Source organism: Petromyzon marinus, chromosome 79 (genome assembly GCF_048934315.1).
Source record: "Petromyzon marinus isolate PM22_M1 ecotype Great Lakes invasive population chromosome 79, UKy_Petmar_22M1.pri1.0, whole genome shotgun sequence".
Lineage (NCBI taxonomy): Eukaryota > Metazoa > Chordata > Hyperoartia > Petromyzontiformes > Petromyzontidae > Petromyzon > Petromyzon marinus.
Window position 1 is genome coordinate 816,621 of NC_133745.1, and position 144,179 is coordinate 960,799.

The window sequence follows — 144,179 nt, forward strand, 5'->3', positions numbered from 1 at the left end:
AGAAGTAGTTAGCAGTGGAGAGAGCGTAGCGATAGCGGAGCTGGAGACGAGAATAGCCAGTAGTGGAGAGAGCGTAGCGCTAGCGGAGCTGAAGACGCTGTGTGCGGAGTTGCTGAGTGCGGAGTCGCTGTGTGCGAAGTCGCTGTGTGCGAAGACGCTGTGTGCGGAGTTGCTGAGTGCGGAGTCGCTGAGTGCGGAGCAAGCGAAGTAATCGTGGGGAGTGGAGAGACAAAGGTGGCGAGCGAGTCGAGTGATCATGGCGAGCGAGCCGTGGCGACCTGGATATTGTGGAATGTGGAGGACATGCGGAGAGTTGTAAATAAAGCGGTGTTCGAAGAAAGTCAAAAGTTGTCCGAGTGAAATTGAACACTACATATGTAATGGCAGAGATAAGGGATTAGTAAAGTACAACCATAACCACAATCGTATAAACAGAAATCTATTTTATAGCTAATATATTGGGGGGGGGGGGATATTTTGATCATATTTGGCCTTGTCTGATAGCTAAATTTGAACAATTCAAAATGTAATTCAATAATCTTTACCTGGATAGCTTGTTTATTTGAAACATGGCTTGCCTCACATATAACTCCGAGCCGAAACGAAATTGAAGGCTATAAAATATTACGATTAGACAATCGAGAAGAGGTGTGGCAGTGTTTATGAAAAATTACCTCGCCTGCATAGTTAAAATTTATATTTTAAGTAGAAGTCACAATGATGCAGGAGGAAATATGCGTTGTGCCCTGTTCATCAATGAGATCTTTGTTAGAAACCACATCAAATTCAAGAAAGCAAAGATGTCCATCGAATTGCCTTTCAACTATCCCAAGAACAAGAATAGGAATAGGTGACTTAAGACTTTGCCATTGCAGCACCAATGTTTTGGAACAACTTTGTTTCCTCAACATCATAAATCTTCCTTAAAACATTATTCTGAAGCAGAAGGTGGATTACAGTCACGTTTACAAATGTGATTTGCAAACGTGATTCCTAACAATATATCGATAGTTACATTTAAATTTACGATTTTATTGAGGGACTGTCTGTTGTCTTGGTGTGGGCTGGGACTCTTATTGCTGTTGTATTACTGCCTTTCCCAAGCGTGATGTACTTATGCAATTTTAACTTGTATACTTGATTATTTATGTAACGGGCGCCAGGGTGGGTGTTGTGTTAGCTTCATCGCCTGTGATGCAGGAGGCGCGGGGGTTTGTGTGGTGTTGTCTGATGGTATTGTCTGATATTGTTTGATGTTATTGTCTGATGTTATTGTCTGATGTTATTGTCTTGATGTTATTGTCTGATGTTATTGTCTGATGTTATTGTCTGATATTGTTTGACGTTATTGTCTGATGTTATTGTCTGATGTTATTGTCTTGATGTTATTGTCTGATGTTATTGTCTGATGTTATTGTTTGATGTTATTTTCTGATGTTATTGTTTGATGTTGTCTGATGTTATTGTCTGTTATTGTTTGACGTTATTGTCTGATGTTATTGTCTGATGTTATTGTCTGATGTTATTGTTTGATGTTATTGTCTGATGTTATTGTTTGATGTTATTGTCTGATGTTATTGTCTGATGTTATTGTTTGATGTTATTGTCTGATGTTATTGTCTGATGTTATTGTTTGATGTTATTGTCTGATGTTATTGTCTGTTATTGTCTGATGTTATTGTTTGTTATTGTCTGATGTTATTGTCTTGATGTTATTGTCTGATGTTATTGTCTGATGTTATTGTCTGATGTTATTGTCTGATGTTATTTTCTGATGTTATTGTTTGATGTTGTCTGATGTTATTGTCTGTTATTGTTTGACGTTATTGTCTGATGTTATTGTCTGATGTTATTGTTTGATGTTATTGTCTGATGTTATTGTCTGATGTTGTTTGATGTTATTGTCTGATGTTATTGTTTGATGTTACTGTCTGATGTTATTGTCTGATGTTATTGTTTGATGTTATTGTCTGATGTTATTGTCTGTTATTGTCTGATGTTATTGTTTGATGTTATTGTTTGATGTTATTGTCTGATGTTATTGTCTGATGTTATTGTCTGTTATTGTCTACCATGCAGCTGTGCAAGACGGGAATCTCACAGCGCTTTGCTCACGAAGCAAACAGGCGCGTCCATCGCATTAGAAGGGCGAGAGCTGTGGTTGTGAACGTGCGAGTCGTCTGCTGGTAGCGGATTGTGACCGCGACGCTGTTCGCCGCGGTCCCTAAGTGTCGAATCGGAGCTCGGCGCTGTTCGCCGCGGTCCCTAGGTCGCGAATCGGCGCTCAGGGCGCTGCCTCCGATGCCGTCCCCGAGCGCCAAGGGGAGACTCGGGCCACGGCGGTCAACAAATAACAGTGAGTAGACTACCACTAATATACTACTAGTACAGTACTAATATAGTACTAGTATAGTACTAATATACTACTAGTATAATATACTAATATAGTACTAGTATAGTACTAATATACTACTAGGATAGTACTAATATACTACTACTATACTACTAGTACACTACCACTAATATACTACTAGTATAGTACTAGTATAGTACTAATATAGTACTAATATACTACTAGTATAGTACTAGTATAGTACTAATATAGTACTAGTACACTACCACTATACTAATATAGCACTAATATACTACTATACTACTAGTACACTACCACTAATATACTACTAGTATAGTACTAATATAGTACTAATATGGTACTAATATACTACTAGTAGAGTACTAATATAGTACTAATATAGTACTAATATACCACTAATATACTACTAATATAGTACTAATATAGTACTAGTACACTACCACTAATATACCACTAGTGTAGTACTAATATAGTACTAATATGGTACTAATATACTACTAGTATAGTACTAATATAGTACTAATATATTACTAATATACTACTAGTATAGTACTAATATAGTACTAGTACACTACCACTATACTAATATAGCACTAATATACTAGTCTACTACTAGTACACTACCACTAATATACTACTGGTATAGTACTAATATAGTACTAATATACCACTAATATACTACTAGGATAGTACTAATATAGTACTAATATAGTACTAGTACACTACCACTATACTAATATAGCCCTAATATACTACTATACTACTAGTACACTACCACTAATATACTACTAGTATAGTACTAATATAGTACTAATATACCACTAATATACTACTAGTATAATATACTAATATACTATTAATATCCTACGAGTACACTATCACTATACTATTAATATAGTACTAATATACTACTATACTACTAGTACACTACCACTAATATACTACTAGTATAGTACTAATACAGTACTAATATACCACTAATATAGTACTAATATGCTATTAATATACTACTAGTACACTACCACTATACTATTAATATAGCACTAATATACTACTATACTACTAGTACACTACCACTAATATACTACTAGTATAGTACTAGTATACTATTATTATACTACTAGTACACTACCACTCTACTATTAATATAGTACTAATATACTACTATACTACTACTATACTACTAGTACACAACCACTAATATCCTACTAGTATAGTACTAATATATTATTAATATACTTCTAGTACACTACCACTATACTATTAATATTGTACTAATGTACTACTACTATACTAATATACTACTAGTACACTACCACTACTATACTAATATACTACTACTATACTACTAGTACAGTACCACTATACTAATATACTACTAGTACACTACTACTACACTACTAGTACATTACTACTAGTACACTACTACTACACTACTAGTACACTACTACTATACTACTAGTACATTACTACTACATTACTAGTACACTACCGCTACACTACTAGTACACTACCACTATACTACTAGTACACTACTACTATACTACTAGTACACTATTACTATACTACTAGCACACTACTATACTACTAGTACACTACTACACTACTACTCTACTCGTACTACACTACTATACTAGTATACTACGACTACGCTACTATTACACTAGTATACTACTACACTACTACTATCCCACTATGCTACTACACTGGTACACTACTACTTTACTTATACACGAATACTATACTAGTACACTACTACTATCCTACTACACTATACTAGTACACTATTATACGACTACACTTTTACTATTCTATACTTGTACAGTATTACTATACTACACTACTATAGTATACCACTACTACTACGATACAGTGAGGGAAAAAAAAGTATTTGATCCCCTGTTGATTTTGTATGTTTGCCCACTGACAAAGAAATGATCAGTCTATAACTTTAATGGTAGGTTTATTTGAACAGTGAGAGACAGAATAACAACAAAAAAATCCAGAAAAACGCATGTCAAAAATGTTATGAATTGATTTGCATTTTAATGAGGGAAATACGTATTTGACCCCTCTGCAAAACATTACTTAGTACTTGGTGGCAAAACCCTTGTTGGCAATCACAGAGGTCAGATGTTTCTTGTAGTTGGCCAGCAGGTTTTCACACATCTCAGGAGGGATTTTGTCCCACTCCTCTTTGCAGATCTTCTCCAAGTCATTAAGGTTTCGAGGCTGACGTTTGGCAACTTGAACCTTCAGCTCCCTCCACATATTTTCTATAGGATTAAGGTCTGGAGACTGGCTAGGCCACTCCAGGACCTTAATGTGCTTCTTCTTGAGCCACTCCTTTGTTGCCTTGGCCGTGTGTTTTGGGTCATTGTCATGCTGGAATACCCATCCACAACCCATTTTCAATGTCCTGGCTGAGGGAAGGAGGTTCTCACCCAAGATTTGACGGTACATGGCCTCGTCCATCGTCCCTTGGATGCGGTGAAGTTGTCCTGTCCCCTTAGCAGAAAAACACCCCCAAAGCGTAATGTTTCCACCTCCATGTTTGATGGTTGGGATGGTGTTCTTGGGGTCATAGGCAGCATTCCTCTTCGTCCAAACACGGCGAGTTAAGTTGATGCCAAAGAGCTCTTTTGGTCTCATCTGACCACAACACTTTCACCCAGTTGTCCTCTGAATTATTCAGATGTTCATTGGCAAACTTCAGACAGTCATATATATGTGCTTTCTTGAGCAGGGGAACTTGCGGGCGCTGCAGGATTTCAGTCCTTCACGGCGTAGTGTGTTACCAATTGTTTTCTTGCTGACTAAGGTCCCAGCTGCATTGAGATCATTGACAAGATCCTCCTGTGTAGTTCTCGGCTGATTCCTCACCGTTCTCATGATCATTGCAACTCCACGAGGTGAGATCTTGCATGGAGCCCCAGGCCGAGGTTCATTGACAGTTCTTTTGTGTTTCTTCCATTTGCGAATAATCGCACCAACTGTTGTCACCTCACCAAGCTGCTTGGCAATGGTCTTGTAGCCCATTCCAGCCTTGTGTAGGTCTACAATCTTGTCCCTGACATCCTTGGAGAGCTCTTTGGTCTTGGCTATGGTGGAGAGTTTGGAATCTGATTGATTGCTTCTGTGAACAGGTGCCTTTTATACAGGTAACAAGCTGAGATTAGGAGCACTCCCTTTAAGAGTGTGCTCCTAATCTCAGCTCGTTACCTGTATAAAAGACACATGGGAGCCAGAAATCTTTCTGATTGAGAGGGGGTCAAATACTTATTTCCCTCATTAAAATGCAAATCAATTTATAACATTTTTGACATGCATTTTTCTGGATTTTGTTGTTATTCTGTCTCTCACTGTTCAAATGAACCTACCATTAAAATTATAGACTGATCATTTCTTTGTCAGTGGGCAAACATCCAAAATCAGCAGGGCATCAAATACTTTTTTCCCTCACTGTACTAGTATACAACAAATACAGCGAGAAGCATCACTACTGGTATACTACGATACTATTACACAACAATTACACTACTATACTACGACACTACTACTAAACTACCACTACACAACTACTGTACTACTACACTATGCTACTACTATACTAGTATACAACAAATACAGAGAGAAACATCACGACCTGTACACTACTATAATACTACACTACTACTATACTACCACACTTCTACTATACTAGTGCACTACTACTATGCTGGTACACTACTACACTATGACTATACTACACTACTATTATACTGGTATGCTGCTTTCTTCTGGGATCTCTCGTAGTCGAGTATGATTTCCCTCCAGGTGTCACTTGTCCGTGTTGTGAGGTGGGTCTGGCTGGCCATGGGTCTGGAGATGGCTGAATAGGCCACTCCGTGACCTGCACATCTTGACACAGTAGGGGCAGGGATGGTCCATCCTGGAGCTCCCACTTGTGGTCTCCCTCTCTTGTGTACGTTGCTTTGCGGCTTGCTGTTTTCCTGGCTATCGACTCTCTTCGTTTTGGCCTCAAAGTGCTGAGTTCCATTGTTGAGTTTGGCCCTCCATGATGGTCTAGCAAGAGCATAGATTTCTCAGTTGTTTGGATCTAGGTGGCTTTGCTTGAGGTGCGTTTTATGGTTGTCACGGAAACGTTTCCTTTGACCTCTAGGGGCACGTGATCCATTCCTGACCTGGGAATAGAAGATTTGCTTAGGAAGCCTGGAATCATTCATCCTCACAAGGTGACCTGCCCATCTGAGTTGGTACTTCATGATGATGGCCTCTATGCTGGATGAATTGGATCGCTGCAGGATACTGATATTAATTTGTCTTTCTTCCCAGGTGATGTTTAGTATTTTCCTGAGGCAGCGTTGATTAAACATTTTGACTGATTTTATGTGTTTGCGATAGGTGGTCCACGTTTCTGCACCATATAAGAGGGTTGGAATGATCACAGCATTATACACAGCCACTTTTGTCTTGGTGGTAATGTCGTGGTCTTCAAAGACCCTGTTCTTAAGTTTGCCAAAGGTAGCACTAGCTCGGGCAATCCAGTGTTGGATTTCATAATCAATTAAGACATTGCTAGAGAGATGGCTGCCTAAGTATGGGAAACTGGGAACGTTTTCTAGTATTTCATTCTTGGTAGTGATTGTAGGGGGTGGTAGGTGTCCTCCCAGAGCTTGTTTGAAAAGGATCTTTGTTTTTCTGGTATTAAATGTTAGACACATCCTGCTGTAAGCATCTGTAAATATATTTACGATGACCTGAAGGTCAGCTTCTGAGCAGGCACTGACTTGGGCATCATCAGAATATTGGAATTCAACACGGATGTGATTGATGTTTTCGACTTGGCTCTGAAACGCATGATGTTGAATATGTTCCCATTTATCCTATATATGATATTTATCCTTCTGGGAAGTCGGTTCTCTGTCAGAGTAAGCATTCCCGCCAGGAAGATGGAGAATAGAGTTAGTGCAATGACGCAGCCTTGCTTCACACCGGTCCTTTCTTCGATTGGCTCTGGGGTTTCACCACCCGTTAGGATGACAGCCTTCATACTGTCATACAAAAGACAGAGGACGTTAACAAATTTTGTTGGGCAGCCATATCTTAGAAAGATTCTCCATAGTGCTTCACGATTAACAGAATCGAAAGCTTTAATCAAATCGAAGGCCATGTACATTGGTAGTCTCTACTCCTGGTACTTCTCTTGGAGTTGACGTGCTGAGAAGATCATGTCTGAGGTTCCCCTAACAGGTTTAAAGCCACTCTTCGATTGAGGAAGGAGTTTTTCAGCAAGTGGTAGAAGTCTGTTTAGTAGGATTCTTGTCAGTATTTTGCCAACGGTGGCAAGAAGATATATTCTGTAGTTGTCACAGTCTGACTTGTCACCTTTTTTGAAGATGTTGACAATAATGGCATATTTCAGTTCGTTGGGAAGGTCTTCATCATTCCAGATCCTGGCCATGAGGGAGTGCAGGTGTTCTTGTAGGCGTTGTCCTCCATGTTTGTACATCTCAGCAGGAATCTAGTCTAGCAACCTAGCTTTGTTCACTTTCATCTGCTTGACAGCTTCAGCCACTTCAAGCATCGTTGGTTCTCCAGCTAAGTCCTCAGTGGTAGAGTGTTGCAGAATCTCACTGAATATAGAAGCATCTACAACGGCATTGCAGTTGTAAAGACTGCTGAAGTGTTCTTGCCAGCGGGAGAAGATTGCATTTTTGTCTTTGAAGATGTCTGTCCTATCTTTAGACCGGAGTGGTTCGAGGCCCTGTTTTGAGGGTCCATATGTAGTGGATTCAACTAAGTTGCAGATGTACTTCTTAGATGCAACACATTTATTAAACCAACACGTAATACATAAAGGGGTAGCTGCCCCTTTACCAGATAACAGCCTAGGGTGGTGGACCACCCGGCTAAACTACACTAACACACTGGGAGTTAGCTACAATGGACCGGACCTCAGCTCGGGTCCAGGTCCACGTGTTGGAGACTCTTCTTCGATGTAGAACGTAGATCTTCAGATGATGGTAGCAACGCTGAACCCCGGTCCCTGTGGGGACCCCGCTTATATGCTCCCGGGTCGTGGCCGGCCCCGCCCTTGGCCACGCCCACCTTCGAGAGAGTCCTAGCTCTCTCTCGACCCTTCCCGTAGGATCTTTCCCCCCCTGCCCGTGACCACCCCCTAGCCCCCACCTGGGGCCCCATGTAGAGCCGGCATTGCTCGGTGACATGCACGATGTTGCTACATACGTGATGTCCATGATGTGAGTACATTGCACGCCGTGCCCCTCTAGGGCCGGCACCATACAGTGACATCTGTGATGTCACTACACATATAATACTTTGGTTGCTTTCAAAAATTCATGTGGGTTATTGGAATCTGCAAGATGTATTTTTATTGCTTTGTTCCTGAACCAGTTGTTCTTCAGTTACCGGATTTTAGTTTGTATTTTCCGTCCTTGTATGCGATTTTCCCTCCTATTATGCTTGTTTTTTCTGTCTAGACTGTTCGTGTTTGTTGCCAGGCAATGAATGCTTTCCGCTTCTTGTCAATGAGGCCTGTGATTTCCTGGTGGTTGTCATCAAACCTGTCAAAGTTTTTCCTTCTTGTGTAGCCAATGGTGATGCACAGCTGGTTATCACTGCCATCTTCAATTGTGTTCAGTATTCATTAACATTTCCTGAAGCCTGATTGGTGCTAAGTTTTCGAGCTAGGTCTTTGACTCAGGCCTTTACTTCTGGGTCTTTTAGTCCGTTTACATTGAGTCTATTCCTCTGTAGCTTTGGTCGGTTGTGTTTATGGTCTAGTTTGAGAGTCATTACTGATCCAATTAGTCTCTGGTCAGGCCAGCAATTGTCTGTATTGATCATGGCACGAGTGATACGGATATCTTTGCTGTTAAGCTTCCTGACAATCACGTAGTCCAGTAAATGCCATTGGTGTGATCAAGGGTGGCACCAGGAGGTCTTAAGGCTATTATTCTGCCTGAAAAGGGTGTTGGTGATTATCAGGTCGTGCTCAGAGCAGGTTGTAAGTAGAAGGTAACATTGGAGTTAGACTTTCCAACTCCCTTATTACCAATTACGCCGTTCCACATTTGATGGTCTCTCCCAACTCAAGCATTGAAGTCACCGAGGAGAATCAACTTGTCAGTTTTTGGTGTACTCTGAAGGATTTGATTGAGTTGGGTGTAGTAGGTCTCCTTGTTATCTTCTTCAGAGTCCAGTGTTGGTGCATAGGTGCTGATGATGGTTGCATATTAGTCTTTTGCAAGTTTTAGGCATACGGTCGTAAAACGCTCATTGATACCAAATGGGAGCTCACTCTAGCTGTTGATGAGCATGTTGTCTATTGCAAACCCTACACCATGCAGGCATCGTTCATGTGGTGATTTACCCTTCCAAAAGAAGGTGTAGCCTCCACTGGCGTTCATCCGTCAGATGGATTTTGCTGAGGGCGGCAATATGTATATTAAATCGTCTCAGCTCGCGCGCCACAATTGCTGTTCGGCTCTCCGGACGTTGTGAGTTCGGGTTGTCTTTGAGGATCCTGGTAAGCCAGACAGAATGTTGCTTGGCAGGCTATGTTTAGGGCACATTTTCTAGCCCCTTTCCCATCTGGGGTGAGCAGAGTCGATCCTTGTGGGCTGCTCAGTTACAGCTACAGCAGCTGTCAGGATACACTCCTGCCTAATCCGAGTGAATGACGACCTTCTAATAGCTTCCGCCTTGGTGCTGTGTTGTGAATTGGAGCTTCTAGCTGCATAGGCATGCCCCACTCGCCAATCGCCCAAGGGCATTGGGTATGTAGTGTGGTTGTGTGATGGTACAGTTCCCCTGGAAGGTGCCAGTGCATTAATTAATTTACATGCAGTGTCTGTTGCACACCAGCTACTGCACTGGGCTTAACCAGGAACCAAGCCTGGGTCCAATGGCAAGGCAGAAAACCAAGACTATTGAAAGGAGCACCAGACATCTAGTGGCTCCTCCGCCATATGCCATTGGCCATCTGGACCGTAGCTCATCTGCCCCACCGAGGTGACCCGTTGGCCACTTGGTATCCACCCGGGATTTTATCAGGGTTTACTCCCTTAGCCTAAGTGGCTAGCCAGAACCCCGTTAGCCAGTGCGTTTCCAGGTAAATCCAGATAGGCCTTCATGGTTACCGAAGTGACCCAGGTGGTCAAACCACCCACCATACTTCGCCCTGTCTGGCAATCCTGTACTTTACCTGTTACCACCTCCCACGACGTGGACGAGGGGTTGGTTTTTGGAGGCGGTACTTTACTATGATAAACTACTTCTACACTACTGACAAACTACTACTATATTACTACTACGCTACTTCTATACTAATACACTACTTCTATACTACACTACTACCATACTAATTTACTACTACTATACTAGAGTAGGGACATATGACGTCACTACCGTGTTGGGTCTGTACACACATGACGTCACTGCTATGTCGGGTCTGTTCGCATGACGTCACTGCTATGTCGGGTCGGTACGAATGACGTCACTGCCAGGTCAGGTAGTGTGGGGGCTGTTGACGAGAGCCACGGGGGTCGTGTCAGGCCGTGGCACTCTGAGTGAACCCGACCGGACACGTGACCGGATCAAGGTGGGGGCCAGAGGCCCCAGGGGGACCTTGGGGGTCACGTAGTCAGGGAGTAGAGTCTTCTCGGGGGTTCAAGAAGGTGGGCGTGGCCTAGGTGTGGCCGGCCACGCCGAGGCACATATAAGCGGGCTCCACACGCAGAGCGGTGCTGTTCGTGTCCGGGATGAAGACGCCTCATGAAGACTGAGGACCTCAAGTCGTCGTGGCCAAGCAGAAGCCCTCCTGGCTTGGCCATGTTGAGACGTACCCGAGTGTTCGAGTGTTAGCGAGATTAGGATGGTGGTCACCACCTTATATATAGTGTTTGTGTTACAGTTGTATTGCAGTTGTGTTAAATAAATAGTGTTGCCTCCATATGAGTGTGCGCCTCTGTCGAATCATTACACTAGTATACAACAAATACAGCGAGAAACATCACTACTTGTATACTACTACACTGCTACTATACTACTACACTACCACTACTACCACTACACTGCTACTATACTACTGCAGTGAGTCCAACTGAGTCGCAGACATTATCTTGGGAGCAACACTATTACGTAAACTTAGCGCAACATCACACAATCTACACTCCGGTCTCGAATGCCCATCTAGCCACGCTACGGTAGAACTAGACATGGTTCGCTATGCCGGCCCGGACCACAAGCTGGGTCCCGGACCGCGTGGCTAAAGGCTTCTTCTCCCTGACGTGGATCTTCTTCACACCAGCACACGAAGAACCTCGAGCTCCTCACGGGGCCCCCGTTATATCCTCCTGGGCTGGGGCTGACTCTGCTCTTCGCCCCGCCCACCTTCCAGATCGCTCGAGCTCTTTCTCGAAGGCTCCTGAGAGCTCTTTTAGACAACATGACCGCCCAGCGGCCCCCGTCCACCGGTGGCCCCCCTCCAATATCATGCGGTCATGTGTCAGCAGGTCAACCAGCATATTCATGCCCCAATGTAATCCTGGCTGGCTGACGCTCCCCCTCGCTCGCTCACCGGGAACCCGCACCGCACACTGCTCGCGGTGCCTCCGTGCTGACGAGCACTCACCCAAGCTCCGCTGGAGCTGGTACTACACCCCGTAAGTGGGCTACACATAATGCCAACATTATCCACCGTGGCTTTGTAAGCCCGGCACCACACAGTGACAATCACAGTCACTACACTACAACACTACTGCTATACTAGTATACAAGAAATACAGCGAGAAACATCACTACTAGTACACTACCATACTGGTATAGTGACACAGTTTGGAGACAGAAATAATTGGAGGCACCTTTATTCTTTGCACACAATGGGGACTATACGCACCCTACGTGGCTGCACACTATTATATATACTAGCGGGAAGTATCCGAAAAATATATTTCAAATTTTATCTTAACAGGTCCCTGCAGGGTGGGCTGGTAGGACAAGTCTCTGCGCTGTCTATTGCCGATTTTACACCCAACAGCACGAGATTTCACTTCGTTAAAGTATTGAAAGGGGACGGACGGACGGACACAATCTATTGCAGGCTGGTACACTCAGTTTACAACTTCGTTCCTACCAGTAAAATCTTTATATATACATACCTAGATACTAAGGTATTGTGAAAGCCCGGTGGGCCATTTGTCCATTTCTCCAGCAACAAAATTATGAGATGCTTGCACAAGTCGAAAAGTTATAGAAAGTGGGGGGTAAATAGTTGATCTAAAAGGTTTACGAAAATTGTCGACCCCCCCTAAAAAAATGTCTTTACCCCGCGTAGGTATATATATCTACATATCCTACATGCAACAGAGTAAGTAGTATCTATTGACTCTGTAGTTGACTGCACAGTAGTATCTACTGAGCCAGTAGTAGCTACTGACTGTTTAGTAGTATTTACTGACTGTAGCAGTAACGACTGACCGTAGTAGTATTTACTGGCCCTACAGTAGTATCTACCGACTCTATAGTAGTAATGACTAACTGTATAGTAGTATCTGCTGATTCTATTGTAGTATCCACTGACTAGTATTAACTACTAACTCTATAGTAGTATCTACTCTTTAGTAGTATTTACTCACTCTAGTAGCTACTCACCGTAGTAGTATCTACTTACTGTATAGTAGTATTTACTGACTAGCAGTATTTACTGACTGTAGTGGTATATACTGACTGTTTTAGTATCTATTAACTCTATATAGCAGTATCTACTAACTCGATAGCAGTATCTACTATTACTACAGCAGTGCATACCGACTGAGGTATTACCTGCACTCACTACAGCAGTGCATACTGTGGTGGAACCTGCTTTCACTACAGCAGTGCATACTGTGGTGGTACGTGCTATGATTACAGCAGTGCATACTGACTGGTGGTATCCTATGACTACAGCTGTGCATACTGACTGTGGTGGTACCTGCTTTCACGACAGCAGTGCATACTGTGGTGGTACATGCTATGATTACAGCAGTGCATACTGACTGTGATGGTATCTGCTATGACCACAGCAGTGCATACCAACTTTGGTGGTACCTGCTTTGACTACAGCAGTGCATACTGACTGTGGTGGTACTTGCTTTAATGACAGCAGTGCATACCGACTATGGTCGTAACTGCTTTCACTACAGCAGTGCATACCGACTTTGGTCGTACCTGGTTTCACTACAGCAGTGCATACTGACTGTGATGGTACCTGCTATTACTACAGCAGCACAAACCGACTTTGGTGGTACCTGCTTTAACTACAGCAGTGCATAGTGACTGTCGTGGTACTTGCTTTAACTACGCTTCCTTTGACCTCCAGGGACACGTGATCCATCCCTGACCTGGGAATAGAAGATTTGCTTAGGAAGCCTCGAATCATTCATCCTCACAAGGTGACCTGCCAATCTGAGTTGGTACTTCATGATGATGGCCTCTATGCTGGATGAATTGGATTGCTCCAGGATACTGATATTAGTTTGTCTTTCTTCCCAGGTGATGTTTATTATTTTCCTGATGCAGCGTTGATTAAACATTTTCACAGATTTTATGTGTTTGCGATAGGTGGCCCACGTCTCTCCATCATTTGTGCATCAGGTATCCACATCTGCCATGATTTGTACAGATCCAATTTAGGGTGGACCATGAGCTTCGTGGAAAATCATATCCAGGGATTATCTGCATTGGGCGTTTCACAATGTACTTGTGAGTTCTTTTGAACTGCATTTAGCTTTCCAAGTTTAATTGGTGTTGAAGGCTAAGCATATTGGTCCAAAAGGGTTTGTGTGACTTCAAGTGATGACGAGAGACGTTATTGAGGTCCTGATGAGTGGGAAGGTGACTGTTTTCCTCGATTCTCAGGACTTCCCGGAGGGTTGCAGTGTTGTGGTGTTGGGGAGAGATGTTCTGACAGCACGGGCAGCCCAGGGTATTGGGGTCGATTTGAGGGTTCCAGTGATGCAATGCATTGCACTGTTCAGTTGGACATCAACAAGTCGAGTATGACTACTCCTGGTCAATACTGGTGCACAGTACTCGGCTACAAAGTACATAGGGGCCATTGTTGATGTCCTTAGCAATGAGGGTGCTGATGCTCCCTAGCTTGTGCTTGCTAGTTTCTGGACCAGGTTGACCATTGTTTTGGTCTTGGCAGCTACCTTTTATATGTGGCCATGGAAGCTTAGCATATGGTCTAACTTCAATCCGAGATAGGTTGGAGTGGGATCGTATTGTGTTACCACAGGTCACTTTAAGAGTGTGCTTGGTGCTCCTATAATTAATTATCAATATGAAATGCATTGACGGTTTTGTAAGGGATTTTGCTTGGGCCTCCATTTCTGGAAATATTCCCCCATGGTGTTTAGGTCTTCAGAGTGGATTCGATGTCATTGAAAGTGGATTCTTGTGTTGACCCAGTTTGTGGCATGTCGTGGGAAATTGACTCACCACTCTTTCTACAGCCTGCTTATAGTGGTCCCAGTTAGCTTTGACCGGGTTCCACCTTGGTAATTGTTTTGACAGAATCATGGGGATTTCGATGCCCATGTGGGTGATGATGGGCCTATATGGACTTTTGGTGGAAGCTTGGTAGAATGTTGTGGGATGCGTGAAGTGTGCTCCCACTTTGATCTTTGTAAACAATAGTGAGGACTGGGTTGTACTCGCATTGCCAACTGAGCAGAGTGGAAATTTGCTTGCTTCTTGGAACCGAAAACCAGGTGCAGATTTTTGGCGGACATCCATTTGGTGAGGTCTTCACTGTTGGCCTGATATACTGCATAGCCCCACATAGTATGGTGGCTGTTACAGTCACCAATGTATAGATCTGGCACGTTGTTTGGCTCTGAAGAGGTCCATTGGTGTGGCTTGTGTTGTTGCTCTGGAGACCGGAAGATCGATGTTCGGTTACCACATTGAAAGCATTCGTCGTGATTTGTCATGTAACAAGAGTGTGCTGTGTGAAGGCTGCCATATTCCACTCTGGCGCCTTAAGTGAGACACCTCCAAAAGCATAATCTCCATCTTCGACCTGAACAACAAGCCACAAAACATTCAGTGTCAACTTATTTATAACACCGTTAACACGAGCACATCCCTACCAGTTACCCTAAACTGGCTGGTCACCCATGACCACCACCTTAAACAAACCAAAATAACAACAAAATCTGATTAAACATTTTTCAGAAACTTGCAGGAACAATGTGAGTAATCGATGCCCGCGCATTTAAGATATCTACGCAGGCCCTGACCCACTCCACTGTGAAGTGTCAGCTCTCGCACAAATCTCGTGGATAGCAAAATCAAAATCGCACTCCCGTAACATCAGCGGTACCCTGACGCCCATTCCACTCCTGTGGCTTGCTATGCTGGCAACCATCACCCCAGACAGCATTCGACACAATGCCGCTATTACCTGCGAATACCACAGGCTTATGGACAACATTGCTCTGCCGCTGCAAACGCACCGAGAAGAACCCCCACGCCATCGGCTGAAAACCAGGAAACCTCTCTGGATGCATGCAGCCGGAAAAAAAAACATGACACTTGCTGGAGAGAAATGTGGATAGCTATGGATATGGTAAACAAAAACCTCATTTTAGGACCCAGCTGGAATTACCGGGCATATCAAACAAAAACGATGCTGAACCATGCTAAACCGTGGTTGAACGCAACATGGGAGATACGCATACACCTTCCACAGGTGGAAGATCAAAGAATTTCCGTACTGTGACTGCAGTGAAAGCCAAACCAACAAGCACATCACCGACAAATCCACCAAATATGCACATATTGGTGGTGTTGCTGCGATCCACTCAGTGGCTAAATTAGCATTCAACTATAACGCGTTTCAAAACTGTTGCTTTTCCATTCTACCATACTAAAGCAGAAGACTGCCAAACGACCCATCTGTCACCCTTATTGTTGACGTACCATTGCTTATAGTGATAGACTTTAAAGTATAGTCCTTTCGGTCTTGCTTTGTGAAGGTGGCAGGCCATGTTTAGGTTAGTAGATGGCCGCAAAAAGGGTGTCATTATTTTGTAACTTGCCATCCGTATGCTGTCCTTCACACCCGTCTCCTGTTAGGCGACGGCATCAATGTTTTTTTTCCCCTTAAGTTTCTGGGTAAAAAGTCACATTAGGTTTGGAGAGTACTTCAGTACTTAGATGGTACACTTGAAGACCTTGTATGATCATTTGCTTGGCCTTAACATTGCATTGTTCCACTCTGATTTGCTTAGTTATGTTTGCATGTTTTACCACAGGTATGTGTGGTTAATGCAGATTCGATGCTTTACAATGGTGTCTATTTGGTGTTTTAACATCTTAACACCTTTATTATGCCAGAAATGATATTGCCTTTTTTATTTATTAATACTGGTGAAATGGTCCCATTTATGTATAACTGCTTAGCCCGAGCTATTAATGCTTTGGCATCCTTGTACTGTTTGCCTTCTGGCGGCCTTTGGTCTAGCACTGGTGAGACAAAGCCGTCAAAGGGTCTTTAGTGTAGGCCAATCAGTTTCAAGCAAAATGCATGCATGATTAAAGCATACTTGTTTGCATGTTTTATGACAAGTTTGTGTGATTAATGCATACTTAATGCCTTGTGATAGGTGTCTATTTGGTGTTTGAACATCTTATCACCTGTGTTTTTGCCAGAAAGGCGAGCCTATTATTTTCATCAGGATGGCATTCTATTTTCTGCCACACAGACATGGAGGTCGCAACATCGGGGGATCCACCCATCAAAGAGGAACGAGAGGAACGCGCAAGCGGAGCTGCGTGGCTTGCTGTGACCGTAAAGGGAGAGGACCCTGGAGCCGGTAAGTGTCAGGGAGTCTGAGCTGGTGAGTGAGTGAGGGAAGGTGTCTCAGAACTGATGAGTGAGTCCTCCGTGTGGGGTCTTTTAACTTTATCTCAATCAGAGTGAATCCTGCATGTCAGGTGGCCAGGTTGAGTTGAGCTGATGGTCTCAGTCCAGTCACCAATGAATGTATGTTTTTTCTTCCTTTGTGAACACCTCTATGACATGTTCATTTAGTGCATTGGTTACTTGCTTTGTGTCATCTACAACTTAACACTTATTAATAATTTGATTTTAACTTCCTGCTTAAACGTTATCTGACTTATGATATTTGAAATGCCTTTTGGTATTCGTTTTTACCCTGAAGGTGGTGCTCTTTTTTACCTGTTTCTTAGCATTCCTAATGGATATTTTATGCTGTACTCGAAGTGCTTTGGAGGGTTGTTCTTCATCTTGGTCCCTTTTGTAGGCGTTGTAGAGTTCCCTTATTCTATTCATATTATAATTGAGCTATTTATCAATTTTTGTCACTACTTTTTAGATCCGGATTTGCTTAATTGATGGATGTTGGACTTTTAGCAGTCTCTTTTCATAAATATTTATATTCCGCATCCCCTCTCATACATTGCACCATTCTGCCATTCTGGATGGCATTACCAGTTGCATCGACGGTATCAGGCACACTGGACTCATCAGAGCAGGTGGGGGGGGGAAGGGATTTTCTTTTGGAGAAGGGAGGTGTTTGCCAGGTCATTAACATTCTGGGCTCAGGTATTTGACTGTTCTAAGGCTTATGAATGGGCCCCATGTACCTGTGTATTATTCTTACTTGTCTCTGAGGTTATAGCTCAGATGCTTCAGTGCTGGGATTGGCCTAATGAATACAACCATTGAGTATGGGAGGGGCGTTCGTGATTCTTCCACATACTCAATATGTTTCTTCTGGCTGCTATATTGAAAGTCATTAACTAATTGTTCTGTTCTCGAGTCAGTCCCACTTCTCTTAGGTCCCACGGTAGTTTCTTTCCTAATTTTTACAGATGTATTGTGTATCTTATACTGGTAGGAACGAAGTTGTAAACTGAGTGTACCAGCCTGCAATAAATTAATGTGTCCGTCCGTCCGTCCGTCCGTCCCCTTTCAATTCTTTAACGAAGTGAAATCTCGTGCTGTTGGGGTGTAAAAATAAAATTGCGCAACATTCCAATGTTCCTACCAGCCCACCCTGCAGGGACCTGTTTGAATGCCCCCATTATATGTTCATAGATCTCAGCAATAGTCAGACATGACCAGAAAGCATGTTCGTAATCGTGTATTACACCCAGAGGGCACCTCGGGCAGTCCGGAGATGAGGCTGCACCAAACTTGGCCCTCCTTTGATTGGTCATGTAGGCCGTTGTAGACATTTGAATTGGATTGTTTTCAGGGAGAGGGATCTGACCTCTTGGGAGGTGAAATTTCAAATCTGGGTCCATGTTTTGTTGGGGATTGGCCGATTCACTATTTGCTCGCATAGCGCCCGGGTTTGAGGTTGTCCACTTCGTCCCTGGGAGCAGAAGCCGGTATGCCTCAGATAGGTTGTATCTCTCTTTATCTGACTGGAGCCATTGCATTACTGCAGGAGGGAGTGTTATCAGATCTCTTCCTCTGGCTCTGGCGATCACATCCCGAATATAGGGATATTGTTAAAACTGAAAATTTGGGAGGTTGTACCTGGATCTCATGGATTGGAATGTGTCAATGTGGCCATTATCTGCTAAGAGGTCCCCTACTCTATGCATCTGAGCCAATTTACAATCAGACTGATTATCTTGTTTTCAACTCGCAGTGCCGGATTTTTTCAAAGTGGGGAGTAGGAGTAGTAGGGATCTGGATGAGTCTGTTTCTGCACATCCACAGTGTAGTGTTGACCATCTCTCACGGCTTTATACCCAAGGGCTTACAGTGAGGGAAAAAAGTATTTGATCCCCTGCTGATTTTGTACGTTTGCCCACTGACAAAGAAATGATCAGTCTATAATTTTGATGGTAGGTTTATTTGAACAGTGAGAGACAGAATAACAACAAAACAATCCAGAAAAACGCATGTCAAAAATGTTATAAATTGATTTGCATTTTAATGAGGGAAATGAGTATTTGACCCCCTCTCAATCAGAAAGATTTCTGGCTCCCAGGTGTCTTTTATACAGGTAACGAGCTGAGATTAAGCACACTCTTAAAGGGAGTGCTCCTAATTTCAGCTTGGAGTATTTCATGTTCCTTTGGTGTTCTCTTAGTCTTGTGCAGATAATTAATGCCACAAGAGCAATGAATCCGGTACACAACTTCTGTTGGCAGCTTCGGTAACACATCTTTAGTACCACATTAGTTTCTGTATTTTATGTACCGTGCCAAATCTGACTCGGATGTTTTGTTTTTCCAAACATCTGGCTAGTTAATCAGTTCATCACTTACTCCCGCAATGTACAGTATTTTAATAGTTTTATATACTTGGTCAGTTTCAATGCTCATGTTATTTGATTTGGTTTTGGTATTCAGTGCCCTGTTGATTTGTGCAACATTGAAACCATTTATTTGCACTGTTTAATTTTACTTCTTCGACTCGCCATCTGACACTTTCTTAGCCCGATGTATAAGCGTCTTGATGAGAGAAGATTTATGTGCGGTGTAATGGTGTGCATTTTCTTTCGCTAAACTCTGTATGTTATTTTACCATTTCGACCGCTCCCAAGCAGAATATCCAGAAATTGGCGAGTTCTGTCAGCTTAAACTTCCATGTGAACTGAATGGACGGATTTTGCGAGTTAAGATGATTTAGAAATTCGTTAAGTGTATCTTTGCCATGTGGCCAGACCACCAATATGTCATCCACATATTTAAACCAAGCAGAGGGTTTTAGTGTGCTTGAAGTTATTGCTTTTGCTTCAAAATCTGCCACGCACAAATTCACAATCACAGGAGACAAAGGAGAGCCCATTGCTGCTCCTTCCTTTTGTTTACAGAAATCACCTTTCCACAAGAAATAGGTGTTCTTTAGACAGTGTTCGGCTAGTTGTGGGATATCCTTCGCTAAACCTTTGTTCGTTACCAGAGTATCGAGTAATTTAATTTACTCGTTGACTGGAACCCTTATGAACAGAGAAGTCGCATCAAAACTTACGAGAATATTATTAGCTTTTGATTTAAAGCTTTCGTGACTCTAGGGATTAATATTCTTGGTTCTTTCAGTAAAGTCACGTAGAAGGGGAAACTATAAAATAATAAAAATATTAAACAATAAAATTATCACGACGTTTTGACTGCAACACAAGCAATCATCATCAGGTGGCTACCATGAGAGATTCGTTCATGAGGCTATCCACATATACAAACACAGAGACAATTTCAGCCGAGAAGATGGATTCTGGCTTAGCAATCATTGGAAGGATTTGATAAACCATTTTGGGTCTTAATTGATTGTTCACGCTTACGGTGGCTTTCAGACCGCATCCATTATTTTCGTCTCCCCCCTCCTCTTTTCCGAACATAGATGGACTCGTCCATCTGAACAACTGCCAAATCACTCTCCGTGGTGCTAATGTAAAAAAAAACGCCACTTTTTAAAAAAATTCTTGCTGTGGTTTTCACACCTGATGATGATTGCTTGTGTTGCAGTCGCAATGTCGTGATAATTTTATTGTTTTATATTTTTATTATTTTATTGTTTCCCTTCTACGTGACTTTACCGAAAGAACCAATAATATGAATCCCTGCAGTCACGAAAGCTTTAAATCAAAATATAACCATTAAAGTTATGAAAAAATTGACCAGAGTATTATTGTATCTTGTGTAATTTAACGGCAGTGATTCTTGCACAAAACTACATCATAAAACACGTCACTTCATGTCACTGTAGCACTTTATTTAACTAATTATAAATTATTTTAAAATCACTGCTCTGATACTTTATTTTCTTATGCTTTCACTCACTGGGGTTGAAATCAATTTGAATTCGATACAATATCTGGAAAATCACGGAGAAATATATATATATTTTATCATAATTTAGAAGGAAAAATTAGACTTACTTTTTGTTTCAAGTGCTGAAAAAAAAAATAAAGACACCAAAATCACTTTGTTGCTGTGTAGAGTTATTTATTAAAAAAAAAATCAATAAAGAAATGTCAAATTTAAAGCGAATTTGCGTAAAAAAATGTTTCTCCGCTCGGACCTGTGGGAGTATAAAAATCCACCCACTCATGATTAATAATGAGGGGGCGGGGCCTCTTTTGCAGTGACATCATGTACGGATGTAGCACTGTGCTGTGTGGGTTTATTTTTGACCATCACTTTCTGTAAAGAAACGTCATATTTGAAGCGACTTTGTGAATAAAAATATCTTTACGCTCGACCTTCTTCCGCGCGATTGTGAAATCCAATCGCTCATTATTATTTTATTATTAATGACGGGGGGGGGGGGTGGGGGGTGGGGTGCAGCATGTGGAGTGACATCACCCGTGATACACACATTCCTGGGTTATTATAGTAGTAATATGTTTCCAGCAGCCAACCTGGGGAGTGAACCAGGGCTGGTGGGACGTCTGGGACCACAAGAGGCATGCCAGGATCGACAGGAGCAGGGAAGCAAGCGAGCTGCAGCCTGGCACTGGCCGAGAGCGAAGTTGGTTGCCATCGGGTTACCGGGGTGGCCGCTTGGCTGCCCACGGACATCTCCCACTGTCCGGGGACGGTAACTCTGCGAAGCAGAGTTGCTTATGGGAGGTGGAGACCCTGGAGGAGGAACACAGGAACTCTGAAGCAGAGTTGCGTGGGGGAGGTCGACGACCCCCCTTCCCCCCCCCCCCCAAAAGCTTCTATATGTCTCGGGAAAGCGGTAGGGACCTTGGGTGTGAGTGGATGTGTGTGGATGATTTTGTATTGATTCTTATTCGGTGGATGTTCTTTGTGTTAGCCTGCTCCACGGCTGTAACTCCTCTGCCTGGGGTGGTCGGTGTCAGCTCAGGGAGCTATAAAAAGCTGACATCCCTAACAGCCAGGACTCTGAGTGGTCGAACACCAGGGCAACTCGATACACCCCAACCATCAGCCCTCCTGATTAGGCAATGTGACAATAGTCATAAATGAATGCAAATGTTACTCATATAGTCCAATTATGTGGTTGACGCAGTGTGGATTTCAGCAATACTGCCAGGATGTGCATGGATGGAGAATTCATCGGTGATGTGCTTGATGGTTTGGACTTCTCCAGAGTCGCATTTGGGAGATTCTTTGATCTTCCATTTATGGAATGCGTACGCACATCTGCCGTGTTGTATTCGAGCGTGGCTCAGTGTGGTCCATAGCCGTTGTGGAAGAGAGAATCCCAGTACTTCCACCGTCGGATTGTGAATGATGTTTTTGTTTGCCACGTTCATAGCCGCCCATGATTCAGACCACCGTGTGGTGGTGTCTTTATTCTCAGCTGCTAGAAGCGGAGGCGCGTATCCAGAACGGGTTCCTGGATTTTAGCCTTGGGCGTGGGGGTTCCTTTAGATCTTGATGGAGTGGCAGAGTGAAGTTTTTCATTATTTTGTTGTACTCCCGTGTCGTCGCATCATCGCGTCGGATGTTGGCCGGAGCGATATTCGCCAGCACAGAAAGCCACGGGAGTGTAGTAGACTTTAGGGAACCGCTAATGATACAAAGCGCATTGTTTAATTTCGGCATCGACAAGGTTCGTGTGAGGGCTTGCACCCCACACCGGGGCACAGTACTTCGCAGTGGAGTGAACAAGGGCCTGCGTCGATATCTTCAACGTGCTGGCATCGCTTCCCCAGGTTGTTCCTGCAAGTTTCTGAATAATATTCACTCGTGCTTTCGTTTTACCTTTAGCTTGTTTGAGGTGGTGATGGTCGTTTAGCGTCCGATCCAGGGTAACTCCTAGATACCGAGGGTGTTCATCATGCCTTAGCTTCGCCCCATAGAAGTTAACGTTCAACATTTTTTAAGCTTGTCTGTTATTCAGGTGGAAGGCGGAGACGACGCTCTTCAATGGGTTTGGCTTAAGAGTCTTCAGATCTTTTTCGAGGACTGCCTCAGTGTCCTCCATTTTACATGATTGGGTTGCGAGTGCGATATCATCCGCATATGTGAACTTACGGAAAGATGTCGCTGGAATGTCGCTAGTATAGAGATTGAACAGCGCTGGTGCTAGAACTGATCCCTGCGAGAGTGGGCTGCTGGCAGCTTCACCAAGGTGGATGGTGAACCATCGGTTGCTCAGCATTTCGGTGATTAGTCTAATTGTCGGATGGCAAGGCACGGCTTTCGCAAGCTTCAGCAGGAGTCCCTTCCACCATATGGTATCGTAAGCTGAAGAGAGGTCGATGAAAGTTGTTACTGTTTTGAGCTGGCATTCGAAACCGGCTTCGATGTGACTTGTTAAGGCAAGCACCTGGTCGCAACAGTTTTGACAAGTTCTAATTCCTGCTTGTTCCTGCCAAACTATTTCCTTTGAGCAGAAGCTGCTCTATTAGTTTCTAGCAAACGCTGACTACGGAGATAGGGCGGTAGTTTTGAGCGTCCGATGCATCCTTGCCTGGTTTCAGAATGGCTCTTTACACTACTTCGGAACGATGCTTTCGATGGTGTTGGTGGTGGGCTTCCACGAATTAAAGGGCTGCCAGGTCTAAAATGGAAATATTACAGCCAGTTATGACTTAAACTGGTTGATAACGTGCTTCCAGTGATTTCTGAGTTTGTACCCATCTTCTCGGTTGATATTATGTCTATGTCTGTATATATGGATGGCTTCATAAACAAACCTTTGTTGATAGCCAGTGGTTTTGCAAAGCACCTTCGTCTTAGAGAAATCAATTTCGTGTGAGCCCACTGCATTAAAACAATGATCAGCCATGGCTGAGGTATTGGTCCAACCATGTTTCAGATCTGCCCTATGTTCATGAACACGGTCCGAGACATGTCGCTTCGTTTCCCCAATGTAACTACTGCTGCAGACACAGCTTAGTTTGTAGACGCCGGGGTATTGCATGTCAGGGATCACATCCTTCACAGATGGGATCAGATCACACATTTTACGTACTGTTTCTAGATTTGAAGCTTTCGTGACTGCAAGGATTCATACTCTTTGTTTTTTTTTTGTAAAGTCACATAGGTAAACAATACATAAAATAAAAATAAATGAAAAACAACTAAATTAAATCACGACGTTTCGGAGGCAACACAAGCTTCCTTCATCAGGTGTAAAAAAGCACAGCAAAATAACTGTAGAGAGAGCTATTTGTGATGATAGACTGTTATATAGGGTAAGAGGAGGGGGAGGAGCCAGGGAGGACGGGTGCAGCATGGGGGGGGGGGTTGTGGGAGGAGCCAGGAAGGTGAAGCTCGAACCTGGATCTTGTGTTTGCTCATGATTTTGGAGATATTTTTGGTTATCCCTGCTATGTATGGCAAGGTGATGGTTTTGATTGGGTCCTCAGATGGTTCTTTCCCAACAGTTGGGGTGATAGCTTCACGGATTGTGTAGTCTGAATATCCATTCGTCTTGAGAGCTTGGTGTACGTGTTCCAGTTCACTGGCTAGGTGATGATGGTTGGAAATACATCGAGTTCCATGGTGTAGAGTTTTGATGAGGGAATTATTCTGGGATGGATGGTGGTGGGAGTCAGGTTTTATTTGCTCTTCTCTTAAGGCTTTTGCCTCACTGAAACTAATGTTTGTTTTTGGCAATTTACTGTGCTCAATAATTTTGGCAACCTCATGCCTAGTCATCTCAGCCTGATTATGTGGGAGATGTCTAAATGATGATTACACTTCAGCAATTATCTCATCGACAGGGATTGTACGTGGAGCAACAGCAAAGTTAAGACCTTTAGACAAGACTGAAACCATATCACTGGATAATTCATCGTTAGTCATGTTGATAACCGTTTTGTTTTTAAATTGTACATTTTTATTTGAGAGTTGTTTAGCTAATTTGTTAATTTGGGTGGTGTTACTTTTATTCAATGCATTATCAGCCGATTGCTGTGTAATTGTGCTGATTATATTCCAATAAACTGTAGAGACACTAATTTTTATGTGTAAGTACATTAGTGATTTAGATATGTGACTTAGTTCACTTCTTATTCTTGGTTCTTTCAGTAAAGTCACATAGAAGGGAAACAATAAAATAAGATGAATCCCTGCAGTCACGAAAGCTTTAAATCAAAATTTAGTTTACTTCTATTACGCTTTATTCTATTTTTTTTATAAATAATTCACTCGCTTTTTTGTAGTATTTGATTAGCTTTAAGTGACTTATTGTGATGACTTACTTTAACTGTGTGTGGTATTACCTTTGAATCTCTGCATCTTCTGAAGAACGCCAGTGAAGAAAACAGCTTCATCCGCTTGATTTGGAGTTTCTCCAATTTTCTGCTTTGAAGAAAAGTATCCCCCCCAAAGAGGTTCGTCAGTTTTAACACATAGGCTTTTGTGACCAATATCATCCATAATACAGGTTTTTTGGGTTAGATCCCATAATGGCGTATGGTCGTTTTCTGTATTTTGTGGCGATATAAACTGCATTGACAAGGGTCCTTATGTTATCTGTGGAGTCTCTCCCCCTGATGAAGCCAGTCTGGGCTTCTCCAATGATGCTTGGCAGGACCTTTTCCAGTTTTTTTGCAAGCACCTTTGCATACATTTTATAATCTGCTTTGAGCAGGGCGATTGGTCTATAGCTGGCTACATTCTCCTGAGTTGCTCCTGGTTTGTGGATCACCATCATTCTGGCTTTCCTCATGGAGTCCGGCAAATTTCCTTGCAGTTCTCCCTTATTCAGAATGTTTAGTAGGTGGGACAGGATGGGGGTCCTAGTTTTCTTGTATAATTCCATCGTTATGCCATCTGGTCATGGACCTTCCATGAGATCTTGAAGAGTGATTGGTCTACCTAATTCTGTCTTCAGTGAAGGAGCGAGACGGGGGAGGCCTATTTCCAGCAGAGGTAGGATTATATGTCTTGGGGTGTAGGTTCTGAATTGTACAATTTATCATAATATTCACAAAATGCTTCATTGATGTATGAGGCTTTAGTGCTAAGGATGTTGGTCCTGGTTCAGATAGTGGGTATGTGCCTCAGTCCACATTTTCTCTTAACCATCCTCGCAAGTATCCTACCAGTGGCTGGGGAGGGGTCGTGAAATGGCAGCTTGGCCCTCATAAACAGTCGGGAGATCTAGTCGTTCGATATCTTATTTAGCTCCTCTCTTTCTTTCCAAATCTCACCCCACGTCTCCTTACGTTGGGATGTCTTATATTCATTATGAAGCAGCCTGAGCCTGGTCTCTATCTCTTGTGTCCTCTGTCCCCTTACTTTTTTGAGCCACGCACCCCTTGCTATAAGGACCCCTCTGAGGTGGGCTATGAGGGCATCCCACACCACCAATGGCAATGTCGGAGAGGATGCACTAAGTTGATTTCCATGACAAATCCAACGTATATGATATTTTTTTGATCGTTTTTTTATCCCGAAGCAGGGTTCTATATATAAGGCCAAAGTTCTGTGTCTCTGCTCCTCTGGGTCCAATATAAATTTTGTAAGGACTGGAGGGTGATCATAAAATTGGAAAATCCATAATTTTCACCTTTTGGACTGAGGGGAGGAGTGTGTTTGACAACATAAAGTATCGTGCGCTCTAGAGACGTGGGTATAATCTCTGTCCTCGGGATTCAAGGCTCTCCAGGGATCTGTCAGATGATGGGCTGAGGAGATCTTAGCTAGGAGAGCTCTCTGTCTGGATGCTACGTCAGTTTTGGGGGGATTGGACCTATCCATCTGGGGGTCTTGCACCAACTTCCAGTCCCCTCCAATGATTATTATCTCACTGTCTTGTTGCTCCATAAAGCGTTCTTTGTTATGAGAAGCTTGCTGTTAATGGGAGGGTGGATTGTAAATGTTCAATAAGGATATGTCCTTCCCTGCTATTGCCCCCTTGACCATGATGAATATACGGTCTTGGTGTTTGGTTTATTTCCATATTCGTTGGGCCCTACCTCCTCCCGATTCTAAAGGCCTGATGCATGGCCTCAGGGGGTTGGGGTGATACCCCTGGATTCCAGGCTTCTGAGAGACATCGGGAGATGCTTGCTGATATAGAGTAGAGTGCCATTGGTCGAGTTTCCCTCAACTCCCTCTGGTACTCTGTAGATCTTGGTCTGGTGTTCTCTATTTTTCAGCTTCAGTTTATTCAGAGCCTCTTCTGTATCTCGGATCTGGTCTCCCCATCTGGTGTCAGCTAGTTCCAGCTTGTCCATGATGTTCTGGAGGGTCATTGTGATGGCCTCCTACTTTTGCAGTCGTACGCTGATCACGTCCATCTTGTCATTTCAGGCACACAGTAAGATAGTATTTTCCTCCCCTCTGGCTCCGATCTTGTCAAATTTGCAGTGCAGGTCTTGGAGGAGTTGGAATGAGTCATCATTTAGGTTTTCAGGTTCTGTACATTGAAGGAGAAGACAAGGGGGAAGAGGCCTTGGCCTTCTTTCCAATCGTTATTTCTGCCATTACTCATTAGGCTGGCTTTTTCTAGAATCACCAGGCCAGCTTTTTCTAGATTAGGCCTCGGCTCCCCAGTTTGCTTGTCAGCTCTTAAGGGCTCAAAATGCCTCGGAGGTCAGGGTTTTTCATAAAAAAACTGGTCTTGGGGGTGGGCTGAGGGAGTTGAGCAAGGATCACAAAATAATAAAAGGGTCTAAACACTCAAATGAGCGATGGGTTGGGAGGAGGTCACACTTGCAGGGTGTTTACAATGGTAAGACATCACCAGAAGTCTTTAGCAGTGTCCCTTTAAATGCAACCATATAATCTCATCTTGTTGCATTTTTATAATTTTATTCCAGTCCACTTGTTTAAAGCACCATCTCATTGCTTCATAATCCGCCTGTCTGAAATTGTAGATTTTTACTTTTTTACTTTCCTGATGGACTTTGAAGTTTCTTTGAAATGAAATCACGTTGTCACAATTTCTGCGTGTTTTTTCACTTGTGTCCTCATTACTCCGCCAGGGTTGTTTGAGAGGATTTGGTCAAGACAATCCTTCTTTCTTGTTGGTGCATTCACAAGTTGGCTGAGAAAGCAGTCATTGACCATATTTATCTGAATTTCAGCTGCTGATCTACAAAATATATTTTCCCCATTATATTAGGAGTAAAATAATCACTCCAATCACGACAGAATCAGAATATGTATTTGTACTGGAGGAATCCGATGATCTTTGAAGCTATTTTTTCAAATATGTCCAGTAAGAGCAGGTCAGAACGTTAAAACAACAAACAATACAAAAACACAATAATAGTTCAAGTATGTGAAAGGTAAGTAAATCACTTAAAATATACATATAAACTAAACTATTTTTTGTATCTTACCAGGTAAAGCCCTTTGAGGTATTAACTTATTTTTCAGAAGCATCCTGGCCACAAATGATAGTGGCTTATGTGGAAATGCATAGGAGCATCATTATCTTAATAATCTCAATGTTGTTTATAAATGTGGAAGGAAAAAAATCGATGCCACCACGGGGAGAACGTACAAACTCCAAATATGTGTCAAATACAGTGTCTCCCTTCAGGCATATTGATCGACCTTGGAGGTCCAGGACCCATTCAAATAATTGGTGTTGGTTGTGAGTGGGAATCGAACTCAGGTCACCAGGTTGGCAGTGCAGCAAGCTACATATTCCGCTGCCACTCCTCACACACACACATGGGGGCACGTGCACACACACTCACGTTCACACACATGCATACAATACTCACTTTCACACACACCCTCACTTTCACAAACACGTGCGTGTGGGCGCACACACGCACAAACACTCACTCCCAGCGCGAGGCTGACTCATTACATTTCACAGAGGATCGCACCGCTGAACAAAATAGTTCCGCAGTTCAGTTTGCAAGTGCGAGTTCAGGACTGCCTGTATTAGGTAATTATTCAGACACAAATTAAAAAAAACTGGTCATGATAAAACAAAAAAGTTATTCTCATCAGGCAAGTGCAGTCTCTACCTCTTAGTGTCCCTGGGTAACTATATTTATTTTTTGATTGAAAGCTTTCGTGACTGCAGTGATTCATATTCTTGGTTCTTTCGGTAAAGTCACGTTGAAGGGAAACAAAATAATAAAATATATATAAAACAATAAAATTCTCACGACATTGCGACTGCAACACAAGCAATAATCATCAGGTGTGAAAACCAACGGCAAGAACATTTGAAAGAAGTGGCGGTTTGTATATATTTATTTATTTTTAAACGTTAGCTCCACGGATAGCAATTTGACTGTTTAGATGGACGAGTCCATCTATGTTTGGAAAAGAGGAGGGGGGAGACGAAAAATTAATGTATGCTGTCTGAAAGCCACCGTAAGCGTGAGCAATCAATTAAGACCCGAAATGGTTTATCAAATCCTTCCAATGATTGTTAAGCCAGAATCCATCTTCTCGGTTGAAATTGTCTCTGTGTTTGTATATGTGGATAGCCTCATGAACGAATCTCTCATGGTAGCCAGATGGCTTGCAAAGAACCTCTGTATTGGAGAAGTCAATGTCATGTGAGTCTACTGAATTATAACAGTGATCTGCCACAGCCGAGGTGTTGGTCTTACCGTGTTTAAGGTCTGCTTTGTGTTCACGAATGCGGTCCGAGACATGTCGTTTGGTTTCTCCAATGCAACTACTACCACGGAGGCAACTTAGTTTGTAGACACCAGGGTACTGTATGTCCGGAATCACATCTTTTACAGACGGAACCAGATCACGGATTTTTGGTAATGTAGTAATAGTAATAGGTTTTACCCTTATTACTGGCACAAAAACTGACACCTTTATTCAAGGCATCATGTTTGCAATAACCACAACACAAGCAGTCAAAATGCAAACAAAAGAGACAACTCTGATAATAATATGCACTGTCCTTGAATATGATTGGTCCACACCCGAGACAGCTTTTCTTAGAGCCTAGTCTCCACTGGTGCTGGACCAGAAGACCCCAAAAGGCGTACAACTCAAAACAGCGCACTATCAGAGTATTGAGGGCTCGGGGTGAGCATTTACATTATGAGACCTCCTTTATGTAATGTGTTGAAACGGACCTGGATCTTGTGTTCATTCAAGATTTTGGAGATCTTTTTTGTGATTCCCGCAATGTAGGGTAAAGTGATGGTTTTGAAAGGCTCCTCAAGAGGCTCCTTCTTCATGGTTTGAGTGATAGCTTTGCGGATTGTATAGTCGGAGTAACCATTAGCCTTAAGAGCTTGGTGTACGTGCTTGAGTTCACTGCCTATGTGTTCCTGGTCAGATATGCATTGGGCTCTATGGTGCAGAGTCTTGATGAGAGAATTCTTCTGTGATGGATGGTGGTGGGAATCCGGTTTCAGATAAGCATCCGCATGGGTAGCTTTCCTGTAGAAAGAGTGGCACATTGAACCATCAGGTCTCTCTTTTATTAGGACATCCAAAAAAGGTAGCTTGCCATCTTTTTCGATTTCCATGGTAAATCTGATGGCTGGGTGTATGGAATTGATGTGGTCGAAGAATTGGTCTAGAGCAGGCCGGCCATGTGGCCAGATGACAAACGTGTCATCCACGTACCTCTTCCATAAGGTTGGATGCAGAGTGGCAGTCTGGATGGCGTCAGTCTCAAATTTCTCCATGAAAATGTTGGCTATAACCGGAGATAGGGGGGAGCCCATTGGGATGCCCTCAGTTTGTTTGTAGAAAGTTCCATTCCAAGTGAAGTATGTATTGGTTAAGCAGTATCTCACCAGGGGGGGTACCTCAGTGTTTATTCCTTGATGAACCAAGTCTTCATTGATTGCGATGGTGTCAGGTACAGGAACTTTGGTGAATAAGGAAACTACATCAAAACTGACAAGCAGGTCGTCTGGGGACAGGGAAATACCCTTGATTGTCGATACCAGGTGAGTAGAATTTTGTACCACAGAGGTGGTTTTTCCAGTGAAAGGCCACAGGAAAGAGGAGAATTTTATTGTTATATATATTTTATTATTTTGTTGTTTCCCTTCAACGTGTCTCTAACTATATTTATGTTTTAAGAAGAAGGCCCATTGCCCAAAACGTCACCTATTTATTTCCTTTTTAAGACCACTGTTACTGACGAATGTAATTTTGTTTATGAATTACTGCCAGTGGTTTCTTTGAGGTTCCTACTCCCAGGTGGCCTATAGATTTTTATTGGTGATCTGTGACTGGTTATAATAATAATAATTCAGGTTTAGTAACTCGCAAGTAATTTGACAAATTTAGCAAATTTTGACTGATACCAGCAAACACACAGAAGACTTTTGATTTAAAGCTTTCGTGACTGCAGGGATTCATATTCTTGGTTCTTTTGGTAAAGTCACATAGAAGGGAAACAATAAAATAATAAAAATTTAAAAAATAATTTTAATGTTTTATATTTTTATTATTTTATTGTTTCCCTTCTACGTGACTTTACCGAAAGAACCAAGAATGCACAGAAGACCGTTTTTCGAATATCGTCAGGGCATCTTCAATGTCCACAGTGATTCAGACAGTGCATAGCTTTAATGGCTATCACACCGGGTGGCCAGGGGCTTGAATTGCAGCTTCTGCAACAAGCAGCAAACGTGCTAACATTCGGCCACGTTACTGCCCTGTGTTGTGTTGCTTGACCTAGATCTGGCTGAAATCCTTCAGGCTAAAGGAGATGAAATTCAAAATGGTAGAGTGGCCCTCATGGTTGATCGAGAGGATGTTCAGCTTGATAAAGACCTTCAGTCTGATGCCGAGGACCTTCAATCTGATGCAGAGGACCTTCAATCTGATGCAGAGGACCTTCACGTGGATGGTGGACAGGACCTTGGGGCAGATGGACTCGACCTTCATTTTGATGGACAGGACCGTCACTCTGATGGACAGGACCATTCTGATGGCGAGGGCCTTGGCAAAGAGGGCTCCACTGTTAGATGTGAGGCGTGGGATTCATGTGGAGCCCGGGCAGCCCTGGGGAGCTGGGCAGAGGTGGAGGTGGAGCTGGAGGACTCGAGTGACGGTGAGTAGGGGTGGTGGAAGAGGGAATTGTGTGTGTGTGTGTGATGTGACCACACCTGGCTGCGGCTTAGACAAATGCGGGTTTTCCTCTTAGCGATGTGTGCGCAGTTGAGTTTCAAATCCATATGTGAGTAGGAATAAGCCTGGCGTTAAACTATTGATTAAGATGTATTGAAGAGGCAGCCCATTGGCTCAGAGGTCGGAGTGCTGAAGAAGCACTGCTGAGACCCTGGGATGGAATCTAGGGCAGCTGCCTGTGATTAATCGGGGTTGTCAAGTGTTATGAATTGATGGTCTCAGCCCAGGCACAAATGACTGCACGTAAAAATATCACATCACGTTCAATCTCGTGCTGCGAGGTTAAGCCAGGGTTGTTGTAAAAGATACGCATGGGCAAATGTATCATGGAGATTGAATGGCACAAGGGGCTCAGTGGGCTGTGTTAGTCGACATGTGCCCAGCACATTGACCACTGGCTCCGAATTGACTCAATCCGGGTTGTTGTTACCCTTATGCTGGCCGAGTGCTAATCCAGATAATTGTTATTGATATGCACGACCTTATAAATAGGTAATACCACATGGCAACATTAATTGTTCGAGTAAAATCAATTATTTATGTTCATGAAACATGGAATATTCATTTATTCTGGAAAAATCCGATGAGCTATAAAGCATGCATTGTTTAACACATGCCATAATTGATCATTTACTATTTATGCAAATTATTTATTTATATTATAATTTTATATTTTGGATGACAGTATGACAAAATATAACAAATGAGATGTAAAAATAGAAAATCCAACGAGACAGAGATGATTGATTCTTGAATTGAATTGAGACTGACTGAACCTTGATGATTCATCATATCACTGAGGGTGAATTGGCATAAATTACTGCCTTTTGTCACCACGTAATAATGTATTTTAGGGTCCTTAAACTCTTATCAACGTTTGCAAAAATGTGGGCTAAGTTTTTCCCACCTGCCTGCTCTCATATATAAACAGTTGATTAAATTGTGGATTTAGTGTGCAGGATCTATGTGGATTGTTATAGTTGAAGGAAGCTTGAGGAAACCATCATCCAGCAGTGTATTGACCATGACTGATGATGATAAGATTCTCAGGGAAAGAACTCTCTCAATATTGGATGGAGTGTTGATTAATGGTGCGCAGTACCGTTCTGCACTAAACATTCATGACTGCTTGTAGCATAGATACGACGGAGACACTTGCACTCAGAGCTGCCAGACTCAAAACTGAATTTTCAAGATCACATTGATTATATTGGTAAAAAGACAAAATAAAAATGGTTTTCTGTATCAACACAAGCACTGCTTCCCCCCTATGTTCCGTTTGGAATTGATAAAAGCTACCATACTGCCTCTACTTGATTACTGTGACATCGTATATAAATCAGCCCCCAGTACTATACTGAAGAAGCTTGATTCAATTTATCACTTGGCCTTAAGATTTGCATTGAACTGCCCATATAGGACCCCCACCACCTTGATCTCTACATTGGGTCTAACTTACATTTTCTTAATGATCGACGGCTTGTGCATCAGATTTTATTTATTCACGATGTACTTACAAAAAATCAGCAGACTACCTGCTGGATCTCCTCACTGTTGCGAAGAACAAACGTGACCTAAGGTCTTCGCTCATTTACCAGCTTCACATTCCTTATTGCCGTACAGATATTGGAGGAAGGGTCTTTTCTATTGATGCACCCAGGGTCTGGAATGCTATCGCCAATAAACTGCAACTTGGATCACTGTCTGTGAGATCTTCGCTCAAAACTGCTCTAGAGGAGGTGTACACCCCTAGCTGCCACTGATATTCAGAATGGCCTGAAATCAAATATATCGTTCTGGATGACCGCTGCAAAGTATGATCTTGAGTTTTGATTATAGTGTGCTGATCTTTAAAGGTGTATTGAAAAATCTTGATACTGATACTCCTGCTGTTATGGAGTGACTCATGCAGCAAGCTATGGCTGCAAAGTTTGGTCGTACATGTTATGTATATCGTTTATTGTTAAATTTGAATCACAGTTCCTATGATCACTGTTACATTGTTTTTATAGCTTTATTTTGGTGATTTTGAAAACGTTTTGGTTGAGCCATGTTTGTTTGTTATAGTACAGAGTTAGCCTGATAACTTTAATCTAAATTGTCTTATGGTTGTTATTGTTTGACTTGCATCTCACTGGGATTTTTGCACACAGTGTTCAAATATGGTGTTTTTTGTGGAAGACTTTGCTGTTTTTTCCTGGATTTTCCTGTTGCATGTAGTCACTTTAATATGTTTCTTGTTCATGTGTTTTTTTGTTGCGGTTGCACCCGAGTCAAGAGCCGCATGGCTCACAGGGTTATACCTAATAAATGAAACTGAAAACTGAAACTATGAATGCAGCTCCACACTCGGTGCTTACAGATTCACAAGTAGTTGAGAATTTTTCGATTTAAAGCTTTCGTGACTGCAATGATTCATCTTCTTTGGTTCTTTCGGTAAAGTCACATAGAATGAGAATAAAATAATAAATTGATAAAATAAAATAACACAATAATATTCTCACGACGTTTCAGCCACAACACAAGCGGCCTTCATCAGGTGAAGGGACGAGACTGTCTGGTAGGACAGCGCTGTGAGGGAGCTGCAAACAGCAATGCACTCCAGCGCTGTCCTACCAGACAGTCTCGTCCCTTCACCTGATGAAGGCCACTTGTGTTGTGGCCGAAACGTCGTGAGAATATTATTGTGTTATTTTATTTTATCAATTTATTATTTTATTCTCATTCTACTTGGTGACCTTACCGAAAGAACCAAAGAAGTAGTTGAGAAGACGAGTAACATGCTAGCGAGTGGCTTGAGTCAATAAGTCACAGATACTTACATGCTAACTCGCTGCATCACTAAGCTACTAAGTCAATGGCAACGCCGCTGAGTTAATAAACCACCGAACCACTCGGCTGCTGGGTTACTCAGCAATTGAGCCGCTGAGATGTTGATGTTTCTTCCCTCCAGCAGGTAGCAGCATTGTGGAGACCGCTGCATTGTTCCACTGTGAGGGAGCTGCAAACAGCAATGCACAGCAGAGCGAGACGCAGCAGACAGTGATCCTGGAGAGCAATGTTGAGCCCCCGTGTGGAAAGGCTGCAGCGGTGGCAGTGATGGAGGAAGCGGAGGGGGAGAAGCCGCACGTGTGCGGAGCCTGTGGGAAGTCGTTCGCAGTTCTCTCCAACCTCCAGATGCACCTTGCAATGCACACGGGGGAGCGGCCGCATGCATGCGCCGAGTGCAGGGAGGCATTTGCATGCGCCGAGCTGCTGGAGCGGCACCGGCGCCTGCACGCCACTTGGGCAAAGTCCTACATGTGTTCGGAGTGCGGAAAGGCATTCCGACAGCTGGGAAACCTGAAGAACCACGAGCGCACGCACACGGGCGAGCGCCCACACGCCTGTCCCCAGTGCGGAAAGGCATTTTCCGACCTCTCGAGCCTCCAGCAGCACCGGCGCATCCACACGGGCGAGCGTCCGCACCGCTGTTCGGAGTGCGGGAGGGCGTTCAAGCAGTCGGGCAGCCTCCAGCGGCACCAGCGCACGCACACGGGCGAGCGGCCCCACCGCTGCTCGCTGTGCGGCAAGGCCTTCGCCCTGGCCCACACCCTGCAGCAACACCGCAAGGTGCACACGGGCGAGAAGCCGCACGCGTGCCCCGAGTGCGGCAAGGCCTTCGCGCAGGCTGGGAACCTGCAGCAGCACCTGAGGACGCACGCACGCAGGAAGCCCTTTAAGTGCTTCGAGTGTGGCAAGGCCTTCACGCAGCCCCGGGGTCTTAAGAAGCACGAGAGGGTACATGCCGCAGGAGCTGCAGGTGAGGGAGCCTTGGCTGGGCCACAAACACATGCAGATTTGGGTTTTGGGTGTCTTCATGCCCTGAGCAGTACCACCATACTGTAGGTGTTTTAGAAGGTGCTCCTCTCTGTTTTTCTACCTGGTTGAGGTTTACCGACCAGAAACATGGTCAATATTTTTTTTGCTCGAGATTTAGTTAGTGTGTCATCTCATGACAGCTATACTTGCGATGCTGGTACCCGAATAAAATGTTTTTCTGCAGGCTGGATGCCTGATAGTACATATACCCAAACCACAGTACAGCAAGTCCTCTTCATGTTGGGGATGTGTCTCTGAAAAAAGCAATGTTAGGCGAAACAACGAAAATCTAACAACGTAAAATCAAAACATTTATTTACCTTAGACTTATTTTTACCATAATATAAATTCATCATAAATTCGAGGAGGTATTTTTTTGGTAAAAATTTGAAGACAAAATATATATGTACTAAAACAGATGAAAAAATACTCACAATAAGATTATTTTACAAGTTGAAATATATAATACAAGTTAATACAGAGTACTCACCAGAGATGGCAGTGGAGATTGTATGTTTACAATATGGCAATATTGTAAACATCCAGCATGGGCACCACGGTGCTATACATTTCCACGTGACAAGTCACTTTGTTGAGCTATCATTTGTGGCCAGGTCGCCTGTGAAAAAGAGCTGTATAGCTCAGTTGGCCTTACCTGGTAAAATAAAATATTGTTGTAATAGTTTAATTTGCAGTACCTATTATTCGCTGCTCACAGTTAACTACCATCGACGTATGGTGACTTGTGTAGGCATGTGTGAGGATTGCTCATTTTTTATATGGGAGAGTGAGGAGTTCGGATCCATTTTCTCTTCCATGCAATTCCCTCAATATTTGTGTAGGACACCAATGTGGATTTTTAAACGTGCTTTAAAGGCAACCGAAAGGAGTACAATAACTCGATCCAAAATGCAATGAATCTTAACAAGATTTGGAATTTATTAACTATGCATCGATTCGTTATGCACTATTGACGCACTGTGCACAAGGATGCGAACCAACTGCAGCGGATGATATAATCATTTCATGACAATGTACAGTGAGGGAAAAAAAGTATTTGATTTTGATCCCCTGCTGATTTTGCACATTTGCCCACTGACGAAGAAATGATCAGTCTATAATTTTAATGGTAGGTTTATTTGAACAGTGAGAGACAGAATAACAACAAGAAAATCCAGAAAAACGCATGTCAAAAATGTTATAAATTGATTGGCATTTTAATGAGGGAAATAAGTATTTGACCCCCTCTCAATCAGAAAGATTTCTGGCTCCCAGGTGTCTTTTATACAGGTAACGAGCTGAGATTAGGAGCACACTCTTAAAGGGAGTGCTCCTAATCTCAGCTTGTTACCTGTATAAAATACACCTACCAACAGAAGCAATCAATCAATCAGATTCCAAACTCTCCACCATGGCCAAGACCAAAGAGCTCTCCAAGGATGTCAGGGACAAGATTGTAGACCTACACAAGGCTGGAATGGGCTACAAGACCATTGCCAAGCAGCTTGGTGAGAAGGTGACAACAGTTGGTGCGATTATTTGCAAATGGAAGAAACACAAAAGAACTGCCAATCTCCCTCGGTTTGGGGCTCCATGCAAGATCTCACCTCGTGGAGTTGCAATGATCATGAGAATGGTGAGGAATCAGCCCAGAACTACACGGGAGGATCTTGTCAATGATCTCAAGGCAGCTGGGACCATAGTCACTAAGAAAACAATTGGTAACACACTACGCCGTGAAGGACTGAAATCCTGCAGCGCCCGCAAGGTCCCCCTGTTCAAGAAAGCCAATATACATGCCCGTCTGAAGTTTGCCAATGAACATCTGAATGATTCAGAGGATAACTGGGTGAAAGTGTTGTGGCCAGATGAGACTAAAATGGAGCTCTTTGGCATCATCTCAACTTGCCGTGTTTGGAGGAGGAGGAATGCTGCCTATGACCCCAAGAACACCATCCCCATCGTCAAACATGGAGGTGGTAACATGCTTTGGGGGTGTTTTTTTGCTAAGGGGACAGGACAACTTCACCGCATCAAAGGGACGATGGACGGGGACATGTACCGTCAAATCTTGGGTGAGAACCTCCTTCCCTCAGCCAGGTCATTGAAAATGGGTCGTGGATGGGTATTCCAGCATGACAATGATCCAAAACACACGGCCAAGGCAACAAAGGAGTGGTTCAAGAAGAAGCACATTAAGGTCCTGGAATGGCCTAGCCAGTCTCCAGACCTTAATCCCATAGAAAATCTGTGGAGGGAGCTGAAGGTTCGAGTTGCCAAACATCAGCCTCGAAACCTTAATGACTTGGAGAAGATCTGCAAAGAGGAGTGGGACAAAATCCCTCCTGAGATGTGTGCTAACCTGGTGGACAATTACAAGAAACGTCTGACCTTTGTGATTGCCAACAAGGGTTTTGCCACCAAGTACTATGCCATGTTTTGCAGAGGGGTCAAATACTTATTTCCCTCATTTAAATGCAAATCAATTTATAACCTTTTTGACATGCGTTTTTCTGGATTTTTATGTTGTTATTCTGTATCTCACTGTTCAAATCAACCTTCCATTAAAGTTATAGACTGATCATTTCTTTGTCAGTGGGCAAACGTACAAAATCAGCAGGGGATCAAATACTTTTTTTCCCTCACTGTACATAGTGAGAGGGAGACACAGAGAGAGAGAGAGACAGAGAGTCGGAAATAACAGCTGACATAGGCATGTAGGATGGAAACATCACAGTGAGTTAAAATTTTACTTGGTTAATAACGTCCTTCCAATGAATGCTCAGTTTGTATCCATATTCTCGGTTGAAGTTGTCTGTTAATGTATCTGTATGTCTTCATGAACAAATCTCTGATGATAGCCGGTGGGTTTGCATAGTACCTTCATCTTGGAAAATACATTTCATGTGAGCCGACAGCATTAAAGCAATGATCAGCAACGGCAGAGGTATTGGTCCTACTGTGTTTCAGATCTGCCTTGTTTTCGCGAACACGGTCTGAGACATGTCATTTCGTTTCCTCAATGTAACTGCTGCCGCAGCCACAACTTCGTTTGTAGACACCATGGTATTTCATGTCAGGAATCACATCCTTCACAGATGGGATCAAATCACAGATTTTGTGTACTGGATCTTGTGTTTGTTTAAGATTTTGGAAATCTTTTTGGTAACCCCTGCTATGTCCTGCAAAGTGATGGTTTTGATTGGATCCTCAGATGGTTGTCTCCCCATAGCTGGGGAGACAGCTTTGCGGATTTGTACAGTCAGAATATCCATTCATCCTGAGGGGTTGGTGTACGTGCTCCAGCTCACTGGCTAGGTTGTGCTGGTCGGAGATGCAACGGGCCCTTTAGTGTAGTGTTTTGATGAGGGAATTCTTCTGGGCTGATGGTGTTGGGAGTCCGTCTTTAGATAGGCATCCGTGTGGGTGGCTTTCCTGTAGACAGTGTCCCAACGAGCCATCAGGTCTCTTCTCGATCAAAACATCCAGGAATGGTAGCTTGCCATATTTTTCCACTTCCATGGTGAGTTTGATAGATGGGTGTATGGAATTGATGTGGTTGAGAAATTGGTTCAGTGCTGGCAGGCCATGTGGCCAGATGACGAACGTGTCATCTACGTATCTCTTCCACAAGGAAGGACGTAGGGTGGATGTCTGGATGGCATCTGTCTCAAATTTCTCCATGAAAACATTTGCTACCACTGGTGATAAGGTAGAACCCATTGGGGTACCCTCATTTTGTTTGTAGAATAAAGGGTTGAATTTCTCAGTCACCCCTAAACACATCCCAGTGGATGATATCATTGCCCAGGTTGACGTAGCCCTCAAAGGTTTGGGACACATCCCGGCAGACGTTACAAGATCTGAAATTGCTGCTATCCTCAAAAACGCTAAGAAACCCATTAGCAACATCAGCAAGGACGAGCGTTTTGAACTCGCTCAATTAAAAAAGAGATGTGACATTGTCATCCTCTCAGTCGAAAAGGGCAATGCCATTGTCATCTTCTATATATATAAAAGTCAAAAATTATTTGTGTGTGGGTTTGTGGCGGGGTTTGTGGGTTTGTGTATTTGCGCGCTTGCGAAGGATTTGGCTCTCCAAGGGTGGGGTTTACATAAAATAAAAATAGCCAGGTACCACGCTGTAAGCCCCGCCGTGAGCAAATGCTATTCCTTTTTCACATCCGTCAACCTTTAATTAGTTTAATTAGCTATTTAGTGCGATTTTAGTGCACTTCCTTTTTGTTTACTTAATTATGACGTGTGCATGACTATACCAACTCATGCGCCTTTGCTGGGGGGGACGGCCCATGCCAAGTCGCACTCCTTCGGTGGGAGTGAGGGGGACATTTTCTTTCACGTTAAAAATACTAGAAAAATACACTAAACGCTCAGGTAAATTCTTCACTGTGTGATGTCCTCCCCACCCCGATGCGTGCAGTTACTACTATACAGTCGGTAGATGTTACCACTATAGGCCGTAGCTATTACTGCAGAGCGGCCGGGGAGATTATGGTGGGGGGGGGGGGGGGGGTGTCAGGGGTAGCAGCCCAGCCCCAGCCTGCCAAGGTGCCACCTCGGCCGGTTGGACAATCTAGACGAGGGGCTAGGCCTCACCATGCCACTCTGTCAGGTAAGTATTTTGTGCTATAGAGTCGATAAATACTGCTATAGAGTCAGCATTTACTACTCTAATGATAGCAGGTACCACTACAGTCGGTATGCACTGCTGTAATCATAGCAGGTACCACCACAGTCAGTACGCACTGCTGTTCGATTTTTAAGAGTAGTTTTCGAATATCTTTTTGGCCCGGGCAATGCCGGGTATATAAGCTAGTCATGGATAAAACCACAACAAAATTCATGACCTTCTTAATGATGGCAGCTTATACCAAAATCAATAGAGATCCCACCAACCACCTAGCCATGAAAACCAATAATATCTCTAATTCGACTTCTCTAATCGAACCAATCAAGCAGCTCTCTCTAAAAGCTTTGGCTGCTAGACCACCAAGATTTTATGGCCTTTCAAAAATCCACAAAGAAGGTACCCCGCTCCGTCTTATTGTCTCCACCATTAACTCACCCACCTACAAACTGGACCGATTTCTGTCTGTGACCCTGCTTCATTTCATGGGCAAGACCACCTCAGCTGTACTTAATTCAGCTCACTTGGTTTCTCTAATCAAGGACATCTCACTGTCTTCAGATTATTTGCTTATCAGTTTTGATGTAGTCTCCCTGTTCAAGGTACCTGTACCTGACACTTGCAATAATTGAAGACTTGGTCCAACAGGGACTGAATCCAGATGTACCAACTTTGGTAAGGCACTGCCTTACCAACACTTACTTCATCTGGAATGGTACATTCAACAAACAAAATGAGGCTACCCAAATGGGTTATCCCTTATCACCAGTGGTAGCCAATGCTTTCATGGAGAAATTTGAGACAGATGCCATCCAGACATCCACGCTACGTCCTTCCTTGTGGAAGAGATACGTAGATGAGACGTTCGTCATCTGACCACATGGCCTGCCAGCACTGAACCAATTTCTCAACCACATAAATTCCATACACCCATCTATCAAATTCACCATGGGAGTGGAAAAAGATAGCAAGGTACCATTCCTGGATGTTTTGATCGAGAAGAGACCTGATGGCTCGTTGGGACACTGTCTACAGGAAAGCCACCCACACGGATGCCTATCTAAGGCCTGACTCCCGCCACCATCCAGCCCAGAAGAATTCCCTCATCAAAACACTACACCATAGGACCCGTTGCATCTCCGACCAGCACCACCTAGACAGTGAGCTGGAGCACGTACACCAAGCCCTCAGGGTGAATGGATATTCTGACCGTACATCCGCAAAGTTGTCTCCCCAGCCATGGGGAGACAACCATCTGAGGATCCAATCAAAACCATCACTTTGCCAGACATAGCAGGGGTTACCAAAAATATTTCCAAAATCTTAAATACACACAAGATCCAGGTTTGTTTCGACACAGTACACAAAATCCGTGATTTGATCCCACCTGTAAAGGATGTGATTCCTGACATGCAATACCCTGATGTCTACATATTAAGTTGTGGCTGCGGCAGCAGTTACATTGGGGAAACAAAACAACATGTCTCGGACCGTGTTCGCAAACACAAGGCAGATCTTAAACACAGTAGGACCAATAGCTCTGCCGTTGCTGATCATTGCTTTAACATTGTGGGCTCACACGAAATTTATTTTTCCTAGATGAAGGTACTCTGCAAACCCACTGGCTATCATCAAAGATTTGTTCATGAAGCCATCCAGATATATAAACACAGACAACTTCAACCGATAAGATGGGTACAAACTGAGCAATCATTGGAAGGACGTTATTCACCAAGTTAAGTCTTAACTGACTGTGATGTTTCCATCCTACCTGCCTATGTCAGCTGTTATTTCCGACTGTGTCTCTCTCTCTCTCTGTCTCCCTTTCACCATGTGTTCCTGTTGTTGTTAGGGTTTTATTGTTCCTGTTGCCTGGATCTCTGACATTGACATGCTAATTTTTTCATTGGCATACCTCTGGTGGCTGGGCCATCTCACATTGACATGCTAATCTCTCACATTTACATTTACGTACAAATTCCTTCTCTAGGCCCGCCGACTTACCCTTGGGTTGGGCCCACCAAAATCCTATATAAACTCTCTTTGCAGCAGCTCTTTCTCCTACGTCAGCAGTCCTCCTGCTGTTTGTTTCACACCTGATGACGGTTGCCTTGTGTTGCGATAGAAACGTCGTGATCTATTATTTTTTCTACATATATGACTTTCCCGAAAGAACCAAACAGTATAGGTATGAAACTCCATGGAGACCAAATAGGTACATACCAACCCTTATGTACGCTCCACTCCTGACTGACGAGGCAATACACATGGTACGTGCATCCAATCTCGAGGTTGCTTGCAGCCTCGGGGATACCCCCAGACCCAACGGTAGTGTCGCGCTACCAGGATTCAGCGCAGCTTCAGCCTTGGCCTTAGTTTGCGCTCAGAACAGCGCTCTTAGCTGCTCCACGCAACAGCAGTCTTGGGCCTTGATTTGCACTCACAACAGCGCTCTTAGCAGCTCCACGCAATAGCAGTTTCAGTCACTGATCTGCCCGCCTTGCAGCAGTGCTTTGCAGCAGGTAGTCTTTTCTAGGAGCCCCTTAGCACTCACTTAAATACACTAATTTGGTCCCGCCCTTACAGCCTCTGTAAGCCCTAACTTTTGTTGACCTCAATTTCAAACAATCACGCACAACACCATCGACTACCACCCTCATCCCACGCCAACCGGTCTGCCCTGACTGGCCAGACTCGGTGGCACCTTGAATTCCGGAGATGGGAGGTTTGAGGGATTTTCGCCCCATTAAATGGCTCACTGCCTCTCAACCTCACGTAACCCTGGCCATCTCACATCACCCCGGGGCGATAGAATTTGTCTATACTGTTAGAGCATGCAATTATTTTTATTTTTCCAGGTAAAGCCCACTGAGAGCTATTAGTTATTTTTCAAAAGCAACTGGGGCACTGCTAAAAAGTACTTCTCTTTTCATCTTATGCTATGTGTAAAATGATGTTTTTTTGGTAACAGCTTCTCTCAATATTAATCTCTGAAACATCTAGGGTATCAACAATAACATCATATCCATTCACCTTGAAGCAGCTACGCCCTATCTATTGTTCCGCACACAAATTCATTTTCACCATCAATCTGACCTCACACACTTAATGCATCCAGTGTACAGCCTTGTTCACTTATTGCACTTCAAGATGACATTTTTGTATTCAGCAGTAAGTGTATGTGTTTAACAATGCCTCTGTGGGTTTGTATTCCTCTTCCTAGACTTAAAAAAATATGAAATTTCAAATGTAGATGATCACTCAACTCTTCTCTAATCATACTCTGACAAATACACTTTCATAACAGCAATATCCTAGTGATAAGATCGTGAAGATTATTTATTTGTGCAATTGAGAACTTTGAACAGTTGGTTAACTTTGCTACATACCTACCAGATTGTTTTTTTTTGCATCACAGATAGAATTTCCATATAAAACTGACATTACTGTGCCTAAGATTAGCACGGTTTGCTAGGTACATTGCAAAAGAAGTTCAAAATACATACTAATTGGCACATGTGACCACTGTCTGATCAGTGTAAAATACTGCTGCACTCTTATACTTAACATTCACAAAGCTAAATGTATTATTGGTGATTTTGTAGAGGAGAGAAATTAGTGGTGCGCACAGTTAAGCGGGCACAACGGAGGGCAAACAGGTGTGCGCGTTGCAACATGAGTTTTGCACAGACAAACCGCCAGTAATTAAGGGGAGAAGCGGGTGCAACCGAGGTCGAGCAGGTGGGTACGCTGTGACCGGAGGTTGGCGCCTAGGAGACGGGAGATGGGCGGTGATGATGAGGGATTAATGAGACAACTGGCGCCGGCCTGGCGGCAGCTTATATGAAAGCACGTGAGGACTTGGAATGAGCAGGGGGATATAAGCGGGTGTGAACGAGGGGAGTTGTTGCTGGGGAACCAAGATTGAAGACATCTCGCCGTTGCCGCTCCAGCCAGAAATGGGACTTCAACTCTCACGCCGTCACCGGGCGAGTGTTGGCTGAACCCCCCGCCCGGGACAGACGGGTGAGCGGGTCTGATGGAGCATAGGTGAGGGCAGCGGTGGAGATGAGTGCGAAGCTGCTGTGTGCGGAGTCGCTGAGTGCGAAAACGCTGTGTGTGGATTCGCTGAGTGCGAAGTTGCTGTGTGCGGAGTCGCTGAGTGCGGAGCTGCTGTGTGCGGAGTCGTTGAGAACAGAGCTGGTGAGTGCAGGATAAGTGAGGTGCAGAATAGAACGGAGCGGGGAGAAGTCAAGTATATGTGACCGAACAGATAGTTATAGGTGTGCCTATAACTAGCGCAATAACAGGTGGATAAAGTGTAAGCAGATGACTTGTTACAATTTTGTCGGTGTGAGTAATTTTTGAAGACACTACAATATGACCATTCTGGTTTGGATGGTCTTTGTAACTTTTATTCTGCTTTCCTTTGTGCACAACATGATTTGCAACAAATTATGGATCCATATGTGTTCCGGCTGTTACTGGTATTATTATAGTGGGCAGGTCAACCGTTATATCTTACATCAGCACTTTTTGGATAATTAACTCCACGGTTTAACCTTCACTACCAACAGTCACTCCTAAAGAGAGAGCATTTCAGAGATAGTGTCACACTTAATTTCTCTCATCTCGCAAAATTCAAAGCTGCATGGAACAATTGCAGATGTAGTCATCTGGTAAGCATAAATTGATTAAATCACATTTGCTCGAAACTGGCATTACATCCAGTTGGTTCTCAGCCATTCTGGATGTTTACCAAATATGCATCAATATTTCTGAAAAACATAAATTCCATCAATAATGGATGAATTTGAGTCCATATTTCTTGGCGCAAAAAAACAAGCACAATCGGTTTGGTAATTTTTAGATCAAATTTGAAGGCCACCTAGAAGTGATTCCTTCAAAAGATGCATGATGTCAGATACTATTTAAACATAATACTTTAAAATCTTCTGATGTTCTTAAATTGTGTTCTCAGAACATATAGGTTATTTTTAGGCATTTCAAGCTATATTATAGTATCATTATATACTTTGGGTCTTTCGGTAAACCCATGTAGATAGAAAAATCATTACAAAAAAATATAGTACCATTACTGTACCAATAATTTAGAAATTTGGGTCTGTAATGTTATGCCTTGTGTAACATAAAAATACATTGAGTCTTGTCTGGTAACTACTTTACCGAATTTAATTAAGGAGTACCCATGACAGTGCTTAGTTCACACACAGAAGCTTAAGTAATGCCATTGCTCTTAGTCTATGTGCAGTGGCATAGTGTAGTAGCAAAGCCCTGGCTGCTGGCAGGAAAGGGGATCTGCGGCGAACGGCAGCCCTGACATCAGCAGGCCAAGATATACACCAGAGGGGGATCTAGGGGAAAGGTCACAGAAGGGGCACACCAGGAACCCGCGAGTAGGTTCCAGAAAGGGGGCGTGGCCGGGGGCAGAGCGAGGCCACGCTGATAGTATAAGGGGGCCCCTGTAGGGGACCTCGGGGCTTTGCTTGGAGTGGGATCCCCGCCGTGCTCTTGAAGTTCTTCGTCACCCTTTTTCTCGTCATCCTTTTTCTCGTCATCTTCACCATTCTTCTCGTCATCGCCTCCGTCTTCACCATTTCGGGGCGCCACCAGTCAGGCAGCCTACAAACTGTCCTGACTGAGTAGCATCGCCAACAATAGACGGACTAATTATTAAGAGTGTTAACCCCGATGGTGATTAAGTCTTATCGTCACTACATTTGGTGTCAGAAGTGCGAAAGAAATAGAAATTCGTCATGTCAAAAGCGTCAAAGAGGAAGAACCCACTGATAGTGTCCTCTGGAGACAAGGACACAGGGATGTGATCCCCTCGACATCTCCGGAATCTAGAACCCCGGTGATGTGTCCTGAGGTGGCGATGCCAGCTGAGCAGCAGGAGAGGGACGTTGGCACCTTTGCAGCCGCCGGTCGGAGAAGGGTGGTGCGACCTCACCGGGCGCCTCGCGGGCCTGCACTCCGTTGCAGTGCAGCTGGTCATCCAGCTCGGGTCCGCGGCGCCTACCGGAGATGCTGCAATACGAGGGTCTCGTGGCGGACGGCTCACCTTCCACCGCCGCACCAGCGCGGGAAACGGCGGAGTTCCCGCCCGCACAGGCGGCCGCCATTTTGAACGCCGCGGGCACGGTGCAGCAAGTGACCGCCATTTTGTCGTCCGAGCGGGAAATTCTACCCGCCAAATTCAAGTAACCATTGGTGGCTTCCGTCTCTACAGAAGCGCCTGCCTACCATCCGCAAGTTCGTGGCTGCAGGGGGTAACTGGACGCTTTTTTAGCGCTGTTTCAAGTGGCTTGCACCCTGGTCGGGTGGTGAGACGCAGAGGCTCTGCGGGCTCTGCCCACGGCGCTGGATGACGACTCCTTGGGGCATTTGAGGCCATCCCCTAGGCTGACCGGGCAACTCTACCTCGGGCATGCGCTCAGATGGCTGCTATTTTTGATCCACCGTCCAACGCGCGTCGAAGGTTCTAGCAGGGTCCTGCTAGATTCAGACATGGTGATCTTAATTTTGACTATTGGTGATCCATCACAATATACTTTAGACAAATGTCATGATTTGTAATGAAGAACCGGCTCTTAACCATACAAAATCGAAACATAACTCATCCTCAAATTAAAAAAATATCGTATTTGGTGCAGGTAGGCTTTCTCTTGCATCCTGGATTTTCTCTCACAAATGTGATGGTCTATCTACATTGCACTCGCAAGAAAGAGACAACTCACAGGGCTTCCAGCCTGCATGAAGGATGAACACTTATTGCACTTATGGTAAGATCCTCTCATGCTGCTCGCAAAGCTAAAGGAGACCGCAGATGAGTGCAGCTCAGCCTGCAGCTTTGTCACAGCTGCGAGTGTTGACACGTGGCTCATGTGAGTGGGGAGGCACGTTTGCTCAACTTATAGTCAATGAAGATTAGGATTGGCATTGAATCCTTCAGCAACTCAAATGGCCTTACATCACATCTCCTCTCAATTATTCTCATGTCCAGCTGTGATTTTTAGTCAAGGGAACCCTCTGATGACAACTGTCTCTGTGCGGCACAAGGTGAATGCAGTACCAGGCCACGACTTGGTATTAGTATTCAAGTTCGGGGGTGATACTGTTTTTGCTAATTTAATAACTTGCAAGTAATTTGTGTAATGTTGCCAAACATTAACAATGTCATGCATTGTGTTTGTAGATGTGCAGTTAATGGAGGACCTTCAGTCTGAGGAAAATGAGCTTCGAATGAATGAAGATGATGTTCTAGCTGACAGAGAAAACCTGGTGCTTAGAGAAGATCATCTGGCTGAAGGAGAGGAAATTCATGCTGAAAGAGGGAGCCCTCATTCTAATGGATACGTCGTTCTGGATGAGGGAGATGATCTTCAGAAGTACAAAGAGATCCTTCAGGTTGGTGAGGAAGACCTTGGATGTGAAGGAGAAGACCTGCAGGCTGAAGGAGACGACCTGCAGGCTGAAAGAGAAGATGTAAGGGATGATGAAAATAACCTGCAGGCTGACAGAGATGACCTGCAGTGTGACAGAAATAGCCTGCAGGGTGATGGAGAGGACATCCGGGGTGATGGCTCCAGCATGACACCTGGAGAGATGTGGGTATTACGGGGAGGCCGCGGAGCACCGGAGACCTGGACCGAGGTGGAGGTGGTGCAGCCAGAGGACTCGCGCGATGGTGAGGAGCAGGGTTTCTGTCTTGTGATAGGTAACTCTACCAGATGAGCTTAGTTGGGTGCTTGCCATTCTAGACTCTCACAGGAATATAGAAATGGTGTTGACATCATGTAAGGTTACATTTAGCTCCATTTGGTTTCATATTTTTTTAACCAGACTACAGTTGCCTGCTTTCATCTGTTAAAATTGCTACATTTCTGTTTAGCATCGCCCGTGTGGACGCCTTAATTTTTCAGAAGTGACACTGTAGTTGTTTAATGTGATGCAAACAACGCAATTACTTTACAAATGAGATCATATAAAAAGCAAAGACATTCCTCGGCCATTTGGCGTTTGAGTGCTCTCCTTGTCTCCTTTGGGCACTCCAGCAGCTTCCCACACTCAGGTAAGGTCCACCTTGTACCTGGACAGCAATTAAACATGGGCTAATGTTCACTAAGATGGTCATCATTAGGTGATGCAGTTCAGACCAATTATTATCAGATTGCCAATGTTCACCACGTGTTTTAAAACGTTCCCCAATTGGGGCTTTAGACATTTTGACCTTCATGAGCTCTTAATAAAAGTCCCTTTCTGTGTTCTTCCCATCAGCAGGAAGGTTTTCGGTGGAAACCCAGAGGCCCAAGTGTCCCCACTGCTGCCAGAGCTTCCTGTCGGAGAGCAACCTACACAGCCACACAGTGCAGTGTGGCCTGGATTCCAGTAGCAGCCAGAGGCAGCAGATACCCAATGCTGGTGGTGGCTCTCGCCAGTTCGCCGTACGAGGGGAGGCATTCACGCATCCAGAGGAGCTCCATGCACAGCACACGATGCATGCTGTCACAAGCATTAGCAGTGGCAGCAGCGTCCCACATGTGTACCCTGAGTGTGGGGAGTTGTTCACGGATCCGGAGGAGATGCAAGCTCACCGTGTGGCTCACGTTGCCAAACGGCCGCATGTATGTGCTGAGTGCGGGGAGGCATTTGCGTGGGCTGAGCAGCTGCAGTCACACAGAGGGGCACATGCGCGTGAGAAGCCGCATGTGTGCGAGAAGTGTGGGAAGGCATTTGCAGTGTCCGCAAACCTCCAGATGCACTTGGTAACGCACACAGGTGGGCGACCGCATGCATGCACCGAGTGCGGGAAGTCATTCACGCGGCCCGAGTTGCTGGAGCGGCACCGGCGTTCGCACTCGTGGGATAAGCCGTACATGTGCTCTGAGTGCGGAAAGGCATTCACGCAGCTTGGCAACCTCCAGAACCATGAGCGCACGCACACGGGTGAGAAGCCGCACCTGTGCCCCGAGTGCGGAAAGGCTTTCGCCGACCTCTCGAGCCTCCAGCAGCACCGACGCATCCACACGGGCGAGCGACCGCACCACTGTTCGGAGTGCGGGAGGGCGTTCAAGCAGTCGGGCAGCCTCCAGCGGCACCAGCGCACGCACACGGGCGAGCGGCCCCACCGCTGCTCGCTGTGCGGCAAGGCCTTCGCCCTGGCCCACACCCTGCAGCAACACCGCAAGGTGCACACGGGCGAGAAGCCGCACGCGTGCCCCGAGTGCGGCAAGGCCTTCGCGCAGGCTGGGAACCTGCAGCAGCACCTGAGGACGCACGCACGCAGGAAGCCCTTTAAGTGCTTCGAGTGCGGCAAGGCCTTCACGCAGCCCCGGGGTCTCAAGAAGCACCAGAGGGTACATGCCGCAGGGGCTATTGGGCAGTGACATCCATGTACAGAACATTTGGTGAAAAATGTTTCTGCCACCGTTCATAGCATGCAACCATATCACCATGATTTCTTTGGGAAATGGATCAAGTGGAGTTGAAACGGGCCCAGGAATTGGTCATTGGAGACAGAAAAAATCGCTTCGATGGCCATAGTTGTCATTCTGTAAAGATTGAATCGTTTAATAAGCAAATATGTGCAGATATAGGGCACATTGGACATTGGCCTGTGTTAATTACTTGTTAAATAACAGTCTCCTGTCATGCTTTACTCTGTTTAATAAGCTACAGACCATTAAAATGCAACATTGAAAGCAGAAACCACAAAAGGAGGCTTCAGACTGTATGAAACTTTCCTGGTTCACCATTTAAAGTTTAAAGTACAGGTAGTCCCAATAATCTGTTTTTACACGATTTACAGAGGGGAGCAGACTCCAATCAACATGCTTTACTTAACGCGATTTCACACATTTCAGTGGAATTTTCCACCACATTTTCTTATACAGTGCAGTACCCAAGTATGAGGCAATGTGATTGTTGCGGGCAGAAGCAGTGAACCATCCGAATCAGTCTTTATTCTGCCTCGTGCTAGCTCAGACGTGTGTGCATTTCATCTCAATTCTATACCTTTTAATTTTCTTTAATATTCAAAATAATGTATTCATAATATGCGGTTGGGGTAAGAAGCATGGTGGTGATGCTTCAAGTGGTAGTGCAAGTAAGAAAAGTGGCAACAAAAGCTTATTGTTCTAGAGTGCTATGAGAACAATGAGTGCACATGTAATCGTTTCCGGGCTACTGGCTTGCACGAAGGTACACTCAGAACCGTCAGACAAAATGGGGACAAAATTAAAGAAAGTTACAGCCAGGTCATCTCACACAAGGCCACTCCACCCATCACAGCTCACATGCACAGACTACACTAATCTCTACTTCAGGTTACCTTCATCATTGTGTCCTTTAAAAAAAAAAATATTATTCATGCCTAAAATATACAAGGGAAATAATAAAAAGCATTAACCAAAATACAGTCATAATAAATTAGTAATAATACATCTCCATTGAGTTGGGGGCTTGGAACGCAACCCCCCTCCTCGTTACATTATTTCTTGTGGGAAGTTAGTGTTCAATTTACACAATTTAACCTTACATGAAGGTGTTAAAGGACACATGATGAGTCGTCTATGAACTCAGGATTACTAAATATTTGCGACGCTAATCTTACGGTAATGCCCTGCAAATGTTTTAATTGTAAGCTTCATGGTTAGGAAAAATAAAAATAACTCCAACCGACCTATGTTTGAATTCTCATTTCACAAAATAAAAAAAAATCCCCTGTATCGCCTTAACAATGTTGGGGCAAGTGCTGTTAGCGAGTAGCACCTATGAAGGCCACCATGGCACACGATGGGGTAGGTGGCCAGCACCACACCCGCCGCCTTTGTCTCCCCAATTGTCACCAGATACTTATTTGAGTACCTCACACACAAGAAGAGCTGCCATTCACCACTAAATGGTGGTGACATCTCCAGGGTGCTTATACCCAGCCAGATGCACTTTCAGGTCATGTGAATTGTTGAAAGCTCGCTGACAGAAGGTCACGGGACACACCCAGATGTCATGGGTCGACTGAGATGACTGGCAGATACACCATTACTGTGCCAACTTGCTGCATTTTAGCTTCCCGGAGCTCCGCTCTTTGTTGTGTCGCTCCTCTGCCCTCCGTTGTTGTTGGAGGGTGACTGCCACAAACTGCCCAGTAGCGTCCTTTACAAGTCTCCTCCATAGAGGCCGATCTTGACATCACTGGCACCAGTCTTAGGTGAGTCCACTCAGCACCACATCCTCTTGTACCACATCAGTCCATCTGTTATCCAGACCGTGTCACGCCCATTTAACCCCCACTATCTGGCCAAACCAAAAGCTGTTTGGGCATACGGTGATTGAGCATGTGGGCTACATTCCACAACCATACAGCCTTTCCTGCCAGAGGAGTTCACCGATGAGACTGTATCCAGATCTTTAAAGGATTTGTGAGCTCACACATTCCAGCCTGGTTAAATCCAGGATGGATCATATGTAGGCCAGCCTGAATGTTGCTAACCTGTGCAGATGTTCCATTAAAGGGATATATGTTTCACAAGCATAGAGAAGGGATGGCATGACTGGTAGAGAAGACCCCGAGCTTTGTGCGGAGCGACAGACCAGGTAGCTTCCACGTAGTATTACAAAGCTGATGAAAAGGTAGTTCTACCCAACTAATTCGCAGTGAGACCTTTGCTGTCGAGCCAGAGCTGGTCATAAGCACACAACTGCTCCATCACCAATGGGGAGTTGAAGGGGTGGAGTGTTTCATGACACGACATACCCAGGCAGGTGCTAAGTGTTGGTGAGGCTGATGGCAAGGCCCCACCTCTTAGTAACATGCTCCAGATTTTGACTTAAAACTTTCATGACTGCAGGAATTAATATTCTTTGATTATTTCGGTAAAGTCACGTAGATAGAATAATAATAAAGTGAATACAAAATTAAATAAAAAAACCCACGACGTTTCGATCGCAACACAAGCAGTCGTCATCAGGAAAAGGGGGGTTTGCCTCTAAGGGCAAGCTGTTTATAAAGGTTTAAAATGGGCATAGCCCAAGTGTCAGCAGCATGGGGGGGTGGGGGCAGGTAATGTTAATGTTCTCCTGTTTGATTTGTACTAGGTGCCTCTGTGGATGTGTAGGCTTTAACTTTAACATAGTAATTTCTGTGACCAGTCACAAGCTAATCACTCAGCTATTTCAATGCTAAATTCTATGCTAATTCCTTTGTCAAGGCGCTCTGTTTCTTCTCACACAGCTTAAAGGTCGCGGGCTGGGCTTGGCTGTGTTCGCTCCAGCGCTGTCCTCCAGACAGTCTCGTCCCTTCACCTGATGAAGGCCGCTTGTGTTGTGGCCGAAACGTCGTGATAATTTTATTGTGTTATTTTATTTTATCAATTAATTATTTTATTCTCATTCTACGTGACTTTACCGAAAGAACCAAAGAAGAAGAAAATGTTAATGTTGATGGTGGAGGTTGCTGCTGGAGGTGATGGTAGTAGTGGGCGGCGATGGTCCTGGTGGTGGGCTTCCACCAATTAAAGGGATGCCAGGTCTAAAATGGAAACATTACAGCCAGATATGACTTGAACTGGTTGATAACGTCCTTCCAGTGATTGCTGAGTTTGTACCCATCTTCTTGGTTTAAATTGTCTATATCTGTAGATATGGATGGCCGCCTTTGTCTCCCGAGTAGCGACATTCACACATCACACCAGGTATTCATTTGAGGCTGTCAGTTTTCAGTTTAATTTATTAGGTATAACCCTCTGAGCCATGCGGCTCTTGACTCGGGTGCAACCGCAACAAACAAAACATGAACAAGAAACATCTTAAAGTGACTACACGCAACAGGAAAATCCAGGAAAAGACAGCAAAGTCTTCCAGAAAAAAACACCGTATTTCGACGCTGTGTGCAAAAATCCCAGTGGGATGCAAGTCAAACAATAACAACCATAAGACAATTTATATTAAAGTTATCAGGCTAACTCTGTACTACAACAACAAACATGGCTAAACCAAAAGTTTTCAAAATCACCAAAATAAAGCGGTAAAAACAACGTAACAGTGATCATAGGAACTGTGATTCAAATTGAACAATAAACGATATACAGTGAGGGAAAAAAATATTTGATCCCCTGCTGATTTTGTACGTTTGCCCACTGACAAAGAAATGATCAGTCTATAATTTTAATGGTAGGTTTATTTGAACAGTGAGAAACAGAATAACAACAACAAAATCCAGAAAAACGCATGTCAAAAATGTTATAAATTGATTTGCATTTTAATGAGGGAAATGCGTATTTGACCCCCTATCAATCAGAAAGATTTCTGGCTGAGCTGATATTAGGAGCACACTCTTAAAGGGAGTGCTCCTAATCTCACCTTGTTACCTGTATAAAAGACATCTGTCCACAGAAGCAATCAATCAATCAGATTCCAAACTCTCCACCATGGCCAAGACCAAAAAGCTCTCCAAGGATGTCAGGGACAAGATTGTAGACCTACACAATGCTGGAATGGGCTACAAGACCATTGCCAAGCAGCTTGGTGAGAAGGTGACAACAGTTGGTGCGATTATTCGCAAATGGAAGAAACATAAAAGAACTGTCAATCTCCCTCGGCCTGGGGCTCCATGCAAGATCTCACCTCGTGGAGTTGCAATGATCATGAGATCGGTGAGGAATCAGCCCAGAACTACACGGGAGGATCTTGTCAATGATCTCAAGGCAGCTGGGAGTCACCAAGAAAACAATTGGTAACACACTACGCCGTGAAAAACTGAAATCCTGCAGCGCCCGCAAGATCTCCCTGCTCAAGAAAGCACATATACATGTCCGTCTGAAGTTTGCCATTGAACATCTGAATGATTCAGAGGACAACTGGGTGAAAGTGTTGTGGTCAGATGAGACCAAAATGGAGCTCTTTGGCATCAACTCAACTCGCCGTGTTTGTAGAAGGAGGAATGCTGCCTATGACCCCAAGAACACCATCCCCACCGTCAAACATGGAGGTGTAAACATGCTTTGGGGGTGTTTATCTGCTACGGGGACAGGACAACTTCACCGCATCATAGGGACGATGGGCGGGGTCATGTACAGTCAAATCTTGGGTGAGAACCTCCTTCCCTCAGCCAGGGCATTGAAAATGGGTCGTGGATGGGTATTCCAGCATGACAATGACCCAAAACACACGGCCAAGGCAACAAAGGAGTGGTTCAAGAAGAAGCACATTAAGGTCCTGGAGTGGCATAGCCAGTCTCCAGACCTTAATCCCATAGAAAATCTGTGGTGGGAGCTGAAGATTCGAGTTGCCAAACGTCAGCCTCGAAACCTTAATGACTTGGAAAAGATATGCAAAGAGGAGTGGGACAAAATCCCTCCTGAGATGTGTGCAAACCTGGTGGCCAACTACAAGAAACGTCTGACCTCTGTGATTGCCAACAAGGTTTTGCCACCAAGTACTGAGTCATGTTTTGCAGAGGGATCAAATACTTATTTCCCTCATTAAAATTCAATCAATTCATAACATTTTTGACATGCGTTTTTCTGGATTTTGTTGTTGTTATTCTGTCTCTCACTGTTCAAATAAACCTACCATTAAAATTATAGACTGATCATTTCTTTGTCAGTGGGCAAACGTAGAAAATTAGCAGGCGATCAAATACTTTTTTCCCTCACTGTACATAACATGTACGACCAAACTTTGCAGCCATAGCTGGCTGAATGAGTCACTCCATGATAGCAGGAGTATCAGTAGCAGTATCAACATTTTTCAATACACCTTTAAAGATCAGCACACTATAATCAGAACTGAAGATCATACTTTGCAGCGGTCATCCAGAACGATACATTTGATTTCAGGCCATTCTGATCCAAGTTGCAAGTTTATTTGCAATAGCATTCCATACCTTGGGGGCATCAATAGAAAAGCCCCTTCCTCCAATATCTGTATGGCAATAAGGAATGTGAAGCTGGTAGGTCACTTTTGTTCTTTGAAACAGTGAGGAGATCCAGCAGGTAGTCTGCTGATTTTTTTGTAAGTACATCGTGAATAAGTCGAACCAGCGGAGGCTGAGGACCGATTCAGATAATCGTTACTGGTGTTGGCCATGAGCGGTAATTGAACTCGTGTCGCTGGGTTCTTAGCGCAGTGTGCTAACCATTGTCCTACCGCTCCCCTTGGAAATCCACGCCCCCACTGACACTTCAGGTTCACCACATTACACGCTACTCACTCAACCTCACTGCGTTCACCCTCACACTGCAATACTTATCACACTCATACACTGCTCTATACACCACACAATCTTCTATAGAAATAAAGCAGACTTTGCGTATGTGTGTTTGTGTGTGAACCAATTGCGCTAACACCATGAAACCTACACACCCCAAATTTTTCATGCATACTCACGGGTGAGTTAGTGTGTTTTTCGCACTTTTTATCTTACCTGGTTGCCTTCAACACTTGCACAGTCCAACCCCCCCCCCCACCCGCCGCTCTATCGCCATGAACCTTATGGCAAGACCCCGGGGTCCCATAAGCCCCCGGCTCTCGCATAAACTGTGTTGCCACGTCATTTAATGTCTGTTGAAGGCGAACGATAGGGAAATCTATTCCTCTCGATGAGCTCTACACGATGCGCTAATCAAAGCTCCAAAGTTTTTTTTCTTCTGCGCATTCGTCCTCGCTGCGCTTGCACGACATGACAACAGAATGATCCGCGCCAGGTGGATCGTGGCGTTTATGTGCGCGGCGGGACAGGGTCGCCAAAAATAAATGAATGAATTACGATTTGATACTTATAGGGCGGTGTTGGGTGTTCGGCATAGGCTCTATTACTGCTTTCCGGCACATGGTTAATTTCATTGCTAGCAAAACCGATGTCTGGGTTGTATCCTCTTCTCCAGCGGCCGCTGTTGAATGACTTGGGTTGTTTGGTGTCATGTACCAGAGTCAGGTTACTGGATTCTACTGATTATTCTACTGGGTGCTGTATTTGTTGTTGGCATCATATCCCCAAGTTGTGTTATGGGAGTTGATGTCCCCAATCACTAGGCTTGTTTGGTGTCATGTACCAGAGTCAGGTTACTGGATTCTGCTGATTATTCCACTGGGTGCTGTATTTGTTGTTGGCATCATATCCCCAAGCTGTGTTATGGGAGTTGATGTCCCCATTCACTAGGCTTTACCTGTGTATACAGCCATCCGGTAAAATGTTCCACTTGAAAGTACTTGACGGTGGTTTATATATGGGTGTTATAGCGATGTTCTTGAGGCTAAGTGTGATGGTTTCGATGTTCTAGCTTGTGTTGGTATGTACACTCAATTCCCAGGTCAGGTCTTGCAAAAACCGCACTGCCACACTGCCTATGTCTTATTTCAGCAACAAGTGCTTTCCCCTCAATGGTTGAGCGGGAGTTATTCGGACCTTCATGTGTCTCCTGTAAGCATATAATGTCATACTCTGATATGACTGACAGAATGTCAGCTTTGGCTTGTGAGGGTTCCTTCAATGTTAATTGAGAGGATTGACGTTGCTGACCGTTTTTGTCCACACATTTTTTGGGTAGACATGGTTGGATTAGGAGTGGTTAATAGATTTGGCCGTCTGGGGAATAACCCTCCAGAAGTTACCAGGATGCACCGTGAGGAGGTATCTATTATGCATTCCTTCTAAGAAGACAGCAGGGCAACACATGACTCAACACTTGATTACTGAGACCTGTGCGAAGCCGGGTTACTTAGCTGGTATATTACATACTACATGATCTTATTTTCTTCGGCTGTCCATCACGAATGATGATGACTGTGGAGAACAGCCAACATTTCCCTGCACGCTGGTGGGATGAGAGCCCAGCCCTTTGGTGGAAGCATTGGCCCAACTGTACAAGAGTTGCTCGTCCGCTGGATGGGATTTGTGTTGTGCCATTGATGTGGTGATGCGGAAAGTTTTTTTTCTTTTTTCTTCAAGCCTCTTGACTGAGTCGGCTACAGCACTTCACTGCTTATGGTTGGCTGGCATTTTCTCCCAAATGTCCACATTGATATTGGCTGTCTTAAGGTGTATTTTAAGGATGTCTTTAGAGCACAGTTTTTGGCCACCAGAAAGACGCTTTCCCTCTTTTATATCGCCATAAACAAGGATTTTAGGAAGCCTTGTTCTGGCATTCGAGTTATGTGCCCTGATCATCTCAATTTAGAGGAGGTAACTTGTCTCTAGACTGTATGTGTAGTGACATAGCACCGACTGCTGTCCAGCAGAGGCAACTGTGGTGGACAGTTAGCGCACACACCATAGAGCATATACATGGGTGTGCCGGCAGGGCGGAGGAACTGGGGCAAGGGTCACAGAAGACCTCATTGGGAAGCCCCTGTAACCTAGTGGGTTCGAGAAGGGAGGCACGGCCTGGCTCTGCCCTGGCCATGGACTTCCGGTTCTGGGAGTGGACTCGTCTCAACGTCACTGTCTTCGCCGCCTTCGTCGCTGCCGCCTTCACTCGATAATTGCGTGGTCTGACAGTTGTTGGCTGTCTCAGTCGATGCTGTCAGTGCAATGCGGTTAGGGTTGTGTCTAAGCTGGGCTGTACGGCAACGGGAGCGAGAGAGAGGTGAACCTGTGTGTGAACGGCCAAAGGGTGTTACAATAAAAGGTGCCTCCTGCAACTACCTCGTCTCCAACTTGTGCTACACTACAAATGTTTGCATGTTGAACTTCATTTGCACCATACTTAGCCAACCACGCTAATCTGAGATGAGAGGGAAGGACAACAAACTAAACACAAAAAGCAGTTTTAAAGAAGTGAGTTTTCATTATAGATTAAAAAATGTATAGCTCTAGTGGTTTCCTAATATCGGAAATAAGAGCATCCAAAAGCGCACGATTCAGTGACCATCTTTGTTTGATGGCCAGTCAAAAGCCGCTGCGAGGATGACCAGAGTTCCCACGATGGTGTATGCTCCTTGACGAGATCAGCAAGGTATTGTGGTTCATATGTGACAAGCACTTTGTGTGTAATGAGTGCGACCTTATAATGTATTCGTTCAGCAACTGGAAGCCAATGCAGCTCAACAAGCATTTACAGACATGGTCAATATCGTCCAGTACTTGTCACGACACGTGCCAGATAAGTTTGTACATGCTGCAGCTTTGTAATGTTGTTGGCAGACATCCCATAGAATAGTGAGTTGCAACAATCGAGCCTTGTCGATACTTTGCTACATGCCATCGTGTTGGCTATTTCAAGATTCAATAGTGGTTTAATGTGTCGTCGAGCCCTGATATGAAGTCTGCGACCGCCACACCCAATCCTCACAAAATTAGTTTTTTAATTGACCCTGAGTGCCAACCAGCAAATATGGACCCCTTTGTTACACCGACTAGGCACGACACGACATAGGCGATTACTGTTCGTTACCCAGCTTGACGAACTGTGATTGACCATGCAGGTATGACTCAATCCACCCAAGTGCCATACCCGATACATCAAACCTTGAGCTTAGCCGCCCGATGAGTATCTCATGGTCAATGGCATTGAAGGTGGCTCAGATATCGAGGTCAACCAAGGCTACGGCGTACCGGGCATCCATGATCTTGTAGAGGTCATCAGTGATCTTTCCTAGAGCTGCCTTAGTGCTGTCGAACTCCTGGTATGCCAAATGCAATGGGTTGAATCTGCCCATCGCAGCGACATGGAGAAGTAACTGCTTCAGATGCAGGAGCTCTATGACCTTTGAAATCATACTCAGGTTTGAGATTGGGCAATAGTTTGTGGGATCACTATGGCTCAAGCCAACTCTTTTAGGAGCGGTGTTACCTGCACCATCTTGAACCGGTCTGAGATACAGCCCTCACTGAACAAAAAATTGTATAGGTGGACAATCAGCAGTGCAAGTATGCCCGAGCATGATTTGAGAATCGCCGTGTGGATGTAGATGAAGAGCGATGTATTTTTTTGGCAGCTATGCGATAAATATGGATACCTCGTCTACCGACGTTGGTGCCAGTGTTTCGAGTTTTGCATTGGTTTATCAAATTCAGATGGTAGGCTGGGAGAATGCGCTGCCTTCAAATTTTAAACTTTCATCTTGATCGTCACTTTCATTGATGAACAACATCGCAAGTACTGTGCACAGACAGGGTTGACTAGTTAATGGGTGGTTGGAGTGCAGCAGACCCTTCACGACGTGTCACAGAGCACGGGAGTGGCGAGCCGACTCTATGGCTCGCAGAGCATAGAACGATCTGCGAGACTCAATAATGAGTTGGTTTGCAGATTGTTTGGCCGCTCTGTACGCGAGTCAGAAAGTCTCAAAACCAGTTTTCTTCCCAAGACGCTCAAGCCTCTTCCGCATCTGCTTCTCTGCAATCACCTCGCACACGTTGATTAAGAACACCAGTGATGTAATTTTCTAATTGAGTTGCAATTGAATCGACCGTCGATGCAGGATTTAGACACGCCGATGATGACATAATCTTCTGACAGAAAGCATCATGGTCCAGTCGTTTCCAGTCTCTATATTATATTATTGTGATGGGTGGGCGAATAATCGGTAATGCAAATTTGCTTGTCACGAGACTTATTTGAATGGTCACAGTTACGGCATCAGCAGATGTGAAGATGATACGCAGTATATTTCCCGAATGAAATGTTACGCCGCTTACGTGCTGGGTTAAACGGTGACTGTCGATAATCTCGGCGAGATCACTGTTGATTTTACCACAAGAACCAGTCGGTCCATGACACTTTCAGGTCTCCACAGATGATGTAGCGAGAGCCAAGTGACCCACAGTCTAGCAGACTCGAAAGTTCAGAAGATAATTCCCACAGCGGTGAGGATGGAGAATGACGGATGAGAGTGATCATAAGCCTTCACAAGCAGCAGTTCGTATGACGTGATTGTTAACAAGTTGCTCAGGACTTTCACACAGATATCGTAAATTAGTACGATCCCACCACCATGCGGGCTGCTGGTGCAGGCTTCCTTCGACGGTGCTGATATGCAATAGTGTACCCATCAGGTGTCGCCTCATGCTTAATTACATCTAGTGAGCCGTCATACACCCAGGTTTCAGTAACGACCATATATGTCGAGTCCACAATTGTTTATCAGATCATGGATCAGCGCCGTCTTGTTGACTATGGAGTGCACCTTGATAAATCCAAAGTTAAGGAGCCCTGGTCCGGGGTTGGCTCGATAGCGGACATCAGCAGCAATATGGCTATGAAGGCTATATTTTATGATAATGTGGTTATAGTGCAGAAGAACTGACCAAATCTGTACCACAGCCACGTGCGAGGCATTGCAACAAGTGACGAACACGGTCGGGTAGGGGTCAGAATTTCCACAAAAGGTCGTATCACAGTGGGTGTGAAAGTCGACCGATCAGCACTCCCTTCTGCACGTTGGATGCTGGGTCTAGTTTGCTGGTGAATCCCACCGCAGTATCGCTGGCTTTTCGATGAGATAGAATTGGTTTGTCCATCCAGACCAAGAGAAGTTTATGGTATGACACCTCATTCTCCAGGGAAGAGTGGAGGCATTGCTCGACCAGACCACTTGGCTCACTTAGCCCTGCGTGTGCAGGGCCTGGCCACAAGCAGCAGTATCAGCAGAAGGAGAAGTCGGAGCATCACCATCGCAAAGTGTTGTTGTTGCTGTGTTGTTGCTATTGTTGTTGCTGCTGTTGTTGCAGTTGGTGATATTGTTACCTGCTGTTCTTGTTGCTGTTTTGTTTGTTGCTGTTAGAAATGCAGCATGCTGGTGTCCCGTGCTAGAATAACGCATTTGATCAACCACTTTGATCAAGGCCCATACTGCAATCTGTAGTGTTTTGTAACACCCCGTGGACCTCCCACGTCAAATTGCCTCTCACAGATGTGGGTACCACCAGACATCGTTGTTGAGCGATAGCATCCCACCACATTAATAATCCATCGTGCAACACCAAGTGAGACTAATTTTGGGACTTTGACGCAGTCTAGCTTTCACTCGGCAGTGCAAGAGTAGCAGGCTAGCGTCATTGGTTTGCAGCTGGCCCCATTCCGTATAGGTCAGACCCAGCGTGTAGTCCCTGCACGGTTCCTTTTATGGTGGCTCCATGGGCTGAACTGCTGTTATCATCGCTGGCGTTTCTGGGGAGGTTGGTTTACATCCACCCGCACCCGATGTACATGCACACGGTTCCTTTTGAGGTAGCCTCGACAATGCGTTGGCATTTTCGCGTTTTAGGCCATCCCAATGTACAATTGGGTAAGATTACTCCTGCAATTTCTCTAGTCAGCGCGCCAGCTGACCCGATGGCTGGTCTATATGTAAGGAGTACTGTACGGCAGCGTGATCAGTACAGACTGTGCATTTCCTGCCATATAGGTATGGTCTGTGTAGCTGAACGAAATATACAATCGCCAGCAATTCTCTGCGAGTCACGCAATAATGCTGCTCCGCCGGCTATAGGATGCACCTACCAAATGGAATCACCACTTTAACCCCATCCTTCAGCTGAGAGAGGACAGCCCCTATGCCTAGATCACTGGCGTCCGTGTCTAAGATGAAGGGCAGGAAGACGTTCGGGTATGCTAAGGGCGGAGAATCTATGAGCCGGTCGCACAGCGTGACAAAAGCCGTTTCTTCTTATATCCCCCAATTTTTTTTCGTTTTTGGCTGTTAATGCGTGCAGTGGCTTCACTTGAAGATCGTGGCACATTTTGTAATAAATCGCTGATAATATGACATGAACCCGACAAAACTGCGTACATCACCCACGGATTTGGGGGTTAGCCAATTTTGCACACAACATTGTTTTTTTGGGATCCGTGGTGACACCCGACTCGCTCACCATGTGACTCAAAAAACGCACTTACGATTGCATGAAATGGTATTTAGATGGTTTTAATTTTAAGCTGGCAGAGTGTACCCGAGTTAACACCACGTGCAATAACTGCAGCTGTTGGTCAAACATGCGACTGAAAACAATGACATCATTCAAATATATGAGGCATTACTCCCATTATAGCCCCATTAAAACCAGTCCCATGAGCCTTTGAAATGTGTTGCCAGGGCAGTTTGTAAGCCCATCGGAAGACAATTGAATTCGTACAGGCCTAGAGGTGTAGAGAACACTGTTTTGGGCCTCCAGGCATCTTCTAAGGGAAGTTGCCAAAATCCCGAAAGTAAATCCAAGGTCGAGAAAAATGTTGCCTCTGACAATGCATTCAATGAGTCGTCAATGCGCAGGAGTGGCTACGCATCAGCCAACGTAACCTTATTTAGGCAGCGTAAATCGATACAAAACCTTAACACTGCCATCTGTTTTTTTTAACGAGTACCACCGGAGCCCTCCAAGGGCTGGTGCATGGAGAAATTACGTCCGCCGCTAACATCTCATCCACCTTCTGGTGTACGTGTGATTTTTCAGCGGGGCTCATGCGGTATGAATTTTTCCGAATAGGATGTGAATCTCTTGTTGATGTGATGCTTCGCTATGGTCGTACGCTCTGTCATACTGCCCTCTGCTGAATACATTGGAAAATTGCAGAAGAAATTCTCTCAGATGGCCTCTGCACTCCTGACAGCTCTGCGTTCTCGTCACATCGTTGGTTTATCCAACTTTCTTACATTGACAGAACCTCGCTAAGTAACGCCTGCTACTATAATTTCTGTCAAGACCTTCGCTTCGATAGATATTGGTCTTGCATGTGCCATCACGGTCCCTGCTTGTACAGCGATCAGTCTCTCATTGACATTTAATACCTGAATTAACGGTTTCTGGTCGACTCTTACAAATGTTTGTACTGCCGCTGACGTCAATCTGCATGTCGTTGCATTTGATGAAGCAATTGGAATCGACGATCATTTGTTTACGGTACCTCAGCGGTAATAACACTTGCGCACCGAGAGGTACAATCACAGACTCGCTGACCAATGCCTGAACATTCACGACTGTCTCGGTACACTTTTCTGTTGGTCTTAGAAAAAAAATATGAGTCCCGGATTGCGTTTCGATGCATTGGTCAATAAGTATACGCAGAGGCAAATTTTTCAAGAAGTTGGTCCCATCAAGGTGAGTTCCACATTTTGCACCTGTGCATCGATTTTCCCTATGATCCCCATGTTACCACCGTTCGCTGCCACATACATGTTTGTATTCTTAAATAACGAGCACTGGATGGTAACAGGTGGAATATACATTTTGAAGTAATAGTGGCTGACGCTCCCATATCGATTAAAATGCAGACCGTCACTCCTTCCACTGAACCCATCACCACTGAGGTTCCCGTGGCTGCTGCTATGACCCGCTGAGCCAGCTTCTTCCAATGGTTGCCCGACTCGGGCCACCGGCAGAGAAGCGCATCCCAACGTTTCTTAGGAGAGTTGCGGCTCTGTTATCCCCGACGCTTGTTGAATTAGATGATACATACGGGGTGGCGATGGAGGCAGTGAGTGGTGGTGAGTCTCTAGATGAATGAGGTGGGTTAGCTAGCTGGGTGTCTGGGTGTTGCGGTTCGCCTGATGTTGTTGAGCTGCGGCTGCTGATGGAGAAGTGGACGCCATCGACGCTAACGGTACTGGGTCACTTCTGCATCCCCGCGTGATGTGCCCTGGCTGACCGCATCCTGCTGCTGTGCAGGATCGCCCTGCTGGACCCGTTCCACCCGCAGACCGCCGCTATCACTTCCTCCCGCAGACCCCTGCCGACCTCCACCGCTGCTGCGGCGAGTAGGCCTCCGCCGACGGCATTCCACACCCAGCAGCCATGACAGGAGGCGCAGCTGATAGGGTCAGGGCTCTCATCCACCAAAGTCACCACCCGGAACCGCCGGCTCATTTCTTCCTGGGCCCGCAGACATCGGGCTACCCACAAGGAGGTTTGAGCCTCCTCTTCCACTATTGGAAGCACCATCGTCATCTCCTGGACCAGCGTCAGCCTTTTTTCCAGAATCTGAGAGTCCGCACTGCTTCACCCAAGTTCCTGTGCCCGATACCATTGCAATTATTGAAGATTTGGTCCAAAGCTTGGCCAAGCATCATCAGGGCATTGCAGTAGGCGAGGGGCGACTCAGCTTTTTCCCATCTGCATGGTTGAAACTTTTTACTGGCGTTTGATGGTGGGTTGAAGACCTCTGCTATCTCATGGCAGGTTGTTTGGAGCATGGTTCACTGCTCCAGTGGTTATAACCCTGAAAATGTCAAGGGCCTTGTCATTGAGAGCTGTCGGCCAGGCCTTCAGTGTTTCAGCCCCTGACCAGTTTAGGGCCTGGTATGCAGCCTCAAATCGGTGGACGAAGGCCCCCCCATCGCCTTCCACTACCACAAACTCCTTCACCAGCCCCAGCCGGCCCGTCCCTGGTGATGGTGTCTCGACCGCCACTGCCGCTCCAGACGCTCATTGCTCGCCAGTCTCTGCAACTGTCGGGCTTGACGACTGTGTCCGCTGGTTCTGTGGCTCCTGCCGCCACCTCTGCCGCTCCCGGCCTCTCCTCTCCGTCGGCGAGCTCCACCACCAGCTGGGAGATTGCGGTTGTGAGGTGGATGATCCACCCTTCCAGAAATCTTCCCACATCGGGTGCTCTTTATGGCTTTCTCCAAGCTTTACTATATTGATTGCGCGGTTGAGGTAATCTTGCACAGACAATTGCTTCAGTTGGCTTGTTGCATTAGGATCAACATTTTCTACTTGGTTGAGCAAAGTGGAAAAATGTTCTTTCTATCGCTCCATGACATCACACACATCTGTCAGTAAGTGACCTCCTTTAGCACTTTCAATAATGGGATAGTATTTCTTCTCAGACCATAGATCTTCTTGAGTCAATTCTTGCAGCAAGTGCATTTATTCAATCTGCTTTGGTACTCCAATATTGGTCTTTCATGGCCTTATTTCTCCTTGCACTTCTGATTTAATCGCATTTAGTTTGGCTTTCGAGGTAGCTGGCTGCTTGGAAAGTTCACCGCGTTGAAGCTAATTTCTTCTTTGAGGAAACGTAGATTTCTTATTGGATCTGGGGTGCATTCATGTAAAATAGTACTAATCCAGTTGGTATGAATGTATTTTTGATTGACAGTTCCTGTTGTGCACAAAAGTTAACCAGTAGTACTCAATTTGCATTTTATTACCATTGCCTAATGTATCAAGAATGGGTTTGGTCTTCTTTGGTTCTTTAGGCAAAGTCACGTAGATAGAAGAAGAATAATAATATGAATTAAAAAATAATAAAAAATAAAAACAAAAACCAAGACGTTTCGATCACAACACAAGCAGTCGTCATCAGAAAAGGGGGGGGGGGGGGTAGCCTCTAAATGGAAACTGCTTATAAAGGATTTAAAGCTTTCGTGACTGGAAGGATTAATCTTCTTTGGTTCTTTCGGTAAAGTCACGTAGAAAGAGAATAAAATAATAAAATAACACAATACAATTCTCACGACGTTTCGGCCACAACGAAGACGGCCGCTTGCGTTGTGGCCGAAACGTCGTGAGAATTTTATTGTGTTATTTTTATTATTTAATTCTCATTCTACGTGACTTTACCGAAAGAACCAAAGAAGATGCTTATAAAGGTTTAGAGATGGGCGTAGCCCAAGTGTGTCAGCAGCATGGGCAGCTAATGTTAATGTAGGCCGGCAGTGGGTCTCCACCAAAAGAGCCTCCAGGCAATAATTGCACTTGGCTCCACACACCCACACTACTGACGGTGGATTCATATGTTGTTTTTTATGACTTTATGTGAACGAAAAGACACAAATTCGTCTGTTTTCTCAATGAAAACAGGTAAATTTCAAAATATCACTGTCCTGGTCACAAAAGCAAAGTTTGTGGGGAATAATAGCCATTTTTCTATACTTTTTTGGCATAAGCAACTACGAAATAACACTTACTACCCAGGAACCCAAAAAAATGTTACACAGTGTTACCACTCGTATATATATATATATAATTAAATAAGTACCACAATGAAGATGCTCATACATCAGGCTAAGAAAGTGTCAAATGATGTAAGTCTGAGAATGAATTGAAACATGTTTAAGTGCTGCGATTGAATGGTTACAATGATGCACAAATAAACAGGGCACTGAATGTCAAAACCAAATCAAATTACACTAGAGTCGAAACTGACCAAGTAATTAAAACTATTAAAATACCATACCTTGCGTTAGTAACTTATAAAATAGACAGATGTTTGGAAAAAACAAATATCCGAGTCAGATTTGGCACGGTACATAAAATATAGAAACTCATATCTGGTCCTAAATATGTATTACCGAAGCTATCAACAGAAGATGTGTACTGGATTAATTTCACTTGTGGCAAATGCTATGGTGAGCAGGCTGGACAAATGATCAGCACGAGACGAAAAAAACACCAAAGGAATATTAAATACTCCCAAATACAACTGTCGGCATTGGCAGAACATGCGTGCCAACAAGGATACGCAATTCATTTTGATAATATTGAAGTTCTGTGCAGAACTAGTTACTACTGGCCAAGAATTATATAATTAGATAATCTATCTAAATGGAGAGAATAAAAATGTTTGCCGTTCAGATAGCTAAAGGCTTAGTGCTGCTTGGAAGTGAATCATCAAATAATACGTTGTTTAATATACAAACGTCAATGGGGATTACCTGTATGCAGATAATAACAGGTCTTGCTATTTGTTGCACACAAACGACAGGTGGTACAAGAACAATGTGCATGTATAATGTGCATGCATAATGTACGTTGATTCATTAATCTCCCTTGTCCCACATGAAGGGGTCACAAGGGACACTGTCACATACCCCTCTAAGGAACGAAACTGTAGGATTTCTACACAAATATGGCTGATTATGCACGTTTTAATTACTGGCGAAACATATTCTTGGTTCTTTCGGTAAAGTCACGTAGAAGGCAAACAATAAAACAAATTATATAAAACAATAAAATTCTCACGACGTTTCGACTGCAACACAAGCAATTATCATTAGGTGTGAAAACCACGGCAAGAAAATTTAAAAAAAGTGGTGGCCTTTTTTTAAGGTTTGCACCACAGAGAGCGATTTGGCAGCCATTCAGATGGACGAGTCCACCCATGTTCGGAAAAGAGGAGGGGGGAGACGAAAACAATGGATGCGGTCTGAAAGCCACCGCAAGCGTGAACAATCAATTAAGACCCCAAATGGTTGATCAAATCCTTTCGATGATTGCTAAGCCAGAATCCATCTTCTCGGTTGAAATTGTCTCTGTGTTTGTATATGTGGATAGCCTCATGAACGAATCTCTCATGGTAGCCAGATGGCTTGCAAAGAACCTCTGTCTTGGAGAAGTCAATGTCATGTGAGCCTACTGAATTATAACAGTGATCTGCCACGGCCGAGGTGTTGGTCCTACCGTGTTTTAGGTCTGCTTTGTGTTCACGAATGCGGTCCGAGACATGTCGTTTGGTTTCTCCAATGTAACTACTACTACAGAGGCAACTTAGTTTGTAGACGCCAGGGTACTGTATGTCCGGAATCACATCTTTTACAGATGGAACCAGATCACAGATTTTATGTAATGTGTTGAATCCGTCCTGGATCTTGTGTTTATTCAAGATTTTGGAGATCTTTTTTGTGATCCCCGCAATGTAGGGTAAAGTGATGGTTTTGAAAGGCTCCTCAAGAGGGTCCTTCTTCATGGTTGGAGCGATGGCTTTACAGATTGTGTAGTCGGAGTAACCATTAGCCTTAAGAGCTTTGTGTACGTGCTTGAGTTCACTGGCTATGTGTTCCTGGTCGGATATGCATTGGGCTCTATGGTGCAGAGTTTTGATGAGGGAATTCTTCTGGGATGGATGGTGGTGGGAATCCGGTTACAGGTAAACATCCGTATGGGTAGCTTTCCTGTAGACAGAGTGGCTCATTGAACCATTAGGTCTCTTTTTTATTAGGACATCCAAAAAAGGTAGCTTGCCATCGTTTTCAAATTCTATGGTAAATCTGGGTGTATGGAATTGATGTGGTCGAGGAATTGGTCTAGAACAGGCCGGCCATGTGGCCAGATGACAAAGGTGTCATCCACGTACCTCTTCCATGAGGTCGGGCGTATAGAGTGGCAGTCTGGATGGCGTCAGTTTCAAATTTTTCCATGAATTCGTTGGCTACAACCGGAGATGGGGGGGGAGCCCATTGGGGTGCCCTCAGTTTGTTTGTAGAAAGTTCCATTCCAGGTAAAGTATGTGTTGGTTAAGCAATGTCTCACCAGGGGGGTACATCAGTATGCAGTCCTTGATGAACCAGGTCTTCAATGATAGCGATGGTGTCAGGTACCGGGAATTTGGTGAACAAGGACACCACATCAAAACTGACAAGCAGGTCGTCTGGGGACAGGGAAATGCCTTTGATTGTCGATACCAGGTGAGTAGAACTTAGTACCGCAGAGGTGGTTTTTCCAGTGAAAGGTCGCAGGATTTCACACAGAAAACGAGCCAGTTTGTAGGTGGCGAGTTGATAGTAGAGATGATAGGACGAAGGGGTGTATCTACTTTATGTATTTTTGGTAAGATGAATAATCTTGGTGGCCTGGCAGCAGAAGGTTTCAATGAGAACTGTTTGGTTTGATCAATTTATGCGGTTGAATCAGAAATAATTTTGTTGGTTTGTATGACGAGGCTGTTGGTGGGATCTCTTTTTATTTTTGTATAGCTGCCATCCTTGAGTAATTCTTGAACTTTGTTGTTATATTCAATTTTATCCATGATGATGTTTTCGTCTCCCCCCTCCTCTTTTCCGAACATGGGTGGACTCGTCCATCTGAATGGCTGCCAAATCGCTCTCTGTGGTGCAAACAGTAAAAAAAGGCCGCCACTTTTTTCAAATTTTCTTGCTGTGGTTTTCACACCTGATGATGATTGATTGTGTTGCAGTCGAAACGTCGTGAGAATTTTATTGTTTTATATTTTTTATATTTTTATTATTTTATTGTTTCCCTGCTATGTGACTTTACCGAAAGAACCAAGAATATGAATCCCTGCAGTCACAAAAGCTTTAAATCAAAATTTACTGGCGAAACATCATACTCAGATTATTAATGTTGTGGATTGGCTCTCCAACACACCGGTGTGCTGCACTAGTGAAGTGACTAACTCGGAGACAATACTACTTGCAGGCACTTATTTATTTAGCGAGCATCATCGGGATAACACACTTAATATTCCGACTGTCTATTATCGGCGGCACTACTGAGAACAGTTGGTAGGCTGTCTGACTAGCGGCGCCCCCGGAATGGTGAAGACGGAGACGACGACGACGAGAAGAATGGTGATGATGAACTTCAGCAGCACGACGGGGATCCCACTTCCAACAACAGCCACAAGGTCCCCCACAGGGGCCCCTCTTATACTGTCAGCGTGGCCTCGCTCCACCCCGGTCACGCCCCCTCTCTGAAACCTACTCGCGGGTTCCCGAGGCTTCCCGATGGGCCCCCTCTGTGACCTTTCCCCCCTAGATGCCCCCCTCTCGCGTCTCTCATGGCCTGCCAACGTCAGTACAGCTGTACACCGCAGATCCCCTTTTTGCCAGCAGCCAGCGCTATGCCACTACACTAGTAACGAATTGCCAGGTTCTGTTTACTTGAAAAACATTACTAATTGGCTGTGTCAGGTGGCGGCGGGTTTAATGTCATTTATATTCACGTGACCTAAGGGGCCGTCCATAAATGACGTCACGCGATTTTGGACTATTTTTGACCCCCCCCCCCCCCCCTCGTCACATGGCGTCACAAAAAGTCAGACCCCCCCTCGAATATGACGTCATAACGCTCTGCGCCCCCCCCCCCCAAATAAAACATGCTCCAAATCGCTTTAAACTATTGTCATTGTAGTGCGTATTTAATGTGGCGCTGCACTCTGATGTTGTAGGAGGAAACATCAAATAGTCTATTAATTTAGGAGAACGTGTTGTCTATATTTATATAAAGTTGCGCATTTTGATGTGACGTCACATTTCTCACCCCCCCCCCCCCTCATCACACATCGTCACAAATGTCTGACCCCCCCCCCCCCCCCCCAGGTGCGTGACGTCATTTATGGACGGCCCCTAATTCAAAAAAGCTACATTATGGAAGTACCAGGATATTAACGACGCCATTTTGTCTTTTAACTTTCCCGTGCAAAAACGGCCCAATTTTACACAATACCTGTAGTTGGGATTGAGTGCAAGTCTTAATATTCTGCAACCACGCAACCACTGTATTGAATTATTAAAATTGTCTTTAATTAAAAAAATCTTAACTTTTAATATATTTACCACCATTAAACAATCAGCAGATAATACACATGCCTTAATCCCTATAAGTTATTTTATATTATAACCATAACAGTAATTCTTCTTTGGTTCTTTCGGTAAAGTCACGTAGAATGAGAATAAAATAATAAATTTATAAAATAAAATAACACAATAAAATTCTCACGACGTGTCGGCCACAACACACGCGGCCTTCATCAGGTGAAGGGACGAGATTGTCTGGAGGACAGCGTTGGAGCGAAAAAGCCACGCTCAGATCGCGACCTTTAAGCTGTGTGAGAAGAAACAAGGTGCCTTGACAAAGGAATTAGCATAGAATTTAGCATTGAAATAGCTGAGTGATTAGCTTGTGACTGGTCACAGAAATGGCTATGTTAAAGTTAAAGCATACACATCCACAGAGGCACCCCTTGACAAAGGAATTAGCATATAATTTAGCATTGAAATAGCTGAGTGATTAGCTTGTAACAGGTCGCAGAAATAGCTATGTTAAAGTCAGAGCATACACATTCACAGAAGCACCTAGTACAAATCAAACAGGATAATTTAGCATTGAAATAACTAGGCGAATTTATAATTGAAATAACTGAGTGATTAGCTTGTGACTGGTCACAGAAATGGCTATGTTGAAGTCAAGGCCTACACATCTGAGCTATTCACAGTAACTGGGTATACACTACAATATATAATGAATACTATATAGTGAACCAATAAAAAAACTAAAATATAAATTACCTCAATGTTATCAATAAACTCTATATATTCTAGAATCAGCAAAGCTACCAACAATAAGTCGTTATATATCACAATGCTATATGGCGAAAAAATGGGTGGATTCTTACCCTCAACTTTAGCAACACGGATAGCTACGGGCCCCGTTCAGACGGACGAGTTCATCCATGGTCGGAACAGAGGAGGGGGAGAGAGACAGCTGCGAGGCGCTGTTATACTCCATGTTGTAAACCATACCATTAACTGTGGTGTGAGAGGTATTAAGAGTCAATCCCAGCGAAAGAGCTGCGGTCTGAAGGTCATCGTAAAATACAATTAATTAAGAACGGAAATGGTTTAAAACATCTTTCCAGTGATTCATATTCTTAGTTTTTTCGGTAAAGTCACGTTGAAGAGAAACAACAAAATAACAAAATATATATAAAACAATAAAAAATTCTCACGACGTTTCGACCATAACTCAAACGGTCATCATCAGGTGTGTCGGTTTGCATAAATTTATTTTGAAAACGTCATATTTATTTATATATATAAAAATAACGTTTGCGTCACGCGCAACGATGGCAGTTTGCCAGGACTAGTCCATCTATTTTTTGAAAAGAGGAGGGGGGAGACGAAATTTGTTTTTATGTATGCTGTCTGAAAGGCACTGTAAGCGTGAACAATCAATCAAGAACTGAAATGATTTATCAAATCTTTCCAATGATTGCTAAGATAGAATCCATCTTCTCGGTTGAAATTGTCTCTGTGTTTGTATATGTGGATAGCCTCATGAACGAATCTCTCATGGAAGCCAGATGGCTTACAAAGAACCTCCGTCTTGGAAAAGTCAATGGCATGTGAGCCTACTGAATTAGAACAATGATCTGCTACGGCCGAGGTGTTGGTCCTACCGTGTTTAAGGTCTGCTTTATGTTCACGAATGCGGTCCGAGATATGGCGTTTGGTTTCTCCAATGTAACTACTACCACAGAGGCAACTTAGTTTGTAGACACCAGGGTATTGTATGTCCGGAATCACATCTTTTACAGACGGAACCAGATCACGGATTTTATGTAATGTGTTGAAACGGACCTGGATCTTGTGTTTATTCAAGATTTTGGAGATCTTTTTTGTGATCCCAGCAATGTAGGGTAAAGTGATGGTTTTGAAAGGCTCCTCAAGAGGGTTCTTCTTCATGGTTTGAGTGATAGCTTTGCGGATTGTATAGTCGGAGTAACCATTAGCCCTAAGAGCTTGGTGTACGTGCTTGAGTTCACTGCTTATGTGTTCCTGGTCGGATATGCATTGGGCTCTATGATACAGAGTCTTGATGAGAGAATTCTTCTGTGATGGATGGTGGTGGGAATCCGGTTTCAGATAAGCATCCGTATGGGTAGCTTTCCTGTAGACAGAGTGACTCATTGAACCATCAGGTCTCTTTTTAATTAGGACATCCAAAAAAGGTATCTTGCCATCTATTTCGACTTCCATGGTAAATCTGATGGCTGGGTGTATGGAATTGATGTGGTCGAAGAATTTGTCTAGAGCAGGCCGGCCATGTGGCCAGATGACAAAAGTGTCATCCACGTACCTCTTCCATAAGGTTGGGCGCAGAGTGGCAGTCTGGATGGCGTCAGTCTCAAATTTCTCCATGAAAATGTTAGCTATAACTGGAGAAAGGGGGGAGCCCATTGGGGTGCCCTCAGTTTGTTTGTAGAAAGTTCCATTCCAAGTGAAGTATGTATTGGTTAAACAGTGTCTCACCAGGGGGGGTACCTCAGTGTTTAGTCCTTGATGAACCAAGTAGACGTTGCTCTCAGGGGCCTGGGTCACATCGCTGCAGACGTAGCAAGATCTGAAATCGCTGCAACCCTCAAAAACGCTAAGATGCCAGCTAGCAACCTCAGCAAAGATGAGCGTTTTGAATTATATAAATTAAAAAGAGGAATGATATTGTAGTTCTCTCAGCTGACAAAGGCAATGCTACTGTTATCATGGATAAAATAGAATACAACAACAAAATTAAAGAATTACTCGACGATGGTAGTTATACAAAAATAAAAAGAGATCCCACCAACAGCCTCGTCACACAAACCAACAAAATAATTTCTGATTCAACCGCATTAATTGATCAATCTAAACAGTTTTCGTTGAAACCTTCTGCTGCCAGGCCACCAAGATTATACGGCTTACCAAAAATACATAAAGTTGATACACCTCTTCGTCCCATAGTCTCTACTATCAGCTCCCCCACCTACAAACTAGCTCGTTTTTTGTCTGAAATCCTGCGTCCTTTCACTGGAAAGACCACCTCTGCGGTACAAAATTCTACTCACCTGGTATCAACAATCAAGGGTATTTCCCTGTCCCCAGACGACCTGCTTGTCAGTTTTGATGTAGTTTCCTTATTCACCAAGGTTCCTGTACCTGACACCATTGCAATCATTGAAGACTTGGTTCATCAAGGACTAAACACTGAGGTACCCCCCCTGGTGAGACACTGTTTAACCAATACATACTTCACTTGGAATGGAACTTTCTACAAACAAACTGAGGGCACCCCAATGGGCTCCCCCCTTTCTCCAGTTATAGCTAACATTTTCATGGAGAAATTTGAGACTGACGCCATCCAGACTGCCACTCTGCGCCCAACCTTATGGAAGAGGTACGTGGATGACACTTTTGTCATCTGGCCACATGGCCGGCCTGCTCTAGACAAATTCTTCGACCACATCAATTCCATACACCCAGCCATCAGATTTACCATGGAAGTCGAAATAGATGGCAAGATACCTTTTTTGGATGTCCTAATTAAAAAGAGACCTGATGGTTCAATGAGCCACTCTGTCTACAGGAAAGCTACCCATACGGATGCTTATCTGAAACCGGATTCCCACCACCATCCATCACAGAAGAATTCTCTCATCAAGACTCTGTATCATAGAGCCCAATGCATATCCGACCAGGAACACATAAGCAGTGAACTCAAGCACGTACACCAAGCTCTTAGGGCTAATGGTTACTCCGACTATACAATCCGCAAAGCTATCACTCAAACCATGAAGAAGAACCCTCTTGAGGAGCCTTTCAAAACCATCACTTTACCCTACATTGCTGGGATCACAAAAAAGATCTCCAAAATCTTGAATAAACACAAGATCCAGGTCCGTTTCAACACATTACATAAAATCCGTGATCTGGTTCCGTCTGTAAAAGATGTGATTCCGGACATACAATACCCTGGTGTCTACAAACTAAGTTGCCTCTGTGGTAGTAGTTACATTGGAGAAACCAAACGCCATATCTCGGACCGCATTCGTGAACATAAAGCAGACCTTAAACACGGTAGGACCAACACCTCGGCCGTAGCAGATCATTGTTCTAATTCAGTAGGCTCACATGCCATTGACTTTTCCAAGACGGAGGTTCTTTGTAAGCCATCTGGCTTCCATGAGAGATTCGTTCATGAGGCTATCCACATATACAAACACAGAGACAATTTCAACCGAGAAGATGGATTCTATCTTAGCAATCATTGGAAAGATTTGATAAATAATTTCAGTTCTTGATTGATTGTTCACGCTTACAGTGCCTTTCAGACAGCATACATAAAAACAAATTTCGTCTCCCCCCTCCTCTTTTCAAAAAATAGATGGACTAGTCCTGGCAAACTGCCATCGTTGCGCGTGACGCAAACGTTATTTTTATATATATAAATAAATATGCCGTTTTCAAAATAAATTTATGCAAACCGACACACCTGATGATGACCGTTTGAGTTATGGTCGAAACGTCGTGAGAATTTTTTATTGTTTTATATATATTTTGTTATTTTGTTGTTTCTCTTCAACGTGACTTTACCGAAAAAACTAAGAATATGAATTACTGCAGTCACGAAAGCTTTAAATCAAAATTTAATCGCCTCTACGGGGAGGGTTTTCACATAACTTTAAGATCTTTCAACAAACTCCGGGATAAGAAAGCTCAGCTGATCGAGTCTCTCACCTTCCTGAAGAGATGCCGCGACTCTGGGGTAATACCAATCGCATTTACACTCACCTCTGCTACTGTAACTTCTTCTAATGCGAAACGAATTCTTTTCAAAACTAGCTTAGCTCTCATCTCAGAAAAAATCAGACTTATACGCACAGAACTAGATCAGTTAGACAAGACACTCTACAAATCACACTTATCATTGACGGCAATAATGTCCACATCGGATTGGGAACATGTAGACAATATGACTGCCTCTTCAGCTGCTACTATGTCGACCAAATGTAAGGAAAACCTGATTTCCAAATTTAACCTCCTCTTAAACAAAAGACCGGACCCACACACCAAAAAGTTAGACGTTAATAAAGTCGTAATTAATCGCAGTAACAGTTCTATTTCCGATGGTCTGAAATCCGTTTTAGCTAAAGGTCTAAACTTTGCAGTCACACCTAAACACATACCAGTTAATGATATAATTGCCCAAGTAGACGTTGCTCTCAGGGGCCTGGGTCACATCGCTGCAGACGTAGCAAGATCTGAAATCGCTGCAACCCTCAAAAACGCTAAGATGCCAGCTAGCAACCTCAGCAAAGATGAGCGTTTTGAATTATATAAATTAAAAAAGAGGAATGATATTGTAGTTCTCTCAGCTGACAAAGGCAATGCTACTGTTATCATGGATAAAATAGAATACAACAACAAAATTAAAGAATTACTCGACGATGGTAGTTATACAAAAATAAAAAGAGATCCCACCAACAGCCTCGTCACACAAACCAACAAAATAATTTCTGATTCAACCGCATTAATTGATCAATCTAAACAGTTTTCGTTGAAACCTTCTGCTGCCAGGCCACCAAGATTATACGGCTTACCAAAAATACATAAAGTTGATACACCTCTTCGTCCCATAGTCTCTACTATCAGCTCCCCCACCTACAAACTAGCTCGTTTTTTGTCTGAAATCCTGCGTCCTTTCACTGGAAAGACCACCTCTGCGGTACAAAATTCTACTCACCTGGTATCAACAATCAAGGGTATTTCCCTGTCCCCAGACGACCTGCTTGTCAGTTTTGATGTAGTTTCCTTATTCACCAAGGTTCCTGTACCTGACACCATTGCAATCATTGAAGACTTGGTTCATCAAGGACTAAACACTGAGGTACCCCCCCTGGTGAGACACTGTTTAACCAATACATACTTCACTTGGAATGGAACTTTCTACAAACAAACTGAGGGCACCCCAATGGGCTCCCCCCTTTCTCCAGTTATAGCTAACATTTTCATGGAGAAATTTGAGACTGACGCCATCCAGACTGCCACTCTGCGCCCAACCTTATGGAAGAGGTACGTGGATGACACTTTTGTCATCTGGCCACATGGTCGGCCTGCTCTAGACAAATTCTTCGACCACATCAATTCCATACACCCAGCCATCAGATTTACCATGGAAGTCGAAATAGATGGCAAGATACCTTTTTTGGATGTCCTAATTAAAAAGAGACCTGATGGTTCAATGAGCCACTCTGTCTACAGGAAAGCTACCCATACGGATGCTTATCTGAAACCGGATTCCCACCACCATCCATCACAGAAGAATTCTCTCATCAAGACTCTGTATCATAGAGCCCAATGCATATCCGACCAGGAACACATAAGCAGTGAACTCAAGCACGTACACCAAGCTCTTAGGGCTAATGGTTACTCCGACTATACAATCCGCAAAGCTATCACTCAAACCATGAAGAAGAACCCTCTTGAGGAGCCTTTCAAAACCATCACTTTACCCTACATTGCTGGGATCACAAAAAAGATCTCCAAAATCTTGAATAAACACAAGATCCAGGTCCGTTTCAACACATTACATAAAATCCGTGATCTGGTTCCGTCTGTAAAAGATGTGATTCCGGACATACAATACCCTGGTGTCTACAAACTAAGTTGCCTCTGTGGTAGTAGTTACATTGGAGAAACCAAACGCCATATCTCGGACCGCATTCGTGAACATAAAGCAGACCTTAAACACGGTAGGACCAACACCTCGGCCGTAGCAGATCATTGTTCTAATTCAGTAGGCTCACATGCCATTGACTTTTCCAAGACGGAGGTTCTTTGTAAGCCATCTGGCTTCCATGAGAGATTCGTTCATGAGGCTATCCACATATACAAACACAGAGACAATTTCAACCGAGAAGATGGATTCTATCTTAGCAATCATTGGAAAGATTTGATAAATCATTTCAGTTCTTGATTGATTGTTCATGCTTACAGTGCCTTTCAGACAGCATACATAAAAACAAATTTCGTCTCCCCCCTCCTCTTTTCAAAAAATAGATGGACTAGTCCTGGCAAACTGCCATCGTTGCGCGTGACGCAAACGTTATTTTTATATATATAAATAAATATGCCGTTTTCAAAATAAATTTATGCAAACCGACACACCTGATGATGACCGTTTGAGTTATGGTCGAAACGTCGTGAGAATTTTTTATTGTTTTATATATATTTTGTTATTTTGTTGTTTCTCTTCAACGTGACTTTACCGAAAAAACTAAGAATATGAATTACTGCAGTCACGAAAGCTTTAAATCAAAATCTTTCCAGTGGTTACTAAGCCAGAATACATCTTCTCGGTTGAAATTATCTCTGTGCTTGTATATGTGAATGGCCTCATGAACGAATCTCTCTGATGGCAGCCGGTTGGTTTGCAAAGAACCTCCGTCTTGGAGAAGTCAAAGTCATGTGAGCCCACTGAATTATAACAGTGATCTGCCACGGCAGAGGAGTTCGTTCTGCCGTGTTTCAAGTCTGCTTTATGTTCGCGGATGCGGTCCGAGATGTCGTTTGGTTTCTCCAATGTAGCTACGACCACAGGGGCACTTGAGTTTGTAAACGCCCAGGTACTGTATGTATGGAACAGCATCTTTTACAGATGGAACTAGATCACGGATTTTATGTACTGTATTGAATCAGACCTGGATCTTGTGTTTATTCAGGATTTTGGAGATCTTTTTAGTGATCCCTGTAATGTAGGGTAAGGTGATGGTTTTGTGTGGCTCCACAAGAGGATCCTTCTTCATGACTGGAGTGATGGCTTTGCGGATTGTGTAGTCGGAGTAACCATTAGCCCTGAGAGCCTGGTGTACGTGCTTGAGTTCACTGGTAATGTGTTCCTGGTCGGAAATGCATTGGGTTCTATGGTATAGAGTCTTGATGAGGGAGTTCTTCTGGGATGGATGGTGGTGGGAATCCGGTTTCAAGTAAGCATCTGTATGGGTAGCTTTCCTGTAGACAGAGTGGCTCATTGAACCATCATGTCTCCTTTTAATTAAGACATCCAAAAAGGGTAGTTTGCCATCTTTTTCGACCTCCATGGTAAATCTGATGGCTGTTTGTATGGAATTGATGTGGTCGCAGAATTGGTCTAGAGCAGGCTGGCCATGTGGCCAGATGACAAAGGTGTCATCCACGTACCTCTTCCATAAGGTCGGGCTTAGAGTGGCAGTCTGGATGGCGTCAGTTTAAAAAAATTCCATGAAAACGTTGGCTACAACCGGAGATAAGGGGGAGCCCATTGGGGTGCCCTCAGTTTGTTTGTAGAAAGTTCCATTCCAGGTGAAGTATGTGTTGGTTAAGCAATGTCTCACCAGGGGTGGTACATCAGTATGCAGTCCTTGATGAACCAGGTCTTCAATGATAGCGATGGTGTCAGGTACCGGGACTTTGGTGAACAAGGACACCACATCAAAACTGACAAGCAGGTCAGCAGCAACATCAGCAAAGACGAACGTTTTGAATTATCTCAATTAAAAAATAGAGATGATATTGTCGTCCTCTCAGCCGACAAGGGCAATGCCACTGTCATCATGGACAAAACAATATAACAACAAAATTGAAGAACTACTCAACGATGGCAGCTATACAAAAATAAGAGATCCCACCAACAGCCAGGTTACCAAAACGAACAAAATCATCTCTGATTCAACAGCATTAATTGATCAGACCAAACAGTTCTCTTTGAAACCCTATGCTGCCAGACCACCAAGATTATATGGCCTTCTAAAGATACACAAATAAGATACACCCCTTCGTCCCATCGTCTCTACTATCAACTCCCCCACCTATAAACTGGCACGTTTTCTTGCTGATATACTGCGACCTTTCACTGGAAAAAAACACCTCTGCGGTACTAAATTCTACTCACCTGGTATCGACAATCAAAGGCATTTCCCTGTCTCCAGACGACCTGCTTGTCAGTTTTGACGTGGTGTCCTTGTTCACCAAAGTCCCGGTACCTGACACCATCACTATCATCGAAGACCTGGTTCATCAAGGACTGCATACTGATGTACCCACCCTGGTGAGACATTGCTTAACCAACACATACTTCACCTGGAATGGAACTTTCTACAAACAAACTGAGGGCACCCCAATGGGCTTTCTCCTATCTCCGGTTGTAGCCAACGTATTCATGGAAAAATTTGAAACTGACACCATCCAGACTGCCACTCTACGCCAGACCTTTTGGAAGAGGTACGTGGATGACACCTTTGTCATCTGGCCACATGGCCAGCCTGCTCTAGACCAGTTCTGCGACCACATCAATTCCATACACCCAACCAGCAGATTTACCATGGAGGTCGAAAAAGATGGCAAAACTACCCTTTTTGGATGTCTTAATTAAAAGGAGACATGATGGTTCAATGAGCCACTCTGTCTACAGGAAAGCTACCCATACAGATGCTTACTTGAAACCGGATTCCCACCACCATCCATCCCAGAAGAACTCCCTCATCAAGACTCTACACCATAGAGCCCAATGCATTTCCGACCAGGAACACATTACCAGTGAACTCAAGCACGTACACCAGGCTCTCAGGACTAATGGTTACTCCGACTACACAATCCGCAAAGCCATCACTCCAGTCATGAAGAAGGATCCTCTTGTGGAGCCACTCAAAACCATCACCTTACCCTACATTGCAGGGGTCACTAAAAAGATCTCCAAAATCCTGAATAAACACAAGATCCAGGTCCGATTCAACCAAATACATAAAATCCGTGATCTAGTTCCATCTGTAAAAGATGCTGTTCCAGACATACAGTACCCGGGCGTTTACAAACTAAAGTGCCTCTGTGCTAGTAGCTACCAAACGACATATCTCGGACCGCATCCGCGAACATAAAGCAGACTTGAAACACAGTCGAACGAACTCCTCTGCCGTGGCAGATCACTGTTATAATTCAGTGGGCTCACATGACATTGACTTCTCCAAGACGGAGGTTCTTTGCAAACCAACCAGCTACCATCAGAGATTCGTTCATGAGGCCATTCACATATATAAGCACAGAGACAATTTCAACCGAGAAGATGGATTCTGGCTTAGTAACCATTGGAAAGATGTTTTAAACCATTTCCATTCTTAATTAAATGTATTTTACGATGACCTTCAGACCGCAGCTCTTTCGCTGGCATTGACTCTTAATACCTCTCACACCACGGTTAATGGTATGGTTTACAACATGGAGTATAACAGGGCCTCGCAGCTGTCTCTCTCCCCCTCCTCTGTTCCAACCATGGATGAACTCGTCCATCTGAACCTGGCCCGTAGCTCTCCGTGTTGCTAAAGTTGAGGGTAAGAATCCACCCATTTTTTCGCCATATAGCATTGTGATATATAACGACTTATTGTTGGTAGCTTAGCTGATTGGAGAATATAGAGTTTATTGATAACATTTATATTTTAGTTTTTTATTGGGTCATTATATAGTTTTCATTATATAATGTAGTGTATACCCAGTTACTGTGAATAGCTCAGATGTGTAGGCCTTGACTTCAACATAGCCATTTCTGTGACCAGTCACAAGCTAATCACTCAGTTATTTCAATGCTCAATTCGCCGAGCTATTTCAATGCTAAATTCTCCTGTTTGATTTTTACTAGGTGCCTCTGTGAATGTGTATGCTCTGACTTTAACATAGCTATTTCTGCGACCTGTTACAAACTAATCACTCAGCTATTTCAATGCTAAATTATATGCGAATTCCTTTGTCAAGGGGTGCCTCTGCGGATGTGTATGCTTTAACTTTAACATAGCCATTTCTCGATTTAAAGCTTTCGTGACTGCAATGATTCATCTTCTTTGGTTCTTTCGGTAAAGTCACGTAGAATGAGAATAAAATAATAAATTGATAAAATAAAATAACACAATAATATTCTCACGACGTTTCGGCCACAACACAAGCGGCCTTCATCAGGTGAAGGGATGAGACTGTCTGGTAGGACAGCGCTGGAGTGCATTGCTGTTTGCAGCTCCCTCACAGCGCTGTCCTACCAGACAGTCTCGTCCCTTCACCTGATGAAGGCCGCTTGTGTTGTGGCCGAAACGTCGTGAGAATATTATTGTTATTTTATTTTATCAATTTATTATTTTATTCTCATTCTACGTGACTTTACCTAAAGAACCAAAGAAGATAGCCATTTCTGTGACCAGTCACAAGCTAATCACTCAGCTATTTCAATGCTAAATTCTATGCTAATTCCTTTGTCAAGGCGCTTTGTTTCTTCTCACACAGCTTAAAGGTCGCGATATGAGCGTGGCTTTTTCGCTCCAACACTGTCCTCCAGACAGTCTCGTCCCTTCACCTGATGAAGGCCGCTTGTGTGTTGTGGCCGAAACTTCGTGAGATTTTTATTTAGTTATTTTATTTTATCAATTTATTATTTTATTCTCATTCTACGTGACTTTACCGAAAGAACCAAAGAAGATGAATCCTTGCAGTCACAAAAGCTTTAAATCGAAATATAACAGTAATTGTTTTACTGTTATATATATAGCTATGTGTTGGCGAAGCTGTAAATCTGTTACCTAAACAGCGTCCATCTGAATCTAAATAGCTGCCCTGTACCCTGAATTGTTTACTCCACTGGTGGGCATGGCCTACTTTGCAGTCAGAGTCTATGGGTCTAATCCATCATTAACTCCATTGATAATTATACGAGGGATTTGTTATATTAAGCCGATACTGGCTATACCAGCCATCACACATCAGAAAATAAAGAAACATACAAGGGCGACCCAGACAGATCACTCTGCTCACCAAAGCTAAGCGATCACAGATATGGTAGGCCTGATCTCGGTCAGACCCCGGCTTCCAGTGGCCTCATGTTGATGAGATGGGCCATGGTAAAACAACTGCAACGGGGTTGTCCAGTCTGTCTTCCCTCGTCTCAGGTGGCTCGTGCCGAGAGTGCTCTGGCACGTTGGCCTGAGGGCAAACATACCCACCCCGCCTCACAACAGATAGAGATGGAACTAGGATACAACCTCCATGGCAGACCCCTACTCACGTGCACCCCTCCCAGATATTGACAACGCCAGAGCACAAGTTACTTGGCTGCAATTATATCGTGGCCATGGGCAGATTCTAATATTCTCCCATGCCCATGATAGCCTACTAATCTCTCCAGTGCTACGCATCTGTAGTGGTGTTATTTCACATGGATAACTTCTTCTTTTCTGCTGTGTCACTTTATTCATACAGAACTCCTCGCGTTCAACACCACGCGTCTCCGTCGCAACTCCCCCGCATGAACTGCTCATCTGCTACGCTACGCTCGCTCTCTCGCTCTGCTAGCCTGCTACGTTGCCCTCTCCCAGCTTCTCCACTGCCAGCCTCTCACTATATACTCCGTTAGATTCTCCACTGCTAGCCTCTCACGATACATTCCGCTAGCTTCACCATTGGAACCTCCTTTGCCAGTAGCAAAATATGATAATTGTTTTTTTACCCTTTAATCTGGCAACAAAACTGACACTGTTTTTTGTAAATGCTTACCCCGAGCTCTCATACTCTGATTGTGCATTGTCTTTGAGTTGTGCACCTTTTGGCTTCATCTGGTCCAACGCCATGTGAGACTAGGCTCTAAGGGTGTGGACCAATCAATTTCAAGGACAGTGTATACATTATCAGAGTTATGTTTTTTGTTTGCATTCCGATCGCAGGTATTGTGGTCAATGCAAACATGACTCCTTGTAAAAGGTGTCAGTTTTGTTGCCAGTTAAAAGGGTAAAAAAATCAATTATCACTCTGCTAGCTTCTCCACTGCTAGCCTCTCACTATACTCTCCGCTAGCTTCTCTGTTGCTAGCCTTATCACACTCACACTTAAGATACCGCTAGCCTTTCTACTGCTAGCCTTAGAACACTCACGCTTAGGATTCGCTAGCCTCTCTACTACTTAGCCTTAGCACACTCATGCTTAGGATTCCGCTAGCCTCTCTACTACCTAGCCTTAGCACACTCACGCTTAGGAATCCGCTAGCGTCTCTACTGCTAGCCTGTCTACCCTCACTCCTTCAACCTCGCCCTTGCCTCCAGCGGGGGATCAGCCAACACCACTGGAGTGGACGAGGTGTGGAGAGCGGGGTCCCGGACTTCTCTTGAAATCACTCGTGTCTTCACTCCAACCAACCAACTCCTCTGCCTCACGTGTTCCTCTTTTATCCCCCTCCTCACTAAGTGCCCCATTTAGCTTGCGTCCTCCCCGTGCCTCACGCACGTGTTCTCCCCTTATTGCCACTATGTCTTGCCTCCGTGGTGCCTACTCTGCGTTTGCATGTGCAGCCAGCCAATCACTGCCTCTTTTCCTAATTGCTGGCGTCTCTCTGTCTGCTGTCACCCAGGCCACCCGTCTGCACTTGCTTTTCCTTAGCTGAACTCACTGTCTGCAGCCCCGTACATAATGCAACTGCTGTTCGCAAACCCTGTGCGCGTTACGCCACTACATCACTTCCCCCCCCCCCGTGATAAAAAAATCCTGCCGTCCCGGCTGACCTCATATACAAACCAAGTAACGCACAAATCTGTAACACAGGTTACAACAACAAGAACACAACAATAACACAACAGCAATAACAACAACAATAAATGTGTATGTACAGGTGTGTGCAATGCAGTCTGTCCTTTAGAACGCTGTAGCATGCTTGAATGAAAAACTGTCCTCCAGGAGCGGGTGCCTGCCACCGATCCATCACAGCGAACCGGGTCCTGCACAGCCAGAGGAAGAGACGGCTCAGAGCTCGACAAGGAGCCGTGTCCCTTCCCCATAGAACCGTGAACCTCCCGTGGGTCCCGTTCATGCCAAGATGAGCAACTCGGCTGTAGCTGGTCCTCCAACTCAGGCTCCAATGGCCGGCCGGTCGGCCCACCTCGCATTTAGTCGTCGCGATCCTGTGGGTGTAAGGGAACAAGACTCCTGAGGAACGTCCACTTGGGGTGGCGTGACAGGCTCGTCAGGAGATGACACATCGTATGTCGGTGGCTCATTTCTTTAGCCGTGACGGGTGCACATACCACCGGTGTTGCCCGAATTGAATATGCACGCACTGCGGTCATTGAACATCAATGACCTCTACCAGCCCTTGCCACGGGCGATGTAATTTGGGTGATGTGCCCACCAGCACCATGGGGCAATGGAGCCACGCCTTGTCACCTTCCCGCCATGGTTCGCGTGGAGGTTGCGTACCCCACAGGCATTCATTGGCCGCCTGCCAAATTACTTATGGAGGCCTCTCGAGCCTCCCTCAATCGCTCAAGGGTCACCTGCATGGGAACCGGTATGGCCGATGCCTTTCCTGGCAGACGCAAGCCCAATTTCACCAAAGCGGGAGCCTCGGGTTCCCATCCAGACATCAAATAGAAGGGTGAATACCCCGTCGAGGTGGGTGGATCCAATCTCTAGGCGGCCAGGATGGTACGGGGAAGTCCGAATCTTTTTGGTGCTGAGGTAATCACACACCTCCTTTAACAGCTTCGTTGAAAATGTTTTACCTTGGTCAGTGAGCAAATTTTTGGTGCACTCTTGTCTAGTACATACCCCTGCAGAAAGGTTTCGGTTATGGACGCCGTCGACTGGTCAACCAACGGCCACGCCATCGGCCACCAGGTGAGATACTCAACCCCTACTAGCAAATATTTGCGCCCACTCTGGGGAACGGGAAATGTACCCAAAATGTCCAATGCCACCAATTCGTTGACCCGAGAAACTTGTATGGACTGCAACAGCACCTTGTACGATTGCGCAGGCGCCTTCTGGCATGCACATTCAGCGCAAGCTTTAACGAACAAGTGCACATTATTTTCCATACCTGGCCAATAGAAATCTCTCTTTAAAGTCAACTACGTTTTCTTTACTCCCAAATGCATCAATTTATCTTGCACCATGTGCACAAGTCTGTCTCGTAGGCTTGTGGGCACAACAATACAACATATTTAAAGCTCGACGCTCAATCGCAAGAGGAGTCCATCCATGAGCCATAAAAAAGGGGCGCTCAACTAACCTCGGTGTCCGGGAAGCCCGGCGCCGCAATCTCAACAGGGAGGAATCCTCCACCTGTAGGCGTCCCCACTCACTGAGGTTGAGCCCCAAAATACGATCGTTCGTTGTGTCCACCCCGCCTGCCAGGCCGGAAACGGCTGCGGCGACTGTATCAGGGGCCGTCTGCAGGTGCGGCCCACACCGCAACGAGCCCACCATCCACCTGCATGAGTTGGGCGGCGGCACGGGCACGACAGCGCATCTGCGTTAATGTGGTGTGTCCCCTTTCTATACTGCACAGTAAAGGAGTACCCTTAAATTTCCATCCAACGGGCCATGTGACTGGAAGGTTGGTCTACACGCAGAGAGTACTGAAGCGCAGCGTGGTCAGATCAGACAAGGAAGTCCTTGCCGTACAGATTACGGACACTACAACTGTATAAAGTGGACCATGGCAAGCAGCTACCTGCGTGTAACACAATACCTCTGCTCAGCAGGGGACAAAACACGGCTGCCGTATGCCACCAATCTCTCCACTCCGTCGACCACCTGTGACAAAACAGCGCCTATGCCCAAATCACTAGCATCAGTGTCGAGGATGAACGTCTTAGATAAATCTTGGTAAACGAGTGGCGGCGCATAGACGAGCGCATCACGAAGCGCTTCAAAGGAATCCTGCTGTGCTGTGCTCCAATGGAACGTATGTCCATCAGCTGTTAACGCATGGAGCAGTTTCGTGATTGTTGCGAAATTCTTAATGAACCTGCGTTAGTACATGGCAAACCCCACAAAGCTGCGGACCTTCGACACGAATTTGGGGGTTGGTCACGTGCGCATGCAGCTCGTCTTCTCTGGATCAGTAGCGACTCCAGATGCGCTAACCACATGACCCAAATACTTATATGGTGGTGGCGGCGTGTGTAGCAGCGTGTGAGTTGTTTTTGTGAGTTGTTTTGCATGAGTGTAAACTGTGCGTGAGAATGAGCTGTGTTTGTGTATGTGGGCTGCGTGTGAGTGTGAGTAAGCCGTGTGTGTGAGCGAGCCGTGTGTGTGAGCGAGCCGTGTGTACACTACACTAGTCTGGACAGGCAGGTTTGCGTGCTCCCGCGTGCACGTACACCCATCATCATCATAATCACAATCCATCTTCACCACCCACCATGATTACCATTCATCACCAACACCATCACCCATCATCAACACTCTGGTAATCAATAAATGTTCTAATGGAACATTCTTAATCTATAAGTAAATTAAACGTAATTATGATTCAGGCTTTGCCTAGAAACAGGTTAGAAGGCCTCAAGCATTAGGCCTAACGGTTTAAACTTTAATTTGGTTACCCAACTAAGGTGTTTAAAAACTTAACAATTGCAGAGATCGTTAGGTGGCAGATCTTCAGTCACCCCTAAATCTGTTAGTGCATTTTTAACTAATTTGAGGATTAATTCTCACGCCGCAGGCTTCGTCTAATAACAGGTTAGTAGGCCTCAGGCCTAAAGATTTAAACTTTAATTTAGTTCCCCATCTAAGGTATTTAATAACTTAACCATTTTACAGAGGTCCTTCGATTGGAAATTATCAGTCAACTCTTAATCTATAAGTATTTTAAAAACTAAATTGAGTGTAAAGGAGAGCCGACAAAAGGGTTGCAGGGGGTTCGGTGTTTATTCCTCTTCTGTCATCCACACCTCTCTCCAGCCGTCTCTCAATCTCTCTCCCACCCAAGGCCCCTTCTTCCCGCTAGTTCTCACCTTATATCTCCTCGATTACCCCTCCCCCTTCTCCTGTCACCGTCCCCCCAACCCTCCTATTGGTGGGAATCCTTCCCCTGACACCCCTACATGAGGATCAATTATCTTGCCGCAGGCTTCGCCTAGTACCAGATTAGTAGGCCTAAATGTATAAACTTTAAATTTGTTTACTCATAGAAGGTGTTTAATAACGTAACAATTTTTACCGAGATCCAAAAATTGCAGATTATATGTCACCCCTTAATCTACAAGTAATTTTGTTAAATGTAATTTGGGGATTAATTATCTGTCATGTTATCGTGGTTCGAGCTGTTCATAAATGTTACAGAGGTAAAGGTGCAGTCCTGCAACTGCCGGCTCATGCCACCATGAGAGGAAGCTCTCGAAAGCCTGATGAGATCTTCCTCAAGACATGGCCCAGGCCTAGTTAATAGTGTGACGGACCACAAGCTGTGTCCCTGCCAAGGTGGCATTGCCACGGACCCCAAGCTGTGTTCCTGCCAAGGCAACATTGCCACGGACTCCAAGCTGTGGTCCTGCTAAGGCAACATTGCCACGGACTCCAAGCTGTGTTCCTGCCAAGGCAACATTGCCATGGACTCCAAGCTGTGTTCCTGCTAAGGCAACATTGCCGTGGACCCCAACCTGTGTTCCTGCCAAGGCAACATTGCCATGGACTCCAAGCTGTGTTCCTGCCAAGGCAACATTGCCGTGGACCCCAACCTGTGTTCCTGCCAAGGCAACATTGCCATGGACTCCAAGTTGTGTTCCTGCTAAGGCAACATTGCCGTGGACCTCAACCTGTGTTCCTGCCAAGGCAACATTGCCACGGACCCTAAGCTGTGTTCCTGCCAAGGCAACATTGCGACGGACCCCAAGCTATGTTGCTGGAAAACTTCACGGAGATCGTTAAGACGGCCAGGGGTCGTGAATGAAGAGTCCCCTGTGCGGGCTTCAGTGGGGCCGTTTGGTCGGGCAGCAGAGACACGAGAGGCCAAGAAACGACATTCCAGTCGTGGGCTGAGCACCATCCTGCTCGAGCGACCCAAAGCCCCCCTAAAGGTGAAATAGTTTTAGTGGGTGATCAAAATTGGAATTGGCTAAACCCGCCGGCCGTGGTCACAAATTTTATAGATGAATTTAACCTGTTTAAATTAATAAATGTCCCCACAAGACCCAACCTAAAAAATCCGGGACAGTCAACTCTGCTTGACGTCCTATTGACAAATGCTCCTCACAATTTCGCACTGACTGGTGTTCTGGGTAATAACCTTAGTGATCACTCCTTAATTTTTGGGGCGAGATCATCAGCCAGACCCAAAGCCCCCCCTAAAATTGTTAAGAAGCACTCTTTGAGGTACTTCAGCACTCAGGCATTTACTAATGATGTGCTTCACTCGGATATTGATAAGGTCTGTGATATCCCCAACCTGACTACGGCTTGGGAGACTTTCAGGTACACGTTTCTCCAAATTCTTAACAAACATGCTCCGTTGGTTAGATTTTAAACTAAAGGCAACCACCCACCATGGTATGATCCTTTGATTACAAAGCTCATGAAAACTAGGGACAAGGCTTGGGCATGTGCTCAGAAAAGTAATCTGGTAAATGACTGATTTTAAGGAATAGATGCGTCAAAAAACATATGGCATGCAAAAAATGCTTACTTTTCCTCCACTCTCCTGGAATCACATGGAAATGCCAGGATTTTTTGGAAAACAATCAAATGTATCGAAAAGGCATCCAAAACAGACAATCTGCCCGTTGAGCTTAACCGAAATGGGGAATATTTTTCAGATCCCCATAAAATAGTTGACAATTTTTACCTTCATTTTTCTGAAGCTGGTAATCTTTTTGATAATGTATTGGGAGTCATCCCTGCTAATGCAAATTCCTACACCCCTGTCCAAACATTAAACGAATTTAGTTTCCAGCCAATCCACGAAGGTAATGTTCTGAAACAACTGTCCTACCTCAAAGGGTCCTCCTCTACCAGAGCAGACATTTTTCCCATCTTTGCTCTACTAACTGTTGGTCACCTAATATACAATCCTATAGCCTATATTTTCAACCTGTCTATCAAAGAAGCATCAGTTTCTCTAGAATGGAAACATTCCTATGTCCGTCCACTTCACAAAGGAGGCCCTAAAGATGATCCCAATAACTACCGACCTATCTCAATTTTGTCCCCATTGATGAAAATGTTTGAAAAATTATTGAACTACCAAATTAGCAGTTTCCTGTCCACCAACAATCTACTACATCTAAAACAATCTGGGTTCCGAAAAAAATACAGCATCCCACATCTGCTGCATTAGACTCTCTGAATCAAATTTACAGTAGCCTTGATAATAAGCAGTACTGTGTCTGTCTTTTTCTTGACCTGTCCAAAGCTTTTGATACAGTAGACCACAACACCCTGCTTAGTAAACTAAGTTGCCTCGGTTTTTCCGAAAACATAGTAAAATGGTAAAAAATTACCTCTTTTCTCGCACCCAAACTGTATTCACAGATGGTTGGAGGTCAAACAGTGTTAATCTAACTAAAGGGTTTCCACAGGGTTCCATCCTCGTTCCCCTCTTGTTCTCTCTTCATATCAATGACTTGGGCACTGACCTGGATCATTCCAGGGTAAATCTTTTTGCAGATGACACGATACTGATTACTGCTGGCCGCTCTCGGGATGACGTGATTGCTAAGCTCCAGGGTGATTTAAACAAACTACAACATCAGCTAGTTGGTCTTAAACTAGTCCTGAATACCTCCAAAACCAAGGTGCTATGCTTCTCACCGGGACTAAAGCAGGAAGTTATTTTTCCCCAATTACATTCCTTAAATAATTATCAAATAGAGCAAGTCAAGATCTAAATCTAACTTGGGGTCATCCTGGGTTCAAAACTGAATTTTGAAGATCACATTGATTATATTGGTAAAAAGACAAAAATAAAAATTGGTTTTCTGTATCGACACAAGCACTGCTTCCCCCCTATGTTCCATTTGGAATTGATTAAAGCTACCATACTGCCTCAACTTGATTACTGTGATATCGTGTATAAATCAGCCCCAAGTAATGTACTGAAGAAGCTTGATTCCATCTATCACTCGGCCTTAAGATTTGCATTGAACTGCCCATACATGACTCACCACTGTGATCTCTACATTGGGTCAAACTTAACATCTCTTAATGTTCGACGGCTTGTGCACCAGATCTTATTTATTCACGATGTACTTACAAAAAAATCCACAGACTACCTGCTGAATCTCTCTATTTCAAAGAACAAATTTGACCTCAGGTCTTCGCTCATTTACCAGCTTCACATTCCCTATTGCCGTACAAAAACCGGAGGAAGGGCCTTTGCTATTGATGCCCCCAGGGTCTGGAATGCTATTGCCAATAAACTGCAACTTGAATCACTACCTATGAAATCTTCACTCAAAACTGCTCTAGAGGAGTTGTACACCCCTAGCTGTCACTGCTATTCAGTGGCCTAAAATAAAATAAAATGTTTCGATCCGGATGACCGCTGCAAAGTATTAACTGTATTCTGATTTGGTGTGCTGATCTTAAAGGTGCATTGAAAAATGTGATTCTCCGACTGATGCACCTGTTGTTGTGGAGTGACTCATGCAGCCAGCTATCGCTCTAGGGTTTGGTGTTACATGTTATATATGTAGTTTATTGTAAAAAATTTGGTCGCAGTCCCTATGATCACTGTTACATTGCATTTATGGCTTTATTTTGGTGATTTGGAAAAGTCTTTTGGTTTGGCCATGTTTTTGTTTATTGTAGTGCGGAGTTAGACTGATGGCCTTAATCTTAGTTGTCTTTGGTTGTTGTTGTTTGACTTGCATTCCATTGGGATTTTTGCACACAGCGTTGGTGTACGGTGCTATTTCCGGAATATTTTGATGGTTTTTTTCCTGGATGTTCTGTTTGCACAGTTACATAGTCACTTTAAGATTTTTTCTTGTTCATGTTTTAGTTTTTTGTTTGTTGCGGTTGCACCCGATTCAAGAGCCGAATGGCTCACAGGGCTATACCAAATAAATGGAACTATAAACTATGAACTTAAATGACATCTATAGCAAGTGACACGTTTGTGTTTTGAATTTCAATTTAGCGTCCCGCACCCGGAAAAAAAAAACAGCGCAGCCGCTGCAAGTGCTCATTGAAATTTCGCCCAAAAACAATGACGTCATCCAAATAAATAAGGCACGATTCCCATTGCAACATAGACAAAGCCAATTTCATAAGGCGCTGAAAGTTGGCCGGCGCGGAGTGGAGTCTCATCAGAAGGACATTGAAGTTATACAACCCCTGTGGTGTACGAAAATCCATCTTTGGTTTCGACTCCTCGTCCAAAGGCAATTGCCAAAATCCTGACAAAAGATCGAGGGTTGAGAAGAATCGCGCACCGGACAAGGTGCCCAAAGAATAATCCATGCACGGAAGTGGGTAAGCATCTGCAACAGAAACCTTACTCATACTCTTTGGTTCTTCTGGTAAAGTCACGTAGGTAGAAATACAATAAAATAAATCACGACGTTTTGAGAAACCTTATTAAGTTTGCTAAAATCCACGCATAATCGCAATGAGCCATCACGCTTTTTGACTAACAATGGGCGCCCCCCAAGGGCTGGTGGAGGGAGAGAATGTCTTGCTCCAACATCTCCTCCACCGTCTGCCGAATGCAATGTTTTTTGTGTGGGCTAATCCTGTGGGAATTCAATCGAATCAGATGTTGTAATAGGGTTGTCCAGACTATATCGTATTTGCTGTCACCAAAAACGTCTTTAAATTTGTTGCAAAAGCCCGCTGCTCAAATGTCAGTGCCCGATTGTCCTCACACAACCCTCGCAGCCACTTAGGTTCAGCATCGCATGCCGACAACCCCTGTGCCAACTCCCCTGACATGCACTCCATCTGTTCCGTACCCGCGGCCGCCGTCGCGTGTGCTAACATGGTGCCTTCCTGAATGACAATCGGTGTATACCCCGCATTAACGACTTGAATGAAGGGATCGCTATTTGCCAACACCACAGTTAGTGCTCCCACCAAAGAGGGTTTTCGCCACACCGCATTTGAGGGGGTCAACAAGACTTCCTCCACCGGGTTCACCAAGGGCATTTTTTTTACGCAGCCGTAATGGCACAAGCATCTGCGTGGCTGGTGGAACACGTACCGTGCGGCTAACCATAGCCTGTACAACAGCATTGATCACCGTATACTTTGTAGATGTTTTAAAAAAGTTCAGGCACCGTCCCGATGGCATCTCAATACAGCCCTTATCCAGCCGAATGTTAAGGGGTATCCTACACAAGAAATCCGCACCCAGTAAGCACGGCATGACCAACACAGGACCATCCATACGTACATCCCCTATTTGTATCGTAGCAATCATGCAACCCACAATCCCAAGACTATCACCATTTGCCGCAATACATGGCCCTTCCACCTGCTCTAGCAGCTGGGGTGAGTCCAGCAATGATTGAAAAGTTGACAGCGAGACGAGGGTAGCCAAAGCACCCGTGTCGATTACCACGCAGACCTCTACCCCCTGGATAAGCGTCATAACGTCCGACGAACCCGGCGTTGCACCGGACACCTGATATGCCGACGCACACCATTTATCATCATCATCCAACTTGTCAGGATTAGCGGATGCAGGGCAACGCGGCGCGGATGAGTGATGATAATGAAACGGCCATGTTCATGATGTGTCGCGACTCGCCTGTGGTCCTCAGAACGAGGAGAAGTTGACGTCATAGTTCGCTGGAGCTCCAGGCGGACCGCCAACATGCAGCCGGCAGTTCCTGGCAATGTGGCCCATCCGCCCGCAGTTGTAGCACCCGCGCGAAGCGTATCCCCTCGGCGGTCCTCGACGTGGTGGCCACCCAACTGGCGACCGATCACCGCACATCTCTGCACGTCGTGGACTTTAAGACCGGGCTGCATATCCCATGCCATCGTCACCGGCCGTCGTGTCCCATTTCACCGTCGTGCATGCCATCACAGCTGGCTCGTCCCTGAGGCCCGGATGTGCTTGAATGTTCTTCGCAACTTGGAGGGACGAGAGGTCCTTGTCGTCGGCAATGAAGAGGACGACCCCTAAATCTTTTTGCCACCGTCAAGAGCCGCTCCAAGGCGAGCGAGTCGAGAGCCACCCAATCCATGGAGGGGAAGGCTGCCCGTCTGAGGGCTAACAGAGTGCTGCGGAATGCCAAGGGTGACTCCGTGTCTTCCTGCTTTCTGAGCTGGAACTCTCCGGATGATCGACGGTGGTTCGAAGATAGCCACCATTGCAGCACAGGTACTGGCGAGCGATGATAAATCGGCCTCGGGGATGGCGTAGAAGATGGTCAACTAGTCATTGTCGAGGGCCATCGGTAGGGCTCGCAATGCCTCGCGCTCCGACCAGTCGATGGAGCGATACGCTGCTTTAAAGCGACAATGAAATTCCGTCCAGTCACCATTGGTCGTGAAGAATGCGCGGACCTGTGGCAACCGGCATAACGGAGCTGTACGCAACGTCGGTGAAGTAGATGGCATGTCCAATGCAGCCGCTGCAACGGCGGGTCCCATCCTGCCAGCGTATTCTCCAAGTGTGCAGCAACATCCCACCAACTCCATCTCGTTGCGCTGGCCGGAGTTTCCTCGCACTCACTCACTTGCACCGAAGGCAGCCAGTCCTCTTGTTCTGCCGGCTGAGCAACATTCTCGGGAGCCGTGGGGGGGACAACCTCCTCGTCGTTCTCATAATTTCTTTGACATGCCGGCGCAGTTCTTTACCACTTTGATACCAAATGCAGTGGTGTTATATCACACGAACAACTTCTTCTTTTCTCCTGTGTCACTTTATTCCGTCAGAACTCCTTGCGTTCAACACCACGCGTCTCCGTCGCAACTCCTCCTCTTGTACTGCTCATCTGCTCCGCTCCGCTCGCTCTATCTCGCTCCGCTTGCCTGCTACGTTGCCTTCTCCCAGCTTCTCCACTGCCAGCCTTTCACTATACACTCTGCTAGCTTCTCCACTGCTAGCCTCTCACTATACACTCCGCTAGCTTCTCCACTGCTAGCCTCTCACTTTACACTCCGCTAGCTTCTCCACTGCTAGCCTCTCACTATACACTCTGCTAGCTTCTCCACTGCTAGCCTCTCACTATACACTCTGCTAGCTTCTCCACTGCTAGCTTCTCACTATACACTCCGCTAGCTTCTCTGTTGCTTGCCCTCTTCTGCTAGCCTTAGCACACTCACACGTAGGATTCCGCTAGCCTCTCTACTGTTAGCCTTAGCACACTCCCGATTAGGATTCCGCTAGCCTCTCTACTGCTAGCCTGTCTACCCTTACTCCTACAACCTCGCCCTTGCCTCCAGCGGGGGGTCAGCCAACACCGTTGAAGAGGACGAGGTGTGGGGAGCAGGGTCCCGGACTTCTCTTGAATTCACTCGTGTCTTCACTCCAACCAACTAAACTTCAATGCCTCACACGTTCCTCTTTTATGCCCCTCCTCCTTAAGTGCCCCCAGATGGCCCTCATTAAGCCGGCGTTCTCCCCACGCCTCATGCACTTGTTTTCCCCCTTATTGCCACTATCTCTCGCCTCCATGGCGCCTACTCTGCGTTTGCATTTGCAGCTAACCAATCACTGCCTCTTTCTCTAATTTCTGGCGTCGCTCTGTCTGCTGTCACCCAGGCCACCTGCATGCACCTGCTATCATTAGCTGACCTCACTGTCTGCAACCCCGTACATAATGCAACTGCTGTTCGCAAACCCTGCGCGCGTTTCGCCACTGCACATCTATTCATCTTTTAATGCACAATCGTGTCTCTTCACCAATTTTACCTGCTGGCATGTGGTTTTGTGTGATATGCAAATACACATGCTGCTAAATGCACACCCTGATATATGGAATTTAAGTACCGAACTCCTATTGTGACTTCTTTCCTCTCAGAGATTATTACTACCAATATCTTAAATAGCTTGCATTGATGTTAGAATAGTATTCCAGAAAGTGTGTTAATCAATGAAAAAAGTTTAGTTTTAGGAAATAGTTAACCTCTTGGTAATGATAAGAATGTTGGGTTTCTTGAAATTATTTCAAAAATATATGTAATTGTTTATTTTAATAGTGTAAACCCAGAAACAGGTAGTCTTTAATCTACAGTTTCCTGGATGAAAAGGGGTCTGTGTCTTTTGTCAAAGCCAGTCTACTGGTAAAAAAAAATAATTCACAATGTTCTTACAAGTCGGTGTGTTATTTTTTGTGACAGCATGGCAAAAATTAAGTTAAAGTGTTCAATCATTCCATACATTTGTGATTAGTATGGAGAGGTGTGTACTTTTTCAAGTTCACAATACTGCAAGACTTATTGGAGCAATTTAACTGAAAATTGTCTACTCTATTCGATTACCAATTTGCTCGGAGGGACTCAAATTCTAAGAAATATCCTTTAAAAAAGCTGCTCTCTATGGCCACCAGCACGGTTTCATGCCGAGGTCCAATAATCTCAAGCGCCACCATTTCTGGGGAAGTCTGGACCATGTAAGCAAAAGAGTTATGGCAACTGCTTGAGCCACAGTCCTATTACCTCACCCATTTCATTTCGGCATCACTATGAGGGGGCGGGGGGGGGGAGATGCCAAACTCAGCTGCAAATTTGCCATGTTCATCAGCTAGCTGAGAGCAGGCCACTCTGGGTTTCAATGGTGTCCTAGCTGGACAACCACCACCCCAATGAAATAGTGGAAGGAAAATTTTAGTAATGACGAGCCAATGCTGAGTGGACAGATCAGCTGCGGGGTAAGTCCTGTGTCAAGGACATGGTCCTGCTTCAGTTCCATTTCTACATAGTCCAGAAGAAGTTCATTCTTCGACCCGGCTTGCATCCATGATGTTGTGTGGATTTGCTGATGGCAGAACAGTTTGGTAAAAATAAGTTTATGGCATATGTATAAGTAAGGCAGACTGCTACCGTTGTTATTGAGCTGATCTGGTCCATACCATCACCGCAGAAAACGTCCCTGCATCATGACCAATTTGGGCATCTGTCACCCACCAGTATTATTATCCTGGGTGGCCACTTTAAGCAATCAACTTTACAGGATATAATACAAAGCATCTGATGAATCGGTCTTGCCTGAATCCCTCAATTTATATTAATCTTCTGTAGGGGTGCAAGCGAACACCAACACCATTCCTTGCCTCACATTGATCTGAAGGGGGCCCACAGTAGCCTGCAAATCACAGCATCCCACACTTAAACACGGCGCTTCCACGACCCCATTATTTTTTATTAAGAAGAAGTGCCAATTCCTGTTGTTTGGTATTGTTCTGCCCGGACTAAATGACTATCCATCACTCATAGTGCCTGAAACCGGAACCAGTCCACTAAATACCACCGAGACCTACGTGGTACTGGAAGAACTCCTGACAGCGGAGTGGCAGCCTCTCTAAGCAGTAAGCCTTTGCAGAGTCCAAGTGGCCATTGGATGTGGCTTTTTTCCGTTTTTGGCAGGAACCCCAAGTGGGCGGGTTCAGTTTCCTGGATTTGGCAAATGGGGTTTAGAAAGGAAAAATCAACAATGCCTGTCTGCCCGAGCCATGTGGTACATGCTTAATTTGATATATTTTTTATATCATCGTCCAGTTGTAAGGTACTTGAAGGTAAAGCGTTTACCCGGGACTCACACCATTCCAGATGCCGCATTTGCCAATGTGGTCGCTTCGAGAGCCATAAAGTGAAGAGCCAATTGGAATTTGCTCTCTCCCTAATTGTGTTGATCAAGACTACACCACAACTCTCGAGGAAGTAGGCGGTTATTTTTGCTAAGCATACACACATAAACATACAAAGACAAAGATCCCCCCATATAGCCTTAACAGACTGTAGGGGCAAGTGCTGTTAGCGAGCACCTATGAAGGCCGGAACGGTACACGAGGGGGTGGGTGGCCAGCACCACGCCCGACCGCCTTTGTCATTTGAAGCTGAGTCGACCTAGGGGAAGCCCGGGACCGGTTCAGATCATCGTCACTGGTGTTGGCCGTGAGCGGGAATCGAACCCGGGTCACCAGGTTCATAGCGCAGCGTGCTAACCACTACACTATCGCTCCCCACCAAAAACTACACTATATGTCACACATTAACTGTACAGCATGCTATAAGCCAGCATACCTTACCCATCTACCTCTCTTATAAACTACAGCATTCTACATGTACACACACACATTCACTCACACATCTGATTGTTACTTCACGTCTGAGCTGCACACCACGTGATGTGTTTGTGATGTCATCACTTCCTGTCAATCAGCGATATAAATAGAGGCTTACGTTCCTCGAGTTCTGCCAGTCACATCTTCATCAAAGTCCAAATCAAATAGCCCAAGCAGTCTGCTGCGAATCACAACTGCTCACAAGTAAACAGTTGTTCCAAGTGGAGACAGGAGAAAGCATTTTTTTGTCATAGACCAGCTTTACTTTATATTCATATTCTTAGCTCTTTCGGTAAAGTCACGTTAAAGGGAAACAATAAAATAATAAAATATATGGACTTTTTTTCGAAGCGACTGGTGAAACAGGAATCGAAGATGTTGCCTACCAATGAAATTTTAGAAGATCACACAAACAACATCAACAATTATAGCAAACAGTCAAACTCGCAGTTCATGTACTGGGTGTTAATCATTAAGGATAAGGTCATCCCATTGCTTTCCATGCTCTATAATGCATACAAATTTTTGGACTCCATACGTCAAACTCAAAAAAATAAAATAAAAAACAAGAGGAATGACGTGAAGAAATTGCTAAGGATGAAGTGCAGTTGTCGATATGTAGCCAAGATGCACAGAATTAAGAGGATGTTGGTCTCCATACGTCATCAGAAAATAAAGAAACACACAAGGGCGACCCAGACAGATCACTCTGTTCCACCAAGCCAAGAAATTACAGATATGGTACTGAGCAGGCCTCATGTCGGCCAGATCCTAGCTGCCAAGTGGCATCATGTGGACGGGATGGGCCATGGTGAAACCACTGCAACGGGGTGTCCAGTTTGTCGTCCTTCGTCTCAGCAGGCTGGTGCCTAGGGCGTTCTGGAAAGTTGGCCCGAGGGCAAATACACCCACCCTGCCTCGCAACTGATAGAGATGGAACTTACATCAACCCCTCCAAGATATTGACAAGGTCAGACGACAAATTACTTAGATGTTCTGTCCCAATGTGGTGTTTTGTTGCATTCAAACACAACACGGTGGCAGAGCAACAATAATACCGTGGCCATGGGAAAATTCTGACATTGTGCCATGCTCATTATAACCTTCTATTCTCGGCAGTGTTATGCTTCTACTCACCTTCGCCTGCGCCATCATGTCTGTTCACCCATTTGACCATCTGGCACGTGGTGTTGTGTAATACACAAATAAACGTGCTTCTAAATGCACACACCTTGATAGATGGCAACGTATTCTGTGGCTTCTTTCGTCTCAGAGATCATTTGCCCAAAAATGCATTAAATAGCTTGCGTGGATGGGAAAGTGTTCGAGAAAGTGTGGCATTCATTGATAAAATCTGTAGTTTTTGAAAATACTATAAATATTGTAACTTGTAAGTATGTTAGGTTTCTTTGAAATTGTTTCTGAAATACATTAAATTGTTTCCTGTAAGATAATATTAATTATAAAGCAGATAATACATATGTTTGTTTGTCTGAAGCAGCAAAAACTCTCGATCGCTGAGGTCTGGTGTCATGAAATTTGCACAGCTTATGCTGTCTGGAATTTCTAAGTCAAAGCGATTATTTTCAGCTCACTACGTCATTCCCTTCCCGAGTGGCAAAAATCGACCTTACGTATGAGTGGGTTAAAGCCAACACAGTGTTACCACGTGACGTATTACTCACAAAACCCCCACGGTGTTACAAGGTGATACATTACTCACAATATCTCCACACTGTTACCACGCGATGCATTACTCACAATACCCCCAAAGTGTTGCCAGGCGACGCATGTTACCACGTGACGCATTATTAACAATAGCCCCACAGTATTGCCACTTGATATATTACTCATAATACCCTCACGGTGTTACCACGTGATGCATTACTCACAATACCCTCACTGTGTTACCACGTGAAACATTACTCACAATACCCCCACAGTGTTACCACGTGATGCATTACTCACAATACCCCCACAGTGGTACCACGTGATACATTACTCACAATACCTGCAACGGTGTTAACACGTAAGGTATTAATCACAATACCCCCAAAGTGTTACCACGTGATACATTACTCACAATACCCCCAACAGTGTTACCAAGTGACACATTTCTCACAATACCCCTAGAGTGTTGCCACGTGATGCATTACTCACAATACCCCCAACAATGTTACCACATTATACATTTCACAATACCCCCACAGTGTTACCACGTGATGCATTACTCACAATACCCTCACTGTGTTACCACGTGATGCATACTCAAAATACCCCCAACAGTGTTACCAAGTGATACATTACTCACAATACCCATACAGTGTTACCACGTGATGCATTACTCAAAATACCCCCAAAGTGTTGCCGCGCGACACATGTTACCACGTGACGCATTATTTACAATACCCCCACAGTATTCCCACTTTATACATTACTCATAATACACTCACAGTGTTACTACGTGATGCATTACTCACAATACCCCCACAGTGGTACCACGTGATACATTACTCACAATACCCATAGAGTGTTACCACGTGATGCATTATTTACAAATCCCCCACAGATTTACCAAGTGACACATTACACACAATTCCCTCACGGTGTTACCACGTGATGCATTACTCACAATGCCGTCACGGTGTTACCACGTGATGCATTACTCACAATACCCCCAACAGTGTTACCACGTCATACATTACTCACAATACCCCCACTGTGTTACCACGTGATGCATTACTCACAATACCCTAACTGTGTTACCACGCGACGCATGTTACCACGTAATGCATTACTCTCAATACCCTCACAGTGTTACCACGTGATACAATACTCACAATACCCCCACAGTGGTACCACGTGATACATTGCTCATAATACCCATACAGTGTTACCACGTGATGCATTACTCACAATAACCCCAAAGTGTTGCCACGCGACGCATGTTACCACGTGACGCATTATTTACAATACCCCCCCAGTACTACCACTTGATACATTACTCATAATACCCTCACGGTGTTATCACGTGAGGCATTTCTCACAATACCCTCACTGTGTTACCACGTGATGCATTACTCACAATACCCCTATAGTGTTACCACGTGATGCATTACTCACAATACCCCCAACAGTGTTAACACGTGAAACATTACTCACAATACCCCTACAGTGTTACCACGTGATGCATTACTCACAATACCCCCAACAGTGTTAACACGTGAAACATTACTCACAATACCCCTACAGTGTTACCACGTGATGCATTACTCACAATACCCCTATAGTGTTACCACGTGATGCATTACTCACAATACCCCTATAGTGTTACCACGTGATGCATTACTCACAATACCCCCAACAGTGTTAACACGTGAAACATTACTCACAATACCCCTACAGTGTTACCACGTGATGCATTACTCACAATACCCCCAACAGTGTTAACACGTGAAACATTACTCACAATACCCCTACAGTGTTACCACGTGATGCATTACTCACAATACCCCTATAGTGTTACCACGTGATGCATTACTCACAATACCCCCAACAGTGTTAACACGTGAAACATTACTCACAATACCCCTACAGTGTTACCACGTGATGCATTACTCACAATACCCCCAACAGTGTTAACACGTGAAACATTACTCACAATACCCCCAGGTGGTACCACGTGATACATTGCTCACAATACCCATACAGTGTTACCACGTGATGCTTTCCTCACAATACCCCCAAAGTGTTGCCACGCGACGCATGTTACCACGTGTCGCATTATTTACAATACCCCCACAGTATTACCACTTGATATATTACTCATAATACCCTCAACGGTGTTACCACGTGATGCATTTCTCACAATACCCTCACTGTGTTACCACGTGATGCATTATTCACAATACCCCCAACAGTGTTACCAAGTGATAAGTTACTCACAATACCCATACAGTGTTACCACGTGAGGCGTTACTCACAATACCCCCAATCGTTTTACCACGTGATACATTACTCATAATAACCCCACAGTGTTACCAGGTGATACATTGCTCACAATAAACATACTGTGTTACCACGTGATGCATTACTCACAATACCCCCAAAGTGTTGCTAGGCGACGCATGTTACCACGTGACGGTTTATTTGCAATACACCCACAGTATTTACTAATTGATACATTACTCATAATACCCTCAACGGTGTTACCACGTGATGCATTACTCACAATACCCTTACTTATGTTACCACGTGATATATTACTCACAATATATCCACAGTGTTACCACGTGATGGATTACTCACAATACCCTCACGGTTGTTAACACGTGAGGCATTACTCACAATACCTCCACAGTGGTACCACACGACATATTACTCACAATACTCCCACAGTGTTATCACGAGACGTATTACTCACAATACCACCAACGGTGTTACCACGTGATGTATTACTCACAATACCCCCAACGGTGTTACCACGTGATACATTACTCACAAAACCCCCACAAGTGTTACCACGTGATACATTGCTCACAATACCCATACAGTGTTACCACGTGATACATTGCTCACAATACCCATACAGTGTTACCACGTGATACATTACTCACAATACCTCCTCAGTATTACCACTTGATACATTACTCACAATATACCTCCAAAGTATTACCACTTGATACATTACTCATAATACCCTCACGGTGTTACCACGTGATGCATTACTCACAATACCCCTACAGTGTTATCACGTGATGTATTACTCTCAATACCCCCAACGGTTGTCACCACGTGATACATTACTCACAATACCCCCACAGTGTTACCACGTGATACATTGCTCACAATACCCATACATTGATACCACGTGATACATTGCTCACAATACCCATACAGTGTTACCACGTGATACATTACTCACAATACCTCCACAGTATTACCACTTGATACATTACTCATATTACCCTCACTGTGTTACCACGTGATATATTACTCACAATATATCCACAGTGTTACAAAGTGATATATTACTCACAATAACCCCAACCGTGTTACCAAGTGACACATTACTCACCAATACCCACGTGATGCATTACTCACAATTCCCTCACGGTGTTACCACGTGGTACGTTACTCACAATACCCCCACAGTGTTACCACGTGATGCATTACTCACAATACCTCCACAGTGGTACCACGCGACACATTACTCACAATACCCCCACAGTGTTATCACGTGACGAATTACTCACAATACCCCACTAGCGGTGTTACTACGTGATAAATTACTCACAATACCCATACAGTGTTACCACGTGATGCCTTACTCACAAAACCCCCAAAGTGTTGCCATCCGACGCATGTTTCCACGTGACGCATTATTTACAATACCCCCACAGTATTACCACTTGATACATTACTCATAATACCCTCACGGTGTTACCACGTGATGCATTACTCACAATAACCTCACTGTGTTACCACGTGATGCATTACTCACAATACCTTCAACGGTGTTACCACATAGTGAACATTATTCATAATACCCCCCCACAAGTGTTGCCACGTGATGCATTACTCACAATGCCCCCACAGTGTTACCACGTGATGCATTTCTCGCAATATCCGCAGTGTTACCACGTGATACATTACTTACAATACCCCCACAGTTTTACCACGTGATACCTTACTCACATTGCCACCATGGTATTACCACGTGATACATTACGTACAATACCCCCACAGTGTTACCAAGTGACACATTACTCACAATACCCATGCAGCGTTGCCACGTGATGCATTACTCACAATACCCCTTTATGGTGTTACCACGTGACACATTACTCACAATACCCATACAGTGTTACCACGTGATGCATTTACTCACAATACCGTCACGGTGATACCACGTGATGCATTACTCACAATACCCCCACAGTGTTACCACGTGATGCATTTTTCACACTACCCCCACAGTATTACCACGTGATACATTACTTACAATACCCACAGTGTCACCACTTGATACATTACTCATAATAACCCCACTGTGTTACCACGTGATGCATTTCTCACAATACCCGCAACAGTGTTACCAAGTGAGACATTACTCACGATACCCATAGAGTGTTACCATGTGATGCATTACTCACAATTCCCTCACAGTGTTACCACGTGATGCATTACTCACAATACCCCCACAGTGTTACCACGTGATGCATTACTCACAATACCCCCACAGTGGTACCACGCGAAACATTACTCACAACACCCCCACAGTGTTATCACGAGACGTATTACTCACAATACCACCAACGGTGTTACCACGTGATACATTCCTCACAATACCCATACAGTGTTACCACGTGATGCATTACTCACAATACCCCCAAAGTGTTGCCACGCGACGCATGTTACCACGTGATGCATTATTTACAATACCCCCACACTATTACCACGTGTTGCCTTACTCGCAGTATTCCCCGTGTTACCACGTGATACATTACTTACAATACCCCCAACAGTGTTAACACGTGAAACATTACTCACAATACCCCCACAGTTTTACCACGTGATAAATTACTCACAATGCCACCATGGTGTTACCACGTGATACATTACTTACAATACCCCCACAGTTTTACCAAGTGACACATTACTCACAATACCATTGCAGTGTTACCACGTGACGCATTACTCACAATACCCCCTCAGGGTGTTACCATGTGACACATTACTCACAATACCCATGCAGTGTTACCACGTTACGCATTACTCACAATACTCCCTCATGGTGTTACCACGTGACACATTACTCACAATACCCATACAGTGTTACGACGTGATGCATTTACTCACAATACCGTCACTGTGTTACCACGTGATGTTTGGGGGCTACCGTCCCCGGCCATCACCGAATTGTCGGGGCCGTTGCCCCTTGACTCCCCGGTACCATTCGTCCCACTACCCCCCGGCTGTTCTGTGGGGTCCGGTCTACCGGCCTCCACTTCCTCGCCCCCCTTGTGCACCTGACTGTGTTGTTGACCGCGTGAGCATTACTCATTGAGTGGCTCGTACGCTTTGCGCTTGTGGCATGCTACACGAGATCGGCGGCGTGCTGCGGTGAGCGTGCTCGCGAGGCAAGACTCCGCCCCGCCCATAAACAAATGGGTGCAGTGCGCCGACACGTGATTCCTGTACGTAAACAAATGGGTACGGCTCGCCGACGAGTGATTCCCGTACATAAGCCAATAGGTACGGTATGCTGACGCGTGACTCCCTTGTACACACGCTGTACGAGCCCCGGCAATAATAAACATGACGCTGCCGCCTGCCTAGCCCTGTGTGCCAATCACACACGATGGAGCGGGGAGTCGGGGTTGCGAGGCCAGGGGCGTCTGCCGTGCGTGCGCGGCTGATTGGAGGGCAGTCGCTTCGCCCCAATTAAAAGGGCCGTTTAAACAGCCGCGCGAATACGCGCATGCCAGGCGCTTAGTTCGCTACCTCGCTAGAGACAACCGTGCAGGCACGCGACCGCAACACCGTCACAGAGGCGCACGAGCGCTAAACACCACCGAAGACGATTGCGTAGGCACGCGACCACTAAGCCCTACTGCAAACAATCGCACCGGTACGCGAGTGCTAAACGCCACCGAAACCAATCGCGTAGGCACGCGCACTCTGAACACTACGCTTCGTGGAAAACAACCGCACCTGCACGCGAACACCCAGCACACTCTACCCTCTTCACACTCCCAGAGACCACGCGACACAGTTTATCCTCCTACTAGTTATTTCATTTCCCGCTAGTATCCTGTTAAACTACGCGTGATTGTGTGCGTCAGTGGATGCCAGCCTATCCCGCCTGGGCTCCCAGGCTCAATTTATCCTGCCTATCGTTCCGCTCTCTACCATCGGTTAAATAGCTCAAACTCCCCTCTCTCTCACTCACGATTACGTCCACTCTGCTGCGCTGGAAGCTGTAGATGGGTGAGGCTGTGGATCGTCTCCGTAGAGGGTTGAGCCTGGCGGCGCTGAAGCTCGTCACACGGACGTCTCGAACGGCTGACTCTCCTACTCCGTGGACCGCGATGATTTTGAAGAACTCTGTCTCTACTGCCCCAACCCTCCTGATTTTATCCTCCCCATCGCAGAGGCATGCTACTGCACTCGTGCTGCCTCATCCATTCAGATGGCGGAGTTATTTTCGTCCCGTTGTCATTGGGATCCCTAGTTCTATCTATAACAAAAGGCATACCGCTGTTCCCACGCCGTGCCGCCTTGTACATTCAGATTTCGGAATGCCCCTGTCCAGTTGTCATTGGGGTCCCTAATTTTACCTATGACAAAAGGCGTACCGCCGTTCCCATGCCCCGTGTCGTGGGTGTGTGATTTCATCCTCGGTGGCTTTACAGCCCCCCGCTGTGACTATGTAATTATAATATCAGGCCACGGCGCCGCGGTGCTGGTCCGCCTTGGAGGTAGGTTGCCCAATTCCCCAGCTGCAGGAAACCATGAAGCTCGATCCCAGGTGACCCACCCCGCGGGCCCTATGTGGGGCATGCGTGTGCGGGGTGTGCATATATTCATGCGGGGGGGGGGGGGGGGGGTGTGGCGAGAGCGCGCAGCGGCGGCGTCGTCACCCCCTGGTGGTGGTGTCACGGCGGTGGGCACGGCTCCCGACGGAGCTGCTCCGCTGCAGCGGCACCACACAGCCCCCCGAGGTGCCCGTCCCGGGTTGACTGGAGCACCTCGCCTGGGTTGCCCCTACGAGGTAGCGCCGCGGGGTTTGTGGGACTCGTCCGGCTCTCGTGGCTGGCCTCGGAGGTGGTGGCTCCATCTCCCGGGGTTCCGGTGGCGGTCTCCTCCTCCACTCCAGTGGTTCTCTCCGGTCCTGGGTCCCTGCAGGCTGGGAGACAAACTCGGGGGCGGTAGAGTGCAGGGGCCGTCATCCCCGTCTCTCCTGCCACGGGTCGGGACCCCTAGGGCCTGGGGCTCCGTAGGGCCCATATACTGTGCGAGGCCCCCGGGTATGGGTGGTGTGGGGATCCTGGGGTTTCGGGGCTCTCGATCGGCGGGGTCTTCCCTCGCTGGGGCCGCCCTCCATGGTTTTAGTCGCTGGACATTGACAACCATCTCCCGACCCCTCTCCCCCCCTTGAATCAGTACCGTCCAGGGGGAGATCTGTCGCCCCACGGTCCAGGGTCCCCGCCAGTCGGTGGTTAGCTTCCCTACCTGTCCGGCCCCGACGCGAGGGGTGTGCAGCCACAACCTTAGAGCCCGCCGAGAAAAAGGGGGGCTCCATTCGGGGTCGGGCGCCCTGCTCCTGCCACTGGTGTGCGGCCTCGCCTTGTGGGTAGGCTCAAACCCTAGCTCCTCGTAGGGTCTCCATCAGGTGCTCCACGGGGCGGCTCCCTTCCGCCCATTGTGGCGGAGGGACACCGAACAGTAGATCTGCGGGCAGGCGAGACTCGCGACCAAACATCATTAGGAACGGGGTCTGTCCCATGGATGTGTGTACTGTGGTGGCGTAGGCGAACAGAGCATAGGGGTGGTGTTCATCCCAGTCCCGTTGATTCGTGGCCACCATGCGTTTAAAGCTTCCCGGCTAGAGTCTGGTTCATCCTCTCAACCATCCCATTTACCTGGGGGTGATATGCTGTAGTTCGGTCCTTCTGGATTCCGAACTCCCGGCACAGCGCCTGGAATAGCTCTGCCTCAAACTCACTACCCTGGTCAGTAATGACTCGTTCAGGGATCCTGTGCTTAAGCACGTAGTGTTCCATGAATGCTTGGGCCACTACGAGGGCTGTCTTATCGGGGATGGCCACCGCTACGGGATAGCATGTGAAGTACTCCACCGCTACGAGAATATATCGGTTGCCCCGGTGGGATCGCGGGAATGGTCCCTGCAGGTCGATTCCAACCAGCTGGTTCGTCCGGCTGACGCGGAATGGTCTCAGGGGTACCTGGTATCGCGCTGGTTTCGGCCCGCATTGCTGACACACGAGGCAGCCCTGTACCCAGGCGGCCACGTCTTGTGCCAACTTGGGCCAGAGATACTGGCAACGCAGGGTTTCCCGAGTGCGCCATTCCACATCATGGCCCCCGAGCGGGTGGTCGTGTATTAGCCTTAGCAGCTGGGGTCGCACCTGGGCGGGAACGCAGATGCATCCCGGCTGGCCGGCTTCGGTTAGTTCCCATACTACCCCATTCTGTACACACAAACGGGCATACAAACCACTCCAGGGTCCCGGTAGGGCGTCCTTCTTCTCCCGTAGGGCCGTCTCCACCACTGCCAGATCTGTTTCCCGCAGCTGGGTCTATCTCAGCTGCTCATCGTCCAGGCCCGGGAAGGCACAGCCGACGTCCTCCTGGATCCGATCGGGTGGGGTTGAGCGACCCGTCGGGCCCCAGGGTGTGGGCTCCGTGCCCGCTGAGTGGTCCCCCGGGTCCCTGGTTCCCCCTGCCGGGGTCTCTTTTGCAAATACCGCACTCTCTCTCATCGGATGGGGGTTAGTCTCGGTGCGCTCCTGGGGGCCCACCACCTGCCGGCAACAGCCCTCTGTGAAGCACGGGCAGACTGCCTCCACCCTTGTCTCAGCGCACACCGTGGGCCGCCTCGACAAGGCGTCCGCGTTTGCGTGCGTACGCCCAGCTCGGTACTCAATTAGCAGGTTGTACTCCTGCAGCTGCGCCAGCCATCGGGCCATCTGCCCCCGCGGTTCCTTGAATGTAAGGAGGAACTGCAGGGCATAATGTTCGGTGCGCACCCGGTAAAGATCACGGCATACAGTTCTTGACGGGTCACGCAATAATTCAGCTCGGCCCCACTCAGGGTCCGACTAGCGTATGCGATGACCCGCTCTGTCCCACCCTGCACCTGTGACAGCACCACGCCCAGCCCACTGCTGCAGGCGTTGGTGTCTAAAATAAAATCAGTGGTGAAATCGGGGAAAGCTAGGGTGGGGGTGTGGGTAAGGTGGTCTTTGAGGGTGGTGAAGGCCATCTGGCAGGCCTCTGTCCACTGATAGGGGTTCTTATGAGAGGTGAGTTGGGTGAGGTGGCGTGCCACCTCACTGAATCCCTTTATAAATCGGCGATAATTAGGTGGCGAGCCCCAAGAATGATCTGATTTCCGTCAGGTTCCTTGGCCGTGGCCATTCCACTATGGCGCGCACCTTTTCCGGATCGGTGTGCACCCCTGCCTCACTTACTCGGTGTCCGAGGTACCTCACCTCGCGCTGCGCAAGGTAACACTTTACGCGGCTTGAGTTTGAGATGGGCTGCTCGCAATCGCTGGAACACCTCTCACAGCCTGGACCAGTGCTCAGACAGAGATCTACTGAACACTATCACGTCGTCCAGGTAAATCAGGCACTGTTCCCACTGCAAGCCCCGCATCACCAACTCCATCAACCGCTGGAACGTCGCGGGCACGTTAGTGAGTCCGAACGGAAGCACTCGAAACTCGAACGGTCCCATCGGGGTGGTAAATGCGGTTTTCGGCCGATCCTCCTCCGCCATCTCCACCTGCCAGTACCCGGACGCCAGATCGAGGGTGGAAAAGTACCGTGCTCCTGCGAGGCTGTCAAAGGTGTCGTCGATGCGCAGTATGGGGAAGGCGTCGCCGAGGGTGACTGCGTTCAACTTTCGGTAATCAACGCAGAACCGGGTCAACCCGTCCTTTTTCGTCACTAGCACCACCGGGGCAGACCAGGGGCTCGTCGAGGGCTGGATTATGTTATCACGTAGCATATCCGTGACTGCCTCCTTGATCTGGGTCTGTTCAGGCGCGCGCACCCGGTATGGGGGGAGTTTGATGGGTCAGGCTGCACCTGTGTCAATTTGGTGCTTAACCAGGTCTGTCCGGCCCACGTCTGAATCATGCTCACTGAACACGTCGGCGTACTCGCGCAATAACCCGCGCAGCTGATCGGCCCTCCCCCTTAGGTAAGTCTGCCCAAGGCACATGTAACGCATCATGCAGGGGAACGATCTCGGCCCGGAGGGTGGGGCCGACCCGCCAGGCCAGATCCTGGTTGTCCTCGGGGCGGCCAGGGTGTTCCGCCCAAAGTGCAAACACCGAGTTGTTAGAGTGGCTACCGTGGTGCATTATCATAGCATTGCTGGGGAACTGTGTGGGTTAAACACCCGCATAAACAGTCGGCTCCCATCTGTGTTTACCAGCGTGGCTGACCCTACAACTCCGTACCGCACTGCCAACTCCGGGTGAGGAGTTAGCATTACCTCGCCCGATGGTCGGTGTGTGGGGTTGGTGGAGGGGGTTGCCACTGGCACAGCATCTCGACGAGTGGCCAAATGGTGATGGCCGACACCAGCGTAGCGGCCACGGCTGTGAAGCGAGGGTGATTCGGCTCGGGTCCCAGGAACGGGATCCACTCCCCGTTGCCCTCCACGGTGGCGCATCGCCGGCGGGACTGCACGTTGAGCCTTTGCTTGGGCCGACAGGCATTGTCGACTTATCCTTGCTAAACCCCATATTGGCAGACCTAGGAGACTGAACCCGTCCCATCGGGATTCCTGCCAAAAACGGAAAAAGCCACTGCCAATGGCCACTTGGAATCTGCAAAGGCTTACTGCTTTAAGAGGCTGTCACTCCGCTTTCAGGATCTCGTCCAGTACCATGTAGGTCTCGGTGGTATTTAGGCGGTGGAGTGGACTGGTTCAGGTTCCAGGCACTATGAGTGATGGATAGTCATTAAGTCCGGGCAGAACAATACCAAAGAACAGGAAGTGGCTCTTCTTCTGAGTAAAGAAGAATAATTGGGGCGTCAAAGTGCCGTGTTTAATTGTGGGATGCTGTGATTCACAGGCTACTGTTGGCCGCCTAACGATCAATGGGAGGCAATGAATTGTGTTGGTTGTTCGCTTACGCCCCTACAGAAGTTCAATCTCAATTGAGGGATCCAGGCAATACCAATTAATCAGATGCCTTGTATTATCTCCTGTAAAAGTTGCTTGTGGCTACTCCTCACTTTGAATAGCTCTCGAGTTTGTAGCTCATAGGCGTTCGGACGTTCGGCACTCATCGGGTATTGTGAGTAATGTGTCACGTGGTAACACTGGAGGTATTGTGAGTAATGTTTAACGTGGTAACACTGTGGGGGTATTGTGATTAATGTGCCGCTTGGTAACACTGTGGTGGTATTTTGATTAATCTATCGCGTGGAAACACTGTTGGGGGTATTGTGAGTAATGTGCCGCGTGGTAACACTGTGGTGGTATTGTGAGTAATGTATCACATGGAAACACTTGGGGTTTTTTGCGAGTACTGCATCACGTGGTAACAATATGGGGATACTCAATGTTTTTTTCGGTAAAGTCACGTATGTAGGAAATATCACAAAACCACATTAAAATAAAACAATCACGGCGTTTCGACTGCAACACAAGCGATCCTCATCAGGTGTAAAAAACAAATCGACGACAACGCAACACATTGGAGAGCGCCAAACTGCACAGAGGTAAATACAACAAGAAGATGAGAGACGAGAATTCAACAAACCTAAGAAAAAATTAAGTGATGCGCAACCAGTCAGGCCAACAACACAGTTAGACACTTACCTGGTGGACCACGAATTTCAGAAGAGTGCTAAATTTCGAGTTCACCTCTGGGTTGGACATACCAGCATAGACAGAGTGAACAAATACGAGGCAGAAATACATGTACAGGGGCAAGGAGAGGGAAGACGGACAGGGAAGCAAGGAAAAAGAAAAAAGGGGCAGGAGGGATGAACAGAGACCTTAAATACGAAGTAGAGGTGTGGGGGAGGGGGAGGGGCCGAAGAGATCAGGGCGGCACAGCAGCCGAGGCATATTTGTTCACTCTGTCTATGCTGGTATGTCCAACCCTGAGGTGAACTCGAGATTTAGCACTCTTCTGAAATTCATGGTCCGCCAGGTAAGTGTCTGTGTTTGTGGCCTGTACAAATTTCATGACGCCAGAGCTCAGCGTTCGAGGCCTTATGTATAAAATCTACCTTATGTATAATTTGGATAAGGTTGAATTTCCTTGAGTGAAAAAAATCCGATTTATTAAAAAAAATCTCGCCAAGTTCATTCTTAAGAATTGTTTTCAGTGAGATATTTGTTATAAATGTAAAAGTGTTCTAACGTTATTTATCCTCATCGCGTGTTCCATTAGTGAAATATTTACAATGTAAGTTTGTGTAAATTCAAGGAAACTTTTTGAGATTTTTTTGAAAAAGGAAACTCTAAGGTAAATCAATATTGCTGAGCCGAAGCAACATAAATTTTGATTTAAAGCTTTCGTGACTGCAGGGATTTATATTCGTGAACCAAGAATACGAAGCAACATAGTTAAAATTTGAATGTTTGCTTGATAACGTTTTTGTGACATTCCTAACACATTCCATACAACTCAAATCTGTCACGAGCCGAACAATCGGAAGAGAAAACATCACAAGCACGTGAAGTGTACAAAACTCAACAAGCTGTTGGACGAAGCAACGACACTGCTGAGGAAACAGAGGCGCGAAATGCTGAACAACGATTGCAATCTGCTACAAGACGAAGCAACGAGACTGCTGAAGAGACGAACGAGCTCCGAACGTCCAAAAGCCTACGAGCATCAAACTCGAGAGCTATTTAAAGCGAGGAGCAGCCACAGCAACGAATTCAAATTGATTTAATTGCTCACCAGAACCGAACACGGTAAGGACGAACTCCTCAGCTGTGGCAGATCACTGTTATAATTCAGTGGGCTCACATGACATTGACTTCTCCAAAACAGAGGTTCTTTGCAAGCCATCTGGCTACCATTAGAGACACGTTCAGGAGGCTATCCACATATACAAACGCAGAGACAATTTCAACCGAGAAGATGGATTCAAGGCTTAGCAATCATTGGAAGGATTTGATAAAGCATTTCGGGTCTAAATTGATTGTTCACGCTTACGGTGGCTTTCAGACCGCATCCATTATTTTCGTCTCCCCCCTCCTCTTTTCCGAATATAGATGGACTAGTACATCGGAATAACTGCCAAATCGCTCTCCGTGGTGCTAACGTAAAAAAGAATCACCACTTTTTTCAAATTTTCTTGCTGTGGTTTTCACACCTGATGATTATTGCTTGTGTTGCAGTCGAAACGTCGTGAGAATTTGATTGTTTTATATTTTTATTATTTTATTGTTTCCCTTCTATGTGACTTTATCGAAAGAACCAATAAAATGAATCCCTGCAGTCACGAAAGCTTTAAATAAAAATTAAAGGAACATTGTTCATTGAGTGTTTGAACCAGCTGGCTAGTTTTCGAAAAAAATGCAGCCCATGTTTGAGCCAGCCAACTGTAGATTACAGACTTGATGTTTTATGATTTATTATCTTAAAAGAATCAATTTCATGTATTTTAGAAAAAAATTCAAAGAAACCTAACATACTTACAATTAACAATATTTAAAATATTTTCTTAAACTACACATTTTATCAATGAAAGACATACTTTCTCAAACACTTTCCGATCCAAGCAAGCTATTTTAAACATTGGTGGGCAAATGATCTCTGAGACGAAAGAAGCTACAAAATACGTTTGGTAATTGAATGCCATCTATTAAGGTGTGTGTATTTAGAAGCACGTTTTTTAGCATGTTACACAACACCACGGGCCAGATCAAATGGGTGAACAGACACGATGGCGCAGGGCGAAAGTGAGTAGAGTCATAACAATGCCGAAAATAGAAGGTTATAATGAGCATGGCACAATGTCAGAATGTTCCCATGGCCACGGTATTATTGTTGCTCTTGCCACCGTTTGGTGTTTGAATGCAACAAAGCACCACATTGGGACAGAACATCTAAGTAATTTATCGTCTGACATTGACAATATCTGGGAGGGGTGAGCTAAGTTCCATCTCTATCAGTTTCGAGGCAGGGTTGGGTGTATTTGCCCTCGGGCCAACTTGCCAGAACGCCCTCGGCACCAGCCTGCTGAGAAGAAGGACGACAAACTGGACACCCCGTTGTAGTGGTTTCACCATGGCCCATCCCGTCCACATGATGCCACTGGCAGCTGGGATCTGGCCGACATGAGGCCTGCTCAGTACCATATCTGTAATTTCTTGGCTTGGTGGAAGAGAGTGATCTGTCTGGGTCGCCCTTGTGTGTTTCTTTATTTTCTGATGACGTATGGAGACCAACATCCTCTTCATTCTGTGCATCTTGGCTATATGTCGACAGCTGTACTTCATCCTTAGCAATTTATTCACGTCTTTCTTCTTGTTTTCCAATTTCTTTTTTGGAGCTTGACGCATGGATTCCAATAATTTGTATGCATTGTAGAGCATGGAAACCAATGGGATGACCTTATCCTTAATGACTAACACCCAGTACATGAACCGCGAGTTAGACTGTGTGCTATCATTGTTGCTGTTAGTGTTGTTTGTGTGATCATCTACATTTTCGGTGGTAGGCAACATATTCGATTCCTGTTTCACCAGTCGCTTCGAAAAAAAGTCCATATTTTATTTTGAACTAAGTAAAGCTGGTCTATGACAGAAAAACGCTTTCTCCAGTCTCCACTTGGAACAACTGTTTACTTGTGAGTAATTGTGATTCGCAGCAGACTGCTTGGGCTACTAATTAGGACCTTGGAGAAGATGTGACTGGCAGAACTCGAGGAACGTGCGCCTCTATTTATATCACTGATTGACAGGAAGTGGTGACGTCACAAGCACACCTGATGTCCTTGATGTAATATGATCAGCATCACGTGGTGTGCTGCTCAGTCGTGACGTAACGATCCGTTTCGAGGCAGGGTTGGGTGTATTTGCCCTCGGGCCAACTTGCCAGAACGCCCTCGGCACCAGCCTGCTGAGAAAAAGGACGACAAACTGGACACCCCGTTGTAGTGGTTTCACCATAGCCCATCCCGTCCACATGATGCCACTGGCAGCTGGGATCTGGCCGACATGAGGCCTGCTCAGTACCATATCTGTAATTTCTTGGCTTGGTGGAAGAGAGTGATCTCTCTGGGTCGCCCTTGTGTGTTTCTTTATTTTCTGATGACGTATGGAGACCAACATCCTCTTCATTCTGTGCATCATGGCTATATGTCGACAGCTGTACTTCATCCTTAGCAATTTATTCACGTCTTTCTTCTTGTTTTCCAATTTCTTTTTTGGAGCTTGACGCATGGATTCCAATAATTTGTATGCATTGTAGAGCATGGAAACCAATGGGATGACCTTATCCTTAATGACTAACACCCAGTACATGAACCGCGAGTTAGACTGTGTGCTATCATTGTTGCTGTTAGTGTTGTTTGTGTGATCATCTACATTTTCGGTGGTAGGCAACATATTCGATTCCTGTTTCACCAGTCGCTTCGAAAAAAAGTCCATATTTTATTTTGAACTAAGTAAAGCTGGTCTATGACAGAAAAACGCTTTTTCCAGTCTCCACTTGGAACAACTGTTTACTTGTGAGTAATTGTGATTCGCAGCAGACTGCTTGGGCTACTAATTAGGACCTTGGTGAAGATGTGACTGGCAGAACTCGAGGAACGTGCGCCTCTATTTATATCACTGATTGACAGGAAGTGGTGACGTCACAAGCACACCTGATGTCCTTGATGTAATATGATCAGCATCACGTGGTGTGCTGCTCAGTCGTGACGTAACGATCCGTTTCGAGGCAGGGTTGGGTGTATTTGCCCTCGGGCCAACTTGCCAGAACGCCCTCGGCACCAGCCTGCTGAGAAAAAGGACGACAAACTGGACACTCCGTTGTAGTGGTTTCACCATGGCCCATCCCGTCCACATGATGCCACTGGCAGCTGGGATCTGGCCGACATGAGGCCTGCTCAGTACCATATCTGTAATTTCTTGGCTTGGTGGAAGAGAGTGATCTGTCTGGGTCGCCCTTGTGTGTTTCTTTATTTTCTGATGACGAATGGAGACCAACATCCTCTTCATTCTGTGCATCTTGGCTATATGTCGACAGCTGTACTTCATCCTTAGCAATGTATTCACGTGTTTCTTCTTGTTTTCCAATTTCTTTTTTGGAGCTTGACGCATGGATTCCAATAATTTGTATGCATTGTAGAGCATGGAAACCAATGGGATGGCCTTATCCTTAATGACTAACACCCAGTACATGAACCGCGAGTTAGACTGTGTGCTATCATTGTTGCTGTTAGTGTTGTTTGTGTGATCATCTACATTTTCGGTGGTAGGCAACATATTCGATTCCTGTTTCACCAGTCGCTTCGAAAAAAAGTCCATATTTTATTTTGAACTAAGTAAAGCTGGTCTATGACAGAAAAACGCTTTCTCCAGTCTCCACTTGGAACAACTGTTTACTTGTGAGTAATTGTGATTCGCAGCAGACTGCTTGGGCTACTAATTAGGACCTTGGTGAAGATGTGACTGGCAGAACTCGAGGAACGTGCGCCTCTATTTATATCACTGATTGACAGGAAGTGGTGACGTCACAAGCACACCTGATGTCCTTGATGTAATATGATCAGCATCACGTGGTGTGCTGCTCAGTCGTGACGTAACGATCCGTTTCGAGGCAGGGTTGGGTGTATTTGCCCTCGGGCCAACTTGCCAGAACGCCCTCGGCACCAGCCTGCTGAGAAAAAGGACGACAAACTGGACACTCCGTTGTAGTGGTTTCACCATGGCCCATCCCGTCCACATGATGCCACTGGCAGCTGGGATCTGGCCGACATGAGGCCTGCTCAGTACCATATCTGTAATTTCTTGGCTTGGTGGAAGAGAGTGATCTGTCTGGGTCGCCCTTGTGTGTTTCTTTATTTTCTGATGACGAATGGAGACCAACATCCTCTTCATTCTGTGCATCTTGGCTATATGTCGACAGCTGTACTTCATCCTTAGCAATTTATTCACGTGTTTCTTCTTGTTTTCCAATTTCTTTTTTGGAGCTTGACGCATGGATTCCAATAATTTGTATGCATTGTAGAGCATGGAAACCAATGGGATGGCCTTATCCTTAATGACTAACACCCAGTACATGAACCGCGAGTTAGACTGTGTGCTATCATTGTTGCTGTTAGTGTTGTTTGTGTGATCATCTACATTTTCGGTGGTAGGCAACATATTCGATTCCTGTTTCACCAGTCGCTTCGAAAAAAAGTCCATATTTTATTTTGAACTAAGTAAAGCTGGTCTATGACAGAAAAACGCTTTCTCCAGTCTCCACTTGGAACAACTGTTTACTTGTGAGTAATTGTGATTCGCAGCAGACTGCTTGGGCTACTAATTAGGATCTTGGTGAAGATGTGACTGGCAGAACTCGAGGAACGTGCGCCTCTATTTATATCACTGATTGACAGGAAGTGGTGACGTCACAAGCACACCTGATGTCCTTGATGTAATATGATCAGCATCACGTGGTGTGCTGCTCAGTCGTGACGTAACGATCCGTTTCGAGGCAGGGTTGGGTGTATTTGCCCTCGGGCCAACTTGCCAGAACGCCCTCGGCACCAGCCTGCTGAGAAAAAGGACGACAAACTGGACACCCCGTTGTAGTGGTTTCACCATGGCCCATCCCGTCCACATGATGCCACTGGCAGCTGGGATCTGGCCGACATGAGGCCTGCTCAGTACCATAACTGTAATTTCTTGGCTTGGTGGAAGAGAGTGATCTGTCTGGGTCGCCCTTGTGTGTTTCTTTATTTTCTGATGACGTATGGAGACCAACATCCTCTTCATTCTGTGCATCTTGGCTATATGTCGACAGCTGTACTTCATCCTTAGCAATTTATTCACGTCTTTCTTCTTGTTTTACAATTTAGTTTTTGGAGCTTGACGCATGGATTCCAATAATTTGTATGCATTGTAGAGCATGGAAACCAATGGGATGACCTTATCCTTAATGACTAACACCCAGTACATGAACCGCGAGTTAGACTGTGTGCTATCATTGTTGCTGTTAGTGTTGTTTGTGTGATCATCTACATTTTCGGTGGTAGGCAACATATTCGATTCCTGTTTCACCAGTCGCTTCGAAAAAAAGTCCATATTTTATTTTGAACTAAGTAAAGCTGGTCTATGACAGAAAAACGCTTTTTCCAGTCTCCAATTGGAACAACTGTTTACTTGTGAGTAATTGTGATTCGCAGCAGACTGCTTGGGCTACTAATTAGGACCTTGGTGAAGATGTGACTGGCAGAACTCGAGGAACGTGCGCCTCTATTTATATCACTGATTGACAGGAAGTGGTGACGTCACAAGCACACCTGATGTCCTTGATGCAATATGATCAGCATCACGTGGTGTGCTGCTCAGTCGTGAAGTAACAATAAGTTTCGAGGCAGGGTTGGGTGTATTTGCCCTCGGGCCAACTTGCCAGAACGCCCTCGGCACCAGCCTGCTGAGAAAAAGGACGACAAACTGGACACCCCGTTGTAGTGGTTTCACCATGGCCCATCCCGTCCACATGATGCCACTGGCAGCTGGGATCTGGCCGACATGAGGCCTGCTCAGTACCATATCTGTAATTTCTTGGCTTGGTGGAAGAGAGTGATCTGTCTGGGTCGCCCTTGTGTGTTTCTTTATTTTCTGATGACGTATGGAGACCAACATCCTCTTCATTCTGTACATCTTGGCTATATGTCGACAGCTGTACTTCATCCTTAGCAATTTATTCACGTCTTTATTCTTGTTTTCCAATTTCTTTTTTGGAGCTTGACGCATGGATTCCAATAATTTGTAAGCATTGTAGAGCATGGAAACCAATGGGATGACCTTATCCTTAATGACTAACAGCCAGTACATGAACCGCGAGTTAGACTGTGTGCTATCATTGTTGCTGTTAGTGTTGTTTGTGTGATCATCTACATTTTCGTTGGTAGGCAACATATTCGATTCCTGTTTCACCAGTCGCTTCGAAAAAAAGACCATATTGTATTTTGAACTAAGTAAAGCTGGTCTATGACAGAAAAATGCTTTCTCCAGTCTCCACTTGGAACAACTGTTTACTTGTGAGCAATTGTGATTCGCAGCAGACTGCTTGGGCTACTGATTAGGACCTTGGTGAAGATGTGACTGGCAGAACTCGAGGAACGTGCGCCTCTATTTATATCACTGATTGAAAGGAAGTGGTGACGTCACAAGCACACCTGATGTCTTTGATGCAATATGATCAGCATCACGTGGTGTGCTGCTCAGTCGTGACGTAACAATCAGTTTCGAGGCAGGGTTGGGTGTATTTGCCCTCGGGCCAACTTGCCAGCACGTCCTCGGCACCAGCCTGCTGAGAAGAAGGACGACAAACTGGACACCCCGTTGTAGTGGTTTCACCATGGCCCATCCCGTCCACATGATGCCACTGGCAGCTGGGATCTGGCCGACATGAGGCCTGCTCAGTACCATATCTGTAATTTCTTGGCTTGGTGGAAGAGAGTGATCTGTCTGGGTCGCCCTTGTGTGTTTCTTTATTTTCTGATGACGTATGGAGACCAACATCCTCTTCATTCTGTGCATCTTGGCTATATGTCGACAGCAGTACTTCATCCTTAGCAATTTATTCACGTTTTTCTTCTTGTTTTCCATTTTATTTTTGGAGCTTGACGCATGGATTCCAATAATTTGTATGCATTGTAGAGCATGGAAACCAATGGGATGACCTTTTCCTTAATGACTAACAGCCAGTAGATGAAACCGCGAGTTAGACTGTGTGCTATCATTGTTGCTGTTGGTGTTGTTTGTGTGATCATCTACATTTTCTTTGGTAGGCAACATATTCGATTCCTGTTTCACCAGTCGCTTCAAAAAAAGTCCATATTTTTTTTTGAACTAAGTAAAGCTGGTCTATGACAGAAAAACGATTTCTCCTGTCTCCACTTGGAACAAATGTTTACTTGTGAAGCAATTGTGATTCGCAGCAGACTGCTTGGGCTAACTGATTAGGACCTTGGTGAAGATGTGACTGTCAGAACTCGAGGAACGTGCGCCTCTATTTATATCACTGATTGACAGGAAGTGGTGACGTCACAAGCACACCTGATGTCCTTGATGCAATATGATCAGCATCACGTGGTGTGCTGCTCAGTCGTGACGTAACAATCAGTTTTGAGGCAGGGTTGGGTGTATTTGCCCTCGGGCCAACTTGCCAGAACGCCCTCGGCACCAGCCTGCTGAGAAAAAGGACGACAAACTGGACACCCCGCTGTAGTGGTTTCACCATTGCCCATCCCGTCCACATGATGCCACTGGCAGCTGGGATCTGGCCGACATGAGGCCTGCTCAGTACCATATCTGTAATTTCTTGGCTTGGTGGAAGAGAGTGATCTGTCTGGGTCGCCCTTGTGTGTTTCTTTATTTTCTGATGACGTATGGAGACCAACATCCTCTTCATTCTGTGCATCTTGGCTATATGTCGACAGCTGTACTTCATCCTTAGCAATTTATTCACGTCTTTCTTCTTGTTTTCCATTTTCTTTTTTGGAGCTTTTGACGCATGGATTCCAATAATTTGTATGCATTGTAGAGCATGGAAACCAATGGGATGACCTTATCCTTAATGACTAACTCCCAGTACATGAACCGCGAGTTATACTGTGTACTATCATTGTTGCTGTTGGTGTTGTTTGTGTGATCATCCACATTTTCGTTGGTAGGCAACATATTCGATTCCTGTTTCACCAGTCGCTTCGAAAAAAGTCCATATTTTATTTTGAACTAAGTAAAGCTGGTCTATGACAGAAAAACGCTTTCTCCAGTCTCCACTTGGAACAACTGTTTACTTGTGTGCAATTGTGATTCGCAGCAGACTGCTTGGGCTACTGATTAGGACCTTGGTGAAGATGTGACTGGCAGAACTCGAGGAACGTGCGCCTCTATTTAAAATCACTGATTGACAGGAAGTGATGACGTCACACGCACACTGAGCATCACGTGGTGTGCTGCTCAGTCGTGACGTGACAATCAGATGTGTGGGTCAATGTGTGCGTGTGTACATGTAGAATACTGTAGTTTACAAGAGAGGTATATTGGTGAAATATGGTGGCGTATAGTATGATGTACAGCTATGTATGACTTATAGTGTAGTTTTTAGTTTCATTTACTGTGTACAGTGTTGCATATCATATTTTGTCTGGTGGATAGTTCAGTGTATGAGATAGTTGAGGACGGGAAGGCTGGTGTAGTCTTGATCAATACAATTAGGGGTAGAGCCAATTCCAATTCCAACTGGCTCTTCAATTTATGGCTCTCAAAGCCACCACATCGGCAAATGCGGCATCTGGACGGGTGTGAGTCCCGGGTAAACGTTTCACCTTCAAGTACCTTACAATTTGACGATGGTATAAAAAAATAAAATTTAGCATATGCAACATGGCTCGGGCAGACAGGCATTGTTGACTTATCCTTGCGAAACCCCATATGGCAGACCTAGGAGACTGAACCCGCCCCATCGGGATTCCTGCCAAAAACGGAAAAAGCCACTGCCAATGGCCACTTGGAATCTGCAAAGGCTTACTGCTTTAAGAGGCTGTCACTCCGCTTTCAGGATCTCGTCCAGTACCATGTAGCTCTCGGTGGTATTTAGGCGGTGGAGTGGACTGGATCAGGTTCCAGGCACTATGAGTGATGGATAGTCATTAAGTCAAGGCAGAACAATACCAAAGAACAGGAAGTGGCTCTTCTTCTTAGTAAAGAAGAAAAATTGGGGCGTCAAAGTGCCGTGTTTAATTGTGGGATGCTGTGATTCACAGGCTACTGTTGGCCGCCTAACGATCAATGGGAGGCAATGAATTGTGTTGGTGTTCGCTTACGCCCCTACAGAAGTTCAATCTCAATTGAGGGATCCAGGCAATACCAATTAATCAGATGCCTTGTATTATCTCCTGTAAAATTTGCTTGTGGCTGCTCCTCGCTTTGAATAGCTCTCGAGTTTGGTAGCTCGTAGGCGTTCGGACGTTCGACACTCGTTGTGTATTGTGAGTATTGTGTCAAGTGGTAACACTGGGGGTATTGTGAGTCGCAGTAACCATTAGCCCTGAGAGCCTGGTGTACGTGCTTGAGTTCACTGGTAATGTGTTCCTGGTTGGAAATGCATTGGGCTCTATGGTACAGAGTCTTGAATTCGCCTAGTTATTTCATTGCTAAATTCTCCTGTTTGATTTGTACTAAGTGCCTCGGTGAATGTGTATGCTCTGACTTTAACGTAGCTATTTCTGTGACCAGTTACAAGCTAATCACTCAGCTATTTCAATGCTTAATTCTATGCTAATTCCTTTGTCAAGGGGTCCCTCTGCGGATGTGTATGCTTTAACTTAGCTATTTCAATGCTAAATTCTATGCTAATTCCTTTATCAAGGGGTGCCTCTGCAGATGTGAATGCTTTAACTTTTAACATAGCTATTTCTGTGACCAGTCACAAGCTAATCACTCAGCCATTTCAATGCTTAATTATATGCTAATTCCTTTGTCAAGGCGCTTTGTTTCCTCTCACACAGCTTAAAGGTCGTGATCTGAACGTGGCTCTTTCACTCCAGCGCTGTCCTACCAGACAGTCTCGTCCCTTCACCTGATGAAGGCCGCTTGTGTTGTGGCCGAAACGTCCTGAGAATATTATTGTGTTATTTTATTTAATCAATTTATTATTTTATTCTCATTCTACGTGACTTTACCGAAAGAACCTAAGAAGATGAATCATTGCAGTCACGAAAGCTTTTAATCGAAATTTAACCGCCTCTACGTGGAGGGATTCCACACATCTTTAAGATCATTCAACAGACTCCGGGATAAGAAAGCTCAACTAATCAAGTCTCTCACCTTTCTGAAGAGATGCCGCGACTCTAAGGTCATACCAACCGCATTTACACTAACCTCTGCTGTTGCAACTTCTCTCAATGCAAAACGAATTCTAGCTAGAACTAGCTTCGCTCTTATCTCGGAAAAAATTTGCCTTACACGCACCGAACTCGATCAGTTAGACAAGACACTCTACAAATCACACTTAAAATTGACAGCAACAATGTCTACATCGAATTGGGAACATGTAGGCAATATGACTACTTCTTCGGCTGCCATTATGTCCACCAAATGTAGGGACAATTTGATTTCCAAATTCAATCACCTCTCCAGCAAAAAATCGGATCCACACACCGAAAATATAGACGTCAACAAAGTCGTAATTAATCGCAGTAACAGCTCCATTTCTGATGGTCTGAAATCCGTTTTAGCTAAAGGTCTAAACTTTGCTGTCACACCGAGACATTTACCGGTTAATGATATCATTGTCCATGTCGACGTTGCACTCAAGGGCTTGAGTCACATCTCTGCAGACGTAGCAAGATCTGAAATCGCTGCAACCCTCAAAAATGCTAAGTTGCCACCCAGCAACATCAGCAAAGACGAACGTTTTGAATTATCTCAATTAAAAAAGAGGGATGATATTGTCGTCCTCTCAGCCGACAAAGGCAATGACACTGTCATCATGGACAAAACAGAATATAACAACAAAATTCAAGAACTACTCAACGATGGCAGCTATACAAAAATAAGAAGAGATCCCACCAACAACCTGGTCACCAAAACGAACAAAATAATCTCTGATTCAACAGCATTAATTTGATGAGATCAAACAGTTCTCGTTGAAACGCTCTGCTGCCAGACCACCAAGATTATATGGCCTTCCAAAGATACACAAAGAAGATACACCCCTTCGTCCCATCGTCTCTACTCTCAGCTCCCCCACCTACAAACTGGGACGTTTTCTTGCTGATATACTGCGACCTTTCACTGGAAAAACCACCTCTGCGGTACTAAATTCTACTCACCTGGTATCGACAATCAAAGGCATTTTCCTGTCCCCAGACGACCTGCTTGTCAGTTTTGATGTGGTGTCCTTGTTCACCAAAGTCCCTGTACCTGACACCATCGCTATCATTGAAGACCTGGTTCATCAAGGACTGCATACTGATGTACCCGCCCTGGTGAGACATTGCTTAACCAACACATACTTCACCTGGAATGTAACTTTCTACAAACAAACTGAGGGCACCCCAATGGGCTCCCCCCTATCTCCGGTTGTAGCCAACGTATTCATGGAAAAATTGTAAACTGACGCCATCCAGACTGCCACTCTACACCCGACCTTATGGAAGAGGTACGTTGATGACACCTTTGTCATCGGGCCACATGGCCAGCCTGCTCTAGACCAATTCGGCGACCACATCAATTCCATACACCCAGCCATCAGATTTACCATGGAGGTCGAAAAAGATGGCAAACTACCCTTTTTGGATGTCTTAATTAAAAGGAGACATGATGGTTCAATGAGCCACTCTGTCTACAGGAAAGCTACCCATACAGATGCTTACTTGAAACCGGATTCCCACCACCATCCATCCCAGAAGAACTCCCTCATCAAGACTCTATACCATAGAGCCCAATGCATTTCCGACCAGGAACACATTACCAGTGAACTCAAGCACGTACACCAGGCTCTCAGGGCTAATGATTACTCCGACTCACAATACCCCCAGTGTTACCACTTGACACATTACTCACAATACCCAACGAGTGCCGAACGTCCGAACGCCTACGAGCTACAAACTCGAGAGCTATTCAAAGCGAGGAGCAGCCACAAGCAAATTTTACAGGAGATAATACAAGGCATCTGATTAATTGGTATTGCCTGGATCCCTCAATTGAGATTGAACTTCTGTAGGGGTGTAAGCGAACACCAACACAATTCATTGCATCCCATTGATCTTTAGGCGGCCCACAGTAGCCTGTGAATCACAGCATCCCACATTTAAACACGGCACTTTGACGCCCCAATTTTTCTTCTTTACTAAGAAGAAGAGCCACTTCCTGTTCTTTGGTATTGTTCTGCCCGGACTTAATGACTATCCATCACTCATAGTGCCTGGAACCTGAACCAGTCCACTCCACCGCCTAAATATCAACGAGACCTACATGGTACTGGACGAGATCCTGAAAGCGGAGTGACAGCCTCTTAAAGCAGTAAGCCTTTGCAGATTCCAAGTGGCCATTGGCAGTGGCTTTTTCCGTTTTTGGCAGGAATCCCGATGGGGCAGGTTCAGTCTCCTAGGTCTGCCATATGGGGTTTAGCAAGGATAAGTCAACAATGCCTGTCGGCCCGAGCCATGTTGCATATGCTAAATTTTATTTTTTTATACCATCGTCAAATTGTAAGGTACTTGAAGGTGAAACGTTTACCCGGGACTCACACCCGTCCAGATGCCGCATTTGCCGATGTGGTGGCTTTGAGAGCCATAAATTGAAGAGCCAGTTGGAATTGGAATTGGCTCTACCCCTAATTGTATTGATCAAGACTACACCAGCCTTCCCGTCCTCAACTATCTCATACACTGAACTATCCACCAGACAAAATATGATATGCAACACTGTACACAGTGAATGAAACTAAAAACTACACTATAAGTCATACATAGCTGTACATCATACTATACGCCACCATATTTTACCAATATACCTCTCAAGTAAACTACAGTATTCTACATGTACACACGCACACACTGACCCACACATCTGATTGTTACGTCACGACTGAGCAGCTCACCACGTGATGCTCAGTTTGCGTGTGACGTCATCACTTCCTGTCAATCAGTGATATAAATAGAGGCGCACGTTCCTAGAGTTCTGCCAGTCACATCTTCACCAAGGTTCTCCTAATCAGTAGCCCAAGCAGTTTGCTGCGAATCACAATTGCTCACAAGTAAACAGTTGTTCCAAGTGGAGACAGGAGAAACCGTTTTTCTGTCATAGACCAGCTTTACTTTGTTCAAAATAAAATATGGACGACTCTTTTTTCGAAGCGACTGGTGAGACAGGAATCGAATATGTTGCCTACCAAAGAAAATGTTAGATGATCACACAAACAACACCAACAATGATAGCACACAGCCTAACTCGCGGTTCATGTACTTGGGTGTTAGTCATTAAGGATAAGGTCATCCCATTGGTTTCCATGCTCTACGATGCATACAAATTATTGGAATCCATGCGTCAAGCTCCAAAAAAGAAAATGGAAAACAAGAAGATAGACCTCATCTTCTTTGGTTCTTTCGGTAAAGTCACGTAGAATGAGAATAAAATAATAAATTAATACAATAAAATAACGCAATAATATTCTCACGACGTTTCGGCCACAACACAAGCGGCCTTCATCAGGTGAAGGGACGAAACTGTCTGGTAGGATAGCGCTGGAGTGAAGAGCCACGTTCAGATCACGACCTTTAAGCTGTGTGAGAGGAAACAAAGCGCCTTGACAAAGGAATTAGCATATAATTTAGCATTGAAATGGCTGAGTGATTAGCTTGTGACTGGTCACAGAAATAGCTGTTAAAAGTTAAAGCATACACATCCGCAGAGGCACCCCTTGATAAAGGAATTAGCATAGAATTTAGCATTGGAATAGCTAGGTTAAAGCATACACATCTGCAGAGGCACCCCTTGACAAAGGAATTCGCATAGAATTTAGCACTGAAATAGCTGAGTGATTAGCTTGTAACTGTTAACAGAAATAGCTACGTTAAAGTCAGAGCATACACATTCACCGAGGCACTTAGTACAAATCAAACAGGAGAATTTAGCATTGAAATAACTAGGCGAATTTAGCATTGAAATAACTGAGTGATTAGCTAGTGACTGGTCACAGAAATGACTATGTTGAAGTCAAGGCCTACACATCTTAGCTATTCACAGTACTATATAGTGAACCAATAAAAAACATATAAATTACCTTAATGTTATCAATAAACTCTATATTCTCCAATCAGCTAAGCTACCAACAATAAGTCGTTATATATCACAATGCTATATGGCGAAAAAATGGGTGGATTCTTACCCTCAACTTTAGCACCACGGATAGCTACGGGCCCCGTTCAGACGGACGAGTTCATCCATGGTCGGAACAGAGGAGGGGGAGAGAGACAGCTGCGAGGCGCTATTATACTCCATGTTGTAAACCATACCATTAACCGTGGTGTGAGATGTATTAAGAGCCAATGCTGGTGAAAGAGCTGTGGTCTGAAGGTCATCGTAAAATACAATTAATTAAGAACAGAAATTGTTTAAAACATCTTTCCAATGGTTACTAAGCCAGAATCCATCTTCTCGGTTGAAATTGTCTCTGTGCTTGTATATGTGAATGGCCTCATGAACGAATCTCTCATGGTAGTCGGTTGGTTTGCACGGTAGGACGAACTCCTCTGCCATGGCAGATCACTGTTATAATTCAGTGGGCTCACATGACATTGACTTCTCCAAGACGGAGGTTCTTTGCAAACCAACCGGCTACCATGAGAGATTCGTTCATGAGGCCATTCACATATACAAGCACAGAGACAATTTCAACCGAGAAGATGGATTCTGGCTTAGTAACCATTGGAAAGATGTTTTAAACCATTTCTGTTCTTAATTAATTGTATTTTACGATGACCTTCAGACCGCATCTCTTTCACCAGCATTGGCTCTTAATACATCTCACACCACGGTTAATGGTATGGTTTACAACATGGAGTATAATAGCGCCTCGCAGCTGTCTCTCTCCCCCTCCTCTGTTCCGACCATGGATGAACTCGTCCGTCTGAACGGGGCCCATAGCTATCCGTGGTGCTAAAGTTGAGGGTAAGAATCCACCCATTTTTTCGCCATATAGCATTGTGATATATAACGACTTATTGTTGGTAGCTTAGCTGATTGGAGAATATAGAGTTTATTGATAAAATTAAGGTAATTTATATATTATTTTATTGGTTCACTATATAGTACTGTGAATAGCTCATATGTGTAGGCCTTGACTTCAACATAGTCATTTCTGTGACCAGTCACTAGCTAATCACTCAGTTATTTCAATGCTAAATTCGCCTAGTTATTTCAATGCTAAATTATCCTGTTTGATTTGTACTAAGTGCCTCGGTGAATGTGTATGCTCTGACTTTAACGTAGCTATTTCTGTTACCAGTTACAAGCTAATCACTCAGCCATTTCAATGCTAAATTATATGCTAATTCCTTTGTCAAGGCGCTTTGTTTCCTCTCACACAGCTTAAAGGTCGTGATCTGAACGTGGCTCTTCACTCCAGCGCTATCCTACCAGACAGTCTCGTCCCTGCACCTGATGAAGGCCGCTTGTGTTGTGGCCGAAACGTCGTGAGAATATTATTGTGTTATTTTTGTTTTATTAATTTATTATTTTATTCTCATTCTTACGTGACTTTACCGAAAGAACCAAAGAAGATGAGGTCTATCTTCTTGTTTTCCATTTTCTTTTTTGGAGCTTGACGCATGGATTCCAATAATTTGTATGCATTGTAGAGCATGGAAACCAATGGGATGACCTTATCCTTAATGACTAACACCCAAGTACATGAACCGCGAGTTAGACTGTGTGCTATCATTGTTGCTGTTGGTGTTGTTTGTGTGATCATCTAACATTTTCTTTGGTCGGCAACATATTCGATTCCTGTCTCACCAGTCGCTTCGAAAAAAAGTCCATATTTTATTTTGAACTAAGTAAAGCTGGTCTTTGACAGAATAACGCTTTCTCCTGTCTCCACTTGGAACAACTGTTTACTTGTGAGCAATTGTGATTCGCAGCAGACTGCTTGGGCTACTGATTAGGAGCTTGGTGAAGATGTGACTGGCAGAACTCGAGGAACGTGCGCCTCTATTTATATCAATGATTGACAGGAAGTGGTGACGTCACAAGCACACCTGATGACCTTGATGCAATATGATCAGCATCACGTGGTGTGCTGCTCAGTCGTGACGTAGCAATCAGTTTCGAGGCAGGGTTGGGTGTATTTGCCCTCGGGCCAACTTGCCAGAACGCCCTCGGCACCAGCCTGCTGAGAAAAAGGACGACAAACTGGACACCCCGTTGCAGTGGTTTCACCATGGCCCATCCCGTCCACATGATGCCACTGGCAGCTGGGATCTGGCCGACATGAGGCCTGCTCAATACCATATCTGTAATTTCTTGGCTTGGTGGAAGAGAGTGATCTGTCTGGGTCGCCCTTGTGTGTTTCTTTATTTTCTGATGACGTATGGAGACCAACATCCTCTTCATTCTGTGCATCTTGGCTATATGTCAACAGCTGTACTTCATCCTTAGCAATTTATTCACGTCTTTCTTCTTGTTTTCCAATTTCTTTTTTGGAGCTTGACGCATGGATTCTAATAATTTGTATGCATTGTAGAGCATGGAAACCAATGGGATGACATTATCCTTAATGACTAACACCCAGTACATGAACCGCGAGTTAGACTGTGTGCTATCATTGTTGCGGTTGGTGTTGTTTTTGTGATCATCTACATTTTCGTTGGTAGGCATCATATTCGATTCCTGTTTCACCAGTCGCTTCGAAAAAAAGTCCGTATTTTATTTTGAACTAAGTAAAGCTGGTCTATGACAGAAAAACGCTTTCTCCAGTCTCCACTTGGAACAACTGTTTACTTGTGAGCAATTGTGATTCGCAGCAGACTGCTTGGGCTACTGATTAGGACCTTGGTGAAGATGTGACTGGCAGAACGGGAGGAACGTGCGCCTCTATTTATATCACTGATTGACAGGAAGTGGTGACGTCACAAGCACACCTGATGTCCTTGATGCAATATGATCAGCATCACGTGGTGTGCTGCTCAGTCGTGACGTAACAATAAGTTTCGAGGCAGGGTTGGGTGTATTTGCCCTCGGGCCAACTTGCCAGAACGCCCTCGGCACCAGCCTGCTGAGAAAAAGGACGACAAACTGGACACCCCGTTGTAATGGTTTCACCATGGCCCATCCCGTCCACATGATGCCACTGGCAGCTGGGATCTGGCCGACATGAGGCCTGCTCAGTACCATATCTGTAATTTCTTGGCTTCGTGGAAGAGAGTGATCTGTCTGGGTCGCCCTTGTGTGTTTCTTTATTTTCTGATGACGTATAGAGACCAAGATCCTCTTCATTCTGTGCATCTTGGCTATATGTCGACAGCTGTACTTCATCCTTAGAAATTTATTCACGTCTTTCTTCTTGTTTTCCAATTTCTTTTTTGGAGCTTGACGCATGGATTCCAATAATTTGTATGCATTGTAGAGCATGGAAACCAATGGGATGACCTTATCCTTAATGACTAACACCCAGTACATGAACCGCGAGTTAAACTGTGTGCTATCATTGTTGCTGTTGGTGTTGTTTGTGTGATCATCTACATTTTCGTTGGTAGGCAACATATTCGATTCCTGTTTCACCAGTCGCTTCGAAATAAAGTCCATATTTTATTTTGAACTAAGAAAAGCTGGTCTATGACAGAAAAACGCTTTCTCCAGTCTCCACTTGGAACAACTGTTTACTTGTGAGCAATTGTGATTCGCAGCAGACCTCTTGGGCTACTGATTAGGACCTTGGTGAAGATGTGACTGGCAGAACTCGAGGAACGTGCGCCTCTATTTATATCACTGATTGACAGGAAGTGGTGACGTCACAAGAACACCTGATGTCCTTGAAGCAATATGATCAGCATCACGTGGTGTGCTGCTCAGTCGTGACGTAACAATCAGTTTCGAGGCAGGGTTGGGTGTATTTGCCCTCGGGCCAACTTGCCAGAACGCCATCGGCACCAGCCTGCTGAGAAAAAGGACGACAAACTGGACAGCCTGTTGTAGTGGTTTCACCATGGCCCATCCCGTCCACATGATGCCACTGGCAGCTGGGATCTGGCCGACATGAGGCCTGCTCAGTACCATATCTGTAATTTCTTGGCTTGGTGGAAGAGAGTGATCTGTCTGGGTCGCCCTTGTGTGTTTCTTTATTTTCTGATGACGTATGGAGACCAACATCATCTTCATTCTGTGCATCTTGACTATATGTCGACAGCTGTACTTCATCCTTAGCAATTTATTCACGTCTTTCTTCTTGTTTCCAATTTCTTTTTTGGAGCTTGACGCATGGATTCCAATAATTTGTATGCATTGTAGAGCATGGAAACCAATGGGATGACCTTATCCTTAATGACTAACACCCAGTACATGAACCGCGAGTTAGACTGTGTGCTATCATTGTTGCTGTTGGTGTTGTTTGTGTGATCATCTACATTTTCGTTGGTAGGCAACATATTCGATTCCTGTTTCACCAGTCGCTTCGAAAAAAAGTCCATATTTTATTTTGAACTAAGTAAAGCTGGTCTATGACAGAAAAACGTTTTCTCCAGTCTCCACTTGGAACAACTGTTTACTTGTGAGCAATTGTGATTCGCAGCAGACTGCTTGGGCTATGATTAGGACCTTGGTGAAGATGTGACTGGCAGAACTCGAGGAACGTGCGCCTCTATTTATATCACTGATTGACAGGAAGTGGTGACGTCACAAGCACACCTGATGTCCTTGATGCAATATCATCAGCATCACGTGGTGTGCTGCTCAGTCGTGACGTAACAATAAGTTTGGAGGCAGAGTTGGGTGTATTTGCCCTCGGGCCAACTTGCCAGAACGCCCTCGGCACCAGCCTGCTGAGAAAATGGACGACAAACTGGACACCCCGTTGTAGTGGTTTCACCATGGCCCATCCCGTCCACATGATGGCACTGGCAGCTGGGATCTGGCCGACATGAGGCCTGCTCAGTACCATATCTGTAATTTCTTGGCTTGGTGGAAGAGAGTGATCTGTCTGGGTCGCCCTTGTGTGTTTCTTTATTTTCTGATGACGTATGGAGACCAACATCCTCTTCATTCTGTGCATCTTGGCTATATGTCGACAGCTGTACTTCATCCTTAGCAATTTATTCACGTCTTTCTTCTTGTTTTCCAATTTCTTTTTTGGAGCTTGACGCATGGATTCCAATAATTTGTATGCATTGTAGAGCATGGAAACCAATGGGATGACCTTATCCTTAATGACTAACACCCAGTACATGAACCGCGAGTTAGACTGTGTGCTATCATTGTTGCTGTTGGTGTTGTTTGTGTGATCATCTACATTTTCGTTGGTAGGCAACATATTCGATTCCTGTTTCACCAGTCGCTTCGAAAAAAAGTCCATATTTTATTTTGAACTAAGTAAAGCTGGTCTATGACAGAAAAACGCTTTCTCCAGTCTCCACTTGGAAAAACTGTTTACTTGTGAGCAATTGTGATTCGCAGCAGACTGCTTGGGCTATGATTAGGACCTTGGTGAAGATGTGACTGGCAGAACTCGAGGAACGTGCGCCTCTATTTATATCACTGATTGACAGGAAGTGGTGACGTCACAAGCACACCTGATGTCCTTGATGCAATATGATCAGCATCACGTGGTGTGCTGCTCAGTCGTGACTTAACAATAAGTTTGGAGGCAGGGTTGGGTGTATTTGCCCTCGGGCCAACTTGCCAGAACGCCCTCGGCACCAGCCTGCTGAGAAAATGGACGACAAACTGGACACCCCGTTGTAGTGGTTTCACCATGGCCCATCCCGTCCACATGATGGCACTGGCAGCTGGGATCTGGCCGACATGAGGCCTGCTCAGTACCATATCTGTAATTTCTTGGCTTGGTGGAAGAGAGTGATCTGTCTGGGTCGCCCTTGTGTGTTTCTTTATTTTCTGATGACGTATGGAGACCAACATCCTCTTCATTCTGTGCATCTTGGCTATATGTCGACAGCTGTACTTCATCCTTAGCAATTTATTCACGTCTTTCTTCTTGTTTTCCAATTTCTTTTTTGGAGCTTGACGCATGGATTCCAATAATTTGTATGCATTGTAGAGCATGGAAACCAATGGGATGACCTTATCCTTAATGACTAACACCCAGTACATGAACCGCGAGTTAGACTGTGTGCTATCATTGTTGCTGTTGGTGTTGTTTGTGTGATCATCTACATTTTCGTTGGTAGGCAACATATTCGATTCCTGTTTCACCAGTCGCTTCGAAAAAAAGTCCATATTTTATTTTGAACTAAGTAAAGCTGGTCTATGACAGAAAAACGCTTTCTCCAGTCTCCACTTGGAAAAACTGTTTACTTGTGAGCAATTGTGATTCGCAGCAGACTGCTTGGGCTACTGATTAGGACCTTGGTGAAGATATGACTGGCAGAACTCGAGGAACGTGCGCCTCTATTTATATCACTGATTGACAGGAAGTGGTGACGTCACAAGCACACTTGATGTCCTTGATGCAATATGATCAGCATCACGTGGTGTGCTGCTCAGTCGTGACGTCACAATAAGTTTCGAGGCAGGGTTGGGTGTATTTGCCCTCGGGCCAACTTGCCAGAACGCCCTCGGCACCAGCCTGCTGAGAAAAAGGACGACAAACTGGACACCCTGTTGTAGTGGTTTCACCATGGCCCATCCCGTCCACATGATGCCACTGGCAGCTGGGATCTGGCCGACATGAGGCCTGCTCAGTACCATATCTGTAATTTCTTGGCTTGGTGGAAGAGAGTGATCTGTCTGGGTCGCCCTTGTGTGTTTCTTTATTTTCTGATGACGTATGGAGACCAACATCCTCTTCATTCTGTGCATCTTGGCTATATGTCGACAGCTGTACTTCATCCTTAGCAATTTATTCACGTCTTTCTTCTTGTTTTCCAATTTCTTTTTTGGAGTTTGACGCATGGATTCCAATAATTTGTATGCATTGTAGAGCATGGAAACCAATGGGATGACCTTATCCTTAATGACTAACACCCAGTACATGAACCGCGAGTTAGACTGTGTGCTATCATTGTTGCTGTTGGTGTTGTTTGTGTGATCATCTACATTTTCGTTGGTAGGCAACATATTTGATTCCTGTTTCACCAGTCGCTTTGAAATAAAGTCCATATTTTATTTTGAACTAAGTAAAGCTGGTCTATGACAGAAAAACACTTTCTCCAGTCTCCACTTGGAACAACTGTTTACTTGTGAGCAATTGTGATTCGCAGCAGACTGCTTGGGCTATGATTAGGACCTTGGTGAAGATGTGACTGGCAGAACTCGAGGAACGTGCGCCTCTATTTATATCACTGATTGACAGGAAGTGGTGACGTCACAAGCACACCTGATGTCCTTGATGCAATATGATCAGCATCACGTGGTGTGCTGCTCAGTCGTGACGTAACAATAAGTTTGGAGGCAGGGTTGGGTGTATTTGCCCTCGGGCCAACTTGCCAGAACGCCCTCGGCACCAGCCTGCTGAGAAAATGGACGACAAACTTGACATCCTGTTGTAGTGGTTTCACCATGGCCCATCCCGTCCACATGATGCCACTGGCAGCTGGGATCTGGCCGACATGAGGCCTGCTCAGTACCATATCTGTAATTTCTTGGCTTGGTGGAAGAGAGTGATCTGTCTGGGTCGCCCTTGTGTGTTTCTTTATTTTCGGATGACGTATGGAGACCAACATCCTCTTCATTCTGTGCATATTGGCTATATGTCGACAGCTGTACTTCATCCTTAGCAATTTATTCACGTCTTTCTTCTTGTTTTCCAATTTCTTTTTTGGAGCTTGACGCATGGATTCCAATAATTTGTATGCATTGTAGAGCATGGAAACCAATGGGATGACCTTATCCTTAATGACTAACACCCAGTACATGAACCGCGAGTTAGACTGTGTGCTATCATTGTTGCTGTTGGTGTTGTTTGTGTGATCATCTACATTTTCGTTGGTAGGCAACATATTCGATTCCTGTTTCACCAGTCGCTTCGAAAAAAAGTCCATATTTTATTTTGAACTAAGTAAAGCTGGTCTATGACAGAAAAACGCTTTCTCCAGTCTCCACTTGGAAAAAACTGTTTACTTGTGAGCAATTGTGATTCGCAGCAGACTGCTTGGGCTATGATTAGGACCTTGGTGAAGATGTGACTGGCAGAACTCGAGGAACGTGCGCCTCTATTTATATCACTGATTGACAGGAAGTGGTGACGTCACAAGCACACCTGATGTCCTTGATGCAATATGATCAGCATCACGTGGTGTGCTGCTCAGTCGTGACTTAACAATAAGTTTGGAGGCAGGGTTGGGTGTATTTGCCCTCGGGCCAACTTGCCAGAACGCCCTCGGCACCAGCCTGCTGAGAAAATGGACGACAAACTGGACACCCCGTTGTAGTGGTTTCACCATGGCCCATCCCGTCCACATGATGGCACTGGCAGCTGGGATCTGGCCGACATGAGGCCTGCTCAGTACCATATCTGTAATTTCTTGGCTTGGTGGAAGAGAGTGATCTGTCTGGGTCGCCCTTGTGTGTTTCTTTATTTTCTGATGACGTATGGAGACCAACATCCTCTTCATTCTGTGCATCTTGGCTATATGTCGACAGCTGTACTTCATCCTTAGCAATTTATTCACGTCTTTCTTCTTGTTTTCCAATTTCTTTTTTGGAGCTTGACGCATGGATTCCAATAATTTGTATGCATTGTAGAGCATGGAAACCAATGGGATGACCTTATCCTTAATGACTAACACCCAGTACATGAACCGCGAGTTAGACTGTGTGCTATCATTGTTGCTGTTGGTGTTGTTTGTGTGATCATCTACATTTTCGTTGGTAGGCAACATATTCGATTCCTGTTTCACCAGTCGCTTCGAAAAAAAGTCCATATTTTATTTTGAACTAAGTAAAGCTGGTCTATGACAGAAAAACGCTTTCTCCAGTCTCCACTTGGAAAAACTGTTTACTTGTGAGCAATTGTGATTCGCAGCAGACTGCTTGGGCTACTGATTAGGACCTTGGTGAAGATATGACTGGCAGAACTCGAGGAACGTGCGCCTCTATTTATATCACTGATTGACAGGAAGTGGTGACGTCACAAGCACACTTGATGTCCTTGATGCAATATGATCAGCATCACGTGGTGTGCTGCTCAGTCGTGACGTCACAATAAGTTTCGAGGCAGGGTTGGGTGTATTTGCCCTCGGGCCAACTTGCCAGAACGCCCTCGGCACCAGCCTGCTGAGAAAAAGGACGACAAACTGGACACCCTGTTGTAGTGGTTTCACCATGGCCCATCCCGTCCACATGATGCCACTGGCAGCTGGGATCTGGCCGACATGAGGCCTGCTCAGTACCATATCTGTAATTTCTTGGCTTGGTGGAAGAGAGTGATCTGTCTGGGTCGCCCTTGTGTGTTTCTTTATTTTCTGATGACGTATGGAGACCAACATCCTCTTCATTCTGTGCATCTTGGCTATATGTCGACAGCTGTACTTCATCCTTAGAAATTTATTCACGTCTTTCTTCTTGTTTTCCAATTTCTTTTTTGGAGTTTGACGCATGGATTCCAATAATTTGTATGCATTGTAGAGCATGGAAACCAATGGGATGACCTTATCCTTAATGACTAACACCCAGTACATGAACCGCGAGTTAGACTGTGTGCTATCATTGTTGCTGTTGGTGTTGTTTGTGTGATCATCTACATTTTCGTTGGTAGGCAACATATTTGATTCCTGTTTCACCAGTCGCTTTGAAATAAAGTCCATATTTTATTTTGAACTAAGTAAAGCTGGTCTATGACAGAAAAACACTTTCTCCAGTCTCCACTTGGAACAACTGTTTACTTGTGAGCAATTGTGATTCGCAGCAGACTGCTTGGGCTATGATTAGGACCTTGGTGAAGATGTGACTGGCAGAACTCGAGGAACGTGCGCCTCTATTTATATCACTGATTGACAGGAAGTGGTGACGTCACAAGCACACCTGATGTCCTTGATGCAATATGATCAGCATCACGTGGTGTGCTGCTCAGTCGTGACGTAACAATAAGTTTGGAGGCAGGGTTGGGTGTATTTGCCCTCGGGCCAACTTGCCAGAACGCCCTCGGCACCAGCCTGCTGAGAAAATGGACGACAAACTTGACATCCTGTTGTAGTGGTTTCACCATGGCCCATCCCGTCCACATGATGCCACTGGCAGCTGGGATCTGGCCGACATGAGGCCTGCTCAGTACCATATCTGTAATTTCTTGGCTTGGTGGAAGAGAGTGATCTGTCTGGGTCGCCCTTGTGTGTTTCTTTATTTTCGGATGACGTATGGAGACCAACATCCTCTTCATTCTGTGCATATTGGCTATATGTCGACAGCTGTACTTCATCCTTAGCAATTTATTCACGTCTTTCTTCTTGTTTTCCAATTTCTTTTTTGGAGCTTGACGCATGGATTCCAATAATTTGTATGCATTGTAGAGCATGGAAACCAATGGGATGACCTTATCCTTAATGACTAACACCCAGTACATGAACCGCGAGTTAGACTGTGTGCTATCATTGTTGCTGTTGGTGTTGTTTGTGTGATCATCTACATTTTCGTTGGTAGGCAACATATTCGATTCCTGTTTCACCAGTCGCTTCGAAAAAAAGTCCATATTTTATTTTGAACTAAGTAAAGCTGGTCTATGACAGAAAAACGCTTTCTCCAGTCTCCACTTGGAAAAAACTGTTTACTTGTGAGCAATTGTGATTCGCAGCAGACTGCTTGGGCTATGATTAGGACCTTGGTGAAGATGTGACTGGCAGAACTCGAGGAACGTGCGCCTCTATTTATATCACTGATTGACAGGAAGTGGTGACGTCACAAGCACACCTGATGTCCTTGATGCAATATGATCAGCATCACGTGGTGTGCTGCTCAGTCGTGACTTAACAATAAGTTTGGAGGCAGGGTTGGGTGTATTTGCCCTCGGGCCAACTTGCCAGAACGCCCTCGGCACCAGCCTGCTGAGAAAATGGACGACAAACTGGACACCCCGTTGTAGTGGTTTCACCATGGCCCATCCCGTCCACATGATGGCACTGGCAGCTGGGATCTGGCCGACATGAGGCCTGCTCAGTACCATATCTGTAATTTCTTGGCTTGGTGGAAGAGAGTGATCTGTCTGGGTCGCCCTTGTGTGTTTCTTTATTTTCTGATGACGTATGGAGACCAACATCCTCTTCATTCTGTGCATCTTGGCTATATGTCGACAGCTGTACTTCATCCTTAGCAATTTATTCACGTCTTTCTTCTTGTTTTCCAATTTCTTTTTTGGAGCTTGACGCATGGATTCCAATAATTTGTATGCATTGTAGAGCATGGAAACCAATGGGATGACCTTATCCTTAATGACTAACACCCAGTACATGAACCGCGAGTTAGACTGTGTGCTATCATTGTTGCTGTTGGTGTTGTTTGTGTGATCATCTACATTTTCGTTGGTAGGCAACATATTCGATTCCTGTTTCACCAGTCGCTTCGAAAAAAAGTCCATATTTTATTTTGAACTAAGTAAAGCTGGTCTATGACAGAAAAACGCTTTCTCCAGTCTCCACTTGGAAAAACTGTTTACTTGTGAGCAATTGTGATTCGCAGCAGACTGCTTGGGCTACTGATTAGGACCTTGGTGAAGATATGACTGGCAGAACTCGAGGAACGTGCGCCTCTATTTATATCACTGATTGACAGGAAGTGGTGACGTCACAAGCACACTTGATGTCCTTGATGCAATATGATCAGCATCACGTGGTGTGCTGCTCAGTCGTGACGTCACAATAAGTTTCGAGGAAGGGTTGGGTGTATTTGCCCTCGGGCCAACTTGCCAGAACGCCCTCGGCACCAGCCTGCTGAGAAAAAGGACGACAAACTGGACACCCTGTTGTAGTGGTTTCACCATGGCCCATCCCGTCCACATGATGCCACTGGCAGCTGGGATCTGGCCGACATGAGGCCTGCTCAGTACCATATCTGTAATTTCTTGGCTTGGTGGAAGAGAGTGATCTGTCTGGGTCGCCCTTGTGTGTTTCTTTATTTTCTGATGACGTATGGAGACCAACATCCTCTTCATTCTGTGCATCTTGGCTATATGTCGACAGCTGTACTTCATCCTTAGAAATTTATTCACGTCTTTCTTCTTGTTTTCCAATTTCTTTTTTGGAGTTTGACGCATGGATTCCAATAATTTGTATGCATTGTAGAGCATGGAAACCAATGGGATGACCTTATCCTTAATGACTAACACCCAGTACATGAACCGCGAGTTATACTGTGTGCTATCATTGTTGCTTTTGGTGTTGTTTGTGTGATCATCTACATTTTCGTTGGTAGGCAACATATTTGATTCCTGTTTCACCAGTCGCTTTGAAATAAAGTCCATATTTTATTTTGAACTAAGTAAAGCTGGTCTATGACAGAAAAACACTTTCTCCAGTCTCCACTTGGAACAACTGTTTACTTGTGAGCAATTGTGATTCGCAGCAGACTGCTTGGGCTATGATTAGGACCTTGGTGAAGATGTGACTGGCAGAACTCGAGGAACGTGCGCCTCTATTTATATCACTGATTGACAGGAAGTGGTGATGTCACAAGCACACCTGATGTCCTTGATGCAATATGATCAGCATCACGTGGTGTGCTGCTCAGTCGTGACGTAACAATAAGTTTGGAGGCAGGGTTGGGTGTATTTGCCCTCGGGCCAACTTGCCAGAACGCCCTCGGCACCAGCCTGCTGAGAAAATGGACGACAAACTTGACATCCTGTTGTAGTGGTTTCACCATGGCCCATCCCGTCCACATGATGCCACTGGCAGCTGGGATCTGGCCGACATGAGGCCTGCTCAGTACCATATCTGTAATTTCTTGGCTTGGTGGAAGAGAGTGATCTGTCTGGGTCGCCCTTGTGTGTTTGTTTATTTTCGGATGACGTATGGAGACCAACATCCTCTTCATTCTGTGCATATTGGCTATATGTCGACAGCTGTACTTCATCCTTAGCAATTTATTCACCTCTTTCTTCTTGTTTTCCAATTTCTTTTTTGGAGCTTGACGCATGGATTCCAATAATTTGTATGCATTGTAGAGCATGGAAACCAATGGGATGACCTTATCCTTAATGACTAACACCCAGTACATGAACCGCGAGTTAGACTGTGTGCTATCACTGTTGCTGTTGGTGTTGTTTGTGTGATCATCTACATTTTCGTTGGTAGGCAACATATTCGATTCCTGTTTCACCAGTCGCTTCGAAAAAAAGTCCATATTTTATTTTGAACTAAGTAAAGCTGGTCTATGACAGAAAAACGCTTTCTCCAGTCTCCACTTGGAAAAACTGTTTACTTGTGAGCAATTGTGATTCGCAGCAGACTGCTTGGGCTACTGATTAGGACCTTGGTGAAGATATGACTGGCAGAACTCGAGGAACGTGCGCCTCTATTTATATCACTGATTGACAGGAAGTGGTGACGTCACAAGCACACTTGATGTCCTTGATGCAATATGATCAGCATCACGTGGTGTGCTGCTCTGTCGTGACGTCACAATAAGTTTCGAGGCAGGGTTGGGTGTATTTGCCCTCGGGGCAACTTGCCAGAACGCCCTCGGCACCAGCCTGCTGAGAAAAAGGACGACAAACTGGACACCCTGTTGTAGTGGTTTCACCATGGCCCATCCCGTCCACATGATGCCACTGGCAGCTGGGATCTGGCCGACATGAGGCCTGCTCAGTACCATATCTGTAATTTCTTGGCTTGGTGGAAGAGAGTGATCTGTCTGGGTCGCCCTTGTGGGTTTCTTTATTTTCTGATGACGTATGGAGACCAACATCCTCTTCATTCTGTGCATCTTGGCTATATGTCGACAGCTGTACTTCATCCTTAGCAATTTATTCACGTCTTTCTTCTTGTTTTCCAATTTCTTTTTTGGAGTTTGACGCATGGATTCCAATAATTTGTATGCATTGTAGAGCATGGAAACCAATGGGATGACCTTATCCTTAATGACTAACACCCAGTACATGAACCGCGAGTTAAACTGTGTGCTATCATTGTTGCTGTTGGTGTTGTTTGTGTGATCATCTACATTTTCGTTGGTAGGCAACATATTTGATTCCTGTTTCACCAGTCGCTTTGAAATAAAGTCCATATTTTATTTTGAACTAAGTAAAGCTGGTCTATGACAGAAAAACACTTTCTCCAGTCTCCACTTGGAACAACTGTTTACTTGTGAGCAATTGTGATTCGCAGCAGACTGCTTGGGCTATGATTAGGACCTTGGTGAAGATGTGACTGGCAGAACTCGAGGAACGTGCGCCTCTATTTATATCACTGATTGACAGGAAGTGGTGACGTCACAAGCACACCTGATGTCCTTGATGCAATATGATCAGCATCACGTGGTGTGCTGCTCAGTCGTGACGTAACAATCAGTTTCGAGGCAGGGTTGGGTGTATTTGCCCTCGGACCAACTTGCCAAAACGCCCTCGGCACCAACCTGCTGAGAAAAAGGACGACAAACTGGACACCCCGTTGTAGTGGTTTCACCATGGCCCATCCCGTCCACATGATGCCACTGGCTGCTGGGATCTGGCCGACATGAGGCCTGCTCAGTACCATATCTGTAATTTCTTGGCTTGGTGGAAGAGAGTGATCTGTCTGGGTCGCCCTTGTGTGTTTCTTTATTTTCTGATGACGTATGGAGACCAACATCCTCTTCATTCTGTGCATCTTGGCTATATGTCGACAGCTGTACTTCATCCTTAGCAATTTATTCACGTCTTTCTTCTTGTTTTCCAATTTCTTTTTTGGAGCTTGACGCATGGATTCCAATAATTTGTATGCATTGTAGAGCATGGAAACCAATGGGATGACCTTATCCTTAATGATTAACACCCAGTACATGAACCGCGAGTTAGACTGTGTGCTATCATTGTTGCTGTTGGTGTTGTTTGTGTGATCATCTACATTTTCGTTGGTAGGCAACATATTCGATTCCTGTTTCACCAGTCGCTTCGAAAAAAAGTCCATATTTTATTTTGAACTAAGTAAAGCTGGTCTATGACAGAAAAACGCTTTCTCCAGTCTCCACTTGGAACAACTGTTTACTTGTGAGCAATTGCGATTCGCAGCAGACTGCTTGGGCTACTGATTAGGACCTTGGTGAAGATGTGACTGGCAGAACTCGAGGAACGCGCGCCTTTATTTATATCACTGATTGACAGGAAGTGGTGACGTCACAAGCACACCTGATGTCCTTGATGTAATATGATCAGCATCACGTGGTGTGCTGCTCAGTCGTGACGTAACAATCAGTTTCGAGGCAGGGTTGGGTGTATTTGCCCTCGGACCAACTTGCCAAAACGCCCTCGGCACCAACCTGCTGAGAAAAAGGACGACAAACTGGACACCCCGTTGTAGTGGTTTCACCATGGCCCATCCCGTCCACATGATGCCACTGGCTGCTGGGATCTGGCCGACATGAGGCCTGCTCAGTACCATATCTGTAATTTCTTGGCTTGGTGGAAGAGAGTGATCTGTCTGGGTCGCCCTTGTGTGTTTCTTTATTTTCTGATGACGTATGGAGACCAACATCCTCTTCATTCTGTGCATCTTGGCTATATGTCGACAGCTGTACTTCATCCTTAGCAATTTATTCACGTCTTTCTTCTTGTTTTCCAATTTCTTTTTTGGAGCTTGACGCATGGATTCCAATAATTTGTATGCATTGTAGAGCATGGAAACCAATGGGATGACCTTATCCTTAATGATTAACACCCAGTACATGAACCGCGAGTTAGACTGTGTGCTATCATTGTTGCTGTTGGTGTTGTTTGTGTGATCATCTACATTTTCGTTGGTAGGCAACATATTCGATTCCTGTTTCACCAGTCGCTTCGAAAAAAAAGTCCATATTTTATTTTGAACTAAGTAAAGCTGGTCTATGACAGAAAAACGCTTTCTCCAGTCTCCACTTGGAACAACTGTTTACTTGTGAGCAATTGCGATTCGCAGCAGACTGCTTGGGCTACTGATTAGGACCTTGGTGAAGATGTGACTGGCAGAACTCGAGGAACGCGCGCCTTTATTTATATCACTGATTGACAGGAAGTGGTGACGTCACAAGCACACCTGATGTCCTTGATGCAATATGATCAGCATCACGTGGTGTGCTGCTCAGTCGTGACGTAACAATAAGTTTGGAGGCAGGGTTGGGTGTATTTGCCCTCGGGCCAACTTGCCAGAACGCCCTCGGCACCAGCCTGCTGAGAAAATGGACGACAAACTGGACACCCCGTTGTAGTGGTTTCACCATGGCCCATCCCGTCCACATGATGCCACTGGCAGCTGGGATCTGGCCGACATGAGGCCTGCTCAGTACCATATCTGTAATTTCTTGGCTTGGTGGAAGAGAGTGATCTGTCTGGGTCGCCCTTGTGTGTTTCTTTATTTTCTGATGACGTATGGAGACCAAAATCCTCTTCATTCTGTGCATCTTGGCTATATGTCGACAGCTGTACTTCATCCTTAGCAATTTATTCACGTTTTTCTTCTTGTTTTCCAATTTCTTTTTTGGAGCTTGACGCATGGATTCCAATAATATGTATGCATTGTAGAGGATGGAAACCAATGGGATGACCTTATCCTTAATGACTAACACCCAGTACATGAACCGCGAGTTAGACTGTGTGCTATCATTGTTGCTGTTGGTGTTGTTTGTGTGATCATCTACATTTTCGTTGGTAGGCAACATATTCGATTCCTGTTTCACCAGTCGCTTCGAAAAAAAGTCCATATTTTATTTTGAACTAAGTAAAGCTGGTCTATGACAGAAAAACGCTTTCTCCAGTCTCCACTTGGAACAACTGTTTACTTGTGAGCAATTGTGATTCGCAGCAGACTGCTTGGGCTACTGATTAGGACCTTGGTGAAGATATGACTGGCAGAACTCGAGGAACGTGCGCCTCTATTTATATCACTGATTGACAGGAAGTGGTGACGTCACAAGCACACTTGATGTCCTTGATGCAATATGATCAGCATCACGTGGTGTGCTGCTCTGTCGTGACGTCACAATAAGTTTCGAGGCAGGGTTGGGTGTATTTGCCCTCGGGGCAACTTGCCAGAACGCCCTCGGCACCAGCCTGCTGAGAAAAAGGACGACAAACTGGACACCCTGTTGTAGTGGTTTCACCATGGCCCATCCCGTCCACATGATGCCACTGGCAGCTGGGATCTGGCCGACATGAGGCCTGCTCAGTACCATATCTGTAATTTCTTGGCTTGGTGGAAGAGAGTGATCTGTCTGGGTCGCCCTTGTG

General features: G+C 45.1%; 1 protein-coding gene across 10 annotated transcripts; it reads left to right on the forward strand.

Moving 5' to 3' along the window:
- Positions 1-1,805: 1,805 nt before the first annotated feature.
- On the forward strand, positions 1,806-58,571 carry LOC116958494 (uncharacterized). 10 transcript variants are annotated; one of them, XM_076057112.1, is made up of 8 exons: positions 2,305-2,356; positions 6,537-12,767; positions 13,758-13,830; positions 17,152-17,262; positions 31,944-32,318; positions 35,349-36,197; positions 48,124-48,615; positions 49,206-58,571. In XM_076057112.1, exons 4-8 carry the CDS (start codon positions 17,154-17,156, stop codon positions 50,312-50,314), a joined length of 2,934 nt encoding a protein of 977 aa, XP_075913227.1. In that variant the 5' UTR covers positions 2,305-2,356; positions 6,537-12,767; positions 13,758-13,830; positions 17,152-17,153; the 3' UTR covers positions 50,315-58,571. The 10 variants fall into 10 exon arrangements, with proteins under 10 accessions (XP_032836993.2, XP_032836991.2, XP_032836998.2 ...); XM_076057113.1 differs by having other exon boundaries at positions 6,537-12,063; XM_032981103.2 differs by lacking the exon at positions 6,537-12,767 and having other exon boundaries at positions 2,253-2,356.
- The last annotated feature ends 85,608 nt before the right edge of the window (positions 58,572-144,179 follow it).

Coding starts and splice junctions, on each gene's coding strand:
- LOC116958494 (XM_032981100.2), top strand. CDS start 2,302: ATGCCGTCCCCGAGCGCCAAGGGGAGACTCGGGCCACGGCGGTCAACA. Junction 32,319..35,348: donor GCTGGAGGACTCGAGTGACG/GTGAGTAGGGGT, acceptor TCTTCCCTCCAG/CAGGTAGCAGCATTGTGGAG. Junction 48,616..49,205: donor GCCAGAGGACTCGCGCGATG/GTGAGGAGCAGG, acceptor TCTTCCCATCAG/CAGGAAGGTTTTCGGTGGAA.